Source organism: Tasmannia lanceolata, unplaced genomic scaffold, assembly GCF_043159265.1.
Source record: "Tasmannia lanceolata isolate RefF3 unplaced genomic scaffold, GAP_Taslan_0.1 ptg000012l, whole genome shotgun sequence".
In the NCBI taxonomy this organism is placed as follows: domain Eukaryota; kingdom Viridiplantae; phylum Streptophyta; class Magnoliopsida; order Canellales; family Winteraceae; genus Tasmannia; species Tasmannia lanceolata.
In genome coordinates, this window is record NW_027518689.1 from 27,402,617 (window position 1) to 27,546,795 (window position 144,179).

Consider the following 144,179-nt stretch of genomic DNA (forward strand, 5'->3'; position numbering starts at 1 on the left):
TGATTTGTGGGCCCAACATAGAGAGGCCCAACTTAGATCTAAACCCTTTATTTGTGAGCCCAATAAAGTGAACCCCACATTATTTTTAGGGAAATGATATATTCATCCCTTTTCTCCCTTTGGACAACCCCCTCTAGTGTATTTATAACGACTCTTTATAACATCCCTTTTCTCCCTTGGAACATATGTAATGTGTACAGTGACAAAAAAACGTGTCTGGTTGTAGTCTGATCTCCGTCATCCATTGCACAATCTAAACCACATAAATGCACCTATTAATACACTAACCGTCCAATCAGGTGGAACTTCTCTGCATTAAACAAAAACCAGACACAATTTTTTCATTCATGTTGTCTCCTGTGTAAATCAGCACAGATTTAATGTGGGTTGTTCGAAAAATAATTTTTCCCGCCGATGTTGACACGGGGGCACAGTGCTGTCAAAATTAGTACTTAAATCAGTACACTGTTGTATGGTTTTTACCTGCTTTTCGTTTTGATGACTACTCTTTTCTCTTTCAAGTTTTATCCTTCTTCCCTCCATCAATCCTAAGCCCAATCGAAAACGAATCGGAACTATAATCTTAAGTGGTTTGGCCGAATGATAATCATAAATTAGCAAGTCAATAAGGTGTCTTCTTAATTTTTATTGACATCCGCCCGCATGCATTGTGATGTAGTTTCATATATCATCATCCTCCATACGTAATACTTTTGGAATATTAAATCCATGTTGACTTTGCTTTTGGTTTACATATGGGGTTTTGTCTAAGTGGCAAGAAAATTTCTTACTATTTCATAATTAGTGGCATGAATAATAAGCATTTTTCAAGATGTCACAAGAGAAGATATTTAGATGTGTTTCAATAAACTGTTCCACAAGTGTAACTGATTTTTTTTTCAAATTCATCTATAAGTCAGATATGGGAAGCATATTTGACTTATAGATGGGGAAGTGATACCAACACTCCTTGTTTTTTTAATGACACTTCTCACTAGATTTTTGTTGATTAACGACCTCACTTCCTTAACTATATACAAAGAAAAACCCCTCATACTTTTCAAGGAATTTATTAAAATCGAATTTGTAATCAGATGGTAAAATGACCATCCTACTCCCTAATATATTCTTAACCCCGCCCCCCTCTCTCTCTAACACAAGTGTATCATAGAAACCATGTATTAGTAGGTGGATACTATATTGAGGCGAATGAATCTAACTGTCCATGTGAACACCCTGCAGCACTTTCAAACTAATTGCTTCCATTAATTTTATTTTATTTTTAAGTTGCTCAATTTGTTCAATTGGCCTTATTAAGACAATCCAATGCAGGCCAACATGATCAAGTAGGATGGGCCCCACTCATCAAGTTTCAGGTTGACCGGCCAATTGAGAGGCCAACATGATCAAGTAGGTGGGTGTGTCTTGATCGGCACTAGAGATTTTTTATTTTCTTCCACCGTGAGATTTGTTGTCGTGGTTGTGTTTTTCTCTCTCTTTTCCTTTCACTCTCTCAGTAGTCGTGTGCTTTCTAATGAATCTCACCATTTCAAGAAAAAATAAATTGACTCTCACTTCGAGAGAAACGGTTGGGATCGGATAGGCTTAATTTAAAATAATCTTATTTGATATATAATAAGGAGAAGCACACAAGGAAGACCTGCAAAGAAACTCCCGCAAATAATAAATTTTAGGATATATTACATATAAAATGGATGGTTGTTAAATTTCAAACATTTACCAACGTAAAATTTGTGCTCAACTCAACTCAACTAAGTGTTTGTCCCAAACTAGTTGGGGTCGGCTAATGAATCCTTTAGAAAATTTTCATGAAGAAAGTGAACGGATCTACCCGGTTCAAAATTTGTGCTCAATGAAACACTAATAAAAATTTACGTCAAAGAAACATCTGCAAATAATTTTAGGGTAAAAATTTAGTTTGAAAAATCTTGCCTTCTCGAAATTTAAATTTGGAAATGTCCATTTTACCTCTAAAGAAACAGAAAATAACTGAAAAGAGGACCATGCGACATTTGTTTGTTTGAATAGGCAAATATTTTATTCTTATTAAAAATATTTTGATGTAATTCTTTTCATCGTTTTCAAACATTCCCTTTAAAACACCAAAATGTACACGTGAAATATGGATGCAATGCCACAAATTCAGTAAATCTAACTTAAATAATGACAAGTGTTATCTGATTTTTAAAATTCATCTGCAAGTCAATAGATGGGAAAGTGATATCTACATTCCCTTGTTTTAATAATGATATTTCTCACTAGCTTTTGGTGATTAAGAGAACATTTGACAATTTATAAAAGAAGTGAGTAACCTCATCAATTCCCTCACTACACTATATAATAAGAGGAACACCTACTTTTTAGCGAATTTATTAAGGGAAATGATATCTGTGCCAAGTGTTTTGATAAACATGAGCTCCACTTGTTTGTCGTGTAGTATTTAAAGGGATGTCAGAGGATATTACGGTTCTCAAAAAGCGCTTAAAACCCTTTAAATGCTAGACGACAAACAACTGGCGCGCATGTTTATCAAAACACTTGGCGCATATATCATTTCCCTTTACTAAAATCGAATTACTAGTTTGGGTAGAATGACAGTACACGCCTAAGTATACTCTCTCTCTCTCTCTCTCCCCGTCACCACATAGCACCCGTCCCATATTTTGTCTTATTTATTTAATTTATCTTAGGTGGCTGTTCTCTCCTTCATACATGCGATGCGAAATGGCTTTCCACAAAATTGCCTAGCAAATCCCCATTTTAATATCCCCCCCTCCCAATCCTCTCTTAGGAACACATTATAAAAAACTTTTAAATTGTTTTTTTTTCTCTTGGACCATATTATTGAGATTTTCAATAAAACTTCATCAAAATTGGAAACGATAAAAAAAATCATTTAAAAAAATTGAAAAGAAACTTAGGATTTGTTTTCTTCGTTACTTTTTTGCTCTTTTCCTTCTATTTCTCCTTTCCATTCCATCTCAATCGACTTCTTCCTATTGATGAAATTCATTATAAGGGTTGTCCTATCGATGAAATTCATTATAAGGGTTGTCAATGAACCCTGAGGTCTTTAGTAAAACTTCAGATATGTTAAATTAAAATCTAGTGTTGAATGTAGGAAAAACTACTGCTGGTGGAGAAGAGCTTACGTTGTGACGACAAACATTTCTATTCATGTGACCCCCCGTAACACTTTGAGACTATTTGATTTCATGTTATCTTATTTTGTAGTCCCTCAATTTAATTAATTATCCCAGTTAAGGAATAATTAGTGATAATAATATTAATTATATTTTTGCAAAGTGTAGTGACTAAAAATGTAATTACCAATAACAATCCACAGGAATTAACCCAAATAAAAAAACAAACAAAAATTTCCATATATGAGAGCATGCATTTTTGCAAAAGCAATTTCGCAGCCCATCCTTTTCAAGAGAGAAGGGTCACCTCGTAGCTGACTTTAAGTGTTTCATTTTATATCCTTAAATTAATAGTTTAGATCATCCAATTAAGTGAGTGTGTGAAAGTGAGCTCTCAACTACAAGCATAAACAAATAGTCCCACATTGCTTTGGAAGAAAATGCTTCTCATCCATATAAGATGAAGAGTTGGAGAAAGGCTTGGCCCTTCAAGGGGCGTTAGAATTTGTCGGACCCTAGGCTTTTAGAAGAGCACAAGCCCATGTGTAAAAAACACACACACACACGGGCCGGGCCGTGGCCTAAGGTCCGGGCCTATTAATTGCTACACGTTTTTTTATTGGCACCCCAAACGGTTCTGATAATAACACCAATTAAAGTTGCAAAACCGTTTGATCTCCAACGGTCACAAATATAGCTATTGGGAGAGAAACATTTTATGGCTTTAATGATGGCTTTTCCCTTCCCAATAGTCACATTCGTGGGTCTATATAAAGGGGAAGAAGTAGCCTTTTTAAAAAGACAATTCTGTAGATAGAAGAATCTGGACAGACGTTTTGGGGTGGCCTTTTGCCAACAGAAAAAGAAAGAGATTTAGACAAAAAAAGGGTTTTGTTTTTCTAGTTTTGCTTCATCTCCTTCCTTATGTTCCTTCTGTGTCTGAGCACAGTTCTAAGGTGGTTCTAGGTGAACCAGTCAGTGAGTGCAAATGGACTAGAGCCATAGTTGGCTGTTTTATCTTGGAGCGTCGATTCGCAGAACCCAGCTACACCGGTAGGGGGCGGATACGATTCTTAAGGAGAGTGACCATGTGGCACGACTCAGCCTTCTCTCTTCGAATCTAGTTTTTCAAACGTTTTTCATCAAAACAGATAAGTGCAATATGTTTTTCCATGTTTTATTTCAATTATGGTTTGATTTACAGTACATGGATTTTTGGCTTCGAGATGCACTATTATAAGGTCAAGTAAACATGTTTACAGTTTAAGTAACCTGTTTTGGGTTCGAATAACTTGTTTTTGTTAAAGGGAATTGTGGTTGATGGAGATTTAAGATCAACCAGTAATGATGCTTCAAGGCGAGTAATCGCTTTCCTTAAGACAAATTTCGCCCCCACCATTAGTGTGCAACGGAGATCCGCGAATTGCCTCCAAGATACAATGAAGCCTTGTAGGAATGTCCTACAAATGTTTGACGACACTTTGCACAAGCGGAATCAAACCCAAAACGCCCTTTAGAATTGCAAGCGTTAGAGAAATTCACTAAAACTGTTTCTGTAGTAAAACAGTATTTAGTGCACTGTTGTGTATAAAACTCAATCTTTAAAAACAATAGAGTAAACAAGAGAGTAAGGGAATTTCATGAGAGAAAAGTCCAGCAATAACTTCCTCTTAAAAGACAGATTTTCTACTCTTTTTATAGAGCCACAGATGTGTTTTCAATGTGAAAATATCCCTACAAGGTACCTCTTGAAAGCACCTTTAGATTGGTTGTATAATGGCCTTTAGATCGCACCTCTTCATGATATAACGAATCTGGATCATCCATAAAGTGTCCCTTGAGTTGAAATCATCATCCATGACTGTTGGGAAGCAAAAGGACACTAAAATATTCAAATAAGTGAATGAAAAGTTGTGTCCACTTTTGCCCCAACGGATAGATTTTCGCACGGTCGCGATCGACCGGGCTACCCGCTGTCGCCCGCCGCTATATTTTTGGACTCTTTATTTTTTCGATCATAAGAACAGCGGTCGACCGGGCCTACCGCGGTCAACCGGCCATACCTTTCTGGAAATCGATTAACTTTCTAGTAACTAATCCGCGGTCGCCCGGGATACCCCAGTCGACAGGCCCTGTCTGAAAATTATTTTTCTAATTAAAATATAATTTGTAAAACCACTTTAATTTTCTAACACCATTTTGAAAATTCTCTAACAATCGCTCTACCATTTTCAAAATTAAAGAAACTTTTCTCATCAGGCTTGGAAACCTTACGCATAAATGAAGGTATCTCTCGATTTGAACCTTCATTTAGTGAAAACACATCAAAGTTTGCCAGAATTGCATAGTAGACTTATCTTTGAACTAGCTATTCTATTCGGCTAACTGAACATATCTCACACATAAGTTTTCATCTCATTAGGTTGTTTCTAAGAGCCGACACATGTATTGGCCTTATGTCTATATCTTGGTTTCATGAGCGCTCTAGAGACTAGCCAAGTCTCATAGGAAGCGGCACTACTCCCACACTCATATAGGTAGACTTATTAAGAGTGTCCCTGTACCTAAAACACTCCAACACCATGTTATAAGTCTATTAAGAGCCCAATTGCTCAGCCTTACCCTTTTAAACATTACAGGTACCAAGCACTTTACCTTGGGATGACAAATAAAATATATTATAGTGCTTGCAATCACTCCATATGATGTACTTGGACTCAATGAACTCAAGACTTGATGTTTATTCAAGTGTTGAGTCAAGGTTTCATCATTGGTGATTATAGGTTAATGGCTTTAACCGCATCCCCTTATGGTATTTAAACACCATCCATCTCACGAGATCTTTTAATCAGATTTTGGTCTAGACTTAAATAATCAATTGTTACCACACCACCTGTGAGTAACTGCGTTACATAACCACCCTAAGTCATATATCATGACTTACCACTTGGTTATAAGCCCTCAATAGTGCAAGAACCACTACGGAAATTTTAAACAACATTGGCTTATTTCAAACTGAAATTTCCAATAATGAATTCCGTAGCCTATGCATTGAATTCTGGCACCATAGAATCAATTATACATCCTTGCTTTTAGAAGCCCGGGAGATATACCCCCACCATTAGTGAATATCATTCACTTATTCATGTGTGTTCAGTTATCTAACTGGCATTTCCATATCCTTCTATCATTACAGGATACCAACTATAGACATTTCTATAGTTCAAAATTCTTTTCAGTCATTTGAAAATCCATACATGTTAATGTACTTGACCTGAACTTCTAGTAAACATACAAGTTTACATACTACTTTTGTTTTACCAGGTTTAACAGCTATCAAAGCATACAAAAACTATCAATAACATAGTTTTACTTAGACTGAAAATAATTCTTCTACTTTTCAATTTTGGGTTTGAACCAAAATTATATACCTTAGTGTACATTCAAATGATTGAACCTTTGGGTCTTTTCTATATTGAGGCATAACATGACTGTTACTCTTTGTCACATTTTCAATACCCAACAAATCATTTATAACACCAACATTGTATAAATGACAAAACTCTTTGGTATTTTAATACCCAACTTGGTGTCAGATTTTGATTACAAATTACTTATGACATCTATAATGCCAATGTCAATCATCAAAATCAAATGCCAATGTCAATCATCAAAATCACATGTTATCCAAAAATTAGGGCTGCAACTCGAGCCGTGTTTTACCCGACCCGAAAATAGCCTGGCTTGGGTTCAGGTTTCATGGGTTTCGGGTCGAGCCGGGTTGAGCATTCAAAAGCCCGCATGAATCTCGGGTCGAGCCGAGTTTGAAGGGGCCCGACCCGACCCGACCCGACCCGAGTTACATAAGTTATAGTATGTACATTTTTTTCTATTGTTAGTTAAAAGTTAAAAGTGAAAACCCACACACCCACTGTTATTGTATGTGAGTGTAATTTCTGCTTCTATGAATTGAGTTGATTCAAGTGTTTGATTGCAATTACAACATTGTTTGATTACAACATTGTTTGATTCAAGTGTAATGTGAGTGTAATTACATCATTGTTTGATTCAAGTGTAATGTGAGTGTAATTACATCATTGTTTGATTCAAGTGTAATGTGAGTGTAATTTCTGCTTCTATGAGCTGAGTTGCCTTGCCAAATAAGAATTTTCCTTAAAAAATTGCGTCAACGTGAAAAAACCCGACCCGACCCGAACCGACCCAAGATTTATCATGGGTAGGGCCGGGTTTGGGAATCGTGGGTTTTCCGAAAAAAAAACCCGACCCGACCCGACCCGAGATATTTCTCGGGTAGGGTTGGGTTCTCCAAAACCCGACCCGAGTTGCAGCCCTACCAAAAATGATAACAATTTAGTACTTTAGATTTGCTATATGTAAACTTTTTGCATTATTTATCCTCAAATCATTTGATAATTATCAAATATTTCTTATTCTATTTGGATACTTAAGCAAAAATAAAATGACTTGCTATATGCATACTTTTTGCATTATGTATCCTCAAATCATTTGATAATATAACCTTATAAAATATTTCTTATTCTTTTTGGATACTTGTGCAAATCATACATTGAGCAAATTATACAATGACTTGCATATCTTATTTGTAGACTGAAAACTTGAAGTCATTCAATATATATTTATGTATACTTTGTGATCAAGATTACCATTCAAGTCACTCTATCTCAATCATCCATTTCATAAATATGGATCTTAGCGATTAAGATCATGGTTTTCAATCTTAGCATTCAAATCCTAATTGTCAAAACAATTTATCTTGGCTTCCTTTATAAATCTTTTGCAACCATCTTGCTTCAGATTATTTTATTGATCTCTATCTCTTGATCTTGGTCTTAATCCTTTTAAAGATCCACTTATAGCAAAAGAACTTCCATAATAGAGTCTACTTCATTACCATCTCCATTCTACAATAGAATCTAGATACATTAATTCCTCGTTATAATCTTGAGGATCAGATTCTACTCTTAGATTTATCATGATGGAAGTTTAAGAGGTTATTTAGTTTCTCCTACTAAATAAAACAAGATCACATTATCTTTTATTTCCTTTCCTTATTCTTATTCACTGGGTATCTCATCTTTAGACTTTTATAAAGATTTTAGAATGGATTAAAATCTTCTAACTTGTGATAGAGGAGAATTTAATCTCAAATATTACAACCCAAGAGTCAACAACTTTGTGACCTCATGTAGAACAAGTTCTATCTCTTAAAGCATGTAAATTGGCACATCTAGGAATATGAAATCAATACCCTTACTTTATAACTTGTTTTGGTATTTGGGTACAAATTAACCTTCTTATAATTTCTTCCTTCGAGATCACCTAAGAGAGGTTTTACTTTCTTCCAGATTTTATAAGGGTATATTATATACATTTAGTGATTGTTGCAGCTTTACCCAATAACTAGGATTTCTTCTAACATCCTATTCATTAGTTTTACTTCAATACTTCATCTAAGTATATATAAGTCAAAACTTATTTCACATGTTTTCATAAAATCAAGAAAGAGGTAATTTCCCCTAATATTATACATAAGATACTTGTTCTTAGTTTCATTTTGACTTTCTAATCTTATGTCAAAAGTTTTACCTTTCTCAAAACTTAACTTTATAACATATATAAAATATGCATTTACCAAAACTTAGGTAACTTATCATGATTTTTCATATGCTTTATTAAAGATCATATATGTGTCACCATATATAGTTGTAAATATTCTTGTAGAAAATAACTTATATTTTAGAAAGTATAAAACATGCATTTTTCTAATGATAACCATGTTTCATTATGTGATATCATACTTGAAGTTTTCCAACGATATCAAGGTTAAACATGCAACATATCATTCTTAATCACGACTTTAGTATTTTCATACTAACAATTATGTGAGTATAATTGTATGACATCAACATTTTACAACCGATTATTCTCAAACTATCCTTGAAATATATTACTTGTTTTATTTAAAACAAGTTTATTCCCACTTTATCAAAAGTGTCACTAAAGACTACAATATCTTTAGTTTCAAACAACAACTTATATCAGAAATACCAAGGAATTTTCATAGAATAAATCTACTCCAATATTTCTTATCCTTTGACTTTATATTGGCGATTGCTCGTTCATACTCTACTTTCTCTAATTATTGACATTCAAGTCAATTTTCTTAAGAGATTCAACCATCTTAGAGGTAAGAGTATTAAACTCTACTTTTCTCTAAATATTGACATAAAGTCATTTTTTTAAAGAGAATTAAACCTCTTTGAGCACAGACTATTATTGATAGTCATTCCAATATGGTGGATTCCATTCTTTTAAGGGAAATATGAAGATATCACAAAACATATAGAATTAAACATAATTCCCTATACTTAACTTGATCAAATCAAACATGATTTATAATTGGAAAAACAAATGCGTACCTTATGTAATCAAATCCAATGAAAGTAATTCATACCATTGTATCCAATTTGTCTTCTTGTCTTCTTGAAAACATGCCTTGAAGATCTCCATGGAAAATTTGTCTTAAGATTGTTAGAGGGATTTGTGGTTGATGGAGATTTAAGATCAACCAGTAATGATGCTTCAAGGTGAGTAATCGCTTTCCTTAAGACAAATTTCACCCCAACCATTAGTGTGCAACGGGGATCCGCGAATTGCCTCCAAGATACAATGAAGCCTTGTAGGAATGTCCTATAAATGTTTGACGACGCTTTGCACAAGCAGAATCAAACCCAAAACGCCCTTTAGAATTACAAGCCTTAGAGAAATTCACTAAAACTGTTTCTGTAGTAAAACAGTATTTACTACACTGTTTTGTGTAAAACTCAATCTTTAAAAACAATAGAGTAAACAAGAGAGTAAGGTAATTTCATGAGAGAAAGTCCAACAATAACTTCCTCTTAAAAGACAGATTTTCTACTTTTTTTATAGAGCCACATATGTCTTTTTAATGTGAAAACATCCCTTCAAAGTACCTCTTCAAAGTACCTTTAGATTGGTTGTATAATGGCCTTTAGATCGCACCTCTTCGTGATATAACTAATTTGGATCATCCATAAAGTGTCACTTGAGTTTGAAATCATCCATGACTGTTGGGAAGCAAAAGGACACTAAAATATTCAAATAAGGAAGTGAAAAGTTGTGTCCACTTTTGCCCCAACGGATAGATTTTCGCGCGGCCGCGTCGACCGTGCTACCCGCGGTCTCCCGCCACTATATTTCTGGACACTTTATTTTTTTGATCCTAAGAACCGCTGTCGACTGACCATACTTTTCTGGAAATCGATTAACTTTCCAGTAACCAATCCGCGGTCACCCGGGATACCCCGGTCGACTGGCCCTGTCTGAAAATTATTTTTCTAATTAAAATATAATTTGTAAAACCACTTTAATTTTCCAACACCATTTTGAAAATTCTCTAACAGTTTTCACTTTGACTTTCTGTTTTGGGTTCGACTAACCCATATATCATTTCTTTATTATTTGTTTATAAGATCTTTAGAAATCTGATCCGTCCATTTTTATCCCACAATCTTAAGAATCATAATATTTAGGCTTCTTAAGATATGTATTTTTCCAATAGTCTTAAGAATTGTATTGTATCAGATTTACTGCTTCTCTTAAAAGGATAAGAGTTGTTACTGATATATGATCTATGACTTAAAAAATAAACCCAATTTTGGTGCAGATAAAATCAAAAGATATGTTCAAATTTCTCAAAAGATAATATAACATTTTAATGATTTTTAGCTACATGTTGTGATGTTGATTGTTGATCCATTTCTGTTTGCTCTTAGAAGCATGAAAGTCCCATAATTTATTTTCATTAAAGCTTTGGAATTTCACATGCTTGGTTGAAATTCATATGATGCTGTTTTCATCCTTTGGTTACAACTCTTTTGATGTTTGGAACTAAAATTAATGGATCACATGGATGGGATTTGTGAAACACTTTATTTTTGAATTAGTGTAAAGACCCATCTCTTATTTGGTTGGGCAAATTAAAAGATTGAGTACTTTAGGACTCAATATTATTATTGGCACCTAAACTAGTAGATTGTACTTGTTTGGCTTTGATGATGGATTTCCTTATTGTATCTTTATACAATTGCCTTAACATGTTAAATTTATGTTTTTAAGAAATTTTGATGGTTTGTTTAGGGGTGTAAACGGATCGAATTCGAAGCGGATAGGGCTATATCCGAATTCGATTACAGTATACACTATCCGAATTCGGATTTGGATTCAGAGTCGACGGATATTTAATATCTATTACCGAATTTGTATCTGCCGGATATAGTTCGAATTCGGATATTATCCGTATCCGTTTATCCTGTAAATTTGAACATTTTATTCAGCACTTTATCTTTTTTCTCCTTCTTACTCCTCGAATGAATTTTCCAAACCCTAAAACTAGACCTCTACCTCCTTTTCATAAAATTAACTCTCAAACCCTAAAATATATGAGATTCTCTTCTTCCTTTTAAAACAAAGGTAGAGAGAGAGGTGGTGGGGATGGATGATGGTGTTGGTAGTGGTCTTTCGGTTTTTTTTTTTTTTTTTGTATATGATGGAATGGGTTTGGGCTATTTTGAACAGGGGAAGTGAAAGTGCTGATGTGGAAGATGAAGAGAAATGGGGATGGAGATGGGGATTGGGTTAGAGATGGAGGTGACTGGCGATGATGGAGGTGGCTGTGAGAAGCTGGAGGGGGGGGGGTTGGAGGCACCAAGGAATGCCGAAGAGGTGTCTCAGCCTCCTCCTTTCTCCTCTCTCTTGCTTCTCCTTGCAAACCTTAGAAGTCTCATCTTTTAATTGCATTTTGGGTTTTTTTATAACCCTTAGTTGGAAAATTGATCTGAGCCATCCATTTACCATCAATAACCTAGATGACCTTTTTGCTTTAGAATTCTCTAGAAGCTATGCCATCTTCTTTTGATCACCATCATCCATTTGCCTCTTTCATCCTACAACCCACATTTGTTGCTTCATAAAGAAGCCATGTCAAACTCCAAGAATGCCCTTAAAATGAGAGATTACTTCATTTCCTACCCAAAACACTTTTTGTTTTTTATTTTTTTTTCTAACAAGAAAATTCACTTTTCTTTTAGAAACAAAAGATAGTCTGTCATTGCTAAAAAAATATTAATGATATTATTAATAATAAATAAAAAGGATTTACTTCTCGGATTCGGATGTTAAACGGATCGGATATACCATTTACAATATTCGCATCCGCTAAGAGCCGGATATCTCATAAACGGGTTCGGATAATATCCGCTTGAAACAGATTCAGATAATATTCGCTTTAGACGGATTCGGATGCGGACGGTAATCGAATTTTTGAATATCCATTTACACCGCTAGGTTTGTTGATAAAAGAAAAGGGAATTCATGGTTGATCATCATAGGTGCTTGATATTTGGACTGTTTGTGGTGGCTCATAAAATCAATAGCATATGGTTGGTATCAATACCTATTTACCTAGTTAAATATTTTGACACTCATTTGTTTTGATAATGGTACATGATTCAAAATGATGCTTGTCAAGTGTTTGCTAAAATGCCTTTAAGAGATAAGCATGTCTTGTTGAATAACTTGCAAATGAATCTAATTGCAATATGAGTAATGATTTATTTTCAATAAAAAAAATCTGCATTACTTGAATGGGAATGCTATATAGTTCATACGCAATCAAAATTTAAAGTTCTTGATCTTGTTAAGGAACTTGGTATACTGCCATCATGTATTGGAAATGATATTTTATATGTACCATAGCATGTGAACTCTAATAGGCAAGTTGGGTTTAGCATTACCCAAACTAGTTCATTCCATCTAAAGAAGAATTGATGAATTTTATTCACATATAATGCATGTTAAAACGTCATTCTTATTTTCTATAATTTTTGAAAAATAATTAGATTTGGCATATTGGAACACAATTTGAACATTATATGCAATTATGTGCTCATTAGATACATATTCTACAAGTTGGAGAAAGTAAGTGCATAAAAATACTTATAGAAAGATTGGACTATTTGTGGACCTCGATCTGAGAAGGACGAGTGCGGCGAGGGATGCGAGGTCCCCTCTGCAATCCTCAAAGATCTCCACATGTGAAGGAGAGCTCTACCAAGGAACTCTCAAAATAGGTGCCACTCTCACAGCATAGCATGAGTGGCGATACAAAACGAATGAGCTACATTCTGATCAGGAGCCAAGGCTCGAAACCGAGATGTACTTAAAAATAACTCAGAGTCGCCATCCATGGATACGCCATGGAACCAAAACAAATGCTCTGTTTGCAATGGATAACCAGAGATACAAAAGGTCCATGCCTGGTGACGAATGGAGAAGGTCCGAAGAGCACCCCCAATTCGCCCGAGTGCGAACACTTGGTCTCTTATGCCATTTATTATTAACCTCAAAGAATTTTGGGCGAAAATCATGTGAAATGGGAACAAATATCCCCGAGTGGACGTCTAACTAATCATGCAAGACTCGGGGATGAAATAATAAGCTTACACAACATAAATGAAAGAAGCGTGTCACCTAAACATCGCTAGGTTATGTGTAACATGCCTAATGGCTAAGTTCTGGTGGGCAAACACATGCATGCTACAGCTAAAGGTATAAGGTCTGCGCATGAAAGTAAGAAAACATAGCAAAACACACAACATAACAAAACAACAAATCCTAAGACTCTAAACGATTTAGCCCGAGTCCTCGGATGGTCTGATGTTCATCCAAAGAAGCCTACGCATCCCCGCCTCCACGAGAATCAAGGTAACGTAGTTCTTCGCACCTATTCTAAACTATGATGCCTAAGACACCTAGACCTCTATCTTAGACTCGATCTAAAAGACCGGACTAGTTCTTAAAGCTTCTTGTACGATTATTTAAATTTCAGTGAATTGTAGATTTTAGGACACCCTATATGCCCTAACTGAATGCAGATTAGCCCTAAGCTAATGTAGGTGGTTCCTACAACCTATGTGTAACTAGGCTGTGTTTCCTAAGGAAAACAAAGGGTGGTCTAACGTATCCTACTCTAGTCATCACTCGGCGATGTGGATCGCCGACTGACCGGACGGAGGCGCTCCTATAACTCTAGGACAGACCCCTATCTCTAAAAACAAGCACACAACAAACAAACAAACAAACAACCTATCAAAAGAAACTCCTAACTCTAAAACTCTCTAACTAGGAGAAACTCCTAACTCTAGAGGAAGATCTTTTGAAAACAAGATTTTAAAGATTTTTGTGTTTTTTAAAGAATTCAAATGCTTTATTTACAAAGTTTGGCTGGACTTGGGATATGGATCCCAAGCTGCACTACGTACCTCGTGAAAGAGGATCAAGCCAACGTAGTTCGAAACGAACTCTCCTAATACGCTATAAAACTCAACACTTTAGCTGATTTAAGGTTTTTTAATGTTTTTGAAATGTTTTTGATATTTTTAAAGTTTTCAAATGTTTTTGAGTTTCAAATTTCTAATGTTTTTGGATTTTAAAATATTCCAATGCTTTTGGATCTTTAGATGAATTCACTCTTACAGAGAACAAACAAGCATAACCATAAACTAGGGCAAAGCCCTAAGCAAAAAGGGGAAACCCCAAACAAGCAACAAAGGTCTCAAAGAGACGATCCACAACAACCAAACAAGCGTCCCAAGAAGAGAGAAAACGATCCAAGATCCCAAGCAAGCAAAGCTCTAATAAGACTGAGTTAGTCTCTAATCAAAGCGAAGTAATCAACAACTCTAAAGGAGAAACTCCTAACTAATAACACTAAAGAAGGGTACAAATGAGTCAATGACTCTTTAATAACACTGCTAAAAGAAGGTAAATGAGCCAAAGACTCGCTATTAAAACTACAAAAATAGGGGAAAAAAAAACGAGCCAAAGACTCTCTCTAGAAGAGAAGGGGGCTCTAATATGAGGCTAGGTAAGCCTCCTAAAGGGGGGACTCTCCAAATGAGACAAGGCTTGTCTCCAGACGGGGACTCTGTAAATGAGGCAAAGCTTGCCTCCTATGGGCAAACTCTCTACCAAACTAAAGGAGACTCTCAAAAGGGAGGCTCTAAATAACAAGGCTTGTCTCCGAGGGAGGAACACCTTAATGAGACAAAGCATGTCTCCTAGTGGGTTAACAAATAGCCCTTACACCAGTGTAGTAAACTAAATATGTAAACTAATGCACTTATACACCCCTTGGACATAAAACTAAATTGGCGGAATAAAATGAGATGAGTTTGGTTGATGGGCTGCAGGGAAGCTACTCTTTTAAAGGAAACTTGGACCAAACAGTTGCAACATCTCTTATTTATTAAACAATTCCCATCATCGGATCTGAGAAATGTATGGGTAAGGGAATGGGTGAGGTGAATATAAGGATCATTGGACTGGAATTGGGAATATGAATGACCGAACTCAAAGATGAAGAACATGAACAGGGACATGATGGTCAGCGAAGAGATGAGTGGTATGATCAATGAATAGCAACAATGGGAAGAAACCATTAAAAGAGTCCAATGCAAATCTTAGGAGCCAAAAAAACAAGCTGATCCATAGTAAAGGTGAAGCCTTTAACTTGCTATCCTCTAAATATATCAAACTTTATAGGATTAACTCATGAAATCGCCATTCCCCTACTGGAAACAGGTTCAAAAAAAAGTACGGATTCCCCAGAAACTCTAGAACTGTGGTATCAAAGCTAATGACAATTTTTTTTTCATTCAAAACCACTTAAAATACAAAGAGCAAGTCATCATTCCATCTTAGTCCTAACAGAACAGAAATAAGTGCCTTATAGGATCAGAAAGTTAGAGAAGTAAAATCCTGATCTAAAAAAATATACAAGCATCAAAACTTCAAGAATACATCAGGAATAATTATAAAAAATCGCCTTGCTACTGCAATGAATATAGAAACTAACCAACGGAAGAAAAGAAAATAAATGAGAGCTACCTGAAAATGAGAATTCCAAGTATTCTCCTATGTTTTACCCTGATGATAAACAGAGACGACGAAGATGATGACTAATTTTTGCCAGAGAAGGATGCTGCAGAGAAGGTTTTTGGTGGAGCTCTTCGAAGAAGATGATAGAATCTTGTCCGGAGACAAGCGAATCTAGATCAGCCCCAGATTCTCTTCCTTTCAATTATCCTTCCTCGAAGTTGCTGAATGGCGAGGTTGCAGGCTCGTCTTTTCTACTCCGAGAATCTTCGACGATGGAACTTGGTGATGATCAGTAAATGAGGTTTTAATGGTGATCTGAGATGCTCTTCTGAGAAGGTAAAATGATTGGAGCTTATTGGGGTTGAAGGAAATGAAGGCTGAGATGGCACAAACGAGGGTGAATGCGGGAGGTTTTATGGAGAAATGAAATGGGTTTGTGAATGGAAATGGGGTCGAATAGGTGTGGAGATGGGGAAGAGATGGATGAGAGGTTGAGAGGATGGTCGGTGGGAAGTGGGAAATGAAATGGGTTTCAATAGGGCTTAGGATAACAGGGGTTTGAAGAAATGGGGGTAGAGGTGGTGAGATGGAAGAGGAAGGAGGCCGGATTCCGGCAATATTTTGCCGGAGAAGGCGGAGCTGGACCAGAGAACTGGCGGATTTGGTAAACCCTTCTCTCTGCCTCTGTCTCACTCTCTCTGTCTCTCTCACAAACCCTCCTCCTGTAAATTCTCTCCCCCCCTCTATTTCTATTGCAACTGCAAAGATGGGGCTCCCCTCCTTTTTCCAGAAAATGGGATCCTCCTTAAACCCTAATTCGATGGGGGGTTTGGTAGCAAGGAAGGTGGGGTAGGTGGAGGTAGACACTTGGGTTAGATGGTGAGTGAAAGGAAGAGGATGATGATTATTAATAGAAGAAAATGAGGAGAAAGATGATCGGGTGCTGCAAATGGCCGGCTGGAGCTTGACCAGAGCATGGTCGGAGCTCAACCGGAGAAGATGAGAGGGGGAAATGTTAGGGTGGAGATGTCGGTGTCGGCTGGAGGAGAAGTGACCGGAGGTGGGGATGATGGATGGCGGCTACAAATCCCCTTCTTCCACTCTCTCTTGTGGCTCTCTCTCTCTCTGTGTTTTTCTCCTCCTCTCTGCTTTTCTTCTTTTCTCTAGAAAATGGGTCGACCTCTAAAAAACCTAATTCGTTTGGGTTTTAAAGAAAAATGGGGAATGATATATGCCGACCCCCCCCCTCTTTACTTAGACAGCCCCCTCTAGTGTAATCTTTGACAACTTTTAACATGCAGGGGTGGGTCAAGTAGAAAATAGGGGAAAGAAAATTTGTGCAAAATATCTTCTCCTCCTTTGATCCTAGCCTTTCAAATTGCCTTTATCAATGAAGGGCTGAGATCAAAAGCTCTCTAACCACCTAGGAAGCTTCCTAAGATTCTCCCCTAACTAATTTTGTTACACACTAATCCGTATACCCCCCCCCCCCGTATTTCCCTGGACAACCCATTACGAAAAATTTGAACTGGTTTTCCAGGTTCCAGCGCACCCCCTATTTCTGGCTAGATCGCCACCCTTATAAACTTGCACCACGACACTTACCTCGGCTCGTTTACTAGGCAAATGTGCTCGGATTCTGACGAAATTTTACTGAAACTTTAGTGGGACCCTAACCTATTCTGAGAACAAATTTGGGACATTAAAACACTAATTTGATAGGGTTTCTACCCTAACGACTCTATTAGGGTTCGGTCAAAATGGGGTGTCTACACTATTGAATGCAATTGCATATGTAATTATGTATGTATTGTAAGGACATGACTCTAAATTCTTGGTTGGGAGGCTAACCATAATTTTTGGAGTATGGCGGCTTAAAATGTAAATGCCATGACTCACTTATAGTTTGTTGCTTAATAGGTACATGTATACACCAGATTGATATGGATAGTACCTTGTAACTCAGAATTTAGAGGTAATTGTTCAAATTGTGAGGGGTCCTGCTGTTCAAGAAGGCTATGTTGTGCTAATTGGATCTCTAATTTAGAGAATCCAGGTATATCAGTGGGTACTTATTCATCTTAAGTAGTGGAGGGATTTCATGAAAATCGGTTAAACAACTGTGTTGTAAAAGTCCCACTATGATAGCAAGATTATAGCCTTATCCCTAGCAGGAGGTGGAGCCAATGGCTCAAGTTATATTTTTTATGGCAGATAGGCTGTTATGGCCAAGATTGGTTCCCTTGGTAATTTTATATAGTGACTGCAAAAAATGCTTTAGCCAAGGCCAAATGTAAGGCCTTAAATGGCAAAATGGCAAGTTTGCCTAAGGCATAAATTGGTAAAGCATATGAGGGATAATAACACTCGACTTTCTAAAGTCAGTGAGGAGTCTGCAGATCCTCTGGTTAAGCCACATAAAGTTGTATATAAGGCATCGAAAAGGAACGGGATTAAAGCCTGAGACATTAACCATTAGTGATGGACACCCAACCAATGTGAAATGAGATCCCTAGAAATAGGTTCAATGCGTACTAATAAGTCACCGGATGGTTTGTTAACACTATCACCCCCTACTCCTAGATGTAAAATGATGGAAGATAGTGTTCACTGCAAATGAGGTAGGATGGGTTATAGACTCTTAATCAGTTCATTACCTGTATTGGGTGGTATGTTACTTGCAGTGCATACTTAATGACTGACCTAAGTGAATGTGGAGGTGAGGCCACTTCCTATGAGGATTTAACGGGTAATTCTCTAGAACATTCATAAGAACCAAGAGGGAAACAATGTCAAAATGTTCAAATACTATGAATGAATCACCAAGGAATCGAAGGTAAGGTGTAGGGGTGTGGGTGACAGGTTAGTCGGTTACACCTACGGGGAAGGTTGAAGGAGTCTAACTCTACCCGTACTTGGTAATGTAATCTGTTTATCCTAAATATCGGTTGAAGTCTAAAAGATACTGGTATGAATCTACTCTATTTTTTTAATGTGCTCAGATACTTCCGTTTTCAAACTCCAACTGTATTTTGAATCTTGTGGGGAATTGTTGGAAATTTTAAATACTTTTAAATTGAAAAAATTATTTGACTTCTTGCTATTGATAAAATTCATGAAAGGGTATTCAATGAACTCTGAGGTCTGCAGTGAGAGTTTAGATGTGTTAAATTGAGATCTAGTGTTGAATGTAGGAAAAATTATTGTTGAATTGTGTGAATTAATATCTACTTATAAATAATGTAGTTCGATTATGTCGATTAGATCCAAGTGTATCATAGGAACCATGTAATTGTAGGTGGAGATTATATTGAGGCGAAAAATCTTACTTTCCATGTGAACATCCTGTAGCACTTTCAAGCTAATTGCTTTCATCAATTTTATGTTATTCTTAAGTTGCTCAATTTGTTCAATTGGCCTAATTAAGACAATCCAATGGAAGCCTGTTGGCCGCATGATCAAGTAAGGTGGGCCCCACTCATCAATTTCCAGGTGGACCAGCCAATTGAGAGGTGGATCGGCTTGTTCGGGCAGGTGTGTCTTGATCGGCACTAGAGTCTGGAGAATTTTTAGTTTCTTCCACCGTGAGATTTGTAGTCTTGGTTGTGCTTTCTCTCTCTCTTTCCCTTGTAGTCTTTGCTCCTTGACTCTCTCAGTAGTCATGTGGTTTTTAATGAATCTCACCATTAAAAAAAAAAAAAATTGACTTTCACTTTGAGAGGAACGGTTGGGATCAGATAAACTTAATCTAAAATAATCTTATTTGATATATAATAAGGGGGATTTGCTAGGGTCCATGGCAGAAGACATTTCGCGGATGGTCTGTTGCATATGACAGCAGCCACCACATGAATGAAGACAACAGCTTTTGTGTTCATTCACGAGGTGGCTGGTCTGACGTATGACAAACCAGCCGTGAAATGCCTTGTGCGATGGACACTAACAACAACCATAATAAGGAGACGCACATGAGGAAGACCAGCAAAGGAACTCCCACAAATAATAAATTTTATGATATATTTCATAAAAATGGACAGTTGTTAAATTTCAAACATTTACAGAGGTAAAATTTGTGCTAAAAGAAACAGTATTAAAAATTTCCGTAAAAAACACACCTGCAAATAATTTTAGGGTAAAATTTTATTTTGGAGAATCTTGCCTCTCCAAAATTTAAATTTGGAACTGCCTTCCCAAAATTTTATTTGGCGCAACGGTAAGATTGCTGGCGCAACGGTAAGGTTGCTCCATTGTGACCTGGTGGTTATGGGTTCAAGTCACGGAAACAGCCTCTCGTGCACTGGGCCGCCCCTCCATTTTACCTTGAAAGAAAATGAAAATAACCGGAAAGACGACCATGCTATATTTGTTTGTTCGACTAGGGAAATATTTTATTAAAAATATTTTGATGGAAAATAAATTAGCAAATTTCTTTTCATCGTTTTCGAACATTCCCTTTAAAACATCAAAATGATGCGTGAAATATGGTTGCAATGCCACAGATTCAGCAAATCGAACTTAAAATAATGACAAGTGTTATCTGATTTTTAAAATTTATCTGCAAGTCAATATATGGGAAAGTGACATCTACATTCCCTTTTATTAATGATATTTCTCACTAGGTTTTGGTGATTAAGACAACATTTGACAATTTATAAAAGGAGTGAGGTAGAAATGTAGAATGACAGTCCACGCCTAAATATATTCATAGAATTTCTCTCTCTCTCTCTCACCCACCACATAGGACCCATCCCATATTTTGTCTTATTCATTTAATTTATCTGAGGTGGTTGTTCTCTCCTTCGCGAAATGGCTTTCCACAAAAATTGCCTAGCAAATACCCATTTCAGTGACCCCCCATCCTTTGTTAGGAACACATTATAAAGTACCTTTTAAATTATTTTTCTCTTGGACCGTATTATTGCCATTTTCAATAAAACTTACATCAAAATTGAAAAAAATAAAAAATAAATGTCTTATACATTTAAAAAATTTGCAAATAAACTTAGGATTTAAAGGACTTTAGTAAAACTTGAGATATGTTAAATTAAAATCTAGTGTTGAATGTAGGAAAAACTACTGCTCGATTGCCTGAATTAATATGTACTTATAAATATTGTAATTCAACGGAATTGGGTTTTTTCTTAATATCAAGTGGAGTTGAGATGACAAAATTTCTATTCATGTAACACTTTGAGACTATTTGATTTCATGTTATCTTATTTTGAAGTCCCTCAATTTAATTAATTATCCCAATTAAGGAATAATTAGTGATAATAATAATATTAATTATACTTTTGCAAAGTGTAGTGACTAAAAAAGTTATTACCGATAACAATCCACAGGAAATGACTCAAATAAAAAACAAAAACAAATTCCATAGGGCTCTGTTCACTTCTTTTCCCCGGAAAGGAAAGGAAAGGATTTCGTTTTCCTTTCCTTTCCAGGTGACATGGCAGAAGGAAAAGGAATCCAGGGAAATTGTCAAGGAAAAGGTTTTGTTTTCCTTGGAAAGCCTCTTTCTGATATATTTAATCGGAAACCAAATCTCGAGTAACAGAGAAAAAGTCAATTTCCATGTCATTTTCAGCTTTTAAATAAGAAATTCCACATATGATAATATTTTTCCCTGGAAAAGAAGTAAACACAAAAATTATGTCTTGTCAGGGAAAAAAAAGGTCGTTTTCCAGGGAAAAGAAATGAACAAAGCCTATATGACTTCAGTTTTGCAAAAGGAATTTCCCAGCCATCCATTTCCATATATGACCTCGTAGCTGACTTTATGTTTTTCATTTTATATCCTTAAATTAATAGTTTAGATCATCCAATTACGTGAGCCACCATGTACTTTTCGATGCAACAACATAAAAACTCATGTAATTTATATTAAATTGAAAAGAAGTAGGGTCACCATGGAGGGTTTATAATTGTTAATTTTCAAATCGGAGCGGGTCCCACTCATCATGATTTAGGCGGGCCCGCAATTAGGCTGATGCTGCCCACTCTTAGGGGCCGTTTCGATATATACACGAATTTTAGAATTTTGGATTTCTTCAAAATTCTAGATGGGAGACGAGAAGAATGAGACTGTCCGTTTCACTTTTCTTTAGAATCTTAGATTTTAAGTAAGAAATATTGGTTTTAGAAATCTCTCCCCCATCCTGCGGTTTCTAAAACGTAGAAACTTGGGATGATCTCCTACTCTCTTGCTGAAGGAAAGAAGGAAAAAAATCGGAAAACGACGGCTAGTCTCCTTTTCTTTTCTACCATCTACAATTTTGAAGAAATCCAAGATTCTAAATTCTGCGTATCCAAACAGCCCCTTAAAAAAAATGAATATTACTGATCTTAATAATATGGGATTTGCTAGGGACCGTTGCAGAAGCCATTTTGTGGGCTAGCTGGTGCATGAGAGAGCAGGCAACTCATATGAATTAAATGAATAAGACAAAATCTGTTGAAAAGTGAGCTTAAGTGTCTGCTCTCTCATGCAACCGCAGGTGAAATGCCTTTTGGGATGGTCACTAGCAAATCCCATATATTAATATTAATCTTTATTTCCAAAAAATGAGATTTGCTAGGGTCCATCCTTGCAATTTAAAGGAATTTCGCGGCCAGCATGTTAACGCAGCTGGTCTAACGCAGCATGTTAGACCAGCCACACAGTTAATGGAGACAAAAGCTCTTGTCTGCGTTCACTGTGTGGCTGGTTGCGAGATGCCTTTTGCCGATGGACCCTAGCAATTCCCTAGAAAATAATATTTTACGTTTCAAAATACCATACATCTCAAACCTTCCCAAATCCATCAATGGTAATCTCCTTCTTCTCTTCTCAAACATCTCTACAAATCCTCTTTTCCCCTCTAGGGTTAGGGTTTCACTCTTCATAAAACAGTCACTTCTCCCCTAGGGTTTCTCTCAATCCATCATGAAATCGGATCAAAACAGACCTAGTTTTAAAATGGCTCGAGAAGGATTCATCACTGATCTTCAACCATCTCTGAAGAAAAAAACAAGTTGGATTTTATTAGATTGTACTGGTGAGGGCACGATCTTGGATATTGATAGGTACACGATTATGAATAGAGTTCAGATTCAGGCGAGAGATTTTCGAATTATTGATCCTTTGTTATCATATCCTTCAGCGATTCTTGGTCGAGAGAGAGCAATTGTTCTTAATTTAGAGGTGAATTTTCGTTTCCTGTATCTTGGTTTTTGCTGATTTCTTGTTTTCAAATTCGGTTTTGATTTTTGGCGGGGTTTGTGTTTGTCTTTTGCGAGCAGCATATCAAGGCGATAATTACTGCAGAAGAGGTATGCATAAGACAAGATTTTATTCTTGTTTTATGAGATTTGCTAGCGTCCATCGCAAAACGCATTTCGCGGATGGTCTGTTGCATCTGAAAGCAGCCACCTCGTGAATGAAGACAAAATCTGCTGAAAAGTGAGCGCCTATGGCTGCTTTCAGATGTAACAGACCAACCGTGGAATGCCTTTTGCGATGGGCGCTAGCAAATCCCTTGTTATATTGGTTTATTAGTTATTACCTTTTTTTTTCTATGTTTTTAATATTTCCGGCTACTGATATTTGCACTGCCATGCTTCAATAATTAGACAAATTCAGCTTGTCTTTTCGTTTTAATTGCCTTATGAGGGCTTTTTGGGAATTGTAATACCGTTTGACATATATTTAAATAATAAAAGACAAGATGAGTTAATGTGATTATCAAAACATAGCAGTGCCAACATTAGCAGCCAATATTTCCAGAAAAAGAGTAGCTTCTGCAATCCCCATTTTCTTTTCTGGGCTAAATTTACTCGAGAAGAGTAATTTATGAATGTCTAGTAGGTTATTTTTCATGGAAAAATTGTTATTTTCCATGGGAAAAATTGGAATGTCTGGGAGGTTTGTCATTTTTCTTGAAAACTAGGTAATTTTTTTGTTTTGGAATTTCTTTCCATGAAAATTGAGTTTTCCAAGCGCTGAAAAATTCATTTTCTATGGGAAGTTTTTTCCAATAAATAATTTCGGTGCATCCAAATCGCCCCTTACGAAATTCAGTCTTGAATGAGAAAATTCATTCAGGGTGACTCACCTCCCAAAATTTGTTCTCATAATTAGAATCTCCAACTTATTTTATTGGAAATTTGTTTCCGTGTAAACCCAGTACTTATTAATTAATTTTTGAACCCATAATAAAGGGAAATGTTATCAGCACAACCTTATTTTGATATTTGCACAAACCTATCTATCTTTCTTCTTTAACTACTGTGACCATCCGTGCGATGCATGGGATGGGAGTAATTTTAGAACGAAAATAAAATGCAAGAAATTGAAAGTTAACTTGTGTTCTTTGAAATGGGGTGAAATGGATATGTGCCTTTAGTCTGTAAATGGCCTGAAACGGTGTCAAGCGGATGGGTGTCTGCGGGTTTGGGTTTGTAAATGGGCTGAAATGGGGTGTAGCAAGCTAGTCCGTAATGGGCTGAAACGGGGTGGAGGATATGGCAAACTCTTTGTACGCTCGAGCGCATATAAGCTTATATGTGCTCGAGCTTCAAAAACACATAGGGTCAACATCTTTAGGATGATCTAAAGCATTCATTTGAAAGGCCCTTACATAAAAAATCAGCTCCATTGGATTATCCTAACCCTTCCATTTGTGGAGATATATCCGCTCGAGCGCAAGTTGGCACTTTATGAGTTGAAATTACAGTTAAGTTGATGATCTTACTGATATGAGTTGAAATTACAGTTAAGTTGATGATCTTTCTCTGTCAGTAAGTCCCTAACTAAAAAGAAAGGAACTTCCAACTCAATGAGGAGATCTATCTTCTCTTCACTGCAATTCAATCAAAGATATAGTCAAGGGAGAACCAAGAGGATCTTCATAGTACAGGTTGTATAGCACTACGAATCAACTTTTTGTCTTTTAAAAGTCCTCCCATTCCCGGTCCCTAGTGTCAAGACAAGTTGTCTTTTATACTTGGTGTATAAATTTGGATTAAATGAATAAGAGAACAAAATGCAAAATACATCTGGATGTTTGCATGTCAAAATTTGTTTAGGTGGAATTAGCTTCTGGTTAATTAATTAAAAACTATGGATATGAAAATTGAAAGCACGAACAACCTAAAAGAACAATACTTAGAGAAAACTTGAATTAAAAGTCCTAAATAAAAAATCAACAAAACTACTCACTCTTTCAAATGCTTCCTTGCGAAGCGATACCGAGGCAGCAATAAAATGATGCAAAAGCACCATATCAGAATCCTGTAATAATCCTTGGAATAGGAATCGTTTTGGGTATTAGAAGATTGCTTTTAGTTAGGAAAGGAGCCATAGACGAATTCACTTGAGTATGATAAAGGTATAAACGGTACCAAAAGAAATTTATGAATGATTGCTTAAAATGACATTAATATGACAGGTTGCCGATTCGGAGGAAATTCCAAAATTAATGGGATAGAAATAAGAAAGGAATAGTAAATCTTAAACTATCTCCTTTCTTCTAAGGAGAGGGGAATAAGTTAAGAATAAGTAGAGACCTACGTTTTTGGAAAGCTTAAGAGGTGTAAGAGTAAAAATTAGATTAGATTAATTAGATTCTTAGTGATCGCACGGCGGCGAGAAAGATATATGCAACAATGTGATTTTTTTTGGCATGCCCACTGATTCAATTATCTCACAAACCAAACGTATTATCAATAGAATGATCAATCCAACAAATAAGTTTCATTGCAAATTGCAACTCTTATGTTGTTTAGATGGTTTGGAAGTTGGACATTGAAGTTGTTACTTTTACCCAGATTTTAGTGTTTGCTGGACCACCTACTTCCATCTTGTTTTCGAGTGCCTTACAGTATTTTTCTGAGAAAACTTTCTTCATCAAAGTTCTAGATCATTGAAATTTTGGTTTTGGAATCAGGTCATTCCAACCTATATTGAAGGAGATACGCTAATCTTACCGAACTCGCATGAGTCTGTTTTCTTGTATCCTAGTCATTGTGCAATTGAGTGTCTTTCTTTGTCACTCTCCCAATCCTTAGTCCAAGAAGCCTAAGAGAGGCTTGCATCATTTTGGTATTAGATCTTTGGAGGAGAGGACAATGCCTTCAAAACAAGCCCGACGTAGAGGTGGTAGAACAATCCCCTTGGATGAAGTACACACACTTGCTGAAAATTTGCAGTAGCATATGCAACAACAAATCAATGATTTGACTCGAGAAGTTGAATGTCTTCGTGCTAAAGCAAACAATCCTCCACCCCATTCCAGATCCAGAAGAACCAATGGTGATTCTTCTTCTTCAGAAAGTGTTCAATCTTTGTGACAAGGAAGGCGCCCCCAACTCCACACACAAGGTGTTCGAGAACCGGGGAAAAGAAAGTCAAGAGAGACATTCTAGAATTTCTAGGAACTGATTCCTCTGATGAAATCATTGATTGGTTAACACTTGTGAATGAAGTTTTTGAGCATAGAAATGTCCTGGAACAGTGTCGTGTTGGCATCATTGCCATGCGATTCCGAGTCAAGGCCATAACTTGGTGGAGACGTGAGAAGCAAACCCGCCACTCCTCCGGCAAAGATCCTATCACTCGATGGAGAAAGATGGAAGACAAGATCCGCAAATACTTCCTTTCCAAAGGTTATAAGAGGGAACCAACGGTACCAAAATTTGAGGCAAAGTACGCGAACGGTAGACCAATACACCAATGAATTCAATGAGTTGGTAATTCACAACAATATTCAAGACCCGGAGGAGATGCTCGTGAACAAGTATTTGGGAGGCCTTCAACTTCATATCCAAAACACCCTTGATGTTCTTGACATCTGGGATTTGGGAGATGCACACCAAAGAGCTCTCAAGGTGGAGCGTTCGCGCTCTCGGAAGCCACAATCCACATCTTTCACAAACCAAACAGTTTAAGGTTCGGTTGTCACTACCAAAGCCGGCCACACAAGTGCACACCCCACTAGCATCAACAAAGCCCCTACTCAGCCTAAGGTTTTTAATCAGCCCCCTCCTACCGGTCAAAGCTCTACAACTGGTATACGTTGCTATTCATGTGGTGAGATAGGACATTGTGCAGCAATTGTAGGAAGCGAAAAGCGGGTAAAGTATTACTTGTGAAAAATGAATATGATGATCCGGGTGAGGAAGACTCTGATATTGACCCAAAGGATGATGAAACTAACTCAGAAGATGAGCAAGTGCTTAATGCCCGATACCGGTGAGCTCCTTATGATGCGAAATTTTTTTTTAACTTCAAAACAAGAAGCTGGAAATCGTTGGCTTCGCAACAACAATTTTCACTCGGCATGCACCGTTTCTGGAAATGTATGACGATTAATCATTGATTCTGGATGTTGTGAAAATGTAATTTCTGAGGCGGCAACAAACAAGTTGAAATTGAAGTTGAAAGAACATCCAACCCCTTACAAGATGTCTTGGTTGAAGCAAGGTATGGAAGTAACCGTTTCCAAACATTGTCTTGTCAATCTTTCTATTGCTTCCATCTACTTTGACAAGATATGGTGTGATGTTATACCTATGGATTATAGTCTTATCATCCTTGGCCGTCCATGGCAATTTGATAAGAAAACAATCCATGACGGGTATCGCAACACTTACTCTTTTGACTATGCAGGAAAGAAGATTACTTTAGCACGTATTAAAGATCCAATTCAAACTCCTTTGGTTGAAAAATCCCATCCTCTAATTTTCTTGTGATGAAAGATGTAAAGAGTGCTATGGAAGGGATTAGTGTTATAAACATCTTACTTAACAAGTCTGATATTGGAGATGTGGTTGCACCAATCATTCTGAACCAAGTCAAGCCTCTTTTGGAAGAATTTAAGAATCTATTTCCATTAGACCTTCCCTCTGGCCTCCCCCCCCCCCCATGAGAGACATTCAGTACCAAATTGACTTGCCGCCCGGTGGATCTTTACCCAACCTAGCTCACTATCGGATGAGTCCGGTGGAGCATGAAGAACTGCAACGTCAAATCATGGAACTATTGAACAAAGGTTTCAAAAGGGAAAGCCTCAGCCCATGTGCCGTTCTAGCCCTTTTGGTGCCGAAGAAAAATGGCACTTTGAGAATGTGTGTTGATAGTAGAGCCATCAACAAAATCACCATCAAATACCGCTTTTCGATCCCTCGTCTTGATGATCTCTTGGACCAACTTTCCGGTGCCATCATCTTCTCAAAGTTAGACTTAAAGAGTGGATATCATCAAATCCGAATCAAGCCCGGAGATGAATGGAAGACGGCGTTCAAGACCAAAGATGGACTATTTGAGTGGCTAGTCATGCCATTTAGATTGTCTAATGCACCTTCCACCTTCTTGAGGTTCATGTCACAAGTTCTAAAGCCGTGTCTTCGACACTTTGTGGTTGTTTATTTTGATGATATTTTAATTTTTACTAACACTACTAATGAGCACTTGCAGCACCTTCGAGATGTATTACGCTTGCTAAGGCAAGCACGCTTATTTGCAGCCCTTGAAAGTGTTACTTCTTGGTGCCACAAATCCTATTCCTTGGATTTAACATTTCAAGAGAAGGGATTTCAGTTGATAATGCCAAGATCAAGGTGATCCAAGAATGGCCAACCCCAACAAATGTGCATGAAGTTTGAAGTTTTCATGGCCTAGCTTCCTTCTACCGACGATTCATTGCACATTTTAGTTCTATTGGTGCCCCACTCACTTCTTGTATGAAGAAATGTGTTTTTTAGTGGACCATTGAAGCCCAAAGAAGCTTTGAAGAGCTTAAGGAAAAGTTATGTACAACCCCTGTCCTTGCGCTTCCCAACTTCGATATCATTTTTTAGGTTCATTGTGAGGCATCCGGAATCGGCATAGGAGGAGTTCTAAGTCAAGGAGAACGTCCCATTGCATTCTTCAGTGAGAAATTGAATGGTGCCAAGCTCAAATATAGTACCTATGATTAAGAGTTTTATGCCTTGTTTCACACACTTGAACATTAGAGACAATATCTAATTCATAGAGAATTTATTTTGTACACTGACCATGAAGCATTGAAGTACATTTCATGTAACAAAAGTTCAATTCTTGGCGTGCAAAATGGGCGGAATGTCTTCAAGATTTCACCTTCAACATTAATCACAAAGCGGGTGTACAAAATAAGGTTGCCGATTCTCTTAGCCGAAAGAAAAGCTTGCTCCATACCATGCGCACTACTGTGCTCGGCTTTGACTCCTTCCAATAGCTATACATGGAGGATGAATACTTTTCCAAACTCATATCAGATGCTCAAGATAAGAAGCTTGCTGATTTCACCTTATGTGATGGTTTTCTCTTCAAAGGAAATTGCTTATGTGTGCCGGGTTGCTCTCTTCGGCAAAAGATGATTGGTGAGATGCATAATGAAGGTCATTTCAGTCGTGACAAAACTCTCCAACTCGTTTCAGCAAAGTACTTTTGGCCACATCAGAAACGGGATGTACATCGTTATGTTATGAGATGCCGAAATTGCCAAATTGGTAAGGGACAAGCTACAAATGCCGGTATCTATTTGCCTTTGCCTATACCACATGTACCATGGGGGGATATATCCATGGATTTTGTCCTTGGATTGCCACGGACACACCGAGGAATGGATTCCATATTTGTGGTCGTTGATAGATTTTCCAAAATGACACATTTTATACCTTGCCGAAAGACTATGGATGCCTCGCGCATAGCTAGCTTATTGTTCAAAGAAATCTTTAGAATGAATGGAGTACCAAATACCATCACTTCAGACCGAGACACGAAGTTCCTTAGTCACTTTTGGCGTCAATTATGGAAGAGTATTAGGACCACACTACAGTATAGTACTGTGTTCCACCCTCAAATTGATGGGCAAACCAAAGTTGTAAACCGATCATTGGAAAATTTGTTGAGAACCTTGATTGATGACAATCCCCGTTCTTGGGAAGACCGCCTATCACTTGGAAAATTTGCTTACAACAGTTCGGTGAACCATTCTACAGGTTGCAGCCCTTTCTTGGTTATCTATGGGCGACAACCCAAGTCAGCACTAGATCTTGCACCTATTCCATTTGTTGAAAAGCCCATTGCCCAAGTTGAAGATTTTGTATCTCAAATGAAGCTTATACACGAAGATGTTCATCGTAAGCTGGAAAGTAAGTCTGAGACCTATAAGAAGGCTGTTGATAAGAGGCATCGTGAAGTCATATTTGAACCCGGATATTTTGTTTGGGTTTACTTGCCACCGGAACGTCACCCTGTTGGAAGCTACAATAAGCTTAGTGATAGAAAGCTTGGTCCACTTGAAGTACTTGAACGTATCAATCCCAATGCGTATCGTCTCAAGCTTTCTTCCCATATAAAGATACATGATGTGTTTAATGTCCGCCATTTGACACCTTATATGGGAGATTCCTCTGATGATGATATCTCGAATTCAGAGACGAATTTTTCCAAACAAGGGCGGAATGATGCAACCCCAACTAATGTGGCTGACAAATTTGAAGCCTATCCCAAGCAAGTGAGAAGATCAGCCCGTATTCAAGCCCAATACAAGGCCCAAGCCCAAATTGAATCCACAAAGCATAAAGGCCCTGACCCAGTTGCATTTTCGTCATAATGAACCTGGTCAATCTTGATGCACATTTTTGGACCTCTAGATGGATGAATCAGAGCAAATGCTTAACTAAGAAGTTGTAGGTCTTGAATTATCTTTCCAACGAATATTCCTGCTCTTAATTTGGCCTAGTGGTTGAAGAGTTTGGCTATTTTGGTAGACTATTTTTGCTAGCTTTGACTAGTTAATGTGTTTAGAGTTCCTAAGCTATTAATGACGTATGTGAGTCCCTAAACTAGTTAGTGGACTAGTTTGAACCAATTTTCTCATGTATTTCTCTATATAAAGAGTATCAAACTTATGTAATAGAGTTTTTAGTGAATATTGAATGAAAATTCGCATATTGCATTTTCCCTTGAATCTTGAAGAGTTCATCCTTGAAACCTAGAAGAGTTTCACTCTCTCCTTGAAGAGTAGGAGCTTTCCTCTATTGTTTCCATCCTTGAAGAGTTGCAAACCATCAATCTTGAAGAATTGTTGTTATCCACCTTCCTTGGCAACCTAGAAGAGTAGCCATTGAAGTTGTTACCTTTCCCCATATTTTAGTCTTTTCTGGACCACCCACTTCCATCTTGTTTTCGAGTGCCTTATAGTATTTTTCTGAGACAACTTTCTTCATCAAAGTTCTAGATCATTGAGTCCTCGAAATTTTGGTTTTGGAATCAGGTCATTCCGACATATATTGAAGGAGATATGCCCATTTTACAGAACTCGCATGAGTCTGTTTTCTTGTATCCAAGTCATTGTGCAATTGAGTGTCTTTCTTTGTCACTCTCCCGATCCTTAGTCCAAGAAGTCTAGGAGAGGCTTGCATCAATTTAATAATGTATCAAGATTAAGAAGAAATTGTTAAGGTTTGTTGCTAGTGTACATTACTAAGCTATACAATAAATAATTGCAAATATATCAGACCTATGGTTCATCATAAGAACCGAAAGGCAAGAGTGCAACTTATTTTATATTGTTCCTCGATACACCAATACCTCAAGTGTCTTGAACACCGCAAGAAATGGGCATTTCAACAGTAAGCCAAAGAGAAATGAAATTCTAATCTTCATATATCAATTGCAACGGTGTAATGTAATACATTTTTTACTATCAAATTTTACTTTAGAGGAAAGACAGTGGTTAACATGAAGCGTAATAAAATGTAAATAGAGAAATTTATTAAAATTAGCCTTTAAAATAATAACCTTTCTACATATCCCACTATATAGTACTTAATAATAGTTTTCATCATATCCCACTATATAGCCATTAAAATAGTAATTATTTTTCTATAAATTTAGATTAATTTAGATTAATTTAGATTAATTTTCTATAAACGTTAGATTTTCTTTAGAAATTCTTTACTCACCGATGACTTATTAATGAAAACGTTCTGAGATGAATTTAATCTGGCAAAAAAAATTGCGTTATTTTTGGAAACTTATGGATGGTATTATTAGCATTTTCATGCGTTTTAGAATTGAAGGGCAAAAATATTGAATAAAAACGATTACTTTCGGGTGTGTTTGGTAGGTTGCAATAGGGAAATAGAATGGGTATTTGATTCATTTTCTACGAATTCCTGTGTTTGGGTGTCACAATAGCGTGTAATCAGGAAACCCGAGCGGAATATCTAGGGGAATATTTGGCGGAACACGAAACCCCCGAGCGGAGGTGGGATTCGTTGATTCCCGAGTGACTCTCTCTCTCTCTTTCTCTCCAAAAAAATCTCTCCCTTGAGAAAATATCTCCCAAAAATATCTCTTAATCTAACACTGTTAAAGTATAAAAGATTAAATAACGCCTTCTCCTAAAAGCTTGGGTTTCGTCTAGATTGAGGAAGAAGCCATGATTTTGCACTCTTTTTTTTATTTTCTTCTGATTTTGCAGTCTGGATCAAACCCTGCAACCTGATTTAAACCCTGAATTATTACTTTATTTTGTTTTTGCTAAAAATAAGAAGGAACCTAGATTGGGTGGATTGCACCCAATCTGGGTTCTATTGTGGATTAAGCCCTGCAATCTGGATCAAACCCTACAAGCTGGTCTAAACCCTGCATTATTACTTTGTATTTTTTGCAGCAAATAGTGCTCTGCAATCTGGATTAAACCCCATTCTTTTCCTAGATTGAGCATTATTTTTTTGTTATTCTTTTGAAGGTGGCTCATTCAATTGAACTCAAAGCTAATCTGAGTTTCTTTTGATGTTCTATTGTGGTTTGTTTTATAGTTTTTTATTTTTGTCCAGATGTCATTATTTCATTTCGATGTTCTGTTGAAGTGGTTTTGTATTTTTTTCTTGATTCTCAACTTCATTTGATGTATGTTAATGCAGTTTTCTTGGTGTCATGAGGTAGGAAAGAGGAGGGAGGTAGTTTTATGGGTTCCTAGCAGGTAGGGAAGAGTAAGAAGGTAGGGGATTGGATAGAGGAAGAATTAGTGTATTCAAGAAGATGAACTCTCTCTCTCTCTCTCTCTCTAAATTCTAGGGTGAATTCACGTCCTTACCAAACTGGAGATTTGGAATTGTCATTCCCTTTACCGAAGGAATTGGAATTGGAATTGGAACTGGAACGGAATTTGATACCAATACCAATTCCTGATTCTTGCAATCCAAACACACCCTTAAGGTTTTTGAAGGGCTGAAAATTGCCACCTAGGATTAATGGTCAGCTTTTTAGAGAGGAATTGGAATTGGAACGGAATTTGATACCAATACCAATTCCTGATTCCTGCAATCCAAACGCACCCTTAAGGTTTTTGAAGGGCTGAACATTGCCACCTAGGAATGGTCAGCTTTTTAGAGATATATATGATTTTTTAAACATAACGGAGGGTTTTGCGATTTTTAGGAGGGTGCCACGTTCGATCAAACGCTGGATGGGGGAGCTGTCCACGTGGGCGTGAATAGTTAAAGCCCCATCCTGCTATATTATAATAGATAGATAGTTGCAAACCCGTGCAACACTGTGCGTTGCAAAGGAACGGGAAAAAAAACAAACAAATAAGCATTCATAAAGAAAATTAAGCCATTGATCCAACCCACGTGTGAATAAAGCTTCTATGACATGCATACCTAGAAAATAAAGCCACTGAACCAATCTTGTTTAGATTCCAAGAAAATTCTGGAATAATTTGGACAATTTTTATACATCAAAGAATATTTGTTCGACCCCAAATGTCCCGGATACCACTATAAACAGATTCTCATCAGTTTTCTCAGGGTCGGTAAAATTTTCTTATAATTCAAAAGAAGTGTTTTTCGTATAATTCAAATTCAGGCTGTGTAAAAAATGTAAATTTTTATAGATTCATAAATCGTTGCAAAAAATATATAATGACCTGCTCCCAACAAGGGCCTATAAAGATACAAATCCTAATTAAATGTAGCCTGTAGATCTTTCGATTAAGGATTAACAGCTAGATCTTTGATTTTGAGTTTTCGGACTGTAGGATATGTAAATTAGATATTGGATCGATCCCCAATCTTTAAGATTCTTGTGTATTTCCTATCCAGCATTAGATTAAATGATCTTAAAAATCAGCTATTATAATATATTTTCATTACTTTAGTATAACCTATTTTTGGGGCATCAAATCCTATCCATTCGACATGATTTTGGTCCCGGTAGATGGGTATTTCGAATACCTATCCAACGGACTAAAGATTTAGCGATTCAGACGTGATTTGAGCAAGTTATGACAATTTTTCTGTTAGCATTAGGCATAATTACGAGTGTTGTCTTATTATGCAACTTTTAAGTTGTCTTATTTGAAAAAATAAAATCTAAAAGTAACCTTATATAACCTAAATACTAATAGTATATTAAAATAAGTTAGGAAATTCAATATTGATATTTCCACCCTCTTAAGTTAGTATTAGATTATAATTATGAATCTAATAATTGGAATCCTTCTTGAAATAAAACTCTAGGCTAAGTTTATAAATGAACCCATTTGGGGTTATTTTTAATTACCTAATAATTGAAGGAAATGAAGAGAGGAGAAGAAAGAGAAAAGAAGAAGAAAAGCTACGGTTTTGCATCGATTGGTTTTTCATTTTCGAATAAGTGTCCGATAACTATGTTTTTCGTAATTTCTTATTTAAATTCAAAGCTTTTGCTTTTGTTGATCTTGTTTCAACCTAATTTGGGTTTTTAACAATGTTCTATTGATATCTTTACATTCTTTTGAATCAAGAAACTTATTTTAAATTTTTTTTTTAAAATTTTATGCCTTAAAAATATATGTATTGTATTTTACTTAAGAAAAACCCTAATTTGAATAATCTAGAGTATAGTAGAAATTATTTTTGGATGTCTAAACCTATACGTGTGATTTTTTAGAGGATTTGTCACTGTTTTCTTTAAAAATCAGCACTTAAAATTGATTATTTTTCTGAGATTTCATCGAGTTCTTGTCATATAAATTATGTAAGATGTTTTTCATGAAAGATATGACATCTAGGTGTGTTGTATACGATTTTTATGGTAGTATTTCAACAAATTCATCACAAAAACAGTGTGTTTAAGGGCTGTTTGTTAAAGATTTTATTGTATATAAATTATATAACTCATGTAAGTGTTTTATGTAACGTATGTGACATATAAATAATGTATCTAGGTCTTATGGTGCTGATTTCCAAGAAAATCAACAAGTTTCGGTATTTAAATGGGTTGTTTTGTATAAACATCTTCGATAAAATTGTTATAAAATGTACCTATATGGTTTTGTGTGAAAGAGATTCTATAAGTATGTATTATATAAGCGTTAAAGGGCTGGTTTTCATTAAAATCGGCACCTAAAAGGGGATAAAGAGTCGAGGATACACTTAAAAACCGTCACTTTGACAAACACAGATCACTTTGATAACTCCACTCCATTTGTTCAGTTGAAGGACCCATAAGCCACATTATAATAATACTCCCTTTTTAAACAAGCACATTTATCAAATAAAACTAAACAAGAATGCATAATATCAGGATAATTAATCGACGCACCTTATGTCATGAAATATTTATAGGTTCTTACCAGGTTGATTTATAGAGCTTTCTTACCATCCTTTACACTCACCAAGAAAATCAATGCCAGTGATAATTGACTCATTTTATAAGATCATTTTAATGAATTGCTATTATAATCTCGTTCAAGCATCTTTTCGTTCCTTATATTGTTTCTAGGAGATCAGTTTAAAAGGAAATTAATTAAGATTGTTGCCGTATGTACACACTAGTGCGTTTCAGTGTTACTTTGGTAACACTATGGCCTATATATATACTATAACTTACCGCGTGCAAAAGCATGTGAGGTAGAAAGAAAAAAAAGGATTATATATAACACTGTGTATACATATGATGCAAGTAATTAAGAAATTGTTAGTCTCTTATTCGATGTTTCTTTTTTATTTATTCAATATGGTTTCGACTATTATATTCCTTGGCATGATTTAGTGACATCTTTGTTTCCCATGTTTTCCTTATCTTTACTGATTGTCTACATCCCTCTTGTTAAGATCTTTGTATACTTGTTTTGCTTCGATTCCATTATATATTCTGTATGAAACCTTATTATAATACAATCTCATTAAATTGCTAATTATTTTATGAGTTTGCTACAGGATCTTGTTTAGTTTTTTGCCCCATTGCCTCTCCCAGATTTTGTAGGTACAGATAATGACATGATAACATGAACACAAACAAATGAGCTAAAGGAATAGAAGAAAGAGGGTTTGGCCATGTGGCCTTATCGGGCAAAGTACATTTACTTTGTGAGTCATATTTGGTTTCTTTTTTAGTCCAATTGTTTCCCTTTCGGGGTAGCAATTCGGATTTTGGGATTTCTGAAAAAAAATTATATCTAAATTTTTTTTCGAAATCTGGGTCGTTACAGTTGGTATCAAAGCTTAGGTTGTGGGTCCCTAGGGCTAGTATCTAGCAAAGTTGTGAGATAGGTAAAACTAGGCAAGGAGCATATTGGAAACGACACAATAAATTTGTGTGTACTGTAGGCACATGAGTCAATTTTATTGTAAGAACAACGTAACGAACTCACGTGCACCGGGGACGCCTGATTCGACATGTGAGAGAATTATGTCGGCAGAAACCAAGAAAGATATCTGTGAGCTCCAAAGGCAATTTAGTCATTTCACATGGAGTTAGAGTATTTTTTTTCCCGTAATGCAATGTGCCAATGTGGACGTTGGGTCCCAAGAGGGGAGGATTGTAAGATCCCACATAATAAAGTGAGTTGTATTAGGTTCTTAGAAATTTGATACATTGCGAGTCTTGGGTACGTCTTAGGAAAGAGTAGTTAGTTGAACTTAATTAAAAGCTACTCACCCCCTCATGTTTTTCAAAATACACTTAAAGAAAATGCAACACCAACATACATTACTCGATTGCATCTCACATCACATAAAAAGGACCAAAGTCATACCATAAAACGTTGATTGTTCAAAACTAGATTTCGTGATACATTGTTTGGTTGAGACACACAAATGAATACATTGTCGGTTAATTGTTAAAATTTCCCTTCAAATTCATGAACTGTTTCTAACTTTAACAATTTCAAAGTTGTTTGGGAGTTACACTCTCCTTTAGTTGTATTGTTTGCATATCACCTTAGTCTTGTAACTTTATTACATGAAAACTGTTAACTTAAGGGAATTAAGGGAGTCGAATTTCGGGGACGAAATTCCTTTAAGGGGGGTTGAATGTAATGACCCGCTCCCAACAAGGGCCTATAAAGATACAAATTCTAATTAAATCTAGGTCGTAGATCTTTCGATCAAGGATTAACGGCTAGATCTTCGATATTGAGTTTTGGGACCGTAAGATATGTAAATTAGATATTGGATCGATCCCCAATCTTTAAGATTCTTGTGTATTTCCTATCCCGCATTAGATTAAACGATCTTAAAAATTAACTATCATAATGTATTTTCGTCACTTTTAGTATAACCTATTTTTGGGGTATCAAATTTTGTCCGTTCAACATGATTTTGGTCCCGGTAGATGGGTATTTCGAATATCTATCAAACAGACCCAAGATTTACCGATTCAGACGTGATTTGAGCAAGTTATGACCCTTTTACTGTTAGGATTAGGCATAATTACGAGTTTTATCTTTTTAGGCAACTTTTAAATTGTTTTATTTGAAAAAAATTAAAATCTAAAAGTAACCTTATCTAACCTAAATACTAATAAAATATTAAAATAAATTAGGAAATCCAATATTGATATTTCCACCCTCTTAAGTTAGTATTAGATTATAATTAGGAATCTAATAATTGGAATCCTTCTTCAAATAAAACTCTACGCTAAGTTTATAAATAAACCCATCTAGGGTTATTTTTAATCACTTAATAATTGAAGAAAATGAAGAAAGGAAGAAGAAAAGCTACGATTTTGCATTGATTGGTTTTTCATCTTCGAGTAAGTGCCCGAAAACTATGTTTTTCGTAATTTCTTGTTTAAATTCAAAGTTTTTTTTTTGTTGATCTTGTTTCAACCAAATTTAGGTTTTCAACAATTTTTATTAATTTCTTTACTTTCTTTTGAATCAAGAAACTTATTTTAATTTTTTAAAAATTTTAGGCCTTAAAAATATGAGGAAAGTGTTCCTGCATAGCTGCGCAGGGAGCTCCCTACGCTTAACTTAAGTGGCTTAAAAAGCCTCCCATTGGTTAGTATAACGGGTCCACCTTTGCAGGTCCATAAAAAGTGACCAATGGGAGGCTTTTTAAGCCACTTAAGTGCAGGGAGCTCCCTGCGCAGCTGCGCAGGAACACTTTCCTTCAAAAATATATGTATTGTATTTTACTTACGAAAAATCCTAATTAGAGTAATCTAGAGTATAGTAGGAATTATTTTTGGATGTCTAAGCCTATACATGTGATTTTCTAAAGGATTTGTCACTGTTTTTTTTGTAAATCAGCACTTAAAAGTGATTGTTTTTTCTAGATTTCATCGAATACTTGTCATATAAGTTATGTGAGATATTTTTCGTGAAAGATACGATACCTAGGTGTGTTGTATATGAATTTTATAGTAGTTTTTTAACAAATTCAGTACAAAAATAGTGTGTTTAAGGGTTGTTTCATAATGATTTTATCGTATATAAATGATATAACCCATGTAAGTATTTATGTAACGTATGTGATATATAAATAATGTATCTAGGTCTTGTGGTACTAATTTTCAATAAAATCAACAAGTCTTGGTGTTTAAATGGGTTGTTTTGTATAAACATCTTTGATAAAATTGTTATAGAATGTACCTATATGGTTTTGCATGAAAGAGATGGTATAAGTATGTATTACATAAGCCTTAAAGGCATGATTTTCAATAAAATTGGCACCTAAAAGGGGTTAAAGAGTCGAGGATACACTTAAAAACCGTCACTTTGACAAACATAGACCACTTTGATAACTCCACTCCATTTGTTCACTTGAAGGACCCATAAGGCACATTATAATAATACTCCCTTTTTAAACAAGCACATTTACCAAATAAAACTAAAAAAGAATGAATAATATCAGGATAATTAATCGACGCACCTTATGTCATGAAATATTTACAGGTTCTTAGCCAGTTGATTTATAGAGCTTTCGTACCATCCTTTACACTCACCAAGAAAATCAAGGCAAGTGATAGTTGACTCATTTTATAAGACCATTTTAATGAATTGCTATTATAATCTCGTTCATGCATCTTTTCGCTCCTTATGTTGTTTCTAGGAGATCATTTTAAAAGGAAATTAATTAAGATTGTTGCCGTATGTACACACTAGTGCGTTTCAGTGTTACTTTGGTAACACTATGGCCTATATATATATATATATATATATATATATATATATATATATATAGTAAACTTACCGCGTGCAAAAGCATGTGAGGTAGAAAGAAAAAAAGGATTATATATAACACTGTGTATACATATGATGCAAGTAATTAAGAAATTGTTAGTCTTGTTCGATGTTTCTTTTTATCCATTCGATATTCTTTCCACTATTATATTCCTTGGCATGATTTAGTGACATCTTTGTTTCTCATGTGTTCCATATCTTTATTGATTGTCTACATGCCTTTTGTTGAGATCTTTGTATACTTGTTTTGCTTCGATTTCTTTATATATTCTGTATGACACCTTATTATAATAAATCTCATTAAATTGCTGATTATTTAGTCTGCAACAAGATCTTGTTCAGTTTTCTGACCATGTTGCCTCTCCCAGATTTTGTAGGTACAAATAATGACATGATAACATGAATACAAATAAGGGAGCTAAAGGGATAGAAGAAAGAGGGTTTGGCCATGTGGCCTTGTCGGCAAAGTACTTTTACTTTGTGAGTCGTATTAGATTTCTTTTTTAGTCCGTTTTTTCCCTTTCGGGGTAGCGATTCGGATTTCGAGATTTCTGGAAAAAAAAATTATGTCTAAAAATCAGGGTCGTTAAAAAAAAAATAGTCGTTGGAACTTGCTTTAACCTTTCCAAACATTTCCAAAAAATTCTTGCAATCCAAAGAGAGCCCAAGTGAAAATCATCATGTCCTTCTATTGCATCAATTGGAATTAGGAAAATTTTAGAAATGACTTTCCTTTCCCTAATACGGCTAAAAATGGCTATCAAAGAATCATATCAATGGCCTTCTAATTCAAATTGTATCTGAAAATTTTCCCCAAAATGGCTATAAAAGAATAATAGATCTACCTAAAACAACTTGAATATAGCTAAAATTCCTTCAATTACTGAAGGAAGGAAGTGTAAACAAACATATGCTTATGCCTTAATCCAGTATTTTGTGAAATTTAACTTGCAATGGTAAAAAATTACCAAGCGAAGCATCAAATCATTTAAAAAGCACACATGCATTTTAAATGAATATTGCATTAGATAAGCCAATCTAAAGAAATAATACGTTTGAATTGCAAGAAAAAACATTTCTGACACAACTTTTTTCTCGAAATATTTTTGTTCTTCCCACAATTTAGAGTAAAATGACATGATTATGGCTAATATAGAGTATCATCATAAATTGAAGGTCCCTCATCATTTATATAAACCAATAAAAAAAACCTGATTTCTCTTTTTGATTCTAACATGTTATTTTAGTGGAATGTATTGAACAAAGTTGAATAGCCTAACATTGGAGCCTCAAATTCAAGGTCAAGTGAGAAAAAAGCAACAGACATTTGGTATATAGATATAGAAAATATAAAATTTAAGAAAAGTTATCTTCACAGAGCCATGTACCAGATTTGAAAATTTAAGAAAGTCATGTCGATACGAATAACCTTTAGGTGATAACTCCTTATTAAAGGATTGCGGAATGCCCAAAAATTTCTCAATCATCATAAAGATGGAGCTAAAATTAGCTTAAATAAGATCCTAACTATTTATTCTATCTCTCAATTAGAAAAATCTGATACAGTAATAAAAGAAAAGATAAATAATAATCAATTAAAAAACCGGAATACAGATGGAAAGCCCCTAATTAAAAACAAGAAAACAAAACAAACAAAATGGTCGAGTAAAATAATCAATGCACTGTGGTATAAATCAGCAAAATTAAAATTTTCCTGCACAAAACAAACAAAATTTATAGGGAAAGCCCCTAATTAAAAACCCTTAAATTAAAATTAAGTTTCATGCTTAATCAGAAACCCCAACTACCATATAACCATTAAAGAGAAATACAAATATCAAAATTTCAATTACAGATGGTAGAGTATTATAACCCTTATAGCTTGATCGTGTGAGTATGAGGTGGCCGTCGCCAGCGAAGCACAACCCAATTTCAGAGAGAAATCCAAACTAATCATATGTGCCAAAAAACTGACTACAAATAATCATCCGGCAAAAATAAATTCCCAAAATATGCCCATCACTTAAATTCTACAACCCATATAGAATATCATACTCTAGGGAAAAAATTGTCCACTCGAACCCACATCTCATACCAAAATAATAGTATTTACCAAGATTTAAGTTATTAAATACAGAAATGCCCAGCTTTTGACAACGAAGAGTGATGAGTTGACAACCTCGTGGCATTGCAATGGATGACATAAAAAGATTAGAGAGGGGAAAAAAGATGTTTCAAAGAAAAGATAAAAAATGGGGAACGAACCCATTGATTTGGGTCTTTAGTTTTAGCTGAGAGACGTAGGGTTATGACATTTATGAGAGAAAAATGGAACTCAAAGGATACACATACAAAGATGCTTATGGGTGTGGTGCAGTCAATCATTTAATGGGAAAATAATGTATGGTTGCAATTATTATAGAGATTGGGTGTTCAAGAGGCACATGGTAGTGGGGAATTTGAAAGGGCTGTGAAGGTGAAAGAAAAGAAACAATACATTGAAAATGATTTAAATAGGATTGTGTGTGTGTGTGGGTAGGGGGGGGGGGGGGGGGAGAGTGCTAATTTTTAGGTAATAGATGGTAATAGATTGGAATGAGACATGTTATTTATTTGTTTATATTACTAATTTAAGGAGGTAAATGGGGAAACCAAACGGCTGAAACAATGTTTGGAATAATAACGGTGCAAAAAACTTTCGTAATCCCAACTTTTGCACAGAGGGGTGCCACGTGGCGAAGCCGCAGCTTCCCACATTCCGTTATATATATATATATATATATATATATATGAGAAAACGGTTCCTACACATATGTGTAGAGAGTTCTCTACACACTAGCTTAAAATACAGTGGGGGCCCACATTGTTTAGGTGATCCAAGCCATCCATTTTAAAGGCCCTCACATAGATAGGGTGTCTACAAAAAATCAGATCCATAGGATCATCCCAACCCTACGATTATATATATATATATATATATATATTGTAGTATTCAGGCCCATGCTATGCATGGGTGTCAAATAGTGGGCCACACCTTTTCAAAACATGAGCTGCAAAATGGTGGGCCCAACCCATCCCTATCCCATTCTCAGAAATCAACAATGAAAAGAGAAAACCCAAACCCAAACCCAATTGAGGTTGAGAAGCAATCTAGTATGACTATTATATTCTAGTATTACTATTTTGAGGTCACCCTCTAAATGTATATATAGTGTACCCTTATAAAATTTGAAAGAAATGAAAACCTAACTTGGGTTATTGTTTATGTTGAGTACACAATCATGCCTTAGAAGTTAGGAAGTAAGGGTATTGAGTGCATATTCCAAGATAAAATGAAAACATCATTGTCTATAGAGGTCACAAAGTTGTTGACCTTTGGATTGTAATCTTTTGAGATTAAATTCTCCTCTATCCAAATGTTGTAAGATTTTAATCCATTTTTAAAGTCATTATAACAGTCTAAAGAGGAGATACCCAATGAATAAGAATAAGAAATAAAAGATAATGCAATCTTGTTTTATTTAGCAGTAGAAACTAAATAATATCTTAAACTTCCATCATGATAAATCTAAGAGTGAAGTCTGATCCTCAAGATTATAAAGAGGAATTAGTGTATCTAGATTCTATTGTAGAATGAAGACACAAATTTGTCGTATACTGTTGGAACTGGTGTGGTTCCAGCTTTTTTTTGGGGACTACAAATTTAAATTACAAAACCACTAAACAAAATAGGAAGAGAACCGAAACAGTGAAGAATTACAAAAAGAAGCTTTAATTAGAGAGATATAATTATAAATTGAAGGTCACCCCTAATTAAAATTTGAACTGTGATAGTTTATGATACTTTTTTCCATGTCTAATCGAACAATAAAAAACTGAAAATGGTGGTTGAATTTTTGTTTTCATTTGCATCCTATTTATCTATCATAACTGTGATAGTTTATGATACTTTTTTCCCAGATCTAATCAAACAATAAAAAACTGAAAATGGTGGTTGAATTTTTGTTTTCATTTGCATCCTACTTATCTATCATATATTTTGATCAGTATATAGTCATTACTTAAAAAAGTAGTTTCATTCGTGTAAAAAGAAATTATAGGATGCTTACGTAAGAAATAAGAGAATAACAACCGACATGTTCCCCAGCCATACAAAATCCAAAAGCCCGAGCAATCTCAGATGTAAAAAGGCTAAAACCACAAAACGATGCTCTCTTTCTGTTCTTCAACAACAACAACAAATGTAAAAATCTTGTAGAATCTAACAGTCACACCTCACTGTTGACATTTTCACTACATGGAAGAGATGAATACATGGCGTGGGACTACAGAGCAAAAACGAAGGGTTAAAGTATGACCTCCAAAAAGAAGATCAGAGGAGATTTATGAGGAAAAAGCAAAGTTGATAGCAAAATTCTGACTTTATTAGGAGATTAAAACAATGCTGCAGCCTAATCACGGCTCCATGAATTGCTACCCCTTCTTCAGTTTCTAATTCACTACTCTATATCAAACCCTTTTCTAACTGGTTCTAATTCACCACTCTATATCAAACCCATCTTTTTTTTTCTCGAGCAAAAAAAAGGATGGGGTACACGAACTGCAAGAAGAACATCAAAGTTGTCCATCGTTTGATTATACATGATCTTCATTTAAGGAGAAACAATTTATAATAATATCCATCTAAATAATTTATGACCCGCTTTCCACCAAGGGGTTGTTATATCATAGAACAATACACAGTAAAAATATTATACAGTACGTCAAAAGAAGAAAAATAAACAATATAAACAAAATCCAAAACAGGGCCTTAACATAAGAATGGAAGTCCAACAAAGATTCGGCAGTTGCAGGTGGGATTTTAAGAGGTTGCCCTAGTAGGGATACAAAAGAATATGAAAAAAAAGAAAGAAGAAAAACACCTCACATGCAACGAAGACAGGAAGAAAGAACGCATATCGAGATTAGGCAGTTGCAGGTGGGTTTTGAGGAGGTTGCTATAGTTCTGTGAGTTTTCCACATCCAAGTCTAAACCAAAGAATTTCAAAGCAGTAAATGAACATAGGTCAGGATATTTGGTGTTTACGAAACTGACTTTTGGAATTCTGACTTTTGAAATTCCTCGCTATTCAAAGCGGCTATAAACCGAGAATGACTATATCGCCGCGTTTGGAAAATCTCGAGAGAAAAGATCGAGAGATAATCTCGGGCAATATTTTAGGCGTTTAAGGGACATCCTTACTTCGGCTGATATAAATCCCATGAGAAAATATCTAGAGATAATAACGGGCTGATATTTTAGGCGTTTTAGGAGACATCCTAATTTCGCCCGCTATTTTCTCTCTCTCTTAATGTTAAGATGAAAGGGAGCCTGACATGTAAGATAATCATTTTTTCGAAATCTTTTTTGAAATAAACAAAAACCCCACATAATATATCTTAAGACGAAGGAGAGGCTGACACGTAAGTGTGGACCCCGATCCCGAGGAAGGCGGCGATGATACATGATCTCCGTCAATCCTCTAAGATCCCCACAATGTGAAGGAGAGCTCTACCAAGGAACTCTAAAAAATGGTGCCACTCACAGCATAGGTAGCAATATAAATGAGATACCTCTTGATTTGCCACTCACAGCACACGTCTCTTATGCAGTTTTTTATTAACTTAGAAGAATTTTGGGCAAAAATCATGTCAAATGGGAACATGCATCCCGGAGAAAATATCTACCTAAGCATGCATGACCCAGGGATGGGCAAATAAAACAAACAAGTCCTAACTCATCACATATAACCCTCACTCAACACATCTAAGAAAGCAGTAAAAAACCATATGCACAGCTACAGCTAAGCAGATAATCAAGATAAGATGAATGAATAAATGCTACAGCTAAGCATGTGAATGGACAGATAAGCACACTAGTAAACAACCAAAGCAGTAGAATAAACACACTAGCATGCTAGCCTATGCAAGATATAATGCTAAGAAAATAGTAATCAATCACATGCTAGAAAAGTAAGCAATCTAAAGTAACACATAATAAACCAAAGACAAACACACCATGAGCTAAAAGATGCAAGGAAAGATAGGGATCGAAAAATCGACGGTGTGTGACGACCAGAAATGCCAGGGAAAAGAAAAGGGGACATACGATAGGTTTATAGAGCGATTCTAAAGGAATCAAGCCCAGCGATCCTGATCCGTTAAAGATCGGACAAGTCTCGCAGTCGTCATAGCCTATCATTGGGCTCAGCAAGGACAATCCCTGTGAAGGGGCGACGCTACATCATCACCCGTCCCAAAACCCGATAAAATGTCGGAAAACCGATGAAAATTGGAAAACCACGATCAAAATCAGAAATGGAATGAAAAGATGGCTCCGAGTGACCTGGGAATCACCATCCTTGCCCATTTTTAGTTTTTGTATTTTTTAATTTTTGATTTTGAAAAGTTTGAAAAGGTGTTATTTAAAAGGTTTAAAAGATTTTTGAGAAAAAGTTTGACTGGACTTAAGATGTCGGTCCTAAGCTGCCTGCATACCATGTGGGAGGGGATCAAGTCAACATAGTTCGAAAACAGCTTTTTCGAAAAATATTTTTTGATGTTTTTTAATTTTTTGATTGTTTTTGAATTTTTGGTTATTTGATTTTTATGCGTTTTTGCGTTTTTTTTATCCCTTTTGATTGAAAAGGGGGTTTGGCTCAGGAGGTTTCCGCCTGTCGTCACCTAAACCTGACAAAGCGTTCCTGTAATCGAGGGAATCCCGAAACTCCAAAAGGATCCAGAGGAACATAAGGAGAATGACTCCGAACGAAGAAGAAACCTGAGGAAATGTCCCTATAATCGATGGAATCCCAAAGCTCGAGTAGGATCCCTAAGAACTTGAAGAGAGTGAACCCGAAGGAAGACAACGTAGAACCCCTGAACCCTATAAGAAGTAATGATCTCGAAGAAAAGGGAACTCCTAAGCCCTGTAAGAAAAGATGACCTCAAAGAAGGGGAAACCCCTAAGCCCTTGTAAGAAATGATGAGATAGGGAAAGGGAAATGGAGGGCAAAGGGGTGGCTCAAGAAACATTCCATCATTGCCTGGACCTTAAAAGGAAATTATGAAGAAGGTCCCTAAATGGAAGGATAGAGAAAAGAAAAGGAGGGGCTCTGAGTAGCCTTCAGATCCGGTTTAATGTGTCCAAACTTCTTGCATTGAAAACACCGGGGTTCCGCTATTTCTTTTCCTTTTCCTTTCTCCTTATCTTTCTTTCCTTTCTTCCAAAGTTTTTTGAACTTCTTCAAGGCTTCTTCTTCGTTGCTATCGGCACTAGATGAAGATGATGAAGATGATGCGTTGGCCTTAAGGGCAATGGATTTGCCTTTATCCTTCTCCTTAAATCTCTTCTCGTCTTCTTCTCAACTAGAGAGAATCATCTCATGGGTGATGAGTGATCCTACAAGCTCCTCCAAACTGAGTGTTTTTATATCCTTTGACTCTAGTACGGCGGTCACCTTCAGATCCTAACCTTTTGGAAGTGACCTAAGCAATTTGCTCACCAACTCATCATTAGCAATAGGTTTACCAAGATTAGCTAATTCATTAGAAATAGAAGAAAAACGAGTATGCATTTCCGAAACATTTCATCTTTAGACATTCGAAAATTTTCATCTTTACTTCTAAGGAGGGTTATCTTGGAATCTTTCACTTGACTAGTTCCCTCATGGGTGACTTCAATTGTATCCCAAATTTGTTTGGCGGAGTGAACGAGAGCAACTCTACCAAACTCCTCCGGAGACAAAGCACAATAAAGAGCGTTTACCGCCTTATAATTTAAGTTGGCTTGTCTCTTTTCCACCACACTCCATTCTTCAAATGGTTTAGTTAGAGGCGTGTATCCAATTTCAACCATGTTCCAAAGTTCAACATCGATAAAAAGTAAATAGAAACGCATTCTTGACTTCCAATAACTATAATTTGTTCCATTGAAGAAGGGAGGTCTAGTTGTAGAATGGCCCTCCGTAATAACATCCAAAGGAATTCCAATGCTGGCCATTTTACAAAAAGAAGAATTTGCCAAAAGATCTAAAAACTCAAACCGATTAAGGCTTTAAAAAAAATCAAGAGCCCTAGGCTCTGATATTGAGATAAGAGTAGGCCCTAGGTGGCAACTCAAAGTGGGGGTGTATAGGGTTTTTAAAACTTTTGCCAAAATATAAAATACGGAAGCTAAAAACAACAATGGCAATTAAAAAATTCAAGCACAACAGAAGATAAAAATCACCAGTGCAATAAAAAGTAAAGGAGACAAGAAAGAGTGCATCGGAGATTTTTAAGTGGTTCGGTCCAAACCAAGGACCTACTCCACTCCACCAAGAACTCTTGATGGCTTCACTAGTCTGATTCCCTTAACGGAGGGGAATCAACCCAAATACACTGAGGATAGCTCTGCGTCCTCGGCACTCACTCTGTGGAGATGGCTACGCATCTCCACCAACACTTGCTCTTCTTACAATGATTGAAGAAAAGAAAAATCCCTCACAAGGGTTTATAAACTTGAAGACGATGTACAAATAAAGCCTATAATTCAAATCCTTAATCTAGAGGTTGAGAGGCACAAAAATAAGCTTGAATCACTCTTAGGATGTTCCAATAATATTTTAGAGTGTAAGGATTAAGTTTGGTGAAGTTTAGAAGCCATATAAATAGGAAAGAACCAAATATGACCGTTATAGGGGCATAGTGGTAATTTTGCAAAATTCCCAACGGCTATATTTTTTTGCCTTCAGACCATTCTCGGAGTTCCGAGAGAATTCTCTAAGTTCCAAGACAATTTTCCGGAGTTCTGAGAAAACAAGCAGGGATTGAATATTTGATCCTTGGACCATTTCTCGGAGCTCCGAGGACATTCTCGGAGTTCTGAGCGCGGAGCTCCGAGAATTATCTCTAACTTCCGAGAAGCTTAATTTCAGCAGATTTTCCAGATTTTTGCTGATTTGAATTTTGGGCCTTTTGGACTTCCAATTCACGCATAGATGGGATGGTTATGAGGGTTTCAAAGTCTTGGAACACCACAAGGGCAATCACTCTACCATTATAGGTCTATTTAGGGGAGTGTGATTTACTCCATTTTATGCTTCTCAAAACCTAAACTAGGATTGGTTTTATACAATCTAAAAAGACTTAAATTAAAACGATCTTCACTTTGCACCGCTTCAAGTCTTCTTGCGTCTTGGATCACAACGTCTTTGGCCTTCCGAATGTGGTCCAATGAGAGCTTCTTGGCCTTGATCCAAGGAACCTTGATATCAAACTATCATGATGTACAACTAAGACATTAAAACACATTAGTGAAATAAAATCACTTGTGTTTTGGAATCATCAAAAGAAGATGGGAATGCCAAGGTGGGAACCATTGGGCTTACAAGGGGAAATTTGTTATTTGGAATCCTCACACATTAAAAAAAGGGGAAATTTAACTTGGCGGAACCCTCATGCACTAATTAAAAGGGAAAACTTTGTCATGCAGAACCTTCACGCAGTAACAAGCAGGGAAAAATTTTATGTGGAACCGTCACAGAATAACAAAAAAGGAAATTTAATTAGGCGGAACCCTCGCACACTAATCAAAAGAGAAAGCTTTGTTATGGGGAACCTTCACGCAGTAACAAGCAGGAAAAATTTGTTACGTAGAACCTTCACACAATAGCAAAAGAGGAAATTTAATTCGGCGGAACCCTCACACACTAATCAAAAGGGAAAGCTTTGTTATGCGGAACCTTCACGCAGTAACAAGCAGGAAAAATTTGTTACGTGGAACCCTCACACAATAACAAAAGGGGAATTTAATTAGGCAGAACCCTCACGCCTTAATCAAAAGGGAAACTTTGTCATGCGGAAGCTTCACGCATTACAAGCCGGGGTAATTTGATTGAAGAGTAACATTCTTATAAAAAGATTGATAATCTCTTGCTTCTGATTGATTAATTGATTTAGATTGAATTCTTTGGAGATTGCTTTGTCTCTCCAAAGAAGCGAAAACTATTTTTTATTTTTTTGATATGCTTGTTGGATTGATTGATTGATTTGGATCGATTGATTGATTCAGATTGATCCCTTTGAGAATTGCTTTGTCTCTTGCCGAGAAAATGGGAGTGCGAGTTCCTTGCTGAGGACTGGACTCACATGATTTGCTGGGATTTTGAATATTGACCCTTTTTGAAAGAATTGGATCTTGTTGGGAATTGAATGCTTTGAGCAATTGACAACGGACTCTCTGGAAAGTAGACTCTACACTCCACTGGGGACTAATTTTTTTCTTTTTTGAAGAGTTGACTCTGTTGGAGAGTTGACTTGATTGAGGAATTTGGAGGTTTAGCTTGAGATGTGCTTGTGACCTCTCTTATCTCAACTTGCTGAAGACATTGGCACTGATTGCCTTTGTGTGCTTGACATCTTTTATGACGCAAGTCATAAAAGATGCCCCTAGTGTATTTTGTGCTTCCATGACAAGAGTCATACGGAGGCGGAACAATGGTGTTTGAGGAAAAGATGATTCGTTCTGTGAAGGCTTGAGGTTGCATAGTTTTTTTTTGGGGGGATGAAGAGGATAGGACAATCACCATGATGGCTGAGTCTGAGGATCTCTTTCTTGCATTGCTCACTCCTGGAGGCTTAGGGTCTCTAGTAGGTTGGAATAGGATGTCTCTTGTCCCTTTTGATACCTAAACCCGGACTAGCTCTGATGATTTTTTTAGGGCATGCTGCCATTCTTCAAAGGCCTGTGACTTTGACTTCAAAGGGAAATGACAACAAATAAAATAGGAGAAATGAATTTCAAAGGACTCAACCAAAGAAAACCATTACTCAAGAGACTCGACTAATTTTTTTTTGACTCACTCTTGGATCTTATGTGTTATATGTTTTAGGGTATGGCCTAGCCACTCTAAGAGTATTTCGAATACCGTGTCAAAAGACACTACTCTCCTCCTTCGATATTTCCGTCTTGGTTATTATCTTTTTCAGATTGCTCGGTTTCAATGCCCCTAGTTTAGATGAGTGTCAAAGTAAGCTTGCCGTCATTACTTGGACTCTGAGATTCTGCCTTGATTGAAGACTCTTTCTTCGCCTCATTGATTCGCTCATTCTGAGAAGTCATTGCCATTGACTAGATTGCCTTTCAAGGTTTTCAATCTGGCGGACCACTTGCCCTAACTTTTGCTTGGATCGCCCTTTCGGGTTTTCGGTACAGCGGCTTGATACCCTAACTTTTGCCTAAGCTGACTTTTTTGGTTGTCGTCTCACCGGGTAAATGACCCTAACTTTTACGTAGGTCGCCCTTCCAGGTTTTCAACCTAGCAGGTCTTCAGACTCCATTGTTTTTCTCTTTCTCTCTTTTGTTCACCTCGAACCTTTGCTTGTTCACCAAAAGGACTTTCTAGGTGGGCTTGAGTTCAAGGGGATTGGTTAGCTGCTGTTATAGGGTCAAAATGGGGTGTCTACGGTAAGGCATGAATAGTAAAACGACCTTTCCTCTTTATTATAATAAAAGATATATATATATATATATATATATATATATATATATATATATATATCTTCTAATTTAAGGAGGTAAATGGGGACACCAAACGGCTGAAACAGTGTTTGGAATAATAACGGTGCAAAACTCTTTTGTAATTCCAACTTTTGCAAGGAGGGGTGCCACGTGGCGAAGCCGCAGCTTCCCACATTCTGTTATATATATATATATATATATATATATATATATATATATATATATATATATATATATTACGATTGGCTTGTGAGAGGTTTTTGGGAAATGAAATAACATTTTGACAGCTCTTTTAATAGTAAAAGACAAGATGGTACTGATATCATTTCCCCATAATAATATATGGGAAATGATATATTACTCCCCTTTTCTTCCTTAGATAGCTTTTTCTAACATAGACAGCCCCGTCCATTGTGGCCGATTTTTTTTAACTCGGGATAGGTAGGACACGGGGGTAAATATATAAAGGGAAATGTTATCAGCACTACTGTATTTTGATGATCGCACTCCTCACTTTATTAAAAGTACTGTATGGCCCGCACCATTGGATGATCCATACTGTCTATTAGATGGGCCATAGCCTAAATAGGTTGTGCCCCAAAATTCATTTCCATAGGTTGATCCTAACCTTTCGATCTGTAGAACGTTAGGATCAAATAGTCCCTCTACAGATCGGAGGGTTAGGATCAGTCTATGGAAATGATTTTGGGGGCACAACCTATTTAGGCTGTGGCCCATCGATTGGATGGTTTGGATCATCCTCTAGTGCTGGCCATACTGTACTTTTAATAAAGTGAGGAGTACGATCATCAAAATACAGTAGTGTTGATAACATTTTCCTATAAATGATATTTGTTAAGGGAAATGTTATCCCCCAAACTGATGAAATCCCCCCTTAACGGATTTTGTGGTTCACTGCCTGAGGATAAATTCACCCCCTCTAACGTTTTTATTTGCCTTTAAAACTTAAGGAATACTCCGGGGTGGGGGGGGGAAGGGGTGTGGTTAATCCATTAGAGCGGGATATCATGAAGGACCCCTTGTTTTTTGACAGAACGAGATCCCGTTTTGCTAGCAACACTCTCTTTATGTTGGAGGTGGAGCAAACATTCAAAAATCTTGACAAGGGACAAAAACCAGCAAGTAGGACACTGGACATGGTTTTTCATTTAGCCGATTAATAACCAACAAACAATCTTCTTCAATACACACTTTGGAAAGCCACATCCATCAGATAGACCTCCACGTCAATGGGAATTTATATTCTACTATATCAGAAAAACTTAATTATAGTATAGAATTTGCCAATTTGTCTTCTTGGTTAGTGTGGATGGACTATAGTGTTTTTCCTGGTAAGAAGAAAGACCCCAAAGTCTGTTTTGGAATGTTAGATGTTTAAATGGCCTTGTCTGCAAAAGGGTAGTAGAGATTTGATAAGATATGTCAAACTAGATGTAATGTTTATTCAAGATATCAAAATTGAAGTGATTTGGAGTGATGCAATTAAGTATGTTTGGGATAAAGCAACACCCAACAACTTTCTGTCGAGAGGTTTCTCTGGTGTGTTTGAACTATGTAGGATCCTGAACTGATTGTGTTTTGCATTGGAATGCCATTTCTGTTTAAACTTTGATACGATATGTTTTCATGGCCGACGACATTTAGCTTCCCCAGGTGCAAAAGCCAAAAGAGTTTTCTCTAGATTTAATTACTGGTTCTTAGATCCTCCTTTTCATGTCCTTGCCATGTTGCTAGTCATTAACATTGTTAGCTGTCTTAAGGAGAAGTCACTCTCTTCCATTTTATTCATTAGCTTGTTGAGAACTTTTATGAATTTATTTCTAGTGAACATTTTGTTAACCTTTCTTTACTTGATATTATTATAGATTTGAAAAGTCCAACTCTCTTTAGATTTGAGCAACTATGACTGGTGTTTGTGTTTAGTTGGTGGAAATTTGAACCTTTTGAGCGTAGCGTTGGGATTAGCTTATTTAAAAAGCTGAGAGCCTTGAAAATGGAGCTTCGTTATTGAGATAAGAAAAATTGGCAATTTATTGTCCCAATAAATGCAAGATTAATTGTGACAGAGATGCTTTTGAATAGAAAAGAGGAAAATTTCTCTCTTTTGAGCTTGAGAAACTTTCTATGATGGAATCAAAATTAATCTGAGAAAGATTTTTTGTCTGTGGATCTACATGGATTTTTCATATCCAACATTTGAAGATAATGATTTGTTGATATTTTTCTTTCATGACGAACCTAGAAAAAGTTGTTGAGCTACCATTTAAAAAAGGCCACTGAGCTTGTTGGATTAAAAAATTATGGGAGATCCTTGAGTTGGGTGTGATGTTGACCGTGGAGGAATTCTATTTTTGTCAACACCTCATGAAGCATTTAACACGTCTTTTATTGCTCTAATTCCAAAATGGATGCTTAGGATATTAAGGGATTTAGACTGATTAGCTTGGTTAGTGGAGCTTATAAGATACTTCCCGATATTTTATCCACAGCTATTTTCGAAAGCAAACCACCCCATGCCTTTGTGTCCTATCTAGAATCTCATTTGCTATAACTTTATGGATGCGCAGCCACAGAGCCACACTCATTGATTTTTCCCTACAAGAAATGACAAAGAAGGTGTGTTTTTTAATGAACTGAAGAAAATGGAAATATTGGTATGTCTCAACTGTTTGCCTTTGGCACTTTCACTTTACTCTTGCTGTTGAAAATGATAGGGTACATTTTTTGTATGGCCCAGAACATGTTATTTCTCTTGGTGTGGATTTGTTGTATCATAACTATATTACATGGAGGATGCCATTGTGCTAGCCTTGGCCTCATGATCAGGCGAGAAATATTCGTCTCTTAATTGCCTTTGTTGAAGAGACTATGAGTTCATGAATCAATGGAAGAAAATCCTCAGTTACTGGAATTAATTTTGATAAAGATATACAGGATAGGTTAGCTGCTGTTATAGGGTGCTAGAATTCTCTTTTTTTTTTTTTTTTTTGTTCCAAATTGAAAGCCCAAAAATTCAAGAACAAAAGCTAAAACAGGAGGAAGCAAGAAAGAAGAAAGAAAAGAGAAAAAAAAATACAATAAGGATCAATGGTATATCCAATGACCAACAGACAAAGAAGGCAATAATTGCCCAAAACTTACAAATAAAACCCTAGACAAAAGAGACTTCTTATTTTTTGATAACCTGGTCTTCTTCATGATATAGTGGAAAGGATGGAATCTAGGTTGGTCTGTTGGAAATCATATTCCCTTTCCTGGTCGAATTGTTTCGATCAAGCTACTTAAGCCAATATCTGTATTTGTATATTACAGTCTATCTCTATATAAAATTATAATTTTCATGGAAAATATGATTGAAAATTATGAAAGATATGTTTTCCTCTAATTTGTTTAGGATGGCATTGACTGAACCTTAAAGTCCTTATCTCTGATCATTATAAAGTTTTTAATTCTAGTCTTGTTTGATTCTTATTCTAAGAGAAGATATTTCTTTAGGAGTTTCCTTGGAATTGGAATCATTATTAACAATGCTGGAAGGAGTTTTAATTTCCCCTAATTGAAGTGAAGATTACGTGATTTGGGAATTTGATACAATTATATGTATTTTCCTCCATTGCAGGGAGTTTTAGATGTATTTTTCTTCTCTTCTCATCTCTCCACTTCATCTAATGTAGAAGACAACATGGTATCAGAGCTCAAAGTGCAAGTTGTTGTCTCCCTCCCTCCTTGAAGGTACCACACCCTACAACCCTAACCCTAAATCCCCCCATCTTCTCCTCTTCGTTTTTTTCTTCTCTAACCCTAGCCGGCCACCCTCTTTTTGGGTTTTTCAATAGCCACAACCCCCAACCTCCATTTCTTTGGGTTTTCCACCCCAATCCTTCTCACACAACCCTAACCCTAGCCGCCCCTCCCTTTTGGGTTTTTCAACCCCTCCAACCCTAGACGCTCCTCTCTCTTCCTTCTCCCCTTTGTGTTATCCACCCCAACCCTCCTCACTCACCCCTAAAACCCTCATTGATTTGTGTTTTCTCCCACCCTACCTAGCCGCCCCTCCTCAATCATCCTTTTTTTGGATTTGTCAAACCCTAACCCTAACCCTAACCCTAGACCTAACCGCCCCTCCCTTCTTTGGATTTCTCAAACCCTAAACCTAGACATAACCACCCTCTCTCTTTTGGTGTTTTCACCACTCTTACTTTGATTTTTGAGTTAAAACCCTAACACTAAATCTTGAAAACTTTTCACATCAGTTTCTAATCTCCTTCGTATTCATGATCTAAACACTCATTCTTTCCCTTTTTCATCCCGTTATTGGTTTCGGGGCGATGGTTGATGGCTCTCTCCTTTTTGGTGATACCTTTGTGTGGTGTTATTGATACTTTTTATCCCAGAACCACGTACGGATGTGTTCGAGCTCGCATGTTGGCGACATCGTTGGTGACTTATTTGTCCGTTGATAGTGGTTTGTTGTTGTTTGTGATTTGGTGTTGGCGTATCTGGTTGTTATTGGTGGTGATTAATTGGTTGTTGATGGTGTTTATAGTTGGTTTGTAGTTGGTATTAGTGGTGGTGCGTGCTGTTGGTGAATTGTTGGTTGTGTTGTTCGTTGATTCGTTGTTCATGGTTTGTTGGTAGTGTTGGTGGTTCGTTGGTTGCCTTGTTTGTTGTTCCAAATTGAAAGGCCGAAAATTCAAAAACTGAACCTAAAATAGGAGGAAGCAAGAAAGAAAGAAGAACAAAGAAAAAAATACAGCAAGGATTGATTGTATATCCAATGAGCGCAACAAACAAAGAAGGTAATAATTGCCCAAAACTTACAAATAAAAGCCCAGACATAAGAGACTTCTTATTTTTTGAGACCTTGGTCTTCTTCAAAAGGTGGTTGCCCTTTGATTAAGATAGGGATATGATAGGGGAAAGGATGGATTCTAGTTTGGTATTTTGGAAATCATATTCCCTTCCCTGGTTGAATTGTTTCGATCAACCTACATGAGCTAATATCTGTATTTAAAGTCTATCTCGATATAAAATTCTAGTTTTGATGGAAAATAAGATTGAAAATTATGAAAGATACATGTTTCTCTAATTTGCTTAGGAAGGCATTGATCGAACTTTAAAGCCCTTTTCTCCGATCATTATAAAGTTTTTAATTCTAGTGTTGTTTGATTCTTATTCTAAGAGAAGATATTTCTTTAGGAGCTTCGATGGAATTGGAATCACTATTAATAATGCTGCAGGGAGTTTTAGTTTCCCTTAATTGTAGTTGTTGAAGAGTATTTTGGTCATTACGTATAGTGTTGAGGGTATTCTTCTCTTTACACATGTAACCATACTTTGGGTTGTATATATACATCATATTACATGTGAGCTCCCTTTAGTGGAGAATCTCAGCATCTTCTCCCTCACTCTTATTCGTCTCCTTCTCTTCCTAATTCATTTCTCAACATGGTATTAGAGTTAAGATCCTAAAGGGTGGAAAGAAAGGAAGAGTCACTCATCACCATCTCCATCTCCGGCGGTGACCTCCACCACCGGAGACACCTCCGACGACCTCCACCACCTTTGGTCACTACCTCCAACTTTGGCCACCACCTCCACCTTCGGCCACCACCCGTACTTTCACCACAACCTATGGTTCTCTGCCTTTTCGAAACCCTAAACCCTAAATCTGAGAACCTTAAACCCGAAATCCGTAAAATCCTTACCCTAAACCCTAAATCCCTAGCCCTAGCTCAACCCGCACTCTAAATCCCTAACCCTTCTCTTCTTGTGAGTTCCTAAATCCTACCCATTTTTTGTAAATACCATTTGTGAATCCATCCCGAAAAGATCCCCTTGTGTATATTCTTCCTTATTTGTTATTTTATTTTGTTCTATCTCCATAAATCTCTTTCCTTTCTCCATCCATCTTGCTCTTTTTTGTTCTAAATTCATCTATCCCTTTCTTTTCTAACTCTTAGTTCATTGTTGGGTTCTTTCTAGTTCACTTAACCCTCTTCTTTATGGATTATATTCTTTCTTTCTTTCTTTTTTGAAGCCCTCCTCCCCTCCACGCCATCCTAATCTTTGTTCTCTCTCTCTCTCTCTCTCTCTCTATATATATATATATATATATATATATATATATATATATATATATTCGTTGTGTTCTTTGGTGTTTGTGTTTATCTCAAAGGTGCACTCCAAGTATTTGCTGAAATGTCTAAGCGAGATGTCGTGCCTTGCAATTCCCTTTTCCGCTGCAAGTTGAAGGCCTTCGCCCTCAACTTGAGGGGGAGTGTTGAAGACCTCTATGTTTTGTTGTTGTCTTTGGGTTGGTGTAATATCGTCCTCCTTGTTGGAGTGCTGTGAGGTTTCCCTTGTTGGTTCATTGGTTGCTTGGTTAGTTTCTTATTCGCATTATTAGTTGCTTCTTCGCGTTGTTAGTTTGTTGGTTGGCTGCTTTCTTTTTTGGTTGGTTGGTTGGTTCGTTTTGTGGTTGGATTGTTGGTTGGTTGATTGTGGTTGGTGATTGGTGGACTCGCTTTGCAGGTCCTGTTGTTGACGCTTCTATATGTGTGTGTAGTTGCTTTGCGTAGTTTTACGCCCTTGTTGTTGTTATTGTTGTAGTGGTTTGCGTTGCAATCCACCTTGTTGATACTTCTACATGTGTGTAATTGCCTTGCGTATATTTACGCATTCATTGTGATTGTTGTGGTTTGTGTTACAATCCACCTTGTCGCCTGATCTCTACTTGTGGTGTTGCTGTTGTTTGTGTGTGCACCATTGGTGTACTTATTTTGTTCGATGGATCGTTGTTGTTTCCCCGCCGAGGTGCCTCCGTTTGATAGTTCTTCGTATGTAGATTTGGTAACCGTACTTTGATTCATGGGGAGACTCTGTGGTGATCGCTCTGGTAGTTGTGCTGATTCAGGGAGAGCTGTTATTTTTCGGTGGTCGTTGATCTCGCCGTTGTACTCATGGTGGTCGTTATCTTTTTTTATGTTATTTCACCATGTATTCACCACACCAGCTTGTGGGGGAGTGTTTTACCAAACTGACTGTGTATGAGATTATTGCTTTTTTGTTGTATGGGTATTATAATTGTTTGTTGTAGTTTTCTTTGTAACAAGCTGGAGTTCTATAGTATATACACTCCATCTTGAGGGTGCGTGTTGAAAAGTATTTTGGTCATTATGTATAGTGTTGAGGGTATTGTTGTCTTTACACATGTAACCCTACTTTGGGCTCTATATATACATCATATTACATGTGAGCTCCCTTTAGTGGAGAATCTCACAATCTTCTTCGTCACTCTTCTTCTTCTCCTTCTCTTCCAATCCACTTCTCAACAGTAGTGAAGATTACGTGATTTGGGAATTTGATATTAGGTGGTCGTTTATGTGTGAAATCGTTTTATTCTGAATTTTTAAGACTTTCATTTCAGTCCTCTCCCAATTTGTCTACCTGGGATTCACCTGTGATGATAGTGTTTTTATTACTAGTTATTAATGGCAAACTCCTAACTCGGAACTGACTTGAGTTACCGAAATAAGCCAGATGACTTCTTGTAAATTCTATATGATTACCTGGTTGAGAAGCCTTCACCTTTTCTTATTCATTGTTTGTAGTCCCATCAGGTTTGGCTCTCTATTTTATCCTATTCAATGTTTATATGGGTCTGATCAATTTTTTCCTATCCTAGTGACTTAGTGAATTAGTGCAGGTGTACGGTCAATAGGAAAAGGTTATCTTTGAAAAAATTATCTTTCCTTCTACAATCTTGGGAACGGACTTTTAGAGTTTTCTTTGGTACCCATAACAGCCTGATGGGGCTGATCGTATCCATCATTGTTGAAGTATCAGAAAGAATGTATATATTGTACTGTTTACATGGAATCCTCATTAATGATATGTGCATGATTAGATTGGAGTCAGTTAGAAATGTTCAGTGCTGCAAAAAGAAAATGTTGTCTGGAGCAAGCCTCCCATTGTTTTTTTAGAACTAAACTTCGATTGCAGTAGTAAATTGTTTAAAGTTGCTTAGATGAGCGAAGGAAGGCTATTTTGGGGAGATATTACTGATTCTTCTGGTATTGTTATTTCTGATTGTCAAAATTGAAAAAAATAATATAGAAAAGAAAACCAAAAAATAAATTAAGATTGAATTGAACTAAAGGATTATGTAAAATTAATCTATAATTAAGATTCTTCTGCTATTGTTAATCTAAAATTAAGATTCTTCTACCTACTGTTTTCAATTTTATTGATTTACATTTTTTTTGGGATTAGGTATTCCTTCGAGATCCCCTAGAGGATAATGTAATTCCCATCATTGAGGAACTCCGGAGGCGTTTGCCGCCTGCATATACTATTTCCCAACCACTAAGAAAAGGGAGGGAGCACTCGAGCGGGGAACCTGATATCGAAGCAAGCGAAGATGGTAAGGATGCCTTTGGGCATCTCTCTGTTGTGTCAGTTCTTTTTTTATATTCAAATTAGTTTTATAATTTTTTTGGAAAGCATACCATTGTTTCTTACGGTGATTATCTCTTTTTCTTAAAGTTAGATGTTAGAACCAATTGTACGTAACTTCAAGTAGATATACTATTGTTTGACACCCTGACAGTGTTGAGTCATGCAATGTAGAGTCTCCATTTGAATTTCGTGCACTGGAGGTGGCTTTGGAAGCCATTTGCAGTTTTCTTGATGCACGTACCACGGAACTGGAAACCGCTACTTACCCAGCTTTGGATGAGCTGACCTCCAATGTAAGTTGATTTTTTTTTCTTTTTTTTTTCATCTTTTCAATCTATTTTGTTGATATTGTTGAATAAGGAAGTTGACTAGAGATAAACTTATTGGAGAATTATTTTTCATGTTTTATACATGTATCTTAGGTAAGTATCTCTATTTTACCCTGGCTGGGAGATAAAATGCATCTGTTAAAATTTTATTTATAGCCCATAAAGTGCAAAATGCGCTATGTACATGACGCATCTCCAACTTTGATGCCCTTCCCATCTCCACTCCTATTGAGTGCATTTTTTTCAGGCATGGATTGGATAATTTCTTTTTTCCCAACTCCATGTCTGCACTAGCTTATACACTAACAAAATTACCAGAAACTCATGAGGTCGTGCTTGAGTTTACAATGAAAGGAACATATGAGTAATGTAATGAGCATGTTGTAATAGCTACACAGGCTGAATTCCAGTTTGATGATCTCAAAACATTAACAGACTCTTATTTCTATTGCGCTAGCCTTTCTTGATCATTTCATCTCCACTTTGAGTGAATCTTTATACCTTTTCTTTCAAAGTGGATTTACAAACCAGTGGAAGAGGCACGGAGCATACCTTAGATAAGTTGGACTCCAAAATACTAACAGCTACTTGATTCCCTTAGTTGTGGGCATTATACATTATGCGCTTCCATAAAATCTTCTTAGCTCATGTAATGTTGTCCTCATCTGTTCTGGTTTACTAGTTGTTTCTCTATTCTTGATTCACATAATGATAATAGAAATTCAATTGTATTCTTTTCCATCACATGAATATGGAAGGTTATATTTTTTTCTCATATGCATATCTATTGCATTAATTTGTTATGTTATATATATATACACACACATTACATATTATTGATTAGTCTATGCTATTTGAATGGGATATTTTTATGCTTTTCTATTAGTGGCAATCTGTACACATTCGTTTCCTATTGTCTTTGTTTTATTTCTGTCCTAAAATTCCTTTTTTCGTGTGGTATCACACAAGCAGTTTGCCAACAACTATCATAATGTTCAGATCAATAGGCGTAACTTGGATCGGGTGCTTAAGTTAAAGACTGCAATGACAAAGTTGACTGCTAGGGTTCAAAAGGTATAGCTTTGCCTTTTAAAAACTAAAATCTGGTCGATTTTGTTTTGACTTGTAGTGTCATATTCATTTTGTGCTAACATATTGAAACTATGGATTTTTCGGGCTTGATCTCTGGTGTCTTCTAAAAGCTATTCTTTATAGTTTTCTGAGTGGTATGCCAATAAAATAACATTAGAAAATTCCTGACTTATCTAGAGATCAATGAAAACATCAAAATCTCTATTCTTGGTGATGTATATTCAACAACCGTCTTAGCAATATCTCATTAATTTGTGTATGTGTGGGTATCCATATTCTATGTAGATGTGTCTTTTACGTATTTTTGTATGTACTTGTTTTATTATTCGATAAATTAGAAGCTATGGTACCCACATACAGACACATGTAGAGGAATAGAGACAAAACCTGATTTCTTGAAATCAAGGGTATTTATACCGACAAGGTTTTAAATCCCGTTTCTCGTTTTTGGTTTTGGTCACCATAGAAACGGAAACATTTTGGTTTTGGTTGAAATCTTCGGTGGAAATCCTATAAAATTTTGGAAACATATGCAAATGATATAATCTAAAGATGAAACTTGATGCAGATTGTAGGCCCCATAAGCGGCATATGTGCCCATTAGGACTTTTACGTATTTATTTTCATGTTATTTAGTTTCTTTTTTTTGTGATATGTCATGTTATTTAGTTTTTACGACATTTATTTCCATGTTATTTAGAGTTACCGATTTTGTTTTCATGGAATTTTATTTCCATTGCCCGTATATAGGCCACATGTAGATTTTAACTTTAAATGAATTAATGAATTGAGAATACAGATTTCTCCCCCCATCTTTCATCTTCTTCCTTTGCTTCTCCTTTCTTCCCCTCCTTCTTCTCTACTCTTCTCCTTCTCTTCTTCCAAGCAGAAAAATATTCACTTGCATTATCACTCCTAAGAATACAAACAGGAACACCAAATTTGGGTTTTAATCTCAGCACAGAAATCACAAAATATTGGAAACAACTCAAATCGATCTGGCTAGGATCAATGGTCGCATTTGGCTATCGGCTTTGAAAGCATCCATCACATCTCATCTCTACCTACGAGACTTGAATTGGCAGAGTAATTGGCCATCCACTCGCTCACAAGAGGTTCAGCCTCATCTACCAAACCTTTTTGCTACTCCCATAGTGTATGAGACAAATGTATGCATTTCGATTAGGGTCGTATTCTATGGTTACGATTCTACAGATATATCTTTTTCATTCCCTTCTCTTCCTTTTCCTTTTCTCTTCTCATTTCTTTCTTCTATTTCTCTCCTCCCGGGATCACATCAATTTAGTATCAAAACAAAAGATCCCAGAAGTCTTTCCTTCTTTCCCTGTCTCTCTCTTTCCTTTCCCTCTTTTTCCCTATATTTCGTTATCTCCCCTAACGGTCGGCTGCAGAAACAACCCAGATTTCTGGGTTGCTCCTGTCCCAAACCATCCCACAAAAACCCCTATTTATTGTGTAGAAATCAGCCCCAAACCATTGTTTTCAGTCCATCAAACCCTTTCACATAATCCCTAAAGAAACAGATCCTAATAGCCCTTAGTCTAGGCAACCTAAAACTTGTGATTACATAGCCTAAAAACAACCCCATCTTCCTTCAAACTTTACCCTCTCTTCTGTAGGCATGACCACCCATATCTCAACCCCCTTTTCCTTCTCCTTTTCGTTCTAAAACCTTAACCCAAAGATTCCACAACCTCTTGAAACCCTAATCCTTAAAACCCTATCTGAAACCATCCCCTACACTCTGTTGTTCGTCACAATCCAAACCCCTAATACCCTTCCAAACCCATCCTTTCTCCTTTACCCAAACCCACAATAGTACCCTCTAATCCCTTGAAACCCATCTTCCAAAACCTTCAATAGTACCTTCCTGTAGAACCCTAATCAAACCCACCAAGTCTTTCTTTTTTCAACCCTAATCCACACTTCACTCTTGCTTCCCTTCTGGCTTCAGTTTTGTGTAGCCGCTCACCGTCTCCTACGCGTCTCTAGTTCGTCTCCAACATTTAGTAGGAGAAACCCACAAGGGTTTCTAATTTCTGAAGTTTCCTGCTCACAAAGGACAGTCGGTGACTTTCCTTTACTAACTTTTAAAATGGTAATGTGCCCCCCTTTCCTCCCTTGGGCACCCCTTGTTATTTTCTATTAATTGGTCATGTGACCACATGAGAGTTTCCTTCTTAGGTTGGCTGACTGAGAAGGAAAGAGAAAAGAAAAGAAAGCAAAAAGAAAAAAAGAAAAAGAAATTGTCTTGTCTCTTTCATCTCTCTACACTTTCTTCTTCTTTCTCACCCCTTCTCTCTCTAGCTTTTCTCTCTCCTCATTCTCTCTAGTCTGTCCCTCTCTCATTTTTCCTCTCTTTCTCTCATCTCTTGGCCTCTCTCACTTATCTATCTCTCTTTTATTCCCACTCTTTCTCTCTTCTTTCTCCATCTAATTTTATCTCTTCACCCGAGCCATTTCTGGTCGAAATTTGGCCTCGGCGTCAGCATGAGAGTTGTTCAAAACAACGTGACGAGTATACCCAGTCTATTCTCCGCAGTCCACGGTGAGCGCATCTACTATTTTGGCCAACCTTCATCATCCATCGGTTTTGGTCTGACCGCATCCAGTAAGGGTGCAACTCGGGTCACATTCAACCTGAACCCGATGGGTTCAACCCGGAAAAAAATGTCGGGTCGGGTTCGAGTTGATGGTTTGGGCAACCCGACTCTAGTGAAACCCGACATTTTTTGTGAAATTTTTTTTTCTTAAGCTTAAAAACTCGGGTTGAACATGCGTCGGGTTCGGGTTGGAAAAAAGGGTTCCTCGGGTCGGGTTGGGTTGATCCTCGTAGGGTTTGAAATCGGGTCAGGTTGGAAAAAGGAGTTCCTCAGGTAGGGTAGGGTCGGCTTCAACCCGACCCAATCCGACCCAAGTTGCACCCCTACGATCTTGGCCATCCGGGAGTTTGATTTGAGGTTCGCGCATTTTGTTCCTTTCGACATCACTGACAAATCTTACTGCTGATTTCCACAGATTCCATCAGGAGCAATGCGACATTGATTCGCCCCACAATGACTGCACCATGGGTTCCGTATTTCTATGGTTATGATGCCTACTACTATCCATATGGAGATTGCAAGGCTGAGTGTCACAATGGATCAAGGCTGTTGTTGCATACCATAGTCATGATCATCAAAGGACCGTTCGTCTAGTCAAGATATAGTATGCAGAGACGCCAAGACGAAATGGAGATCCTTCTTGCTAGAGCGCAGTGACTTAGGCATGCCTTGTTTTAGTCATGGTTTTAAATTTCGTACGGATTTCGATCACGACCGAAACCGAAACATTCTGAAACTAAAATTGTCGAAATTTACTATTTTTGTCGAAATTTCAGCAATTTCGGCAATTTTGGTGAAATGTTTGATAAAATATTAATTTTTATTTCTTTATAGAATTTCGGCCGAAATTACCGACATTTCGAGTGCTTCTATCGAATTTCGGCTTCGATGAGGACCACAATTATCCCCGAAACTGAAATTTAAAACCTTGGTTTTAGTCGATGGCAAGATGTCCGTGATGAGTTCGCAAAGATCTATGCTCGGGAGCCTCATTATCAGAATCACTTGCGGAGAGCTCGCAAGGAGGCAACCCGTCATGAGCGATTGATAGAGGCAGCTCGTCGTCCGTAGTGTGATAATGTTCACGATGGGGTCGATTATGCACACCGTCTTCTTGTCCTATTGATGAGGCTACATCCCAAGAGGAAGATGCCACGACCGATATTACCAACTCCCATGACATCCCAGACGCAGATGATGCTAGTGATGGACCGGATGTTCTTGGTGATGAGGTTGTCACTGATGATCCAGTTGCTAGATGTACCGAGTCTGAGCCTATTGCAGAGATTGCAGAAAGAGAGGCCCTGATGAGCATTGTGACTGAGGATGCTGGTGATGACGCATGTAGATGTAGGCGAGGGGCATGAGGATATCGTTGTTGCAGATGGTCATACTGTGTAACAGAGGAGATTTTGGCAGACATTGTTCATGTGGATATGGTGCTGCCTGTAGACATTACATTTGACATGGCTAGGATATTTTGTGCGGTTACCGCGAGTGATTATTTACAGTCAATGATTGGCCTCAGCCGGATTGCCACTTTTCCATTCCGTCGTACTTATCAGGATGGACCACTTCTGATGGCCTATATCAGAGGTGACTTCGACGACTTTCCATTCCTATTGCGAGAGTGGGTCATTTACATATTTGATCCAGGCGGACTAGAACTCGAGGCTAGTTCTTTTCAATACGAAGAGAATGATGCAGATTGTAGGCCTCATAAGCGACATGTGCCCATTTGGACTTTTACGTATTTATTTTCATGTTATTTAGTTTATGGGATATTTATTTCCATGCTATTTAGAGTTAAGAATTTTGTTTTCATGGAATTTTATTTCCATTGCCTATATATATAGGCCACATGTATTAGATATTTTAACTTTTGATGAATTAATGAATTAAGAATGCAGATTTCTCCCCTATCTCTCTTCTTCTTCCCTTTCCCTTCTTCATCCTCCTTCCCCTCTTTCTCGTCTACTCTTCTCCTTCTCTTTTTCTCTTCTCCCCTCTTTCTTCCATTTCTCTCCCCCTAGAATCCCATCAAAACTTTAGGAAAGGCTATAGTAAGCATAACTACATATTGAAACCATTACATAAGCAAGACAACCATCCATGCTGGTTTAAAAACTAGCGCACATGTTTGATAATTTAGTACATACCAAATTTCACATGTAATTCATATTAATATTTATACATAGTACATGCACAATTATTTTGAAAATCTTACGATTTACGATTCAATCAAACCTTATAGATTTCGATTTGAATCTCATGATTGAATATTAATCTGTATGATCTTACGATTTTTTATTGAATCTTATGATTTGATCTTAATTGATACAAGTCATTCGATTTATCCTAATTAAGTTTTGTATAAAAGAAAATAGAACCTTTTTTCGATTGACCCCATTTTTCTTTTGCATTAGAAGAATCCTTCAAAAACCCTCCTGTGGGAAGGAATAAGACAGAGAAGGATGAGGAGTTCAAACGAATCAAACCAGTGAACTCGTCAAGCACAATGCATGTGCCCGAGGACATTACTTGCATCAAGGAGGGGGACGACTATAATGAGGACAACATTGATGACTTACCATTTTTTTATAAGGGAGATGATTTTTTTCACCCCCTGTAGGATTCTGCACCCCCCTTTTAAAGTGAATTGTGTGCAGACGTGACACTTTTTGACGTCAAATCACATAGAAAAGGGGTCGCATAATCCTACTGGGGAGGCAAAAAAATCATCGCCCTTTAATAATTGATATTTGCCATTTGATGTTTGAGGCTCTGAGAATCGATATGATCTTGTATCCATTATTCTTTTAAGATTATTATCCAATTTGCATGAGTTTGGATGGGAAATAGATGCTTAGTATGCGACAAGTTTGTTAGCAAACAATTCCTATTATGATATTGAATAACTTATCATAGTAGTTTCTTGTTAAATTAATAAATTTGGATGGAAAAATGAATGATTGGCTATTTTATTATTCTTTGATTTTTTAATATTTTAATATATATATATATATATATATATATATATGTATGTATGTATGTATGTATGTATATGTATGTATGTATATATCTATATATTATATAGCAGAAGAGAAAAGGAAAGATTTATTTGAATTTCTTCCAAAATTCTAATAGAATTACACATCACTTTTTTTTGCTTTTGTTAACAAAGGCCTCCATTAAAGCCCCAGATTTTCAATCCTACCCCTTTCACAATACCTATTTTACCCTTCTTTATACATTTTTAATTATACATTTTGTCCACAAAGTCAACATGGTGGCGTTTTTTCTTTGCAAAATTACGGATTGGGTACATATGTTACATAATACTACGGATTTTTGTGAACATATTACATAATACTACGGATTCCGAACACCTTTAAACATATTGATGACTTCCAGGCAACTTAAGAGGAACAACAATTATGGAAACCTCTATAGATTGGACGGCTAGGATCATCCTATGGAAATGATTTTATGGGCACAACCTATTTATGTTGTGTTCCATCACATGGACGGTTTGGATCAACCTATGATGTGGTCCGTACAGTTCTTTGTCGGCCCGTGCGTCGCATATATATATGGGGTTTCGATCACCCCAAAAATGTGGGCCCCTTATGTTTTGTGAGCGCCACCTCATATAAGCTATATGAGGTGACACCTTAGGAACTCTATTCTCTCTCTCTCTCTCTCTCTCTATATATATATATATATATATATATATATATATATATATACACACGTAACTATTTTATTATTCTCTGATTTTTTTATGATTTTTATATTTTTAATATTATATACACACACACACACACATAAATCAGAATGAATCTTATGGTTTACAATACGATTTTCGATCCAATACGGTTCGACCCCTATTAACGTTTATGTTTCATTTTCGATTTTCAAAACATGGATATGCACCACATTTCACATGCAATTCATATAAATATAAATATGAAAATCATACCGATATAATATACCACTATTACATTTACGATTTTGGTTTATGAATTTTGGCATTTTGGTTTTGGTGGGCATAGAAATTGAAATATTTTCGTCATTTCATGTTTGTTTTGGTGAAAATTTAAAACTATGTATACATATGTACCCTAAGATACTAAGCAATACATATAAATAAAATTTTGAAGAACATAGTTATATTTAGCTAGGAAGAAGTCATTTATGAGGATAATCAAATAATATTTTGAAGAACATGGTAGATGGTATAATCAAATAATATTTTTCTTTTTATTTTGAAATAGTTATTTATGAGGATTTGTACCACAGGTTAGGGACGAAAGAGGGTGAAAAAGATATCTACAAGCTTACTAAGATGAGAGAAAGGATGAGCAGCGACTTGAATCATATAAAATGCATCAAAGACGAGAATCAAAGATTGTTAGTAAAGGAAAACGAGGTAAAAGAGAGGTGGAGAAGTTACTTCGATAAGTTGTTTAAAGGAGAACCTGTAGCGAATTTGAGAGAACTTGATAACGCTTTTGATGATACAAATCGGAGGTTTGTTCGTAGAATCCGAACATCAGAGGTAAGAGTAGCTACGAAAAATATGAAATTAGGTAAGGCTAGGGGGCTGACGATATTCCTATTGAGACTTGGAGATGCTTGGGTGATGTGGGTTTAGTTTGGTTAGCTAGATTATTTAACAATATTTTAAAGACTAAGAAGATACCTGATGAGTGGAGGAACAGTACATTAGTACCTATTTTTAACAGTAAAGGGGATATTCAAAGTTGCACCAATTACTGGGGAATTAAGCTAATGAGTCACACCATGAAGCTTTGGGAGAGGATAATTGAGCATAGACCAAGAAAAGAGATTAATGTATCAGAGAATCAGTTAGGCTTCATGTCAGGACGATCAACAATAGAAGCTATCTTCTTGATTAGGCGGTTAATGGAGAGATTTAGAGAAAATAAAAAGGACCTTCATATGGTTTTCATTGATTTGGAGAAATCATATGATAGGGTTCTTAGGAGTGTTATGTGGTGGGTCCTTGAAAGAAAAAAAGTACCTACTAAATATGTTGATGTGATTAAGGATATGTACAATGGAGCAGCAACTAGTGTCAAAACCACAGATGGCACATCTAGTGAGTTTCCAATTATAATAGGACTGCACCAAGGATCAGCTCTAAGCCCTTATCTTTTTACACTAGTTATGGATGAGCTTAGGGAGGGTATCCAGGATGAGGTGCCGTGTTGTATGCTTTTTGCAGATGACATAGTATTAATCGACAAAACCAAACCAGGGGTAAATGCTAAATTAGAGTTATGGAGAACTACTTTGGAATCTAAAGGTTTTAGACTGAGTAGGACTAAGACAGAATATATAGAATGCAACTTTAGTGATGTAAGGAGGAGGGACGAGGATGTAGTAAATATGACTGGACAGGAGGTACCTAAGAGGGATATCTTTCGCTATCATGGTTCAATTCTACATAAGGAAGGAGAGATTGAAGAGGATGTTAACCATTTAATAAGAGCAGGTTGGATGAAGTGAAAGCTTGCCTCAGGAGTTCTGTGAGACCGTAAATTTCCTACCAAGTTGAAGGGAAAGTTTTATAAGACAACTATGAAGTCAGCCATGTTGTACGGCTCAGAATGTTGTGCCACCAAGAAGCAGCATGTGCATAAAATAAGTGTAGTGGGGATGCAAATGCTTAGATGGATGTGCAGCCACACAAGGCTAGATAGAATTAAAAATGAAGACATTCATAAAAAGGTGGGGGTGGCTCCAATCGTGGAGAAGATGAGAGAGCACTGCTTAAGATGGTTTGGACATATCCAACCACCTTTGGATGCTCCGGTGAGAAGAGGCAACTCGTGCCAAATTGATGGAGTAAAAAGAGGCAGGGGCAGACTGAAGAGGAAAGACTTGATAGCTAAGAACATAACAGAGATCATGACCTTGGATAGGATAGAATGGAAGAAAAGGATCCACGTAGAAGAACCCAACTAGAACCAGAATTAGAGCCGGGTAGATTCTTTTTGCCTTCTTCATGAATTTTTTCTAAAGGATTCATTTAGCCGACCCCAACTAGTTTGGGACAAAGGCTTTGTTGAGTTGTGTCGCGTTATTATACCATCTACCATGCCCGCTTATACTTAAATTGTAAACGCAACACTCTGAAGCTGGAAGCATGATAGTTAATTTAACGAGATTGTCATATATTTGAAACATGATGGGTTATTGTACTAATGGAAATAAAAGCTAAGAACCCTCGTCGTGGGAGCAACGAAAGGCCTCCAACCACCGACAACGATCAAATCCGGTTGCTCGCGATAAGACTTGCGGTGAAGATGAATAATGTAGGGATGTTATAAAAGATTTTTACCTTTTTCAAGCCAACAAATTTCAAGTAAGATTCGTCACCTGACACTTAGATTTATTTTCTTAATACCTTCCAATTGTTTTTTTTTTTTGGGAATTTTTGAGAAAAATCTTTTTGGAATCTCTCTTTTCTTCGAGTGGGTTTTGTCGTGTGAATTTCATACCTGAAAGACACGTTTTCCTTGACGTTGCCTTATGTTCATCCAATTTGCACTATTTTAGTAATTTCAACCAAAACAAAGACCTAAATGACACGTTTCGATCAAAACGTTGATGAAATCTTGGATTGAAATTAATCCAAATGGATTACATGTCAGTGGTTGTCGAAACTGAAATCTTTCAACCAAAATCGAAACATTTCGACTGAAATTAAAAAAAATCTCTTATTGAAGCAAGTAAACATAATTTTCTTTAAAGTACACAATCTGTCTTCTACCAATCTTTCAAAATATCTTTGCTATGTTATGCCCATTTGCTATTTGTGATGGTCTGAACTTGACAACCTCCACTCCTAAGTATTGATGATCTCAATGTTTAGTTTTTCTTCCTTTTTGAACAATATTTCATTGTATATTTCCTTGTTGGAACTTATTTAATACCAAGTAGTATAAAAAAGATAACATTATAGAACTATAGATCCAAGAAGAAGATCAAGTTGAGGAGGAAGAGAACTAGGTTAAATTATTCTAATCTCAATAGAAAACAAAAGGATAGCCCAAAACGATCACTCGAGTCTCTCTTTCTCTTATATAATAAAGCCCTCGGTTTGATGCCCACTCATGCCTTATCTTTGTTCTTCTTCATTGATTTCTTTGACGCATGGGAGATTAAATTTGTATTAGTCCCTCTTCCTTGAGAAGAACCCGGTTTCATGTTCAATGATTGAAAAAAAGGCAATTCTACATTTAATAATACTGTTGAAATTGCCTCATCAATCATAATATGGGAAATCTTGCTAGAAAGATGTAAAAGAAGGATGGAAAATTAGTTAACCCTGTTGAGAGAGAAGATCGGAGAGGAGATTGAGAGAAAGAAAAGAGTGAGTCAGGTAGAGTTCCCCCTTATGTATTTTAATAAAGAGAGAAAAGAGTACAAAGAATAAACTGGCCTTAGGCACCTATATACGTCTAACACTCCCCCTCAACCTGAAATGTATATAATGCATTCCTAGCTGGGTAGAAATATCATTTAGCTCAGCTTTACTCAAAGACTCGGTAAAAACATCAGCTAGTTGATTCATTGATCAAGTGAAAGTAGTGTATATCGCCCCCTTTTGGATTCTCTAGCATATGAAATGGCAATCCACCTCTATTTGGTTGGTTCGCTCAGGAAAGACAGGATTGGTGGCAATGTGAGTAGCAACCTTATTGTCGTAATGCAACTCAGCCAAGGATGAGGAGGAGAAGCCAATCTCAGATAGGAGAGAGCGCAACTAGATAAGCTCTCCACTAGTATTCGAATTGTGCACTCGATTTGGCTACTACATCTTGCTTCTTACATTTCCATTACACTAAGTTACCCTAATGAAGGTACAATACCTAGTAGTAGATCTTCTATCTGCTGGTGACCCTACTCAGTCTGCCTAAAAAAATCCTTCTAACTTTTTATGGCCAAATCTCTTGAAAAGCAGTCCTTTTCCTAGTGAGCTTTTCAAGTATCGAAGAATCTGAATCACAGCTACCCATTGGCAGGTACGAGGAGCACTCATGAACTAGCTAATGACCTCACTGCATATGAAATATCTGGGCGAGTAACTGTGAGGTATATAAGCTTTCCCATTAGCCGTCAGTACCTGCCAGGGTCATCTAACAAGCCTCCCTCTTCTGGACGCAGCTTTGTATTTGGGTCCATGGGGATAGCAGTTGGCTTCATACCCAAAGATCGTGTCTCATCTAGTAGATCTAACACATACTTCCTTGATGAGAGGGAGAGACTACTAATAGAGTAAGCTACCTCAATCCCGAAGATATATCGTAGACGCCCAGTGTCTTTTATTGAAAACTCTTTTTCGGGGAAGGCTTTCAACCTCTATATGACAACTATGTCACTTCCTGTAATGATGATGTCATCCACATAGACTATAAGAAAGACATGTCTAGCATCAGACCACCGACTAAATACTGAAAGGTCAACTACACAATGCTTCATGTCATATCTCATGATAGCATTATTGAATCTCCCAAACCATGCTCTAGGAGATTGTTTGAGGCCATATAATGATTTGCGTAGCTGACATACTGAGAATGATATCTCCCATTGAGCAACATATCCAGGAGGTTGCTCCATACACACCTCCAAAGTCTAAGTCTGGATGGAGAAAGGCATTCTTGACATCGAGATGATATAAGGGCCACCCTTTGTTGATGGCGAGGGAGATCAACACTTGCACAGAGGGAATTTTGGCAACTGGTGACATGGTATCTCTGTAGTCAATCCCGAAGGTCTGTGTATATCCTTTGGCAACCAAGCACGCCTTAAGGCGCTCAACTATTCCATCTGGTAAGTATTTGATGTTGAAGACCCAACGACAGCCCACAAGCTAAGTACCATGAGGTTGAGTAACCAAATCCCAAGTATGATTAGTCTGAAGTGCGGCCATCTTAATATCCATAGCAGCACACTAACCTTGGTCAGTAAGAGCCTCTGGCACAGACTTCCGCAAAGACGCAAAGGACAAGGAAGACACAAAGCTATGAAACAAAGGGGTGAGATGATCATAAGAAACAACAGAGGAAATAGGATGTGCAGTGGTACAGGAACGCGTACGTGAAGCAATAGGAGAATCTACATGAATATCAGGAAGTGGAAGAAGAGGTACATGAGAGGGTGAAACCGTGATCTCTGGCTGGGAAGACGATGCCGCGGGCGGAGATGGATGGGCATCTAGCCTCCAACGTCGCTGGTAGACCTTCATAGGAGCTGGTGGAGGAGCCACCGTCACTTGCAATGGTGTGAAGGGGACTCAACTAGATCAGGAACAAATGGAAGAGGAAGAGGGACCGGTGAGTCGGAAACAGGCTTCCCACTCTCAGTGGGAGTATGAAAGAAAGAGATAGACTCAAAGAAGGTGACATCAGCGGAAACAAAGAGCCTGCAAATCCTAGGACTGCAACACTAATAACCTTTCCGGGTACGAGAGTAGCCCAGAAAGACACAGTGCTCCGCCCGGGGGTCTAATTTATGTAGACCAGGAGTAAGGTTGTGAACAAAGAAAACACAAAGACCCATGGGGTAATAGTAAATGGTTCCCCTGAGGATCTAAATGGAGAAGGGAGATTTACCATCTAAAACCGAAGAGAGAAGGCGGTTAACCAAGAAACAGGAGCTAAGGATGGCATGACTCCAATAGGCTTTAGGGGCCCTCATTTGAAAGAGAAGAGTGCGGGCTATACCAAGTAAATATCTCAGTTTCCTCTCCGCTACACCATATTGTCGAGTGGTGTATGTACAAGAGGATTGATGCACGATGCCATGAGTGGCTAAGAAATCCTAAAAACCATTTGATGTCGAGAAGTACTCCCTAGCATTATCAGTACGTAAACAATTAAGATTACAATCATATTGGTTAGTGATTTCAGCATGAAAGACCTCAGAGCGATCCTTAAGTAAAAAGAGCCATGCCATACGAGAAAAGTCATCGACAAAAACAATAAAGTATTTATATCCAAAAGAGAGACATGGTCCTTGAGGGACCTCATACATCAGAATGAACTAACTCAAAAGGTCTCGAGACCCGTATTAATAACTCGGGAAGGAAATAACACACGGTGGTTCCCATGTTCACATGACTCGCACTTATATGACTGAAGGGGGTAAGAGACAATAGAGCTCTGCTGCAGCTGCTGAATGGAGGGATGGTCAATGCGACAATGCCACTGATAGGCATCGACAGAACTATGAAACATGGTAGGCGACGATCTACAACTAAGATGATAAAGGCCATCCACCTCACGACGGGAACCAATTGTCTTCCCAGTCAAGAATGTTTGATATATATGTTTGTGTGTAGTGCCATAAGGGCATAATAGTCATTGTACACCTTTCTCTCCTTAATATAAATACTTGAGTGAAGGGGAGAGGCCCTAACTCATTCCATTCTCTCGTCTTTTTTTCTCATAACATGGTATCAGAGCCTTAGGGTTAGTGTGCCCTAAGGACCACCCTTGAAGTACCTTCTCCTCTATCCTCTTCTTCTTCTTCCTCAGCCTCACCCCACGCCAAACCTGAGAGGAAGTTATGCTATTTTCTTGACATCGCCCGTACTCTACTCTTTCATATGCATGTTCCTAAGGTATATTGGAGTGATGCCATTCTTACTTCTTGCTTTCTAGCTAACCGTCTTCCCTCGTCTGTGTTGCTGAATGGAGGGATGGCCAATGCGACAATGCCACTGATAGGCATCAATAGAACAATGCAACATGGTAGGCGACGATCTACAACTAAGATGATAAAGGCCATCCACCTCATGACCCGAACCAATTGTCTTCCCAGTCAAGAATGTTTGATATATATGTTTGTGTGTAGTGCCATAAGGGCATAATAGTCATTGTACATATTTCTCTCTTTAATATAAATACTTGAATGAAGGGGAGAGACCCTAACTCATTCCATTCTCTCATCTCTTTCCCTCATAACATGGTATCAGAGCCCTAGGGTTAGTGTGCCCTAGGGACCACCCTTGAAGATCCTTCTCCTCCATCCTCTTCTTCTTCTTCCTCAGCCCCACCCCACCCCAAACCTAAGAGGAAGTTGCGCTATCTTCTTGACATCGCTCGTACTCTACTCTTTCATATGCATGTTCCTAAGGTATATTGGAGTGATGCCATTCTTACTTCCTGCTTTCTAGCTAACCGTCTTTCCTCGTCTATGTTAGACAATCAATCCCCCTTCTCGGTTCTTCACCCTCAGGGCGAACCCTTTCCTATTACCCCACACATATTTAGCTGTTTTTGCTTTGTCCATAAGCTGGGTCCAGATATGGACAAATTGGACCCCGGGCTAAGCGATGTGTTTTTCTAGGTTACTCTCGTACCCAGAAAGGATACAAGTGTTACAATCATCGTCTTCATCGGTGTTTTGTCTCTGTCGATTTTACCTTCATCGAGTATGTTCCTTATTTTACTAGTCCTACTCCTCCTACACATGAGTCTCTGGTTCTAGTTCTCCATGATAGTGTTCCTCCTCTTCCTGCACCATTGTCGGCCCCGTCTGCTTCCTCACCTGCTCCACCTCCAGTCTCCACCCACATTTAGGTCTATCAGCACAGACCCCGCCCTCAGCCAACTCCATTTCTACTTGAGTCCATATCGTCCCCAGCGTCCACTTCTCAGGTATTGTCTCCTTCCTCTGAGGGTTATTTAGACTCTCCCATAACATCCCGTACTCGCTCACGTACTACGAGTCATCCTATATCTTCTTACGTATCTTACAACCATCTTTCACCTACATTTTGTAGCTTTATATCTTCTTTGTCTTCTGTATCCTTGCCTAACTCGTTGTAGGAAGCTCTTGCCCACCACAGGTGGCGTGGTTCTATGGATGATGAGATGAACGCCCTTCAGGTGAATCATACTTGAGATCTAGTTCCTCCTCTTGGAGTCCATCCCATTAGCTGCAGGTGGATCTATGCCATCAAATACCTTCCCGATGGGATAATTGAGCATCTTAAAGCGTGGTTGGTTGCAAAAGGATACACTCAGACTTATGGGATTGATTATACTGAGACTTTTTCTCTAGTTGCGAAAATTCCATCTGTGCATGTTCGTATCTCATTGGTAGTCAACCATGGATGGCCCCTTCATCAACTTGACGTAAAAAATGCATTGCCCTATGGTGATTTGGTTGAGGAGGTGTATATGGAGCAATCTCCAGGGTATGTTGCTCAAGGGGAGTTGACCACCTCAGTTTGCCACCTTCGCAAGTCATTGTATGGCCTCAAACAATCCCCTCGTGTTTGAAGTTTAGTGATTCTCTCATGGGATATGGTATGAAGAGATGTGAGGTGGACCACTCTGTGTTTAGCCTCAAGTCAGATGTTGGTCATGTCATTCTCATAGTCTATGTGGATGACATTATCATTAGAGGGAGTGACTCTTGAGGCATTCAATTAGTGAAGAATTGTCTTTAGAAACGGATCTCTACAAAAGATCTTGGTCGCCTTCAATACTTCTTAGGGATTGAGGTATTTTACTCAGCTACAAATATCGCTCTATCTCAGCGGAAATATGTGTTGGACCTTCTGGATGAGAGTAGATCATGTTGGTGGGAATGTTGAGGAGATAGAACCCTTTAGAGTTGCTTCAAGGAGCGCAATCGCTTTCCTTAAGACAAATTTTGCCCCTAACAGTTGTGTGCAAAGGGGATCCGCGAATTTCCTCCAAGATACAATGAAGCTTTGTAGGAAGATCCTACAAATATTTCATGACGCTTTGCACAAGCAGAATCAAACCCAAAATGCCTTTTAAGAATTTCAAACCTTACAGAAAAATATTAAAATTGTTTATGCAGAAAACAACCTTTAGTGCACCGTTTAATGAACAAATTATCTTAAAAATCAAGAGAATAGGAGATTGCTAAAGAGAGAAAGAGAATACAGCACTAACTGTTTTCTGTATATTGAAAAGATAGATTTCTTCTCCTTTTATGGAGCATTTGATGTCTATTCATTAAGAGAAATACCCCTTCAAGATCCCTTGGATTGGTTTGAATAATGACCAATCGATGCAACTCTTTGCGATTTAAGTGTTTTGAACCATCCACAAAGTGTCCCTTGTGTTTGAAAATCATCCATGACTGTTGGGAAGCAAAAGACATGAAAGAAGTTTGAAAACGGAAGTGAAAAGCCATGTCTATTTTCTCCCAAATGATAGATTTTCGAACAGCTGAGGTCGACCGGGCTACCGATGTCGCTCGCCGATAGGCTTTTGGACTTTTTATTTTTTCCAATCCAAAGAACCGTGGTTGACCGGGGCTACCGCGGTCGACTGGCCACACCTTTCTGGAATCATTTATATTTCCACTAACCAATCCGTGGTCGACCAAGAACTTCTGATCGACCGGTCCTGTTTGAAAATTGTTTTTTCTATTTAAAATATAACTTGTGAAAATCCTTTTAATTTCCAATACCATTTTGAAAATCTCTAACAATCCCCCACCATTTTTAAAATGAAAATAGCTTTCTCATCAGGCTTGGAAACCTTATGCATAAATGAAGGTATCTCTCGATTTGAACCTTCACTTGGTGAAAACACATCAAAGTTAGCCAGAATTACCTAATAGACGTATCTTTGAACTAGCTATTCTATTCAGCTAACCGGACACATCTTCACACATAAGGTTTCGTCTTTATAGGCACTTTTTAAGAGCTGAACATGTATTGGCCTTGAATCTAAATCTTAGTTTCATGAGTGCTTTAGAGACTAGCAAAGTCTCATAGGAAGCAGCACCACTCCCACACTCACATAGGTAGACTTATTAAGAGTGTCCCTGTAATTAAAACACACCAACACCATGTTATAAGTCTGTTAAGAACCCATTTGCTCATCCTTACCCTTGTAAACATTATAGGTACCAAGCACTTTACCTTGGGATGAAATAATGTATATTATAGTGCTTGCAATCACTTCATATGATGTACTTGGAATCATTGAACTCAAGACTTGATGTTTATTCAACTGTTGAATGGAGGTTCCATCATTGGTGACTATTGGTTAATGGCTTTAACCCCATCCCTACTGATATTTTTCACATCAAATCTCTTGCAAGAGCTTTAGTCAACGGATCAACCAAATTTTTGCTTGATTTCACATAATCAATAGTTACAACCCCATTGGTCAGTAACTCTCTTATAGTACTATGTCTAAGTCCTATATGTCTGGACTTACCATTATAAATATGATTATATGCCCTTGATAGTGTGGCCTGAGTATCACAATGGACATAAATCGATGGCATTGGTTTAGGCCATAACAAAATTTTTAATAATGAATTCCTAAGCCATTCTGTCTCTTTAGAACATGCAGCCAAGGCTATAAACTCTGCTTCCATAGTAGAAGTAGTAATGCATGTTTGCTTTTTAGAGGCCCAAATGACAGCTCCACCACCAAGAGTGAAAATCCATCCACTGGTTGAAGTATGATCTATACGCTCAGTTATCCAATTGGGATCAGTGTATCCTTCTATCACTGTTGGATACCTATTATAACATAGACCATATTTCATTATCCTCTTCAAGTATCTAAATACTCTATATATTGCATTCCAATGTGCAAAACTAGGACTACTGGTAAACCTACTAAGTTTACCTACTGCAAATACTATGTTTGGTCTAGTACATGTTATAGCATATATGAGACTGCCAATAGCACTAGCATACCCTAGTTGGGAAATGATCCTACCACGATTAGGTGTTGAAACAGTTGAACACTCAAAATGATTGAACCTTTTGAGCACCTTTAATATGTAATGAGATTGGGTTAGAATCAAACCATTGTCATTCTTTATGATTCTTATTCCCAAGATTACATCTGCTTCACCCATGTCTTTCATATCAAAGTTTTGAGACAAAAATGATTTAGTACTTTGAATATATTCAATATATGTACTAAATTTTAACATGTCATCAACATACAGACATATTATAACACCTTTATTACCTTCAAATTTACTATAAATACATTTATCTGACTCATGTATTCTATAGCCATTTGACACTAAAATTTATCAAATCTTTCACGCCATTGCTTAGGGGCTTGCTTAAGGCTATATAAAGATTTAATTAGTTTACAAACCTTATGCTCTTGTCCTGATAATATAAAACCATCTGGTTATTCCATGTATACTTCTTCATCCAATTCACCATTCAAGAATACAGTTTTAACATCCATTTGGTGAATATGAAGTTTGTAAATGAAAGCAAGAGCTATCAAAACTCTAATGGTAATAATTCTAGCAACTGGTGCATAAGTGTCAAAGTAATCAATACCGAGTTTTTGTGTAAACCCTTTGGCAACTAGTCTTGCCATAAACTTCTCTATTGATCCATCTACTCTCATCTCCTTCTTGAAGATCCATTTACAACCTATTGGTTTTGACCCAGGTGGTAGGTCAACCAAAATTCAAGTCTTATTTCCCATGATAGAATCTATTTCGCCATTAATTGCTTCCTTCCAAAAGGCAGTATCTTGTGACTTTATGGCTTCTACATAGGTTTGAGGATCACTTTCTATGTTTAAGTCTAACATGATCAATCTTGTTCCTTCTACTGGATAGGTAACAAAGTGAGGACCAAAACTCTTTTCTCTTCGATCTTTTTTACTTATTCTTATTTCACTAGTTTCACTGACTTCTTTTTGAAGTTCTAGAGGGGGTTCTATGGAAGTACAAGCCTCAACTTCCTTTGGAATAGAAGAAAATCTATTCATAGAAAATAGCATCCCTTGACTCAATTGTACAGTTTACCTCAAGAAAATCATTAGATTCTATCACTAGAAACATATAGGCCTTACTATGATTAGCATATCCTAAGAAGATACATTCAATACCCTTCTCACCTAACTTTCTTAACTTAGGCTTAGGAAGTTTAACTATGGCCCTACAACCCCAAACTTTAAAGTAACTTAATTTTGGTTTTCTTTTTTTTCAAAACTCGTAAGGGGTTATATTAGACTTCTTCCTTGGAACTTTATTCAAGATGTGACAAGCCGTAAGTAAGGCTTCACCCCAAAAATTCTTGTTTAAACCAAAATTTACAAGCATTGCATTAACTATTTCAGTTAAAGTCCTATTTTTCCTTTCAGCTGCTCCATTTTGTTGTGGAGTATAAGGGATAGTAGTCTCATGAATAATTACTTCCGATTCACAAAAATTAGGAAAGTAATATTCACCACCACTATCGGATCTTAAGCACTTAATTTTTTATCCACATTGGTTTTCTACTTTAGTTTTATACACCTTAAACTTTTCTAAAACCTCATTTTTGTGACTAAGGAGAAATACATGACAATACTTTGAATAGTCATCAATGAACGTGACAAAGTACTTTTGCCTCCTCTAGTGGGGATACTATGTATATCACACACGTCACTATGAACTAGGTCTAACAAGTTATTATTCCTATACACTTTAGGAAAAGACTTTGAAATGATCTTAGTTTGCATGCATATTTTGTATTTGTCTACCAAGTCATGTTGATACTTAGGAATCAATTCTAATTTAACCATATCATCTATTTTCCTAGTATTAAGATGTCCTAATCGACTATGCCATAATGATAAAGAAGATTCAACAATATAAGTGAAGACATTCACTTTATTAATATTCAACTTGAACATTCCTTCATACATATATCCCTTCCCTACAAAGGTACCCCTTTAGAAAGAATAAACTTGTCAGATTCAAACAGAAGTTTGAAGCCATTCTTGTTAAGAATGCTTCTAGACACTAAATTCTTTCTAACTTTTGGTACGTGATAGACATCGGTTAGAGTGAGACACTTTTCAGATGTGAATTCAAGTTCCACCTTTCCTCTTCCTTTGACTTCTGCTGCCGACGAATTGCTTATGTAGAGCACACTTCTATCTTCAACTATTTCTTAAGATGAAAATAGATTCTTGTCTTTGCAGACATGTCTCGTCCACCCGAGTCAATCCACCAATCATTACTATCTTCAAGGAAATTTGCCTCCGAAATCATGACCACAAACTTTTCTTTGTCTGTTGGTGCACCCGACTTCTTATCCTTAAGAAGTCGACACTCACTCTTGTAATGGCCAGGTTGCCACAATTGAAACAAGCCCCTTTTCTTTTCTTGTTCTTATTGAACTACTTTTCAAGATTTTTGTTTCTCTTCTGATTGCTTTTCCCTTGTTGGTTCGAGTCCTTAACATTTTCCACCAAATGGATTTTAGAGGATAGAGGTTCATGCTCTTCTTTGTTGTCTCTTATCCTTGATTCTTCCTCAATCCTGAGGCATTGAGCCAAGTCTTAAAGAGACATTTCCTCTTTCTTGTGCTTGAGAGCGCCTAGTGAGAGGTACGAGGGTCACTCGTGAATTGGCTAACTATTCCCACAGCATATGAAATGTCAGGACGAGTGATGTTGAGATATATGAGCTTCCTAACAAGTCTCCTACATCGACAAGCGTCCTCTAATAAGTCCCCGTCTTATAGGAGAAGTTTTGTATTTGGGTCCATGGGAGTCGTGGCAGGTTTGATCCCAAGGATCTGTTAGAGATTTTCAAAATGGTATTGGAAATTAAAGGGATTTTCACAAGTTATATTTTAAATAAAAAAAACAATTTTCAAACAGGGTCGGTCGACTGTGGATTGGTTATTGGAAATATAAACGATTTCTAGAAAGGTGTCGTCGGTCGACCGCGATTCTTCGGATCAGAAAAATAAAAAGTCTAGAAGACTATCGGCGGGCGACCGCGGTAGCCCGGTCGACCGTGGCTGTTTGAAAATCTATCCGTTGGGAGAAAATAGACATGGCTTTTCACTTCCGTTTTCAAACTTCTTTCATGTCTTTTGCTTCCCAACAGTCATGGATGATTTTCAAACACAAGGGACACTTTGTGGATGGTCCAAAACACTTAAATCGCAAAGAGTTAAGATCGAATGATCATTATTCAAACCAATCCAAGAGATGTCTTGAAGGGATGTTTCTCTTAATGAATAGACATCAAATGCTCTATAAAAGGAGCAGAAATCTGTCTTTTCAATATACAGAAAACAGTCAATGTTGTATTCTCTTTCTCTCTCTAGCAATCTCCTATTCTCTTGAGTTTCAAGATAATTTGTTCATTAAACGGTGCACTAAAGGCCATTTTCTGCATAAACAGTTTTAGTGTTTTTCTCTAAGGCTTGAAGTTCTTAAAAGGCATTTTGGGTTTGATTCAGCTTGTGCAAAGCGTCATCAAATATTTGTAGGATCTTCCTACAAAGCTTCATTATATCTTGGAGGAAATTTGCGGATCCCCTTTGCACACAACTGGTGGCGGCAAAATTTGTCTTAAGGAAAGCGATTACGTGCCTTGAAGCAACTCTAGAGAGTTCTATCTCCACAACATTCCCACCAACAATCTTAGGACAAAATTTTCTCACGTTGTTTATGAGTGCTTCAATGGCATTGTTTTCGATTCGTCAAATGACCCAAGACTTCGTTCAACTTAAACGTTTTGACAAAGCCAATTTCAAGCGGTGGCAAAAGAAGTTGAACTTCATCCTCACTTCACTCAAAGTGGTCCGTATTCTCACAACCTCAAAGTCGGTGGCAGTTGAAAATGAGACTTTAGCACAGGCTCGTGCAAGGCTAAAATGGGAACACGACGACTACGTTTGCAAATGGCACATCCTCAACACTATGTCACATTCACTTTTTCACATATACCAAAGCATGGGATCGGCAAGTGAGATTTGACCCGCACTTGAAACCAAGTACATGACGGAAGATGCAAGTAGCAAGAAGTTTACTGTAAGTCGGTTTTTGAATTTTCGCATGGTAGATGATAGGTCAGTTATTGATCAGTTGCATGAAATTCAACATATACTAAGTCAAATATATTTGCAAGGTATTCTTCTTGATGATTCTTTCATTGTTCTTTCGATAATTGACAAACTTCCACCAACTTGGAAAGACTTCGATGGTTGAAAAGTGCTCCAGGAAAAGGGCTACTTTCAAGAAACATGGTCACATGAAGTTAGAGGCCTTTTGTGATACTGATTGGGCTGGCTCTCCAACTGACAAACGATCTACTACTGGATATTGCACAGTTGTTGGGGAAAACCTAGTGTCCTGGCAAAATAAGAAACAAAATGTCGTGTCGAAGTCAAGTGCTGAAGCAGAATATAGAGCTATGTCTCACACTTGTGGTGAGCTTATCTGGTTGCACTCTTTTCTATCTGAAATTGGGTTCCACCCATCTTCTGCAGAGTTATATTGTGACAACAAAGAGGCTATCTACATTGCAAACAATCCAGTGTTTCATGAGCGTACCAAAGTAACCAAACACATCGAGGTGGATTGCCACTTCATCAGACACAGGATCCAGTAGGGTGAATTGCGCACTACCTTCACTCAATCCGCTGATTAGCTAGCTAATACATTCACCAAACCATTGAGCAAAGCTAAGTTTATTGATATTTGTAACAAGCTAGGAATGTGTAATATACATTCCAGCTTGAGGGGGAGTGTTGGATATATATGTTTGTGTGTAGTGCCATAAGAGCATAGTAGTCATTGTACACCTTTCTCTCTTTAATATAAATACTTGGGTGAAGGGGAGAGAACCTAACTTATTCCATTCTCTCATCTCTTTCTCTCATAACAAAGAGATCATGAAAGACATAATAAGAAGGGAAAAATGAGACAAAGCAATTAAGATTTATGATTTTCTGACATAAAGTAAATTACAGGGAGATTAAGGTACACAAAGTACTGAAGATAAGGTAAGTTCGAAATGAGGGGAAAGAGTCCGAACCCCAGAAATGGGAGCAATATTCCCATCGGCAAGAGTAACAGAATGAGAGAGAATGAAAGGACGAAAGGAGCGAAGTGAAGTAGAATTACCAGTCACATGGTTCGAGGACTTGGAATCACTAATCCAGGAGTGGAGCTAGTAAGTAAAGAGGCAGGTGAACTACCTGGCTATGTAAAATCCGCAGTAGGCGGTCGACTACTCAATCGTAGGTGCTAAAACTCCTCAGAGTCATCTCTAGAGAGAAGACATGTATTACTAGGTGTTGCTGCTGGATTAGGTGCTGCTACTGCTTGACTGGTAGAGGAGGATGTAGATGCATCAGGAAGGCTAACAATAGTGAGATGAGTAGAGCGGGGTAGATGGAGCTCGGGATGTAAGGCATAGCAAGTATCAACATGATGTCCCTCCTTCTGACAGTGAGTGCAATATGCGCGACCACGTCCACCAGTACCCTGGCCACCACTGACGTCTCGGCCACCTCCAAGACCTCTACGACCCCTGCCATGGCCAAAGGAACCACCGCCACGGCCATAACGGTCATCACTATCATAGGCAGCGAGTGCAGAACCATCAACATAAACGGTATGAGAGGAGTCACCCAGAAGACACAGCTGGGCACGAGAATTAATTTTCGTGAAAGATGAGATAGAAACCTGAGCCAGTAATCTGTTGTCGAAGGTGCAGAAAGTTCGGGTCAAAGGTATCAAGGAAATGAACAACACAGAGCTGGCCCCGTTGACGGGCAAGGACAGTCAGATCAACAGTGAAGGGCATGAAGACATCGAGAAACTAAGCGACTGTAGTGTGCGGAGTGAGGGGTATTTCCGCATTGAAGGCACATCCACTCTGAGTTAGTGGTGCAAATACGAGTGAGGTTATTAGCCCTAGAATAGAGAACACTTGTGTGGTCTCAGAAGGCCTTGGAGGTCTACAGGCACATCATCGTGCGAGCAGCATGAGGAGCCATGCTCTTCCAAAGGAGGGTGCAAATGTAGGCATCATCCTACCCCCACCGGTCATAGGATGAATCCGTGGAGGGAGGGGCATCACATGCAATGAGGGTGAACCTACCTTGACCCAAGTGGTAGGTCTCAACTACCATACGCCAGCTAAGGTAATTGGACTCTTCGAGCTTCTCCGAAGTCATCTATGGGTAAGAATGCACAACGGAAGGAGAGTAAATAGAAGATGTAGCCGTAGGTGGAGGAGTCGTGCTGACAGCAGGAGCCAACCTGATAGGTGGATCCATGATGACAAGAGGATCCATAGAGACCAAGATAGAGAAGAACACACTCAACCACGACGGCAGATGATAAACAAGAGAGGGACATAACAAGAAAAAAGGTCGCACGACAAGCCCGACCATGATACCGTGGCTCTGATGGAGACAGATAGCAAAAAGAGACATAGGAGTACTAGCCAAAAGGAGAAGGGAGGCTAGGAACAAAATTAGAGCTGCGGAGATGAAGGAAAAAGGCATCAAAGTGGGTTTAAGCCATGAAAGAGAGAGGAAGAGGGTAAGAGAAGAAGTAGAAACCCCTTAGAGAAGAGATTCAAAGGGGGAAATGTGCAATGGAATGAGGAAGTAAGGTGTTGAGATAGAAATTAGAGAGAACGAAGGGAGTTAGGGACGGATGTGGAGATGAAAAGGGGCGGTGTAGGGGTGTTTGGGGTAGGGGTGGGGGCGGTGGGGCTTGTCGGGTTTTGAGTAGGGAGGGGTTACGACGCTGGAAGGGTAGAAGAGGGAGGGGTTACGACGTCAGTAGGTTTAGGATTAGGGATTTTCGGTGTTGCTTGGGTAGGATTTGGGGTCTGGGATGATTTCCAGCAAGGTGGGGTTTAGGGTATGGGGTTAGGGTGAGGGGTTAGAGTTCTTAGGGTTAGGGTTTAGGCTGATGGGATAGGGGAAGGAGAGATCAAGGAGATTGGGAGGTGGTTTAGGGTTCCGGTGAGAGTGAAAGAGGGAGGGAGCTTGTTGTAGGCGAGGGTGGTTGTCGTAAGAGGCGAGTGTTGTAGGGGTGTGGCGGGAGATGGCGTGGAGGAGAAGGTTTACGATAGGGAGGGTGCTGGGGTTTTAGGGGTTAGGGTTTGGATGGGCTGAGGAAGAAGAAGGGAAGGGGGGTTGCAATGGTGGTCCCTAAGGGGGGTCAAAACCCTAGGGTTCTGATACCATGTTGAGAGAGAAGATAAGAGAGGAGAATGAGTGAAAGAAAAGTAGGGGTGGAACTTAGGTTGATTTTTGGGAATTCGGGTTGAGCTTTTACCTTAAAAGCGGGTTCGGGTTGATTCTAATTCATTTTTTAGCAAAAGCTCAACCCAACCTGACCCAAGTTGCAACCCTATAGAAAAGAGTGAGTTGGGTAGAGCTCCCATCACTTATGTCTTTATATAAAGATAGAAAAGAGTACAAAGACTTAACTGCCGTTAGGCACATATACACTTCTAACAAACCCAAACTAATCAGATAAATATAGAATCATATTGTGGATTAGGGAACGAAGTGATAATGCTAAAACTACATTAATTGCAATTTCATGGAAATATTATCTTTTGAGCGAATCAACATATACAAGAAAAATCTTCTTTGGTTTACTGGAGAAGACCGACCGACATCTTGAAGCTGAATGTCGATGGTGTGGCTAGAGATAACGCTGGTATAGCTCGAGGAGGAGGTGTAACAAGAACTGATAAAAGTAAGATGAGTTTTGCTTTTTCCCAGTTCTACGATGAGAATACTGATATGTTGGATGAGCTAGAGCTATGAGAGATGGTCTTCGCTATTGCATGATACTCGGTATTAAAAGAACGTGGGTTGAATTTGACAGCCTTGTCCTTGTAAATATTATTAAAGGCAAAGACAGATCTCCATGGCACATTCATTATATTTTAAAAGAAATAAGGAAAATATTATCCTCTATGGAATTTGTTGTCACTCACATTTGCAGACAAGGTAACTTGGTTGTAGATAGCTTGACAAACTTTGGTTGCGACACCAGCACTAGTTCAGTTTTTTTGGAACTGGTTTGCCTTCCAAGGTATTCTGGAGGAGTTGCTAGATGCAATCAATTATATATTCCTTATATTTGTAATAAATAATGTTTTTTATGTTTATTTGGGGGAAAGGGGTTTTATTGTTATACTTATATCGTAACTGGATGTGTTAGAGGCAAGGCTCTATGTCCTCTTGTAATTTTATTTCCTATTAATAAACTTTGAGGTGCCCCCGGGTTCCTAGATAAATTTCGGGTTAAAAAAAAATCTGGTTACTTGGAAGAGCAAGAAACAATCATTGTTTTTCTCCTTCTAATGCAGAGGTGGACTACAAGGGACCATCTCATTGTGCATGTGACATTCTCGCTTGGTCATTAATATCATAGCTTGGTTTTGGCACCGAGGGTCCACCAAGGGTCCAATGCCCTTGATTGTGATAACCAAGCGGCAATGTGCTCTGATGCGTTTCTTCGTGAGTTGACGAAGCATATTGATGTTAATGTTCACTTTATTTAAGAGAAGATCATTAGTAAGTGTTTATCACTTCCATATATTCCTGCGTCGCATCAACTGACCTGCCTTTCTTCAAGATACTATGTCAAGCTGGGCATGCCTAATATATATGGCCCATCTTGATGTATATTATATTGTGTCAATGTATATTTAGATGTATCTGGATAGCTTATTTTCTTTTCTCTTTATTTACCTTCATAAATAGTATTTTAGTCATTATAAGTATTTTAGTCATTATATAGCAACCGAGCTCATTTCCTTGCAGTTTCACCATAAACTATTTATTCTCTTCCATCTCTTATCTTTTGCTTGATTGCCTTGATTCCATCTTACAGCACATGTTTTGTGTTCAGCTAATTGTGTGGCCAATCAGCTGGCCCCATTCGGGGTTGCTAGATTTGTGTTAGAAAGTTTTGATTTTCTTTCGCCTTGATGTGTGTGTGTGCGCGTGTGTGTATTTTTTTTTTTGCTTTTTTGTTTCTCCTTTTATTTGGCTTGTTCTCTTACCATCTCGGTCACTGGGCTTTGCCCCTTTTCTAATAAATCATTGCCATTCCAAATAAACTATTATCTTTTCAAGCCAAGTATTGCTTCCATCCATGATCCACCCTTGTTTCTATTTTACCTTTTCAATATCTATAATATGGATGGTTGTTCATATTGGTGTTTCCTTGTATGTTTAAGAGTTTTTTTAATGAACAAATGTGTAGTGCTTTGCAGGTAAGGGATGAGCTGGATCAACTTCTTGAAGACGATGATGATATGGCGGACCTTTACTTGTCAAGAAAATTGGTTGGCGTATCTTCACGCATTAGTGGCTCAGGTCTACTCAATTCGTTTCCCGACTCTTCAACTATAGGCACGAGGATTTCTAAAGCAAGCAAGGCTAGTGTGGCACTGCCAACAGTTCACGGACATGAGGACGATGTTGAGGAGCTTGAAATGTTACTCGAGGTTTCTATTAGTAAACCCACTTTTCATAAATCTTATTCTACGAATATCAAAATATAAGCTGAAATGTTGTCTAACTTTGCAGGCATACTTCATACAAATTGATGGCACGCTGAACAAATTAACCACGGTATGCATTGTTGAAGTTATGTTCCCCATTGGTAGTGATCATCTACTATTGTTCTATGAGAAAATCATTTAAAAATTGTGTTTTCTTCCATGTATATAGCTGCCTTTTATTTTTGTAGAAAGAAAATATCTAGAGATGTATTGCTTGCCAATCCTTTTGGTTATTTCTACTGTCGTAATTCTGTCTACATCATATATTAGATATGCCATAAGAGCTATTATTTGCTATCCATGAATATTTTCTCTAAGGGAAAATATGAGCATGCAGAAGGACAGTTGGGTCCCACTTGTTTGATGATCCAACCCTTAATCTGCTAGGCCCACTATGAATGCATCGTGTCTCAAAATCTCCCCAATAAATGATTCTAACCCTTCAAATTTTGATCTGTAAGTGAACTTTCAAAGAAATAAAAAGCCATGGTCCTCATTCAATAGAAAACATCACCAATTAGAGGGTTAGGATTGTATCGTGGGGAAGATTTAAAAACTGCACAGATTGGATGATGCCGCTTTATGATTATTTATTAGAAAGTAGAATGGGGCCCATCAAAATGGTTGCCTTAATGTTAGACTTGATTATGTGTTAGAAAGTAGGATGGGGACCATCAAAATGGTAGACATGCTATTTCATTTCAGACGGGCTTTGAGCTGTATGTACTTCAAATTTTATCATTTTTAATATTTATGTTACTTGTTGCCCTCAGTTTTTGACCCGTAACTTAAAATTTGTTTCCAGCTGAGCGAGTATATTGGTGGCACGGAAAATTACATTAATATCCAGGTGAATGTTTCTGCATGAAGAACTAGCTTTATATCCCTTCTCACTTTAATTAAGTGGAGATAATCATTTAGATTAACCATAACCATTTTTCTCTAATATTGGCTCCTTTGCTTATCATTGCAGCTTGACAATCATCGAAATCGACTGATTCAGGTGATGTTTAAGGACCTGATAATTAATGGACCTATGCATTCGATGATATGCAGCAGTTTTATCATTAATTTTACTGTTTGTTGTAATTTGCTAATTGGAATTCACAGTTGAAAAATCTTTATTTTTTTTGTTGTGTCACGTATTATACCGAATGTATTTCACTTCTCAGACTTTGGAATTTTGTACTAGATCCCACATTTTTTTTCTTAATGGCAAATTGATTAAAGATGAAACTCAGATTCTTCTTATATCTGTTAATGATTCTGTTTCTTCTATTTGTGGCAGTTAGACCTCTTCCTGACTGCTGGTAATGTTTGCCTCTCTATTTACGATTTTGTTACTTCGTTAATGGCCATGAACGTCCCATTTAATTGGAATAATAACCATGGATACGTGTTCAAATGGGTAAGTACATATCTTCTTTGATTAGTTAGTCTATCTGCATTTGATCAAGCACCTACTTTTTTGAATATTATCATAGCATTTTTCTGGTTTATTGTTGAGCAGGTGGTTATCGTCACTGGATTAATGTGCGCTTCCATTTATGTGTTAATCATTTCTTATGCCCACTACAAGGGTCTTATCGGCTCTTCATATCTATACAGGAGATAAATAAGGATGCTGAGAATCTGTTCAGGCCCATAACGCCTTTTTTCTTATTTCCTTGCCATCATTTGGAGTTGGCCCAAAAGTAGCTGCTGACCATTTCTTCGGATATTTTCTGGCTTTTTCCTTACTCTCCTATGAGAGGTTTAATCTCTTTTCTCTTCTTCTTTTTAAATATTTCAGATTGGAGAACAGATTAGGCACTCATTGCTTCAAGCCATTGAGCACACCGTGGTCGACGGCCGACAACCAAAATATATTCGATTTCAGGTGCCCAATTCCAACATTTCTATACTATCATTCTTATTTTTACGATGCCAAATCATGTTTCTTTCTGTCCTGTTCAATGTCAATACTCAAAGTCAGATCAGATTGAATTCCTGATTCTCCTACATCTGTAACATTTGTAATTCAGCTACTCGGTATATCCTGTGACAATATTGTCTAAACAGCCCGTAGATCACTGTTACTGGTTAAATTCAAATGTATGGAAGGGTTTAATCTAGGGAAGTGATATATTCGCCCCTTTTTTTACTTGGGATTAAACCCTTCAAATGTATGGAAGGGTTTAATCTAATGTATTTATGACTACTCTTTTACCCTAGAGGGGGCTCAGAGTATCACAATAAAATCTAGTCACCCTAATAAAAAAAGGGTGACTAGATTATCTCCATTTATCTATTATTAATATACTTATGTTGCATCAATGTATCACAATTTTAGTGTGGGAATAGTAGGCCGAGGTTTATTTTATTTATCCTTTGTTCGCGTTGAGCTTAGTTCTCTGATATAATATTATCAGAACAAACTTGTTTAACAGTGCAGAATCAGATTACTTATTTAAGTAGCATAATCACTCTCAGGAATAGCTCAGCCAAGGATTTCTATCTCCAAAAGTCCCAGTACTACTTAAACTCCTTTGTTTCTAAATCCTAATCATTGTTATCATTATTTTAATTTGCATTTATATACATAACACCAACCTCCACTAAATACCCAAAATGCCTTTACAATGGCCATGATGCCTTTTATATGGCTTGTGTGCGAGTGAAGTCTAGTATTTTTCAATAAGTACAGTGGGTCCCACTTAAATATGAAATACTCAAAATGGATTAGGATAGTCAGTACCAAGAATAGCTTATCCAAGTATTTCTATCTCTTGGCGAACATCCCCAGTATCACTTAAACTCCGTTGTTTTTAACTCCTAATCATCATTTTAATTAGCATTTACATAGGTACTCAACACCAACATTGACAAGTGCTCAAACAGTCCATTTGGATACCAGGATTTTATAATCTAGAATTGTAAAGTCCTGGATTCTACAAGCTAAAACTTGGGTTTTATAAGCTAAAACCTGGATGTTATAAGCTAAAACCTGGATTCTACATAAATTATTGTATCCAAATGGCCTGAAAATGCCTTTGCAGCGGCAATAATGTGTTTACAATACATACTCAAAATGTGCGAACATTATCCGTGCAAAAAATATTCAGTTTTATGCATGGTTTTAAATTTCGGTTTTGGTACCGGTTTCGGTCCCCACCGAAATCGAAATTTTGGCTGAAATCTTGAGAAATTTTGGTTCGGTCGAAATTTTGGTAAAATATTAATTAATTAAAAAACTGGTTTTTGGGTGAAATTTTGGGGAAAAACAAAATTTCTACCGAAATTACGAAATTTCGGAGGAAATAAAATACCATTTCACGTATTAGTGATTTCGGTGTCGGTCTCCACCGAAATCTGAAATTTCGGTCCTAAATTTCAGATTTTGGTCGAAATTTAAAACCATGGTTTTATGACTATATTCACTTAAAATATGTCTCTAATACCTACAAAGAATTTTACATCAATAAGGTATTTATTATTTAGGATTTGCTAGGGACTCTGGTTGGAAGGCATTTCGGGGTTAGCTGTTGTATAAGAGAGAAGCCGCCTCATATGAATCAAATGAATAAGACAAAATCTGCTGAAAAGTGAGCCTCTGTGGCTGCTCTTATGCAACAACTAACTGCGAAATGTCTTTCTGCGAAACTCCATACCAAATCCCTTATTATTTCATAGAAACATGTATAAGTTACTTCATATCTATAAAGAATTCATTTTTATGATGTTTAATAGCTAAAGTAAACTTTATATTTATTAGTGCTGAGAAAATCCACAAGCAAATCCTATCCGATTGTGCTCAAATAAATAGAAAAATAAAAACAAGAAGCAAACCACGAGATGAACACCGAGATTTACGTGGCTTGGCCAAGATACCTACGTCCATAAGGAGAACACAATCTTCCACTAACAAAAAAACAAAACTACCAGGATTACAATGGATTAACCCAAACCCAAAACCTGCAACCCTTCCCTTTCTTCTCAACCAAGATTCTACTTTACACTTCACATCATCACAAGGAGCTATTGGAGAGCTTAACTTTTCTAGATTGAATATGAGGTGTTGATCATGATCTTGTTTGATTGGTGAGATCCGATGATGATCGATCCCGTGTAAGTGAGATCTAGACCACATGAGCGCACTCGGTTTTTTATCGGGTGCGATCTGGAGTGCAGGATCACGTGGTAACGGTTTATTGTCAATCAAGTGGTGTCTGGATCTCCAGATCATGACTGGTCACGTACCAATGATAAAATGTTGATAGGGTGCGATATAGGCCACATGTTGGTGATTGATTACGATCTAATGGTCAAATAACCTTTACGTGACAGATCAGGGTTTTAGACAAGCCAATAGTCACTAAAGAGCCGATTTGGATCGTAGATTTATGATCTAAAGCGAACTAACAGTCAAATAAGTAGTATGTTGATCATCAGGGGCATCGAAATGATACTTTTCAACCAGAAAAGACACTAGAAGGTCTATAAATAGATCAAAAATATATCATTTAAGAATGAATCTGAAATTCCATTATGAGAATCATAGTTTGGTGATTTACGAAGCCTTCTTGTCCCTCTCTACAGATTTATATTCTTCCACAAAAATATATATGTGTGGCATGTTATTTACCGTGTTTTATTTCCCATTAGAGGAAGATGTTTAATTTACTAATGTGGCTTTGGTTGCTTGCTCATGACCATTTTTGTCATGGGATTGTCTGTAATTCTGTTTTTTGGACTAAATCTTTCTTCATCATTCAAAAAAATTGCAGCAACCATAAAACATTATCACAATTTTTTGAGGAAAGCATAAGCGAATACCTAAAAGATAGTTTAAGTGATGTACCTTTTATATATTAGATTAGTATGTTCTGTGTAGAAATAATCATTTGGGATTTTCAACAATTTCTCCTTCACATTCCACCATCGTCACTTATTCTTCTTCGTCGGATGACATGCAGCACATGATTATATAAAAAGGGATCTGCATGTGTAAAGAGGGACCTTTGAATGTGTAAATTCCTTTTCTTAAGAAGGTTAGTGAGTTACACGAAACAAAAAGTACCATGTAAGGTGGCCTTTATTTTGTCTGAAAGATTCTTTTCACTCTTCCGTATCCACCCCTTCCTTTCTCCTTCTTTTTTATTAATTTTATTTTCAAGGGAGATTTTGTTAGATAGTGGTAGTTTTTTAGGTTTTCAGAATTTGGGGGAGAATAAGGAGAAGATAGACCCATTTTTTGTATCTGTGAATTGGTATAGCTTTCTCTCACCCCTTTAACCATGCTCTCTTATTGCTTTTTTTTTACTGTCATTCATGTTGTATATCTATTGATACTATTCTATTTATAGTGTTTTGGTTCTTTCTTAACATCATAATTCTTCTCATCTTGCTTAGATGCATGCCCATTCCTGCGGACGAAGAAGTTCATGCGGTTGCTCTCCATGTTGGGCGTAGTCAAATTGAATGAGAAGTGACTCTCCACCATTTAGAAATGGCTCCGCCCATATTTCAGTATCTATGCCCCGACTACTATTTCCTCATCTTTTTCCCAGCCAGAGAAATTTTATGACATAATTTCTCGACTAAGGTATAATAATAGTTATAGATGCTTAGCTGTTTTCAACATGTGCTCTATATGTAGGGCTTAAACAAAACGTTTAGGGTTTGTTTAGCCATAAAAAGATGTATTTATAAGCTTTATTAGGAAGCCTTAATCAGAGATAATTTCAAACGGACTAAAACGCCCCTCTTTTAAAGAGGGGGACGAAAATTTAAGTGGGGGTATTTTGGGTATTTACATTCTACCCTCCTTACAAAACTTTCGTCCTCGAAATTTACTTATCACGTACCTGAGTTCTCAAACAGAAACAGATATTTCGATTTCATTTTCTCTTCCAGCTCTCAGGTGGCTTCACGTTCTGAGTGATTCCGCCATTGAACTTTCACATATGGAATAGTCCTTCGCCTGAGAACTTAGTCCTTACGATCCACAATACGAATAGATTGTTCTTCAAGTGACAGATCTTCTCTCAGATTCAGAGGTTCTAATTCAATTACATCATTCGGATCCGATATGTACTTTCGTAACATAGACACATGAAACACATTGTGCACTCCAGACAATGATGGAGGTAAAGCCAATCGATAAGCCACTTTTTCAATCTTTTCTAATATTTCATATGGTCCCACAAATCTTGGGCTGACTTTTCCTCTAACCCCAGACCGCATCACTCCCTTGGTGGGTGATACTTTCAAAAGCACCTTATCTCCGATCTGAAATTCTAATTCTCTTCGTCTGACATCTACAAAGCTCTTTTGCCGGCTCTGTGCCGTGAGAAGATGCTCCCTAATCAAATGGATTTTGTCCACTGGTTGCTGAACATAATTCGGGCCTAAGAGTTTTCTTTCACTCACATCATCCCAGCATATGGGTGATCTACATCTTCTTCCATAAAGCGCCTCAAAAGGTGTCATCTTAACACTGGCCTGATAACTGTTATTGTAGGAGAATTCAATCAAGGGAAGATGTTCATCCCAAGATCCTTTCAAATTCATTACACAAGCCCTGAGCATATCTTCTAAAATTTGAATAGTTTTTTCAGATTGTCCATCTGTCTGAGGATGGAAAGCTATACTGAATTTAAGGGAAGATCCCATTGCTGGATGTAAGCTATTCCAAAATTGAGATATAAAACGAATGTCTCTATCTGATACAATGGTTTTAGGCACACCATGATACTTCACTATCTGATCAACATATAACTGGCCCAACCTTTCAGGTGTCAAGCCAGTTCTAATCAGTATGAAATGAGTTGTCTTTGTCAATCTGTCCACAATTATCCATGCGGAATCATTGCCTGAGGGAGCACGAGGTAGAGCTAACACAAAATCCATTGTAATCTCCTCCCATTTCTCTTTCCATATTCCACCAGAAATTTCCTTTCAAGTTCTTATACATTTTTGTACCTCCAGGGTCTACAGAGTAACGTGAACTGTGCACTTCCTTCAAAATTTCATTTTTCAAAACAGAGTCATTCGGAACACAAATGCGGTTACCAAACATCAGGGTACCGTCATTGTGTGTTCGGAACTCTTTCATATCATTCTTCTAACTTATTTCTGATTTTGCAAAGTTCTGGGTCAGATTCTTGAGCTATTTTGATTCTTCCTTGCAATGTGGGTTGTACTTGGAGTGCTGCCATCAGTACCCCAAAGTTTGGACCACGAATTTCTATTTCTGATCTTCGGAGGTCTTCTAAGATATACTTCTGAGAAGTGATCAAAGTTGCCAAATTCACAGATGACTTCCGACTTAGAGCATCAGCCACCACATTAGCCTTACCAGGGTGATAGCTTATGGTCAAGTTGTAGTCCTTCAACAGTTCTAGCCAACGCCTCTGTCTCATGTTCAATTCTTTCTGAGTAAAGATATACTTCAAACTCTTATGATCAGTAAAGATTTCACAAGGTTCTCCATACAGATACTGCCTCCAGATTTTCAAGGCAAACACAACCGCTGCCAATTCCAAATCATGAGTCGGATAATTCTCTTCATAAGGTTCTAACTGGCGTGAAGCATACGCAATCACTTTGTCATTCTGCATCAACACACAGCATAAGCTTTTCTTCGAGGCATCACTGTAAATCACAAATCCCATTCCGCCAACAGGCAAAGTTAGGATGGGAGCAGAAACTAGCCTCTTTTTCAATTCTTGGAAGCTCTTTCATAGTCTTCAGACCAAACAAATTTTGTACCTTTCCGTGTCAAATGGGTCACCGGGGTAGCCAAACGTGAAAAGTCCTGAACGAACGGCGGCAGTATCTTGCCAATCCTGGAAAACTACGAATTTTAGAAACATTGTTCGGCCTATTCCATAATGTTACTGCCTCAATCTTCTTTGGGTCTACTAAGACACCGTCTTTAGAGACCACATAACCCAAAAAGAAGATTGAGTCAAGCCAGAATTCACATTTCTTCAGTTTTCCATAAAGCTTCTCTTTTCTTAAGGTTTCTAAGACAATTCTCAAATGATGCTCGTGGTCAGACTGACTTCTAGAATATATCAGAATGTTGTCAGTGAACACAACTATGAATTGGTCTAATAATGGTTTGAATATCCTTTTCATTAGGTCCATAAAAGCTGCCGGGGCATTGGTTAAACCAAATGGCATAACAAGAAGCTCATAATGGCCATACCGAGTACGGAAGGCCATTTTCGGAATGTCTTCTGATTTGATTCTCAACTGATGAGATCCCGATCGAAGATCGATCTTGGAAAACACACATGCCCCTTGCAATTGATCAAACAAATCATAGATCCGCGGATGCAAATATTTATTCTTTATGGTATCCTTGTTCAATTCCCTGTAATCTATACATAATCTCATACTTCCATCTTTCTTTTTAACAAACAGTACTGGTGCTCCCCATGGTGAAACATTGGGTCGCACAAAACCCTTCTCTAAGAGTTCTTCCAACTGATTTTTCAATTCTTTCATTTCTAAAGGTGCCATATGATACAAGGCCTTAGAAATAGGCGCCGTTCCAGGAGCTAGGTAGCAGTAAATTCAACTTCTCTATTCGGAGGTAGACCTGGAAGGTCTTCGGAAAACACATTTGCAAATTTTCTAACTATAGGGACGTTCTCAATCTTCATATCATTATCTTTGACCTCAACTACTAAGGCCAAGAAAGCTTTACAACCTTGTCTAAGGAGTCGACAAGCTTGTATATCGGACAAAACTATAGGAGTCGAGTGAGCTCCACTCCCTTCAAAATAAAACTTCTCTTCTCCCGGAATTTCAAAAGTCACTACTTTCTTATTGCAATCTACTAAAGCATGATGGGTAGATAACCAGTCCATACCCAAAATCACATCGAAATCAGACAAATCCAGCAAGATAAGATCTACTAACAGTTCTCTATTTCCAATTCTGACAGGACACATCTTATTAATTCAGTTAGTCAAAATTTCGTTTCCTACTGGAGTGCTAACACACAGATCATAATCAAGAGGTGAAGTAGGTAAACAGTGTAGTGTAGCAAAAGCAGATGAAACAAATGAGTGTGTAGCACCAGAGTCAAATAATGCATTACCAAAAGAGGATGCTATAGGCAGAGTACCTAATACTACTGTGCCAGCGACCTGAGCGTCCTGATGAGTAAGAGCATAAGCTCGAGCCGGAACACGAGGTCTTTCATTTCTTTTCTGCCCTTGAGAATTAACAGATGCAGCTCTACTCTGAATAGTCTGAGTCTGAACTGTCTGAGCTCGAACAGTAGGCGTCCCCTGAACTGATTGAGCATCTCCTGCTGGATAAGGACACTCTGCAATTCTGTGGCCTAGTTCACCACATCATAAACAAGCCCCAGTATTCCACCTACAACTCTCAATAGGGTGGTTCCTTCCACAACATTCACATTTAGGGGCAACTAGTCTATTTGATGCTGACTTATTCTGATAGCCCCCACGATTTCCTTGCTTTCCTTTGGGCTCTTTGAAAGCAGGAGGTTTGGGCGCTTGCTGATTTGGGGCTGATCCCCTAGGAGCTTGTCCTTTATTTTCACCTTCTCTATTTCTTTTCTTGTGATTAGCATGAGCATAGGCTCTAGCTTCCTGATGAACTGCTTCAAGTTTCTTAGCCCTTTCCACCAGTTCTTCATATGATTCAGAGGCAGTAGATCCAGCGATCCCCTTCTTCAAATACATAGCCAATCCAAATTCGAATTTATTTCTCTTTGCTTCGTCGTCAGGTACCAAAGAAGGTATAAAATGAGCCAGCCTATCAAATTCTGCTTCGTAATCATCCACAGTCATATCTTCCTGCACCAATTGGGTAAATTCCTGATGCATGCGGTACAAAGTACTGCGAGGGAAGAATCTCCAAGAAACTCGGTGCGAAACGTCGCCCAAGTGAATGGTCCCCATGGTGCTCATATTTTCTTTGGATTACCTTCCATCAATGAAGGGCTCTCCCTTCCAACATATAGGTGACATATTTCACCCTATCTTCATTTCTATTACAGTTCATTGCCTCAAAGGCCTTTTCAGCATTCTCTAGCTAAGACTTGGCATCATCTGTCGTAGTTGATTCCTTAAAAACTTTTGGTGAAATCCTCATAAATTCAAAAATTCCAAATACTTGATATGGCTGTCCTGCCACTGGCGGTACTTGAACTTGTGGTTGCTGCTGCTGAGGTTGTTAACATTGCTGATTTGCCAATCCAATCATGGCTCTCATGAAATTTCTCATTTCAGTTCTTTCTTGTTTAATATTATCTTGAGGCGGAGGTACCCCAGGATTCTCATTCTGTGCTTGACCTCCTTGAACTGGAGGATCCTGAACCACTTGCTCTTCTTGAACTCCTTGGTTCTGATTTTCCTGAATCTCTGGCTCTCCTTGAGCCACATTCTGATTTCCCTCTATAATGTCATTGAGGGCTCTAGTACGATTGACTCGAGTTCCACGACCACCACGTCCTCCTGGAGTTGCCATAATCCGAAATCCAATCCAATAGAATGCTTGATCAGTAACTATCTAGAATATAGTTACATACATATATTGTATTCATATAGTAATACAAAACATTCCCATTTGGAGCCAATATCTATCCATCATATATTTCTCATGATTGTTACCCAATCACAAACTCACATGCTTCCCAAGCGTCCCCAGGTGCATTTGAATTTATAATTAGGATCTGATCGCGCGACTGATTTATGTGTTGTCAGGCGTCCCCGATACCCACAAACCTATCAAGCGCTTTCTAATTGCTCCTTATCTAAATTCCCCATTCTCACAGTCAGAATCCTTTGTTCAGATAATTCTACCTAGGACCTAAAGCCTAAGCTTTGATACCACTTTTCTGTCACGCCCCAAACCCCACCCTGGGCGTAGGACATGGAAGCGTCGTACACCTGCAAGACAAATCCCACAAATGTACAAGGCTACAAAGCAATAACAGAAATAAAACTGGCCTTCATAACTAAAATATCAAAATCTTAATAACTGCGGACCCATCACAGTCAGATCAATCTCAGCTCTCTCCTGAGTCAAAGTAAAATGAATTAATAAAGTCTTTACATACTATTCAAGTACTCACTTTCTAATAAACTGAAATAACTAAATTAAATCTCTGAGTCCAAATCCAAAGCTAAGCGTCGTGTTCCTCGTTATCTTCACGAGGTCCAAGACCTAAAAAATATTAAATAACCACAGTTAGCTGATAAGCTCAGTATATAATAAAGCACTACTCTAAGCACAGTCCAGCATGTCAGGATTCAATAGGGCCCGACAGTCAAAGTGAAAACTGAGTTCAAAGGTCTTAACTGATTCATGAGGCATAAACATTTATAAGTGCATGTCAAATATGATTCTAAATTCCAAATCTTAGTTCGGATCAAAGTCGGAGATTTCAGAGTTCATGTACAGAAGGTTCAGAGTTCAAATACACTTCAGGGTCATTGGCATGGTTCAAAAGACATGTTATTGCTTATACACCGACAGTCCACGGTGTTCGGAATCAGTTCCTGAGGTTTAGATACAAGTCAACAGGGCCAACGTTTTATCCCACTGACGGGCCAGAAGTTCAAGTGTACTACCCCAACGGTGGGTCCAGAGTTGCCAAATGTTTTACCCCCATATGGCAGGGTCCAGAAATTATCCAAGCCTCCACAAAAGTGCTCAAAATATTCAAGGTTTAGAATATTCAAAGTTCAAACTAATAGTTTACAGGTTCAGAGTTCAGAACAGATGTTCATAACAGCATTTCAGAACAGTTATTTCAAAGGTTCAGAAGAGTAACAGTAGGTGAAACAAAATAGCATGATGGACTCAAAGCCAATTCAGAAGTTCAAAGTATCAATACAGGTTTCCAAAGTGAATACTGATTCAAATGAGAAGGGTTTATAATACTCAAACTAGTACGTTATTACGTAACTCAAAGAAGTTTGATTCCTTTCTTAATTCGGACTACGATTCAATATCCTGATCAGAACAAAACATAAGTGACAAATAAGGGCCCATTTGAATAAGTTATGAATTTCTGAAGTTTTGAAAAAAGTTGCCGCGCCAGCCGTCCGAGAATTACGGACGTCAGGGAATACGGACGTCCGAGAATCCATCTGTCGCCAAACTTGGTACTCACGGATGTCTGCTATTTTCCGGACCTCCGCTCCACGCGCGGACCCAGATTTCTTCTAAACGCGATTTTCCACCATTTTTGTCACTGAAACGGCCATAACTCCTTCGTTTGGCGTTCAAAACGCACGAGGTTGGATCCAATGGATTCGTATCGGCGAGATGAATCCATTAAATCTGATTTCACGCTCCGAATTCATATGTATAATTTAAGAAAGAAATCACCAAAGATTCTACGTCGAATCTCCAAATTTCTAATTTCTGAATTTAGATTCATATATATTGATTTTGAGTTCTTTGTTGTAAATCAATATCGGGTCCAAGAAAACTCAAGATCAACCCAAGGATTCTTATTTCTAATCCATATTAATCAAAGTTCTTGTTTCTTTTTCAAACCCTTGTTTTAGGATTTCTAACTATCCAAATCTTTCATAGTTCATAGATCTTACCTGGACTCGCGGCTTCAACTCCGAAATCGTAATCTCCTTGCTCTTCTCTTTCTCTTTCTCCAATTTCTTTCTCTAGGGCTTAAACAAAACGTTTAGGGTTTGTTTAGCCATAAAAAGATGTATTTATGGGCTTTATTAGGAAGCCCTAATAAGAGATAATTTCAAACGGGATAAAACGCCCCTCTTTTAAAGAGGGGGACGAAAATTTAACTGGGGGGTATTTTGGGTATTTACAATACTCTAATTAATTGACAATAGAAACCGAATAACAAAATAAGAAAAAGAATATTTCTCATTAAACAACCAATTAACCACAAACGACGCAACAAATCTCTCAATATATGTTTCCTTTTTATTAAACAAATATTAACCACAATATACATGAAAATCTCTAAGATTTTGACGCGAAGGAGAAAACAAAACATCAACTGGCTATGACCATGGATTGCACCACACCTCCACAGTAGGGAAATATCCGTGCGTGCTCAGCACTATCTCTTCATGGTCACAAACGATTAACACAACTCTCTCTCTCTCTCTCTCTGGCCTTCCTTACTTTCCGGCCCTTTGAATAGTCGTGCTTTCACTGAGTTACCTTCTTGTTTTAAGTAATAGCTTTTAGAAATTCCCCGACACACAGACAACTGACAACAGGCTAGGCAGTTAACTTTAGCACATGACAAACAAAGAAGAGCTGGCATTAGTCCAAGGAAGATCAAAATGCATTATTAAAAAGAAATTAGGAAAGAGAGATAGGAGAACATCCCTCAAAAAAATCATACATATAGTAGCAGGATCCTTGGCAGAGAACGGTTCGAGAAAGATGCCGCAAGTTCCATTTGAAATAGTTAGAAAAGTATTTTGAGAGATTATTTGAAATAGATAAAATTTGTTGTTTGGAACAATGTACGGCCCACTCCAAATGCTGCTTTGAAAACAGTCAAAGAAAAGCATTTTTGTAGCACTAAAAAACAATTATATCCAATCGATAGCCATTCAAATTCTTTTAGTGCAAAAGCCCACACCATAACTCAATCATCCCATCAATGTAATGCAAGAAAAAGAATTCTATGACATAAAAGAAATTAAAAGATTTGCAAGTAAAATGTTTCTAGTTAGAAACTTTACCAACTGGTTAGTCTCATTTTACACAGCAAGAAAAGCAGAAAATAACAGTAAAAACAGTAGTACGGATAGTAAACCAAAAAACAGAAGTATTAGCTAGTATGTGGCTGCTGCAGAAATTCAAAAAGATATTCCTAATCCAATACGGATAGCAAAGAGGAGTGTGATCTGTTGTGATGCACGGTTTGATAGCTAAATTAGAATTTAAAACAAATAGCAATGAGTGTGATCTGTTGCTGTTAGTTGTTTCAATTCAGTGTGATTCATTGGAGTTGGTGGTTGAATTTTGTGAAACTAAAAATTCAATTGAATTTTAGTTGAATTAGGAGTTTATTTTGACAAAGTGGAGAGTCATAGCAAAGAGGAAATGCAAGCTATAAAGCTACATATCTAATCCAGGCTATACCTACCTAAAACTTTTGGTTTTGTACTTGGTTTAGCGATGGACTTATTTTTAAAAACGAAGGAAACAATACAGTTCCTGGCTGGGGACGAAAATGGAGAAAAAGCCCTAAAACTAAGCAGACTCATGTCCAATAATGATTATTGGACTAAAATTTATAGATAATAAACCAACAACATCCTAAACAAAAAACCCATAAGAAAATTAATATGCAAAGAAATTATATAGAACCAAAGAAACCAAACACACAGCACTCATTCAATCCAACAGGAAATCCAAGAGAACAAACAAATAGTGCCTAATGTTTGTTTTTACTTAGATTTTAGAAACCATGATAATGATTCCTTTCCCATTAATGTGTATTTTCATTCTCCAGAGCTATCAGTGTTGCATCAATTATTTCTGCAACAGCCATTTGAAGTATAATAATAAAGAGTCCCAATATAATAATAATAAAGAGTCTCTGATATGACCATGAAAATTCAAGTTATGCTAATAAATAAACATAATAAGGTTTCGCAATTAGGTTGCGGTAACCATATGGATTAAGGCAAGTCTCAAAATCAATCACATTTATGCTAACAGTGCAATCTAAATATCATGTATATTCACATATAAAATGAAACATGGTAGCAAATCTTCTAAAGCTATTCACGTAGTGGCATTCATCGAATAAAAGGAGCGAAATCTGAATGAAATAAAATTGCAACAATTAGAAACACCATGGAATTGCAATGATCAATCTTTTTTCTATGAACAAAACCCAAACTCTCGAAGTCTCAAAAGCACTCGCTCTTGTGCTCTTCAAAACTGCTAACAATGGATGATAAATACCAAAAGATGTGATTAGTGAGGTAGATGAGGCTATCGTTGTTGTCGGGATTCCATTCTCTTTTGCTTCCTCCATCATGCCGCAGCTTCTTGTGGAAAGGATGATGTGTCAGTCTACAAGTTCTCGTAGAAACAGACAGGAAGATTGGAGAAAAATATTAGAAGATCAAGAGGTGGATGAAGATATTTGAAGGGAGGACTTTCTTTGAGGAAGGTAATTTTTGGCATGCTAACTCTTTTAGTTGGTGGGGTTTGGTTGTTTTGAGTTCTATAAAAACTACAAAATAAAAATTATAGATATAGATATATGAAAATAATCCCTAGCAGGAAACCCCGTAGAGATATAGATACAAATGAGAGTACATATTTCAAATTGCTCTAACTCATTAACAACACACATGCTGATCAGAGTGTTGCTGGGATTTGTGGCTCATGAAGATTTAAGATCAACAGGAAGTGATGCTTCAAGGCGCGTAATCGCTTTCCTTAAGACAAATTTCGCCCCCACCAGTAGTGTGCAACAGATATCCGTGAATTGCCTCCAAGATACAATGAAGCCTTGTAGGAATATTCTATAAATGTTTGACGACGCTTTGCACAAGCGGAATCAAACAAAAAACGCCCTTTAAGAATAACAAGCCTTAGAGAAAATTACTAAAACTGTTTCTGAAGAAAAACAATATTTAGGGTATTGTTTTGTATAAAACTCATCCTTTAAAAACAAGAGAGTAAACAAGAAAGTAGGGGAATTTCATGACAGAAAAGTCCAGCAAATAACTAACTCTAAAAAGGCAGATTTTATGCTCTTTTTATATAGCCACAGATGTCTTTTCAATGTGAAAAGCATCCCTTCAAAGTACCTCTTCAACGTACCCTTTAGATTGGTTGTATAATGGCAGTTAGATAGCACCTCTTCACAATATAACTAATTTGGATCATCTCGAATGTGTCCATTGAGTTTGAAATCATCCATGACTGTTAGGAAGCAAAAGGACACAAAGAAATTCAAATTTGGAAGTGAAAAGATATGTTCATTTTTCTCTTAACGGATAGATTTTCGCCTAGCCGCGATCGACCAGGCTACCCGCGGTCGCCCGCCTATATGCTTCTGGACTTTTTATTTTTTCTGATCCAAAGAACCGTGGTTGACCGGGCCTACCGCAGTCGACCAGCCATACCTTTCTGAAAATCACATACATTTCCAGATTCCAATCCGCGGTCGATCGGCCCTCTTTGAAAATCTGTTTTAATTCTCTTTTTATTTTGATAAAACACTTTCAAATATTTTGTCTTTACCCAAAGCATTTTGAAAATATCTAACAATCCCCCACCATTTTCAAAATCAAAGAAAGTTTTCTGATCAGGCTTGGAAACCTTATGCATAAATGAAGGTATCTCTCGATTTGAACCTTCACTTAGTGAAAACACATCAAAGTTAGCCAAAATTGCATAGTAGACGTATCTTTGAACTAGCTATTATATTCAGCTAACCGGACTATCTCACACATAAGTTTTCATCTCATTAGGCAGTTTCTAAGAGCCGATACATGTATTGGCCTTGTGTCTTTATCTTGGTTTCATGAGCTCTCTAGAGACTAGCCAAGTCTCATAGGAAGTAGCACCACTCCCACACTCACGTAGGTAGACTTATTAAGAGTGCCCCTGTAACTAAAACACTCCAAAACCATGTTATAAGTCTATTAAGAGCCCAATTGCTCACCCTTACCCTTTTAATCATTACCGGTGCCAAGCACTTTACCTTGGGATGACAAATTAAAATATATTATAGTGCTTGCAACCACTCCATATGATGTACTTGGACTCATTGAACTCAAGACTTGATGTTTATTCAAGTTTTGAGTCGAGGTTCCATCATTGGTGATTATAGGTTAATGGCTTTAACCCCATCCCCTTATGGCGTTCAAACACCATCCATCTCGCGAGATCTTTCAATTAGATTTTAGTCTAGATTTATATAATCAATTGTCACCACACCTCCTGTGAGTAACTGCCTTGCAAAACCATCCTAAGTCATATATCATGACTTACCACTTGGTTATAGGCCCTCAATAGTGCAAGAACCCAGTACAGAAATTTAAACAACATTGGCTTATTACAAAAATTTAAACAACATTGGCTTATTTCAAACTGAAATTTTCAATAATGAATTCCTTATCCAATTTACCTTTTTATCCTAAAAGCCCACTGCATTGAATTCTGGTGCTATAGAATCAATTATGCATTCTTGCTTTTAGAGGCCTGGGAGATATACCCTCACCATGAGTACATATCATTCATTCATTGATGTGTGCTCAGTCATCTAACTGGCATTTTCATATCCTTTTATCATACAGGATACCAACTATAGACATTTCTATAGTTCAAAATTATTTTCAGTCATTTGAAAATCCATACATGTTAATGTACTTGACCTGAACTTCTAATAAACATACAAGTTTACATACTGATTTTCTTTTATCAGGTCTAACAGTTATCAAAGCATACAAAACTATCAATAATATAGTTTTACTTAGACTGAAAATAATTCTTCTACTTTCCAATTTTGGGTTTGAACCAAAATTATATACATTACTATGCGTTCAAATGATTGAACCTTTGGGTATTTTCTATATTGAGACATAACATGACTGTTACTTTTTCTCATAATTTAAATACCCAACAAAACATTAATAACACCAACATTTTATAAATGACAAAACTCTTTGGCATTTGAATACCTAAGTTTATGTCAGATTTTGATCACAAATTACTTATGACATCTATAATACCAATGTTGAGATCAAAATCACATGTTATTAAAAAACGATAACAATTTCAGCATTTTAGATTTGCTATATGCATACTTATTGCATTATGTATCCTCAAATCATTTGATATTACAACCCTATCAAATATTTCTTATTCTATTTGGATACTTAAGCAAGACATAAAATGACTTTCATATCTTATTTCCATACTAGAAATAAGTAAAAACTTGAAGCCATTCAATATATATTTATATATATCTTGCCATCAAGATTGCTACCAAGATACAATCTCTACCATCCATTTAATACTAATGAATCTAAGAGATTAAGAACATGGTTTTTAATCTTAGCATTCAAAGCCTAATTGTCAAAAACAATTTATCTTGCCTTCCTTTATAAATCTTTTACAACTATCTTGCTTCAGATTATTCTAATGACCTCTTTCTCTTGATCTTTGGTCTTGATCCATTTTAAAGATCCACTTATAGCAAAAGAACTTCCACAACAGAGTCTACTTCATCTTACAATAGAATCTAGATATATAAATTCCTCTTTATAACCTTGAGAATTAGACTCTACTCTCAGATTTATCATGATGGAAGTTTAGATTATTTAGTTTTTCCTACTAAATAAACTATGAAAACAAGATCATATTATCTTTTATTTCTCTTTTCCTTATTCTTTTTCATTGGGTTTCTTCTCTTTAGACCGTTATAACAACTTTAGAATTTATTAAAATCTTCTAACTTTTGGATAGAGGAAAATTTAATCTCAAAAGATTACAATTCAAGAGTCAACAACTTTGTGACCTCATATAGAACATCCAGTTCTATCTCTTAAAGCATGTCAACTTTACTATCTAAGAATATGTACTCAATACCCTTCCTTTCTAACTTTTTCTTGTAATTTCTTCCTTTGAGATCACCTAAGAGAGGTTTTACTTTCTTTCAAATTTTATAAGGATATACAAGATTAGTTTAGTGGTTAGTAAAATTTACCCACTAACTAGGATTTCTATTAATATCCTATTCATTAGTTTTGCTTCATTACTTCATCTAAGTATATATAAGTCAAAACTTATTTCACATCTTTTCTTTATATATTTTCACAAAATCAAGAAAGGGTTAATTTCCCTTAATATAATAACTAAGATTCTTGATCTTAGTTTCATTTTGGTTTTCTACAAGTTTTAAATTTCTCAAAACTTATCTTGATAAGATAGAAAAGATGCACATACCAAAACTTAGGTAACTTACCATGATTTTCCACATACTTTATTGATGATCATGTATGTATCACCATATATAGTTGTAAATATTCTTTTAGAAAATAATTTATACTTTGGAAAGTATAAGAACATGCATTTTTCTAATGATAACCACATTTCATTCTATGATATCAAATTTGAAGTTTTCAAATGATCTCAAGATTAAACATGCAACATATCATTAAAATTTTCATACTAACAAGTATGTGAGTAATATAACTACTTATATGACATCAACATTATACAACCGATTATTCTCAAACTATCCTTGAAAGATAACACTTGTTTTATTTAAAAAACAAGTTTATTCCACTTTATCAAAAATACCACTAAAGATTACAATATCTTTAGTTTCAAACAAACAACTTATATCAGAAAAATCAAGAAATTTTCTTAGAATATATTCTAATTCCAATATTCCTTATCTTTTGACTTCATTTGTGACGATTGCCCAAGAATAGAATGTTTACATTCTCAATTTGACCACTAAGTCAAAATAGGCTATTGTCTTTTTATAGACACTACTTGTCATACCCAAGTCTTCAAAATTTCTTCATTATATTGTGCATCTAACTTCTTCCATTAAGTGTGCCCCAACCTAGGCCAACTTTAGCCATAAGGAAAATCAAACCATACATGTTCTTATCAATAACATTTTCATGTTTGTTTCCTTTTATAAAATTAACTATATCATACATGAATAACATTCACTTTTATCAATATGTCTTAAATGACATTTAAAATTAAAAGTGAATATTCTCATATGCCATAGATATATCTTCACATAAATTCCCTTTTACAAGAATCTTTATTCTATATAAGAAAGTGTTATTTATGCCCTTTCTTACTTATTCACCAATTAACCCTGCATAAGATGGTAAGAGTTTGTACTCTACTTTTTCTAATTATTGACATTCAAGTCAATTTTCTTAAGAGATTCAACCATCTTAGAGGTAAGAGTTTTTAAACTCTACTTTTCTCTAAATATTGACATAAAGTTAATTTTTCAAGAGAATTAAACCTCCTTGAAACACAGACAATTGTGATAGTGATTCCAATATAATATGGTGGATTCAATTCTTTTAAGGAAAATATGAAGATATCACGAAGTATATAGAGTTAAACATAATTCCCTATGCTTAAATTGATCAAATCAAACACGATTTATAATACTGAAGCGTACCATATATAATCAAGTCCAACGGAAGTAATTCATACCATTGTATCCAATTCGTCTTCTTGAAAACATGCCTTGAAGATCTCCATGAAAATTTGTCTTAAGATTGTTTGTGGGATTTGTGGCTGATGGAGATTTAAGATGAACAAGAAGTGATGCTTCAAGGGTCGTAATCGCTTTCCTTAAGGCTCTGTTCACTTGCCTTCTCGGGAAATCGAATCACGGGAAAACACCCCTTTTTTTCCCGAGAAAGCTAAAATAGCGGTGTTCACTTGCTTTCCTGAGAAAATAACAGTGCCTAGGTGGAAAAAGTTAAAAATGACATGGAAAATCAAAAAATGACTTGGAAAGTGATCTTTTCTCACAAGAGTGGGAAATCAAATCCCACTAATTTGGTGCGATTTGGTTTCCCGAAAAACTTAAAATCGTTTGGCGAGAAACTAAAGAGGGTGGTTGAAAAAAAAAAAAAGTAAAGACGGTGGGTGAAAAAAAAACCCTACACAGTCTTCTTCCTCCCTTCTTCCTGCCTCCACGGCTAGCTAGGGTTTACAGGTATGTTTCTCTCCTCTAATCTTCGTTTCTATTTTTTATTTTTATTTTGTTTTTCCTTCTTTTTTCCCTCTATACAGTGATTGTTTAGGGTTTCTGGTGAGGAAGAAGGGTGGAAAATTTTGGGTCTTTGAAATGGGTTTCTCTTTGTCTGTCTCAGTTTATAGTTCTGTAGAAACCTAAAAAATGGGGGTTTTGAAGAGGGTTTACTCTCCCTCAAAATTGGGTTTTTGAAGAGGGTTTACTCTCTCTCTCTCTCTCTCTCTCTCTCTCTCTCTCTCTCTCTCTCTCTCTCTCGTCCTGAGAAAGGTGAAAAAATCGGATTTTTGAAGAGGGTTTCTCTCGGTTAATCTCTGTTTCTGGTTAGGAAGAAAGCTAAGAAACTAATGAGATGGTTTTTTTCTTTTTTAAATGGGTTTCTTCTTTCTAGTTTTGGACAAAGTTGAAAAATAAAAGTAAAAAAAGGGGCTTTTGAAATGGGAAACTGCACGAATCATTCAAAAAAAAAGGCCGCAAATTTTGCTTGGTGTTATTAGCAGATTTAGATAAAGAAAATGTTCATGAAAGGTTTTACCGGATAGGACACATGTTCTTAGATAAAAGAATCACCCACAAGCACTGTTAGCATTTATGAGACACCCATATAAAGCACTTATCTATGCTTGGGATTGCTTTCTATGTGGTGCCTATGTTTGAGTGGGTGGTTGTGGGTCTTTTAGTAGTTGGGAGCTTGGATGTTTTGTCTGAAAGGGGATTGTGGGTGTTGTAGGGCTACCATCATGCTGCGATAAGCAGTAAATAGGAGGATGATGATTGTTCAAGCAGCAGCAGTAGTTATGGCTACGGCGTCTGCATTGTTATTTAGGATTAGACGAAACCTTCAGCGTAGGACAAGAGCCCCTTACGAATCAGGGTACCTAACCCACAGGGAATATGTTACAGGTATCACACATGCAGAGAATCACTGTGTCGCTGTGCTTCATATGGATGTTCGCTGCTTCCGCACTTTTGTGGCCATCTTAAGAAACACGGCCCTACTCGGAGACACAATCCACTGTTGTGTCGAGGAACAAGTGGCCATTTTCTTACAAATACTTGGTCACAGAGATAGGAACCGCCATGTTAGGGCAGTAATTACACGGTCAGGGGCGATGGTTTCGAAGTATTTTAACAAGGTTTTGGATGCCATGCTAAATATCCGGCACTTGTTCATCTTACTTCCTTCAACGGAGACACCACATCAAATTGCTGGAAATCAGAACTGGATGCCCTACTTTAAGGTAGCAAGCATTACCTCTGTATTTGTTAGTAACTTATTAGGGCCTTAGGTTCATATGCTGACGTATCCTGATGTTTAATGTGTACATTGTAGGATTGCATTGGTGCAATCGACGGGACTCGCATACATGTAAGAGTAAGTGCAGAGTTGAATGGCAGATTTTGGTGTCGTAAGGGATACCCATCTCAGAATGTGCTCGCTGCATGTGACTTCGACATGAAGTTCACTTATGTGTTAGCTGGGTGGGAGGGGTCGGCATCAGACTCACGGGTCTTGGCATCCGCTTTATCACTCTCGAAACCCATTCCATGTCCACCCGGTACTTTAAGACTTTATTTTTTACACCTTACCTTACCTTTAGTTTTTGGATTGAGTTATGAAACTTAGACATAATCCTTCTTGTGAGTGCAGGAAAATACTACCTTGCCGATGCTGGGTACCCATGCCTGCCTCATTTTATAACTCCATTCTGCGGCCCTAGTTACCACCTGAACGAGATCAGGGGGGCGCAGGCCTCGATCTCCTGAGGAGTTATATAATCAGAGGCATTCAGGGGTTAGGAATGTAATCGAGCGAACTTTTGAGGTCCTGAAGAAGCGATTCACCATAGTAAATTCTCCACCCATGTATCCTTTAAAACGGCAGGTGGACATTGTGTTAGCCTGTTGCTGCGTCCACAACCACATCAGGAGGGAGATGCCAAACGATGGGTACATTGAAGTGGTTGACCGTGAGTTGGCAGAAGCCCCTCCGGAGGAGATTCCGCCACCTTTTCCTTTGACCCCTATTTCTAGGGCCGAGGATGTGAGAGTAGGAGGACTGATCCGTACAGGCATTATGGTTCATTTGTGGCATGATTTCCAGGCACGCCGTGGTCATACTTAGGATGATCTGTTGTTTAGTATTACATTTTATTATCTGTCTTTGGGTTGTAACTATGTTCACTCGTGAATTCTTTGCTCTTATTACACTTTGCTTTTATTACTTTGTCTTTGGGATGAATGTGTATTTGCTTTTAGTACTACTTTGTTTGCTTTTAGTTTCAGGTGTTTGCTTTTAGTACTACTTTTACGTCTTCTGTTTGATGTTATCATGTTTCCTACATGAACAATGTCACAGGTAAGATGGCGTCTACTTCAGGGGTGTCGAAGGGGAGGAAAAAAAATAATCACTGGGGAGAGGATGAGGATAGACTACTTGTTACAAGCTTAGCTAATCAGGTTGCCGAGGGCAACAAGATTGCTAACGGGTTTAAAGAGCTTGCATTAAACGCGGTGGCACAGGATCTTATCATTAGAATTGGAAGGGATATCACGAAAGATCATGTGAGGAACAGAATGAAGACAATGAAAACCAATTACAGGATTGTTCACACTATCCTCAGTCGCAGCGGTTTTGGTTGGGATACAATACAATGCAAAATAAGTGTTGAGGATGAAGTGAAGAATGATTACCTGCAGGTAATCTCCAATACTTTTGTGGTTGATTTGTTTTTCTCTGTAATCAGTTTCCACTCATTACTTACAATTACACCATTTTTTTCTAGAGTACTCCCGGCCACCTTCGGTTCTTTAACACCTGTTACCCCCTTTACGAAGAATGGAAGTATGTGTTTGGGGAGGATCATGCTACAGGAGAGTTTCTTGATGACAGCCATGCCCCTTCCCAGGATGACTTCGGTACTTTTCCTTCCAACGACCCAGTGGGGCTCGACAATATGGCCGACAGATTCCCCCCTGTAGCTACTCCTCCAGGTCCTCCACGATGTTCCAAATCACGCCATTCTTCTCCTGTTAGAGACGCTAGCATGGGGTTCAGTGACTCATCCCCTGTGAAAGCGCCTACTCCGGGTAGCAGCGGAAAGAGGAGGCGGGGTGCAGATGCAAAGCTTGGACAAAATATGGATAGGTTGTCCGACAGTATCAGGATGATGGCTGATGCCATCACATCGATTGCCGAGGTGCACGACCTCAGTCATCTTAAAGACTCGATGATGAGCATGGAGAATTTCTCCTACAGGGCGCGGGTTAGAGCCTACATGTACCTCCATACCCATCATAAGGAAGCTGAGGTCTTCCTTTCCCTGGAGGACGAGGGACGTCACGAGGTAGTTATCGCTATTTTAGAGCAGTAGCTTCTCCCTATATCTGGTTTTGGTCGTTCCGGTATTTCGCTCTTTTGATGGTGGGTTGACTATTTCTTATTTTGAAGTTAGGTTTTTTGGATATTGTTATGGTGGGTTCTCAACCTTATGTTGGTGGTGGGAAACTCATGTTATGTGTTTTTTTGTTCTGTTTATGGCTGATGTTATGGTTGGATACTGTTATGTTTGAAACTTTTGGTTATGTTGGTGGGTATGTCCAGCAGGTTTGTGTTGCTTATGTAGGTGGTGAGAAATTGATGGTATGATGACAAACTATGGTTATGTTGTTTATGTTAGTGGTGGTTATTAGTACTTGTATGTTATTTTCATTATATTATTTTGAATTGCATTCCTGCAGGTTAATGGGCAAAATAAAATTTTATGTGGTCTTCAAGGGAAGGCAGGTAGGTGTATATGACAGTTGGCAAGACTGTCACGATCAAGTGAACAAGTTTAGTGGAGCCTGCTACCGGTCCTACGGTACTAGGGATGAGGCAGAGGTTGCCCTTCGAGCATTTATACAAGCCAATAGTGGGCCCAGAGAAGATAGGAAAGTAGAGACCAACTACCTTCATCTGGATTCCCAAGGCTCGACAAGTTCTGATGTGACAGGTTCATCGTGTAGTTAGTTTTCGTTGTGGGCTAATATGCTTCAGTGCTAACTCGTGTATGTAGGGAGTACACAAGTTTGTTTTTTTACGTTTATGTTTTTGAGGTTAGCTTATGTTGACATGCCCCCTTGGGTTTATGTTTATAGAAATGTCAATGATGATGGTTGATATGATTTCTTTACTTCTAGGTGCAAAGTGCTCCCCGGATTTATAAGAAGCCTCAAAGCAATAGTTTGGGGCAAGTGTATGAAGATGCTAGTTTGAACCACTTTAGGGATTCCTCATAGTCATAAAAATTATCTTCCACCATGTTCATCAGTTCTGTTTTCTGTCTTTATAGTGTTAGTGGACTGTTTTTCTTTGGGTTGGGGTGTCATTATTTTTTTACGGCCATTGTGAACATGGAGTTGTTTGCTCCAATGTTGTGTTTAAGTTGATGTATTTGTGGTCCTTTGGGATGCTTAAGCAAGCATATAAATTTTATTTAATTATGCATTTTTGGATTGTAATCTCACACATCTATTAGTACAATCTCTCATTATCAATTATCAATTTGATTGTCTAAATTGATAATTTTCTATTAGCCCAGTTCTTAGATGGATCGTGATCTACACTTTCTTCATGGTAGGTTATGTCAGTTATTTGATTGTCTAAATCCGATGGTTGAGATTTTCTAGTTGATGTATGAGTCATAAACCAGAAATTGATCTTGCGGGCTATCACATGTATGGAGTCATAAAGTGTGTGTTGTATGCTTGATTCTGGGACCTCTTTAACTTTCTAAACTCTCTAAAATTAAGGATATTCTTAATGAGACTGCAAAACTGAAGGGCGCCTAGCCCCCATTGGATCCACTCGCCTAGTTGCATTTGCTATTTCTTTACTTTTACAGTTTTAATGTCGTTATAAATGCAACCCTCATTTGTAGAATACTTGTTTTAACAACTATGCCCCATCTACAATACCTTGAAAGGGTACCACCCATGATAGTTGTTCCAACAGCATCACACTTTTTAAGAGGTTGTCATTGGATCAAATATCAAGGGTGGTATTTGGTGGGAACCACCATTTTTATCCTCAAACCGTAGAGTTAGAAATGTGACCGTTTTTATCCCCAAAAATGTTTGGACAGGATGATCCTAGCCCTCTAATCTAGAACAGACCCACAACGTCCAGTCCCTCTATATAGACCGGAGGGTTAGGATCATGCTATGGAAATGACTTTTGGGGAACCTCCTATTTATGTTGTAATCCAAATGGATGGTTTGGATCATCCGTGGTGTAACGTAATTTTGAAAAATATTGGTTTATATGCATTAATTCTTCAACAATCTATGGAAAAGTAGGAAGGAAAATGAGAATATGTATCTTTCAAAAATGTTTAAAATGATTTTTTATTAAAATGTTTCCCACCAATGTTTAATTGGCAAGTGAACAGGCGTGGGAAACCTTTTCCTGCACAATTTCTCGGGATTTCCTGCGCAAGTGAACAGGCGTGGGAAACCATTTCCTGCACAGTTTCTCAGGATTTCATTTCCTTTTGCCACGTCAGATTCTCGGGAAACCTTTTCTTTTCCTTTCTCGGGAAAACAAGTGAACAGAGCCTAAGACAAATTTCGCCCCCACCAGTAGTGTGCAACAGGATCCGCGAATTGCGTCCAAGATACGATGAAGCCTTCTAGGAATATCCTACAAATGTTTGACGACGCTTTGCTCAAGCAGAATCAAACCCAAAACGCCCTTTAAGAATAACAAGCCTTAGAGAAAATCACTAAAACTCATCCTTTAAAAACAAGAGCGTAAACAATAAAGTAGGGGAGTTTCAAGAGAGAAAAGTCCAGCAAATAACTAACTCTAAAAAGATAGATTTTCTGCTCTTTTTATATAGCCACATATGTCTTTTCAATGTGAAAATCATCCCTTCAAAGTACCCTTTAGATTGATTGTATAATGGTCGTTAGATTGCACCTCTTCCCGATATAACTAATTTGGATAATCCAGAATGTGTCCATTGAGTTTGAAATCATCCATGACTGTTGGGTAGCAAAAGGACACGAAGAAACTCAAATTTGGAAGTGAAAAGATATATCCATTTTTCTCCCAACGGATAGATTTTTACGCAGCTGCGGTCGACCGGGCTACCCGCCGTCGCCTGCCGATATGCTTCTGGACTTTCTATTTTTTCCGCTCCAAAGAACAGCGGTCGACCGGCCATACCTTTCTGGAAATCACATACATTTCCATATTCCAATCCGAGATCGACTGGCCCTCTTTGAAAATCTGTTTTAATTCTCTTTTTATTTTGATAAAACACTTTCAAATATTTTGTCCTTACCCAAAACATTTTGAAAAAATCTAACAATCCCGCACCATTTTCAAAATCAAAGAAAATTTTCTCATCAGGCTTGGAAACCTTACGCATAAATGAAGGTATCTCTCGATTTGAACCTTCACTTAGTGAAAACTCATCAAAGTTAGCCAGATTGCATAGTAGCCGTATCTTTGAAGTAGCTATTCTATTCGGCTAACCGGACATATCTCACACATAACTTTTTATCTCATTAGGCAGTTTCTAAGAACTGACACATGTATTGGCCTTGTGTCTATATCTTGGTTTCATGAGAGACTACCCAAGTCTCATAGGAACTGGCACCACTCCCACACTCACATAGGTAGACTTATTAAGAGTGCCCCTCTAATACAACAACACAAAGAAAATTAATATAAAAATAGAGGACGGAGGTCCGGTCGGTCGGGTCAAGTTGCCAAGGCCTCAACCCTAACCCAACCCAAAATTAAATCAGGTTGGCTTTTCCCAAGCCTAAGCCAACCCAACCCGAGGAAATGCCAACTCAACCCAAGCAAAAATCGGGTTGAACCCTTTAGGCTGGGGTTGATGCTACCCAAGTTGCACTGTTGCATGCCTACCTAGAATAAATGGGAAGTCTTTATGGGAGTTTACTATTAAATGGGGAGATAAGAGCATCCTAAAATCTTTACATTCGTAGAGCACCAGTCCTTGTGACATGCAATTAATGTGCCCGTTTGAAATCGTTTGCGTTATGTGAAAAGGATGCCACGTTGGATTGAAGAGAGGATGGGGGACTGTCCACGTCAGCGTGAACAGTGAAACCCCCATCCTGCTATATTATAATATATATATATATATATATATATATATTACTTAATGGCATTTATTTGATGTGTTTACTAAACAAGCTGAACCCAAACCCAACCAAGCTTGAGCCTGGCTCGGCTCGGCTCATTAAAAGCTCGGCTCAAGCTCTTTCGTTTACTAAACGAGCTGAGCTCGAGCTTTGTTGAATTTTGGCGAGCCGAACACGACCCCAAAAAAAAAAGCTCGTCACGAATACGAGCCGAACATAAGCCGAGCCTCAAACTAAGCTAGCCAAGCACGAACACCCCAATGTTCGGCTCGTCTCAGCTCGTTTGCAGCCCTACATAACACATGGCGTCCAAATTCGATTCCGTGTTCAAATTACAGGCCGACTAACCCACGGCACACGTTAGCTTACGGCACACGTTAAGACATAAGACTTGTGCCCATCGTTTTACATATAAAACCTCCTCAGTCTATACTATTTCTTCGAAACTCGCCTTTCTCTGATCAATCTGTTGGAAACATAATTCAAATGTAGTGTAGTGGGCCCCACCCATATAGAACGTGAGAGAATTTGAGTTGGAGTCGGTTCACTGAAGTTGGATGCAAGTAGGTCTTTTAGTTTCTATTATCTTTATCCTTGTTTTTAGAGATAGACTAAGAATAGCAATTTGATAGGATGAGAATTTTTATCAAGTCTATTTAGCAATGAAGTCTTATTAATCTAGGAATGTGAAACGTGAGTTTTTTAGACTGTTGCACGTACAACAACAATTTCCTATTTATAGGGATGATGGTGTAACTTGTTAGTGTGGAATGAATCTATGAAAAGCTAGAGAAAAAGAGAACCATTCACCCTCTTTTGTGTTCTTAATAAAAAAAACTTATTTTATTCTTCTCTTGTTTTGTATAATTTTTGCTCTCAAAGTCAACAAAGTGGTATCAGAGCAGAAGATCTTGGGATTTCCATAGAGCAGAAAAGCCAGGGCGAGTTCAAGAAAACACCGACAAGGGTTCGGTAAGTTCGCAACATGGCAAGTAATACCAATTCTTCAAATTTTCAGTAAACTGTTCCATTATTTAAAGGTGATAATTTTCAATTTTGGTCTATTAAGATGAAGACTTTATTTATGTCTTATGAATTATTGGAATTGGTAGAGAATGGGTATGAAAATTTTGCAGAACAAGAAAAATTGACCACAACACAAAAGAACGAATTAAAGGGGAGCAAAAAGAAAGATGCAAGGGTTCTTTTCCTCATCCAGTAAGCTATGGATGAACCAATATTTCCAAGGATCATGGCTGCAACTACATCAAAAGAAGCATGGGATTTGCTTCAAGAAGAATACAAAGGTACTACAAAGGTAATCTCTGTTAAGTTACAAATCCTTCGCTGTGATTTTGAGAATTTGATTATGAAAAATTCTGAATCAATTCAAGTTTTTTTCACTAGAGTGAGTTCTACTGTAAATCAAATAGGAACTTATTACTTATGGGGGAAAATTAGATGATCAAAAATTATTGAAAAAGTGTTAAGGAGTCTTCCAAATAAATTTGATCATGTAGTTGCTGTCATAGAAGAGTCTAACGATTAATCTAAATATTCTATGAATGAATTAATGGGTTCTTTGCAAGCACATGAGCAGAGATTGAATAGGACTACAGAAAATTCACTTGAGCAAGCGTTTCAATCAAAAGTGGATTTGAAGAAAAGATCAGATGATTCAAATAAAGGTTTTCGAGGAGGAAGAGGCCGTGGACTTGGTGGATTCCGCAGCAGAGGAAGAGGTAGAAGCCAATTCAGTGGTTATCAAACAAATCAAAGTGGAGGTAACCGTGAATCTACTTCATTATTTTGTTCTTTTTGCAAGAAATCAAACCATACTTATAAGAATTGTTGGTATAAGGATAGTGGAAATTAAAATAGAAATTTACCACAATGTTTTTATTGCAAAAAGTATGGTCATATTGAAAAAAATTGTAATCAAAATGCTAAGGAACAAGCAAATTATCATTAAAAGAAAAGTGATGAAAAAGTTGAAAAAGAACATAACGTATTTTTATCATGTCTTACTGCCAATATTGAATTGAATGATGAAATATGGTATTTAGATAGTGGATGTAGTAACCACATCACCAGGAACAAGGATTATTTCCTTGAAATAGATGAAACTATCAAACCACGAGTAAGGATGGGTGATAACAATCATGCTAATGACCATGGAATTGGTCCCATCGTAGTTTCTACACTGGTTGGTAAGAAACAAATTCAAGATGTTATGTATGTTCCTGGGTTGGCTCAAAAATTGCTAAGTTTGGGCCAATTGATAAAAAAGGGTATCGTGCTATCTTTGATGAATGAGAATGTAAACTCTATGAGAAGAAGAGTATGAAACAAGTGTTTTCTATTTAGATGACAGAAAATAAGATATTTTCACTAGTGTTTTCAAAACTAGTATTCAATGCTTTTAGTGCATCTGATGATGACTCTATGTTATGGAATAGGAGATATGGACATTTGAATTTTGGTGGATTGTCTTTGCTGCAAAAATTGAATATGACTGTTGGTTTTCCTTCTTTGAAATATGATGAAAAAGTGTGTAAAGATTGTGTTTTGGGAAAACGCCACCGTGAGCAATTTCCAAGTGGTAAGTCTTGGAGGGCATATAAGCCTTTGTGTGGGACCCGATCCCGCGAGAGGGGTGGGGTGCGAGCCGCCACGCTTTCCCTTGGTCTCTCGTACCCACGCGATTGGCGTGTGCTCTTTTATTATTGATTTTAATTCATCTTTTATATGAACTTGAGATCACTAAGGCAATCCGAATTCCACACAAAAGAGAGTGACAGAGTCGCCACCTAGATGTGGGATCTAGGACCCATAATTAACCAGAAATCTAGACTCGTTACCTGGTTACAAGAATGAAAGGTATGGGGAGTTATCCACCACATGCACCATTCCTGCCCGATAATCGGTCTTCAATTCCAAAAGTTAACTCTTTTGAATTTCTTTTAAATAGCTCATTTAACTCTATGTTAGTGTGCTAACTACGTGACATGCATCCTATGATCTAATTTCAATGTAGATCCTAAATGTGTATCTTGATTTCTTAATTTGTTTGAATCCAATCTAAGTTAAAGTTCTCCTAAAATTCTAATTTCATGGAAGGTCCTAAATGATTTAATTAAGAATTTACAAGAAAATTAATATACAAAACCCCACAATTTATTGTGGAGCCGACTCGTGATTGGTATGCCATCAGACATCCAAGCTACCTACGTACCCAAGCCTCACTGGGATCAGAGTCGACGTAGTTCGGTGCACCTGAACTAAGCTACTTATGCCTAACTCATCTAGGACACCGATCTAGACTGGATTGACTGTTTCAACAGTTTTAAGAGAAATTATTTAATTCAAGTTGAAGATTTTATTATCCTAGGACTTCATCTAAGATGCTATATGGTCCTATCTAAGTGCAAGACATCCCTTTGACTAATGTAGGTGAACCTACATCCTAGGTAACTAGGCTTGTCCTATAAGAAAAGTGATGTGACTAGTGTAACTAGATCTATGGCACGGTTGCTATCCTTAGCAAACGCCCGTGATGAGGCTGGACTCCTAACTCTAGGACTCCCTAAAACCTAGGACACGACATGACCCAAATGTTCCTAAATAGGGCTCTAATGGTTCTTACGATGGAAACCGCAATCCAACGGTTCCGAAAGACATGATGTAAATTGATTTAATTTGCTGAAGTTAATGATTTTCAGATTTCAAGGATTTTCGGTTCCTAAACATCTAAGAAATACCAAAGGCTCTATGGTTCGCAAGTTTCGACCTCGAATCACAACCATGGAAGGGAATCGTGCTCTCAACCCTTGTATAATTTAGCACATAAATTATAGTATCTTATTGCCTGGCATATTTCTCAGGATTTCTGTGGACAGTGGACCTTGGAGCCAATATCATACTATAATTTACGCACTCCAATTATGCTGGATCGATCGCAATTAGTATACGATTATGGTTACGATCTCGGCAGTTAAATTGTCACAGCATAGCCAATTTACAAAGGCAATCTATGAACCCTAAGGTTTCTATTTCAAAAAGTTAGGGATTGAATTTATGATGAAAAGTTAAGGTTTTTTGGAGGTTTTTACTGACTTTTGTATTAATTTGCTATTAAATTGTGATTTAATATCATTAAGACCAGATTATTAGGAATACACAGTAACCCTAAGCCATCAAACTCCAAATCAGTTAAAACTTTTCCAATAACAACATATGGATAATTGTAGCTTACTGGAAAAATTTCATGAATTATCATTAAGATTTGATATCAATTTCGGATTTTCCAAAATTTAAATCAGATTATAGATTAACACAACAACTTGTAGCATATCAATTTCAAATTATTCCAAACGTTCACAGAATAAATATAATCATGAGATTAGACTACTGTATGATTTTCATGAATTTTTATTACGATTTGATGCCAATTGAAATTCACACAAAAATCGGATGAAACCAAAGAATTACCTAAAAAGCAAACCTAATAATATCCTAAAATCAAATAAAAAATTCCAGTAGATATATAAAAGATTATAAAATTTTCTATCAAAATTTCAAAACTAAAAAAATAAATCTCCTCCATAAAATCGATTTTTAATTAGAAAAGGGAAATTTGTTTCCTAGAAATTGAAACCCATTTATTAAAATAAATTACAAAACCATATTAAAACTTTGCAAAACCAATTTAAAATTTTTATCTAACATTCCAGTAACCTAAGTTACTAGTTTGTAAAGAAAAATTTCAAAAAATTACTAATTTAATACGAAAAAGAATTACGGCACGTAAAACGAAAAAACGATTGGAAAATAAATAAACAAACCTTTTTTCAAAAAAAAATCTCATGAAAAATTCAATTTATTATTGGAAATTAATTCTGGAGAGTTTCATTAATTTTTAAAATATTTTGATATTTATTAAAAATGGCCGAAATTTAAAATAATTTAAAACCGGATTAAAAAAGTTCAAAAAAATCCGAAATTTTTTGGGTATTCTGGAAATCAAAACATTAGTTTGGAAATAAGATTTTATAAATTTGGACATGTTTGATATACTTTTGGATTCGTTCATCAAGAAATAACCCCTTTCGGGGTTATTGTTTGAAAATTAGAATGAAAATTAAAACGGCCAATCCGTGATTGAAAATTAAGTTTCCAGCAGTATTTTATTTTATAAAAATCCCAAAAAATATCAGTTTTTAAAGAAACCCACGTTTTCTAACACTTGCTTTGATAATCCGATTTAAATCCATATTGAATAAAAAACGAAAGAAAATCATTCTTAAATGGAGGAAATTTAATTTTTGGATCAAATTTTGGATTTTGAAAACTCATAATCTATATTATAACATACTGAAATTTCAAGAAAAAATTCATTGATTTGATCTATCAAAAGTAAAACCCTAGCATGTTTTTCTACTTTTGATATTACAAAGATAAAGATCCTACCGTGATCGCGCTCCTTGTCTCTAGGGTGCGTAGATCCGAGGTATACGCTTTGTCACACCCTTTTATATGATGAAGAAGACCCAAAGAACACTCCAATAATTCTTGATTGTGTGATGCCTTGGAGAAGAAGAAGGAATTCAAGAATTCCTTTTTGTCAAGAACCCTTGAGAGAGAGATCACACTTCAAGAGAAAAGAGATTTTTTTTTTTCTTCTTGGGAGGAGAGAGAAAAAAATGAATTTTGATCTTTTTTCCAATCTTTTTTAGGATTGTTTGCTTTGATTTTTATACAAAAAAGCTAGGGTTAAGAGAGAAATAGTAGTTCCCAATGTGAGAGCTCTCATTTTTGGCTTGTTTCCAATTTTTTCCTCTTGCTTGCTTTCTTTCTTGTTTCCAAATTGGATTTGATTCCAATCTTAATTTATTCTCAATCAAGACATGCTATTCTTTAATCCATATTGCTTCTTTGGAAGAAAACGTTTTTTAAGCAATCATTCATCTTTTTCTTCTTTCCTTCTTTTCTTTTTTTTTATTCTTTTTATTTTTCTTTTAACAAATATGATGTCACCATTGTGACATCATCAAGGTTAGATGCTCAATTCATGTGGGTCAGCCATGTGGGGCCCACCATGGTGGTCGACCCATATGGGTGAACCCACATGAGCTCCATCTTTAGGGGCTTTAGCCCAATGGGCCATTTCACACAGGTTTCGGGTTTTTTCCATAAAAATTCAATAAAATCTTTCTAAATTCAACATTCTATATATGGACCCAACCCATTTGACATGTATGGTGCATCCGTCACACATGATCGAACCATCTTTTTTGGGAAAATAATTTTTCGGACCAAAATGCCCCTATTTGACAATTACACATCCAAATGTGACCAAAATAACCTTAAATTGGTTCACCCCTAAAGGGAAATGTTAAAAATGGAAAGTCTTTGTGATCAAACTTCAAAAATAGAAACTTTTAAAGTTGGGTCCTTTTGATGAGCAATATCAAACAGGATCATTTGGTACCCCCTGAAAATACCCAAAATGCCCTCAACATTTAGAATTTCCAAATTAAGCGAAACTCCTGAGAAATTCTAAATTTAGCAGGTTTTCTAAAATTCAGGAAATCATTCATAATCTCTTAGACATATTTCGGGGATCAAAAGAATTACACAGGAAAAGACCAAATTACCCCGAGGTGCTAGAATTTGGCGAAACTAGGGAAAACCTTGAGAAATTCTAAAAATAGCAGATTTTCAAAAATTTATGAACGGACTCACAACTTAGGGACTAAATATGATATGTTTGAAAATGTCTAAAATACCCCCGAAGTGCAAGACTAAGAGAAAATCTTGAGAGATCTAAATTTAGCAGGTTTCCCAAACCTTACGAAATTACTCTTAATCCATCAGCCGTACCCTCGAGATGGTTTTGGACATATGAGAAATGATTGAAATATCCATAAGATGATGAAAATGTTAGCCTCATGAGTTTCTAAAAATAGCAGCTTTTTTAAAATTTGTAAAATCACTCAAGATTTCTCAAATATAACTCGGGGGTCAAATGAGACACATCGGGAATGACCAACATACCCCTGCAGTTCAAAATAGGCAAAAATGAGAGAAACCCTGAAAATTCTAAAAATAGCAGGTTTTTTTTCATTTGCTTGGAAACTTAAATTCTCATCTTCCAGAGGCCAAAGGAACCCCCTAGAGACCTTCAGGATCGCGAATCAACTTCAAAACTCCCATAATGAGGTGAAATATACCCTAAAATGCATAGATGCCTAATCTAATGCTGAATACGGACTCAAGACTCGATGATACTACCGAATCTTTCACTTTTTAAAGCGTAGCAAAATGGGGGTGTCTACAGATGCCCCTCTTTGGTAGAGATGACGTAGTCATCGAATACCAAAGCAAAAGTGACAGAGCCATTTTGCGCAGCTTTAATCAACAAATGACTCTCTAGACAAAATGCAACCTAAATGCGAATGCATGCAACCTAACATAATGCCACACCCTAGATGAAATCCTAGAATTTGAACATTTATCAAAAATTATTTACTCTCAACATCATGAGATGGTAGTTTAGAATAATGGAGAATCAGATTTATTCTTGGTGCAAAAATCTTGCAATCCAGAACAAAAGATGATTTTGATGCGGTGCTGTTTTCGAACGGGCAGAGAAGGAGCGGGATACCATTTTCAAACGGATTTTCGGAGGGAAAGGAATACCGTTTTTGAACGGTTTCAGAGGAAATGAGACGCCATTTTCAAATGGTCTTAGAGAGAATAACAGATGACTTTCGAAAGATTTTTAATGAAAATGAAGCATCGTTTTTTAATGGGCTCAGACATATTTGTATGGATTCAAAGGACACGGGATATCATTTCGAATGGATTCAACAAGAATGAGGCCTCGCATTTGTACGGGGTCTAAGGGCTAAGAGACCGTATTTGTACGGACTCAATAAGAATGAGACAACATAGTTATACAGGCCCACAAGGAATGAGATATCAGAATGAGACACCGTCTTTGTACAGTTTTCCAAAAGAATGAGCAACCATATTTGTATTGATCCCAAAGAGGAATAAGAGACTATTTTTTAATAGATTAAGGAAGGATGAGATACCGTATTTGTACGGTGCTCAAAAGAGAGTAAGAGACCATTTTCGAATGGACCTGGAGAGAACGGGTCAACGTATTTATACGAATTCCACGGAAATGAGACATCACATTTATATGATGTTGAAAGAGAAGAGACTATTTTCAAAATGGACTCAGAGATAATGAAATATCGTATTTATACGGATTTCAAGGAAATGGGACACCATATTCGTATGATGCTTAAAGAGAATAAGAGACCATTTTTTAATGGACTCAAACGAAATACCGTATTTTTACGGATTCCAACGAAATGAGACATCACATTTGTATGATGCTCAAAGAGAATAAGAGACCATAGTGGTATGGACTCGAAGATAATGAAATAATCTATTTATACGGCTTTCAAGGAAATGAGACACCATATTCATATGATGCTCAAAGAGAATACAGAGAAAATGGAATATCGTATTTATACGAATTCCAAGGAAATGAGACATCATATTCGTATGATGTTCGAAGAGAATAGAGAAACCATTTTTGAATGGCTTAGAGAGAATGAAATACCGTATCTATACGGATTCCATGGAAATGAGACATCACATTTGTATGATGTTCAAGGAGAATTAAGAGACCATTTTTTAATGGACTCGGATAAGATGAAATACCGTATTTTTACGGATTCCAAGAAAATGAGACATCATAGTTGTATGATGTTCAAAGGGAATAAGAGACCATAGTTGTATGGACTCGAAGAGAATGGAATACCATATTTATACGGATTCCAAGAAAATGAGACATTACATTTGTATGATGCTCAACAAGAATAAGAGACCATCTTTGAATGGACTCAGAGAGAATGAAATACCGTATTTATACAGATTTCAAGGAAACGAGACACCATATTCATATGATGCTCAAAGATAACTCAGAGATAATAGAATATCGTATTTATACGAATTGAATTCCAAGAAAATGAGACATCATATTCGCATTATTGTAGACACCCCATTTTGACCGGACCCAAGTTCGCTATGCTTGGGAGAAACCCCATCCGATCATTTCCGCCATGTTTCGCATTTTTCCGTTTAGTGTTGAGAGGTTGAGAGAGATTATTCATAAGAATCCGAGCGAGGGAGAATTTGGACCCGTTTGGTGGGCCCGCATTGAACATTTGTTTAAAATTCGAATCAACCGAGGGCCCACATTGTGGGGCCCACGTTGTGGGGCCCGCGTTGTGGGGCCCACATTGTGGGGCCTCAGTAGGGCCTCTTGTGAGGCCTCTTATGAAGAACAATAATGATGGATTCTCCACTAAGAAACATGATGGGCCCTCCACTAAGAAGAATGATGATGGATTCTCCACTAAGAAACATGATGGGCCCTCCACTAAGAAGAATGATGATGGATTCTCCACTAAGAAACATGATGGGCCCTCCACTAAGAAGAATGATGATGGATTCTCCACTAAGAAACATGATGGGCCCTCCACTAAGAAGAATGATGATGGATTCTCCACTAAGAGGGACAACATGATGAGCTCTCCACCAACACATCTCTCTCTCTCTCTTTCTCTCCCTATATATATCTTCCTTCCCATCCATAAAAAAGAGGAGAAAAAAAGGAGATTTACCTTCCATTATCTCTTTCTCTTCCATTATCTCTTCCAATCACTCCCTCAAATCCCTTTCCCTATATTCTTCTTCCATTATCTCTCCCAATCACCTCCCAATCCTTCCCTCTAAGAGAAAGCGAAAGACGGCGGATCGGATCGGCGGCGGCAAGATCTTCACCACAGGTAGGTGCATTTTTCTCAAAATATTTCTGTATTTTTCCGAATTTTTCTGATTTTTTCCGCAAATTGTGTTTTAAAAATAGAAAACTCTTCAAAAAAACATCTTTTGACGAAGAAAAATTAAATTATATACCAAACAGATTCCAAATTTAATGCAATTTCGTGGGAAATTAATATGGTACTGATTCATTTTACCATGAATTTTTAAGGATTTTTGGAGTTTATTTGGTATATTATTTAATGCTTTCTTTGAAAATTATCAGATTTTGTGAGACTTGTTACTGACATCAAATCACCCTTAAAATTCTTAAACTTTTTACAGTACTCTTATCTTCCATATTTCTTGTTACTGTAAAATTTTCGAGTGATTTGGATCTGTTTTCATATGGGATGTAGTGTTAATTCTTAATCTGGTCTGAAAATTGTAAAATCCGAAATCGGTAGTAAATAGTCTTTATAATTTATGAAATTCTCACCGCATGCTCATTTTATTGATATCTTATTTCTGTAGAAATTTCATAGAATTTATATGTCTATTTCTTGTAGTTTCTGTGTTAATTTGGCAATCTGGTCATTTAATTGTTAAATCAAGATTAAATATGAATTTAATGTAAAAATCTGCAAAACTCATCTATTAAGCTACATACATTCCCATCTTGCTGCTGTAGAAATTTCAACTCATTTCGAATTCGTTTGCAATAATTTCACTTGTAAAATCATTCATATGCTTAAAATTGATACAATCCATTGAAAATTCGAAATTAATTACTACCAAGTGATTTTCAACATTCGAAATTCGAAATTAAAATTGATAAAATCCATTGATAAAATCACATTTACTCAAACTTAATCTAACAAAACCTGAAGGCATCATAGATTGCGCGAACTTATTGCACACACTTACATCACTTGCATCTAAACCCCTGCATCTCACATGCACACACGTCCTATTTTAGGAACCCGGAGTGTTATCTAGCATGGTTGACTGGGATTTCATCACCTGGTGCCTCTGTGCTAGAGAAGCATTCCACCCTTAGCCTAGTACCTTTATGGTACGTAAACGGATCTCTTGTTCACGTACTGATACGCCGGACACTGGTACAGTATATCGAACATGGATTCGCGCTAAGGGAACTCTTGGCCTTACCCCTAGATTAACCCACACATGCATGTAGTATACGAACACATGTGCATCACGTGTGTGAGCCTAGTTTAGGATATCCTACCCATTTGTGTCTAGATTAGGCCGTAGTCCATCTTCCAATGGCTACGATCGGTCCTAGGTACACAAACAAAGTCATGAGTCGAGATCCTCTCTCCACTCCGCTAGATTATGGTTAGGGTTGATGCCTTCAGGTAACACTGATAAAATGTGCGAAGATTAAAAAACTTTTCCTTTGGGGTTAGGATGTAAATCCCATTCATTTTCAAAGATCTCATAGGATTAGTCATTCATGATCCATCCGTTGAAAGCAATCTTATGCTATCTCATCTCATCTTGATCACAGATTTTCAATCTTATATTATCTGATTTGACTCGTGTTTTCATCTATTTTAGAGAGTCTTTGACTCATTTATCCTTTAGTTGGTGTTAGTGGAGTCTTTGACTCGTGTTTCTTTTCCTTTAGAGAGTCTTTGACTCATATATCCTTTAGTTGGTGTTAGTAGAGTCTTTGACTCGTGTTTTCATCTCTTTTAGAGAGCCTTTGATTCATTTATCCTTTAGTTGGTGTTAGTAGAGTCTTTGACTAGTGTTTCTTTTCCTTTAGAGAGTCTTTGACTCATATATCCTTTAGTTGGTGTTAGTGGAGTCTTTGACTCGTATTTCCATCTCTTTTAGAGAGTCTTTGACTCATTTATCCTTTAGTTGGTGTTAGTGGAATCTTTGACTCGTATTTCTTTTCCTTTAGAGAGTCTTTGACTCATATATCCTTTAGTTGGTGTTAGTGGAGTCTTTGACTCGTATTTTCATCTCTTTTAGAGAGTCTTTGACTCATTTATCCTTTAGTTGGTGTTAGTGGAGTCTTTGACTCGTATTTCTTTTCCTTTAGAGAGTCTTTGACTCATATATCCTTTAGTTGGTGTTAGTGGAGTCTTTGACTCGTGTTTTTCATCTCTTTTAGAGAGTCTTTACTCATTAATCCTTTAGTTAATGTTAGTGGAGTCTTTGACTCGTATTTCTTTTCCTTTAGAGAGTCTTTGACTCATTTATCTTTTAGTCGGTGTCATTGGAGTCTTTGACTCGTGTTTCCGTTTTTAGAGAGTCTTTGACTCATCTGTTTTATTTGCAGTATTATTAGAGAGTCTTTGACTTCGTTATCTCATTTCAGTGTTATCAGTTGCTCTTATTAGAGAGTCTTTGACTCGTTTATCCTTTAGTCGCTTTTATTAGAGAGTCTTTGACTCATTTATTCTCCAGTTACTGTCATTAGAGAGTCTTTGACTCATTTGCTCTTATAATAGTATTATTAGAGCATAGTTGATTTGCCGTAAGTGTTTGATAGGTAGAGAGTTCGTTTCGAACTACGTTGGCTTGATCCTCTTCCACGAGGTACGTAGTGCAGCTTGGGATCCACATCCCAAGTCCAGCCAAACCTTTAAAAATAAAAATTTTAAATCTTTCAAAGTTACAAAAATATTCAAACCATTTTCAAAAAGATCTTCCTCTAGAGTTAGGAGTATGTCCTAGCTGTTTAGGTTGTGTTCTAGAGTTAGGAGTTTGTCTTGATTTGTATTGATATGGTATGTCCTGTCGTGTGAGTGTCCCTAGAGTTAGGAGGCCTCGAGTCGATCGGTTAGACATTTAGTCGAACCGATGGCTAGACTAGGCATATAGTCATCCCGTGGTTTTCATTAGGTTGCACGGCCTAGTTACACATAGGATTGTAGGAACCACCTGCATTAGCCTAAGGCTAATCAACTTGCATTAGTTAGGGCATATAGGGTGTCCTAAAATCCACAATTCACTGGAATTTTAATAATCATACAAGAAGCTTTAATAACTGGTTCGGTCTTTTAGATCGAGTCTAGGATAGAGGGCTAGATGTCTTAGGCATCATAATTTAGAATAGGGCATCGAACTACGTGGGCTCCGATTCTTCCCGAGGCCGGGATACGTAGCGCAGCTAGGATGGATGGCCATTCTGGTCCGAGTCCAGTCCTGCATTAGAGTTAGGACTTGTCTTGTCCCGTCATACATAGCATAGATTTGTGTCTCATGTTTTGATATGTTTTCTTACTTTCTTGTACTGATACTATACCTTTGGTTGTAGCTTGCATGTGCGTGTCCACCAGAAACTTAGACACCCATTAGGCATGTCACTCATAACCTAGCTTTGCTTAGGTGACACATTTTTCATTTCATTTTACGTGTTTATTTCTCCATTCTCAGGAAATGCATGCTTAGGTAGACGATTCCTGAGGATTGTTCCCATTTCACATGATTTTTACTCAAACTTCTTTGGAATTAATGAAAATGGCATAAGAGACCAAGTGCTTGCACTCGGGCGAATTGGGGGTGCTCTCAGACCTTCCCCATTCGTAACCAGGCACGAACCCATATATATTTCTGGTTATCCATTGCACAGAGGATTTGATTTTAGGGTTCCATGGCCTATCCATGGATGGCGACTCTGAGTTCTTTTTAGGTACATCTCGGTTTCGAGCCCTGGCTCCTGATCAGGATGTATCTCATTCGTTTTGTATCGCCACTCGTGCTATGCTGTGAGGGTGGCATCCGTTTCGAGAGTTCCTTGGCAGAGCTCTCCTTCACATTGTGGAGATCTTAGAGGATTGCTGTGGGGACCTCGCGTCCCTCGCCGCACTCATCATCCTCTCGGATCGGGGTCCACAGGCTGGCGACTCTGCTGGGGAGTTCTTGAAACATTGCCTAACTCTTTAAAAATGCCATTTTTATTAACTTTGGAGAAATTTGAGCTAAAATCATTTTAAATGGGAACTCTATCGTTAGAATCCAGGGGCACCAGGTAGGTGCGTAATTAAAACAAAGGATTCACACACTGCACATCATGCATTGTCATATTTTTTTATTTCTTTTATTGTTTTTCATTGTTTTTCATTATTGGCTCCATGGGATATATTCAATGCGTGCCTGACTGGGATGTTATTACATCCTGATGGTACTGTTGAATCTATTTCCAAGCTATGCGCCAGCGCTACATATTAAGTATGTTTCATATGCATAGCACCCATTAGATTGAGTCCGGAGCCCTACTTTGTTTTATATATATATACTTACTGACCTAGTGAAGCCCAACTAGGGAGTACCCGTGTGTATATTGCATTCATATAGGGTCGAACATGTGTTGCTTACACATGTGAAGCCTAGAGTTAGGAGCTTTGCCCCATTTGTAGACTAGGGTAGTTCATTTTACATGACTACAGTACGGTCCTAGTACACTCATTAGTCTGTCTTGAGTCGAGATTTTCTCGACTCCGCTAGATTAGAATTAGGGCTGGTGCCCCTGGTTAGGATTTGTGTGTATGTGTATTTACTTATATATACTGATTATGTATATTATGGTTCTCCTCTTAGTCAGAGATTCCTTATTCCTTTCAGTCGGTTATATCCATTCCGAATTTAGATCTAGATCTAGTCAGTGGATTTTGACCGTCATTACCTTGGCCGGGTTTAGCCCTTGATCTGTTGATTATAGGGTTTGACCCATTGTTGTATATTCTCACCTTTGGTTAGTCCATCTGTTGATCACCCTTCTCTAGTAACCGTTATTCATACCTTTCGATTGAGCTAGGGTGATCCCTTGTATAGTCGTTATGCTGCCGGATTTTATCCAGAACATTTTGAGCATGACGGCTACTCTTTAGAGTCAGTTTACTTAGTCTGGACCTTGACCTCCTCGTATAGCCGTTATGCTGCTGGATTTTATCCAAAAGCATGTTAAGCATGATTGCTATCCTTTGGAGTCAGTCTGCCTTGTCTTGATTTTCATGTATACATCATTCAGTAGGATTAAATCCTTACCCGTTTTGTCTTGAGATCTGGCCGATAGCTCGTTTGCTGTCCTTATGACCATGATCTACCATTTCTGATCATATTGATCGTACATTTGTTGATATCCATCATTCAGATTTTAGATCTGGTCTTTGGCCCTACTTTTGTCATTCTTATGGCCATGGTCTATTATCTGAACCATTGATTTTCCATTTGATCCATGTTCATCTATCATGTATCCTTTTACCCTTGGATCATATCGAAAGCATTAATGGGAAAGTTTGATCTTACCTGTATTCTTTGAGTGCATGATCATTGCTGAGATCGAAATTTATTTTGATTAGGGATGTTTATCGTTCCTGACTCTTTCATTCCCAAAAAGAAGAGCAGTTATACTCAAATGAGACTTCAAGGTGTGGATTGAGAATTCATTGAAACCCTGTTGATGTAGGTCATATTATCACTGTCTATTTTTCCTTGACCTTCATAGACAATATTTCTTTGATTTTCAGAATAAAATACCCTTTGGTGTATTTCAAGATTACTCTTTTCTCTATTTGTTCAGAATCTTTATCCCATGACTATTGATCTAGTGTGTGTGCTTCCAAGTCAAGAGTCTGTGTTTAGCGAAAGGCCATTCTTTCTAAAGACTGACAATTTCCAATCATACTTGATCTAGGCAGTCTATTATTTTACCCACATTGTCAACATAAGCCTTTTGTTGCCCCATTTAACCAAGACCTTGTGGAGTTGCTTTTTCTGGGATTTCTACTCCGGGATTGAACTTTATAGTTATCATTATCATGAGGAAAGGTGTATCACCTATAAGCTTTCAGTGTCAGTTCACTACCTTTGAAGAAGTGTCCTGTATCTTTAGATTTGTCTTTGAGCGTACATCAACTTTCTTCTCTCTAAGTTGAAAAAGTTCAGTCATGTGGATGTTAAAAGAAAAAAGAAGAAGTCATGTCTGTCAATCTTTCTTATATGGAGTCAGTATTCTGTTTTCTATCAGAACTGATGAAGAGCCCAATGAGGTGTGTTAAAAATCATCAATGTACTTACAGTCTTCAATTCAATAAAATTGTTGATTTCATATCTTTGATACTCTATGATTCACTCTTAGATCTAATGTTTAAACAACTAAAGACCCCCTTCTCAGATGAGAATGCAAACGAAATTCACCTCGAGATCTGAAAGATGGTCGAACGAGAGGAAGCGCGTCGAGCATAGCCACTTAAAGAAGAAATCAAAGCCATTGATAGTGGTATCGAAATCCGAAACTCGGGATGGATGGATTGGAAAAACTTTATCTCCTAAGGAGCGCAAAGAATTGATAAACCTGTTTAGAGGGATTTGAGGTAGTTTTGCTTGATCCTATAAGGATAAACCAGGGGACTGCCCTGTCGTTGAGCAAAGCAAGACTTCATCTGCTTTAGACATCCAGTTGAAGAGTAAAATTTTAAAGAGATACGCGTCAGGCATCCTGTGGAGCTGATGAGATATTGAGAGAAGATTTTCAGACAGAGTTGTGGAATCTTGAGCATAAATTCAAGATCTTTGAGACGGGAGTGGAGCACAGTGGTTGAAGTTTTGCCAGAAAACCACCAGACTCCTCAAAAAAAAAAAAATTCAAAGGCTTTGAACCTTAAACAAAAGGGCTTGTACATCAAATACATCAGGAGGCCATCCTTGATCGTTTGAGCTTTTATAGCCAAAATCCTAATGTTTTAAAATCCATTTGTAAACCCTTTGGGCCAAAAGCAAAATTAAAACAACTTCTTTTCAAACACATTATAAACCCGGGGCATTTATGCACCCGAACTACGTCGGACCTGATCCCCACCTCTTCAGGGGTACGTAGGCAACTTGATTAATTCAAGTTCGGTCAAACCTTGGGATAAAATCCCCTTTGAAAATTTTGAAGCTAAATGCTAAACCATTCTTTGAAAAATCCCAAAGCGAACTACGCGGATCTGATCCTCCATCTTTGGGGTACGTAGGTAGTCTGGCTAGACCAGATTCGGTTCAAATCTTTAGAACCTTAGGTATTCAACCATTTCGAACCCAAGCCCACCTAGAAAGTCCTTCTGGTGAAACAAGCAAAGGTTCGAGGCGAATGAAAAGAAAAACAGAAAGAAAAGAATGAGAGTCTGAAGACCCACTAGGTTGAAAACCCGAAAGGGCGGCCTAGAGATATACATTTGCTAAGTTAACAGCCAAAAGAGTTAGCTTATGCAAAAAGTCAGGGTAGTGGTCTGCTGGATTGAAAACTTGAAGAGGTAATCCAGTCAAGGACAAAGACTTCACATGAACAGTTGAGTTGAATAGAAGCAGAAGGAGTTCCTCAGTTACGTAGAATTCCCAAGTTTGAGTACAAGCAAAAGTTGAGATAAGTGGTCTTTCAGACTGAAAGCTTGGAAAGCAAAAGTTATGACTTCTTTTGAAGAGAGAAATCAGGGAGACGGAGAAGCCACCTCTGCACAGGGCAGAATCCTGGAATCCGAGTAGTGTCAGCGAGACTTATTTTGACACCTTTTTAAACTAGGGGCATTAAGACCGAGCAATCCGAAAGGGGTAACAACCATGACGGAGATCCCGATGGAGGAAATTAGGTCATCTTGACATAGTTTTTGAGAGTGCTCTAAGAGTGGCTAACCTTACCATAACAAAATAACACATTTTATCTAAGGGTGAATCAAAATTTAGTCAAGTCCCTTGAATATTGTAAGTCTTCTTTGAAAGAGTCATCAGAAGTCTGTTTCTGGTTTATCATTGTTTTTCTTTTAGAATCAAAAGTGTTTGGCACTGGAGAGAATGGGTGTATACCTTCCAAAGTGAAAAGAAAATTCAAAGTAGATCCTGGTTTAAGAATCAAAGAAGGGCAAGAGATTTGTTATTCAGACCTGCCTGAAACATCAAAGCCTCAAGCACCGAGCAAAATGAAGAATTCTTACATTCAGCCTTTGTGGAGATGGTTTTACCACTATACCAAAGAAAGAACCCATGCAAACTCAAATTTTTTCTACTTACCTTGCTTTTGCCTTCTTAAGACTTTGTCATGGAAGCACATCATACTAGGGGCATCTTTTATGACTTACGTCATAAAAGATATTACACAATGATAACTGGGATATCTATTCTTAGCAAATAGAAAGCAGAGAAGCTTGAACATGCTCTTTGAGTTGAATTCCTTGATCCAATTGTTTCTTTTGGAGTCAGTTTCAGAAACTTTAATTCCCAGCGGAGTATAAAATCTACTCCTGCATCCTTCAAACCTCATCAAAATGCTTCTCACCTGTTAAAGAGAGTCAGCACCTGAAAATCTCATCAATCTATTTGAGTTTTGCTTTCAGCAAAGATCATGCGCTCCTAGTTATTCTTGGTAAGAGATGACTGGCCCATTAGTGAAATCGATCAAAGATGGTAAATTCTTCATTCCTTTTGAAAGATTTTAACAGAGTTTGAAATTACCGAACTTGCGTTACGCGGTTTGGTCTTTTTGAAAGATTTTAACAGAGTTTGAAATTACCGAACCTGTGTTACACAGTTTGGTCGTTTTGAAAGTTTTTAACAGAGATAGAAATTACCGAACCTGTGTTACACGGTTTGGTCCTTTTGAAAGATTTTAATAGAGATGGAAATTATCGAACCTGTGTTACACGGTTTGGTCTTTTTGAAATGTTTTAATAAGGAAAATATTTCCGATCCTGTGTTACACGGATTGGTCTTTTCTTCCTTCTCCCGGGTATTTAGTACCCCGATGATTAGTAGTGTAATGTCAAGTGGTGACTTACCTAATCATCGTCCCGCAATGTGCAGCTTCTTAACGAGTTAGGAGTCATGTGTATCTGCGAAGAGGTTTGTAGGGGACTGTTTAGCAGGACCTACGAATTTGGGTTTATGTGGAACTGTTTAGCAGAACCGCGTGATCCGGAGTGATTCGCTACCTTGAAAGAGATGAGTCAGAGTTACTCGGATAGTTAAACAGATTTATTTTCAGTAATGATCTGTATAACTATCGCTAGGCTTGAGACTTAGTCTCGCCTCTGGTACTTAGTACCCAGATGATTAGTAGTGTAATGTCAAGTGGTAACTTACCTAATCATCGTCCCGCAATGTACAGCTTCCTAACGTGTTAGGAGTCATGTGTATCTGCGAAGAGGTTTGTAGGGGACTGTTTAGCAGGACCTACGAATTTGGATTTACGTGAAACTGTTTAGCAGAACCGCGTGATCCGGAGTGATTCGCTACCTTGAAAGAGAGGAGTCAGAGTTACCCGGTAGTTACACAGATTTATTTTCAGCAATGATCTGTATAACTATTGCTGGGCTTGAGATTTAGTCTCGCCTCGGGTATTAGAAGTTTGAGTTTAGCTCGAATATTCGATTACCCTAGTAATTGGTCGAGTCTTTGACTGATCGGCATGATTTTTAAAAAAAAAAATTTAACTCTTTGAGTGTTTGATTTTGAACTTGTTTTGGACGAGTTTTGATACATTGGTCTTTGGCCTATTTTTGCAGGTTTCTAAAAAAAAAAAAAAAAAAAAAAACTCTTTGAGTGTTTCGAATTATACTTGTCTTGGACAAATTGCAATGTGGTTTCTAAAAAATTAAAAAAAGAAAATGGAAGCTCTTTGAGTGATTGAAGTGATTAACTTGTTTGCTTGGTTGGTGCTCTTGGAGCAATTGTTATGTTTACTTTGGCTTAGCCTGATATATAAAAAAAAAAAAAAAAAAAAAATGTTTGTGTTTTTGTAATCGTTCGTTCGTTTTTTATTAATTAGTCGAGTCATGAGTATTAGGGAGAGACTATCTCTTTGAGATGTCTTAGTTGCCGAGTTAAGAGTCGGTGAGAGACTATCTCCCTATTGTTAGTAGAGTTTTATCTTTGTGAATATCGTTTTAAAACTGAAAACCCAAACATTTGCTTTGTTTTGGTTTCGGGTCAGTCAAAATGTGTCGTCTGTTCAGCTTTGCCATTCGCGTGTTACACACGCTCTGCCAAAGAGGGGCATCTGTAGACACCCCATTTTGACCGGACCCAAGTTCGCTATGCTTGGGAGAAACCCCATCCGATCATTTCCGCCATGTTTCGCATTTTTCCGTTTAGTGTTGAGAGGTTGAGAGAGATTATTCATAAGAATCCGAGCGAGGGAGAATTTGGACCCGTTTGGTGGGCCCGCATTGAACATTTGTTTAAAATTCGAATCAACCGAGGGCCCACATTGTGGGGCCCACGTTGTGGGGCCCGCGTTGTGGGGCCCACATTGTGGGGCCTCAGTAGGGCCTCTTGTGAGGCCTCTTATGAAGAACAATAATGATGGATTCTCCACTAAGAAACATGATGGGCCCTCCACTAAGAAGAATGATGATGGATTCTCCACTAAGAAACATGATGGGCCCTCCACTAAGAAGAATGATGATGGATTCTCCACTAAGAAACATGATGGGCCCTCCACTAAGAAGAATGATGATGGATTCTCCACTAAGAAACATGATGGGCCCTCCACTAAGAAGAATGATGATGGATTCTCCACTAAGAGGGACAACATGATGAGCTCTCCACCAACACATCTCTCTCTCTCTCTTTCTCTCCCTATATATATCTTCCTTCCCATCCATAAAAAAGAGGAGAAAAAAAGGAGATTTACCTTCCATTATCTCTTTCTCTTCCATTATCTCTTCCAATCACTCCCTCAAATCCCTTTCCCTATATTCTTCTTCCATTATCTCTCCCAATCACCTCCCAATCCTTCCCTCTAAGAGAAAGCGAAAGACGGCGGATCGGATCGGCGGCGGCAAGATCTTCACCACAGGTAGGTGCATTTTTCTCAAAATATTTCTGTATTTTTCCGAATTTTTCTGATTTTTTCCGCAAATTGTGTTTTAAAAATAGAAAACTCTTCAAAAAAACATCTTTTGACGAAGAAAAATTAAATTATATACCAAACAGATTCCAAATTTAATGCAATTTCGTGGGAAATTAATATGGTACTGATTCATTTTACCATGAATTTTTAAGGATTTTTGGAGTTTATTTGGTATATTATTTAATGCTTTCTTTGAAAATTATCAGATTTTGTGAGACTTGTTACTGACATCAAATCACCCTTAAAATTCTTAAAATTTTTACAGTACTCTTATCTTCCATATTTCTTGTTACTGTAAAATTTTCGAGTGATTTGGATCTGTGTTCATATGGGATGTAGTGTTAATTCTTAATCTGGTCTGAAAATTGTAAAATCCGAAATCGGTAGTAAATAGTCTTTATAATTTATGAAATTCTCACCGCATGCTCATTTTATTGATATCTTATTTCTGTAGAAATTTCATAGAATTTATATGTCTATTTCTTGTAGTTTCTGTGTTAATTTGGCAATCTGGTCATTTAATTGTTAAATCAAGATTAAATATGAATTTAATGTAAAAATCTGCAAAACTCATCTATTAAGCTACATACATTCCCATCTTGCTGCTGTAGAAATTTCAACTCATTTCGAATTCGTTTGCAATAATTTCACTTGTAAAATCATTCATATGCTTAAAATTGATACAATCCATTGAAAATTCGAAATTAATTACTACCAAGTGATTTTCAACATTCGAAATTCGAAATTAAAATTGATAAAATCCATTGATAAAATCACATTTACTCAAACTTAATCTAACAAAACCTGAAGGCATCATAGATTGCGCGAACTTATTGCACACACTTACATCACTTGCATCTAAACCCCTGCATCTCACATGCACACACGTCCTATTTTAGGAACCCGGAGTGTTATCTAGCATGGTTGACTGGGATTTCATCACCTGGTGCCTCTGTGCTAGAGAAGCATTCCACCCTTAGCCTAGTACCTTTATGGTACGTAAACGGATCTCTTGTTCACGTACTGATACGCCGGACACTGGTACAGTATATCGAACATGGATTCGCGCTAAGGGAACTCTTGGCCTTACCCCTAGATTAACCCACACATGCATGTAGTATACGAACACATGTGCATCACGTGTGTGAGCCTAGTTTAGGATATCCTACCCATTTGTGTCTAGATTAGGCCGTAGTCCATCTTCCAATGGCTACGATCGGTCCTAGGTACACAAACAAAGTCATGAGTCGAGATCCTCTCTCCACTCCGCTAGATTATGGTTAGGGTTGATGCCTTCAGGTAACACTGATAAAATGTGCGAAGATTAAAAAACTTTTCCTTTGGGGTTAGGATGTAAATCCCATTCATTTTCAAAGATCTCATAGGATTAGTCATTCATGATCCATCCGTTGAAAGCAATCTTATGCTATCTCATCTCATCTTGATCACAGATTTTCAATCTTATATTATCTGATTTGACTCGTGTTTTCATCTATTTTAGAGAGTCTTTGACTCATTTATCCTTTAGTTGGTGTTAGTGGAGTCTTTGACTCGTGTTTCTTTTCCTTTAGAGAGTCTTTGACTCATATATCCTTTAGTTGGTGTTAGTAGAGTCTTTGACTCGTGTTTTCATCTCTTTTAGAGAGCCTTTGATTCATTTATCCTTTAGTTGGTGTTAGTAGAGTCTTTGACTAGTGTTTCTTTTCCTTTAGAGAGTCTTTGACTCATATATCCTTTAGTTGGTGTTAGTGGAGTCTTTGACTCGTATTTCCATCTCTTTTAGAGAGTCTTTGACTCATTTATCCTTTAGTTGGTGTTAGTGGAATCTTTGACTCGTATTTCTTTTCCTTTAGAGAGTCTTTGACTCATATATCCTTTAGTTGGTGTTAGTGGAGTCTTTGACTCGTATTTTCATCTCTTTTAGAGAGTCTTTGACTCATTTATCCTTTAGTTGGTGTTAGTGGAGTCTTTGACTCGTATTTCTTTTCCTTTAGAGAGTCTTTGACTCATATATCCTTTAGTTGGTGTTAGTGGAGTCTTTGACTCGTGTTTTTCATCTCTTTTAGAGAGTCTTTACTCATTAATCCTTTAGTTAATGTTAGTGGAGTCTTTGACTCGTATTTCTTTTCCTTTAGAGAGTCTTTGACTCATTTATCTTTTAGTCGGTGTCATTGGAGTCTTTGACTCGTGTTTCCGTTTTTAGAGAGTCTTTGACTCATCTGTTTTATTTGCAGTATTATTAGAGAGTCTTTGACTTCGTTATCTCATTTCAGTGTTATCAGTTGCTCTTATTAGAGAGTCTTTGACTCGTTTATCCTTTAGTCGCTTTTATTAGAGAGTCTTTGACTCATTTATTCTCCAGTTACTGTCATTAGAGAGTCTTTGACTCATTTGCTCTTATAATAGTATTATTAGAGCATAGTTGATTTGCCGTAAGTGTTTGATAGGTAGAGAGTTCGTTTCGAACTACGTTGGCTTGATCCTCTTCCACGAGGTACGTAGTGCAGCTTGGGATCCACATCCCAAGTCCAGCCAAACCTTTAAAAATAAAAATTTTAAATCTTTCAAAGTTACAAAAATATTCAAACCATTTTCAAAAAGATCTTCCTCTAGAGTTAGGAGTATGTCCTAGCTGTTTAGGTTGTGTTCTAGAGTTAGGAGTTTGTCTTGATTTGTATTGATATGGTATGTCCTGTCGTGTGAGTGTCCCTAGAGTTAGGAGGCCTCGAGTCGATCGGTTAGACATTTAGTCGAACCGATGGCTAGACTAGGCATATAGTCATCCCGTGGTTTTCATTAGGTTGCACGGCCTAGTTACACATAGGATTGTAGGAACCACCTGCATTAGCCTAAGGCTAATCAACTTGCATTAGTTAGGGCATATAGGGTGTCCTAAAATCCACAATTCACTGGAATTTTAATAATCATACAAGAAGCTTTAATAACTGGTTCGGTCTTTTAGATCGAGTCTAGGATAGAGGGCTAGATGTCTTAGGCATCATAATTTAGAATAGGGCATCGAACTACGTGGGCTCCGATTCTTCCCGAGGCCGGGATACGTAGCGCAGCTAGGATGGATGGCCATTCTGGTCCGAGTCCAGTCCTGCATTAGAGTTAGGACTTGTCTTGTCCCGTCATACATAGCATAGATTTGTGTCTCATGTTTTGATATGTTTTCTTACTTTCTTGTACTGATACTATACCTTTGGTTGTAGCTTGCATGTGCGTGTCCACCAGAAACTTAGACACCCATTAGGCATGTCACTCATAACCTAGCTTTGCTTAGGTGACACATTTTTCATTTCATTTTACGTGTTTATTTCTCCATTCTCAGGAAATGCATGCTTAGGTAGACGATTCCTGAGGATTGTTCCCATTTCACATGATTTTTACTCAAACTTCTTTGGAATTAATGAAAATGGCATAAGAGACCAAGTGCTTGCACTCGGGCGAATTGGGGGTGCTCTCAGACCTTCCCCATTCGTAACCAGGCACGAACCCATATATATTTCTGGTTATCCATTGCACAGAGGATTTGATTTTAGGGTTCCATGGCCTATCCATGGATGGCGACTCTGAGTTCTTTTTAGGTACATCTCGGTTTCGAGCCCTGGCTCCTGATCAGGATGTATCTCATTCGTTTTGTATCGCCACTCGTGCTATGCTGTGAGGGTGGCATCCGTTTCGAGAGTTCCTTGGCAGAGCTCTCCTTCACATTGTGGAGATCTTAGAGGATTGCTGTGGGGACCTCGCGTCCCTCGCCGCACTCATCATCCTCTCGGATCGGGGTCCACAATTATGTTCAAAGAGAAAAGACCACTTTCAAATGGACTCAGAGAGAATATGATAATTCGAGTTTTGAAAGAAATCAAAATTTCCAATTAACAACCTTGGAAGCAAAAGATTTAATAACACCATGCAGCAAATGACTTTCAGGGCTCAAACATGAGATGCCACTTTATTAGCAACCTGCCCGAGTTTGAGGCACTCTGACTTCCTCTATTCATTGACCAGAGATCATTCTTCAAAGATTTGTCGCCATTCATGACAGTCTCGTCTTTTCCAAACTTTTCAGAACCTGTTAATGAACCTGCCTTCAGAGTGATTGCACCTTACAACAACTTAAAATAGCATTCGTAAATTTTTCTAAAAAATAGAACCACAGACATTTGTGATAAAAAGACAAAATAAGAAAGATTACTCAAGTAATCTCGTGATGCTTCTGACTTATCAGTATTTGCTTTTAGGTTAGGCTGGCCTCTTTTAAAGAATATTTCTCCATTGATAAACATCTTCACTTATTTTTAAGACAATAATATTTCGTATATATTTCTATCAACTTTCTGATTGCTTTGAAATTAATGCCCCTAGTTTTGGGAATCGTTGTTATTTTTGCTTGATCTACTGTGATTTCAGAGATCGATGTAATTCTTCTGGTGTGAACCCAATCTTACCACGACCAAGTCTTCCTTTTTGGATTTTCAACTTGGCGGACCACTCGGCCTTAACTTTTGCCTGAATCGCCTTTCCAGGTTTTCGACTCAGCAGGCTACCCCCTTAACTTTTGCCTAAGCCGCCTTTTCAGGTTTTCAACTTAGCTGGGGAATGATCCTAAATTTTGCTTAAATCGCCTTTTCAGGCTTTCAATCTACCGGATCTTCAAGCTCCATTTCTCTTTTTTTTTTCTTCTTTTTTTTTTCTTTTTCTTTTTACTTGAACACCAAAAGGACTTTATAGGTGAGGTAAGGCTATTCAAATAATGGCTTAAGGTTTTGCAAGAATTTCGACCGAACCTGTGAACAGGTTGCCTACGTATCCTGGTGTAGGAATCAGGTCACGCGTAGTTCAGGGCGAATGCCCCTAGTTTGAAGGTATTTTAATTTTTCTTTTCTTTTCTTTTTTCTTTTTTTGCATGGATTTTTTTTCTTTCTTTCTTTTTTTTCAACTTCTTTTTGAAATGATTGATTTTCTTCTTTTGAAACAACCGAACTCTGTTTGACCGAGCTGCCTACGTACCCTAGTGTAGGGATCAGGTCATGCGTAGTTCAAGGCGTATGCCCCTGGTATATTGGGTTTTTGAAAGAAAATTTTATTTAGGCTCAAAAGGGTTTGCAAAAGGTTATATATTTTTATTTTTATTTTTTTTTAATTTTGGGTTATGAATTTGGGATTTATTCAGCCAAAAGATGGCCTTCTGGTGTTCAAGCATAGAACCTCTTGAGTTGATCAAGATTTGTTGGTTCTGGCAATATTTCTCCATTTAAATTACGGAGCTTGACGGCTTTTCCGGGTAAGATTTGGTCCACAATGTATGGTCCTGACCAATTTAGTTTGAACTTGCCCCTTGGGTCAAACACTGGTGCTCGATTCTCCTTCAGAACAAGATTGCCTTCTTCTAAATCTCTGACCTTAACCTTTTTATTAAAAGCCCTGGCTATTCTGCGCTGATAACCCTGCACATGGTAAAGCGCCTTTAACCTCTTCTCATCTAGCATGTTCAGCTCTTTATATCTGGCCTCTGCCCATTCATTTTCTGGCAACTTGACTTCAGTCAATATTCGGAGCGAAGGTACACGGATCTCAATAGGTAGCACTGCTTCCATCCCATAAACAAGAGAGTAAGGGGTTGCCCCAGTTGAAGATCTAATTGATGTTCTGTAAGCCCACAAGGCGTACGGCAACTTATTCGACCAATCCTTATAAGTTTCTGACATTTTGCTAATGATAGTCTTGGCATTTTTGTTTACAGCTTCTACCGCTCCATTTGTCTGCGGACGATAAGGCGAGGATTTATGATGCTTAATCTTGAACTCTTCGCAAAGAGGGATTACTTCCTTCTTGAAATGAGATCCATTATCTGAGATAAGTTCATGGGGAATTCCATATCTGCAAATGATGTTGGTGCGTATGAATTTAGCAACTGATGCGGATGTAAGCTTTGCATAAGAAGCGGCCTCGACCCACTTGGTAAAGTAGTCAATTGCAACGAGTATGTACTCGTGACCATTAGATGACCGAGGAGAAATCTTGCCAATTATGTCAATTCCCCATACCGAAAACGGCCAAGGAGAGGCAAGAGAATGCAATTCGATGGGTGGTACATGGATGAGATTCGCATGTATCTGACATTTATAGCATTTCTTCACAAATGTGTGACAATCTGCTTCCAATGTTGGCCAATAGTACCCCAGACGTAGGATCTTCTTTGCCAACATATTTCCATTCATATGAGGTCCACACACCCCTTCATGAATATCTGCGAGAATTTCTTCTGCCTGATCTTCAGTGACACATAAGAGTTGAATTCCATCGAAAGACCGTCGATACAACTCCCCTCCACAAATGACAAAATTAGCTGCCAATCTCTGCAAAGTCCTTATTTCTTTACTCGATGCCTCATTGGGATGCCCCTGGCCTGAGATGTAGTTCTTTATGTCCGTATACCATGGCTTACCATCGGGACATCTTGCAGCTATTTCTATAGCATCAACATATGCAGGAGCCCATTGCTCTTGAACCGTGATGGGCCTCATCTTCATATTGTGAGGTATGTCAATCATAGAAGCTAATGTTGCTAAGGCATCGGCGAATCTATTCTTCAACCTTGGCAAATATCTGAAAGTGATGCACTAGAATTGTTGAACGAGAACATCCAGGTATTCATGATATGGCTGTAGCTTTTCTTCTTTGGTTCTCCACTCTCCTTGAGTTTGGCAAATGATTAACTTTGAATCTCCATATACGTCAAGATTCTCTATGCCTAAGGCCAATGCGGCCTCAAGCCCAACAATGCATGCTTCATACTCTGTCATATTATTGGTGCAATTAAATTGTAACTTAACGGCAAGGGGAACATGCTCATTTCGAGGTGACACAAGCAATGCCCCTACTCCTTGCCCTGTTTGGTTTGCTGCTCCATCAAAATAGAGGGTCCAACCAGTTTCTGGATATTCATCTTCTATCATCATGATCTCTTCATCTGGGAACATCGGCTTGAAAGGCTGATTTTCTTCTTGGGGTGCTTCCGCCAATTGCTCAGCAATGGCTCGGCCCTTTACTGATTTTTGGGTTACATGGGTGATGTCGAACTCAGACAACAATAATAACCATCTGGCAGTCCTACCTGTCAAGGCTGGTTTTTCGAAGAGATACTTCAGAGGATCCATCCTTGACAAAAGCAGGACCTTATGTGATAAGAGGTAATGTCTGAGTCGCTGAGTAGCCCAAACCAAGGCTAAGCAGGTTTTTTCTAGGACAGTATACTTATGTTCATACTCCAACATCTTCTTGCTAAGATAATATACAGCCTTTTCATGCTTAGTTTCTGGATCTTGCTGTGCTAACATACAACCCATGGTGGTTTCTGTTACTGACAAGTAAAGCAGCAATGGATGCCCCGGTATTACTAGTGCTACTATCGGTGGTTCAGACAAACTTTGCTTTATCCTCTCAAAGGCCTGTTGACATTCCTCTGTCCATTCTTTGGAAGTATTTTTCTTCAAG

General features: G+C 37.4%; 2 protein-coding genes across 3 annotated transcripts; both read left to right on the forward strand.

Moving 5' to 3' along the window:
• The first annotated feature begins 22,979 nt into the window (after positions 1-22,979).
• On the forward strand, positions 22,980-90,301 carry LOC143887147 (magnesium transporter MRS2-I-like). 2 transcript variants are annotated; one of them, XM_077391251.1, is made up of 11 exons: positions 22,980-23,349; positions 23,448-23,477; positions 59,475-59,625; positions 59,832-59,953; positions 60,962-61,063; positions 87,772-88,005; positions 88,088-88,132; positions 88,868-88,912; positions 89,036-89,065; positions 89,351-89,470; positions 89,573-90,301. In XM_077391251.1, the coding sequence occupies exons 1-11, from the start codon at positions 23,092-23,094 to the stop codon at positions 89,675-89,677; spliced, it is 1,242 nt and encodes a 413-aa protein (XP_077247366.1). In that variant the 5' UTR covers positions 22,980-23,091; the 3' UTR covers positions 89,678-90,301. The 2 variants fall into 2 exon arrangements, with proteins under 2 accessions (XP_077247366.1, XP_077247367.1); XM_077391252.1 differs by lacking the exons at positions 22,980-23,349; positions 23,448-23,477 and adding an exon at positions 40,004-40,117.
• A 19,304-nt stretch (positions 90,302-109,605) lies between these two features.
• Positions 109,606-112,482, forward strand: LOC143888688 (uncharacterized). Its single transcript, XM_077393118.1, has 6 exons — positions 109,606-110,049; positions 110,142-110,367; positions 110,460-110,484; positions 110,738-110,880; positions 111,168-111,508; positions 111,595-112,482. Exons 1-6 carry the CDS (start codon positions 109,606-109,608, stop codon positions 112,180-112,182), a joined length of 1,767 nt encoding a protein of 588 aa, XP_077249233.1. The 3' UTR covers positions 112,183-112,482.
• Positions 112,483-144,179: the final 31,697 nt, after the last annotated feature.

Excerpts from the sequence above, each read along its gene's own strand:
- LOC143888688 (XM_077393118.1), top strand. The coding sequence starts at position 109,606 with ATGGCTACGGCGTCTGCATTGTTATTTAGGATTAGACGAAACCTTCAG. Across the intron at positions 110,485-110,737 it reads TACTACCTTGCCGATGCTGG|GAGGGAGATGCCAAACGATG; the intron begins GTACCCATGCCT and ends CAACCACATCAG. Across the intron at positions 111,509-111,594 it reads TGAAGAATGATTACCTGCAG|AGTACTCCCGGCCACCTTCG; the intron begins GTAATCTCCAAT and ends ATTTTTTTCTAG.
- LOC143887147 (XM_077391251.1), top strand. The coding sequence starts at position 23,092 with ATGAAATCGGATCAAAACAGACCTAGTTTTAAAATGGCTCGAGAAGGA. Across the intron at positions 59,954-60,961 it reads TGGATGAGCTGACCTCCAAT|TTTGCCAACAACTATCATAA; the intron begins GTAAGTTGATTT and ends TCACACAAGCAG. Across the intron at positions 88,913-89,035 it reads AAAATTACATTAATATCCAG|CTTGACAATCATCGAAATCG; the intron begins GTGAATGTTTCT and ends TTATCATTGCAG.